This window comes from Grampus griseus (genome assembly GCF_964374135.1).
Source record: "Grampus griseus genome assembly, chromosome: 4".
NCBI lineage: Eukaryota > Metazoa > Chordata > Mammalia > Artiodactyla > Delphinidae > Grampus > Grampus griseus.
The window spans coordinates 46,917,670-47,061,848 of NC_138997.1; the positions used below are offsets into that span (position 1 = coordinate 46,917,670).

Consider the following 144,179-nt stretch of genomic DNA (forward strand, 5'->3'; position numbering starts at 1 on the left):
TAAGGGAATGAAGTTTATTTTTAGCATCACCATTTATCTTCTGCGGCCCCCAACCCCCTGTGCACTGGGGTCTCAGTGACCTTCTGCTATCTCTGGTCACTCCCCCTGCTTTGATGACATTTGTTTGACTCACCAGGACCCTTTCCACCATTAAACCTTACTTTACCTTGTCAATTGCGTTATTATGAACTTTCATCAAATCTTTAACCGTGGTCATTTTTAAGTCTTTTGTCATTTACAGACAGTTCTGGGTGTACTCTGATGCTTATGCAAAAATGTTCCTGTAAAAGGCTTTCATCTTCAAGGAATTCATGGAAAAGACTCTGACAAGTATAGGTTTCTGGTAACTGACTATACTGCTGAACTGAATGAAGAAGCATTTTCAGAACTCTAATGGAAAACTGATGAATTCATAAAAGTGCTAACAAAAGATCAAGATGAAAAAAAAAATTGATTACATGGGACTGAGTGAACTGATGAGGATGATTTTAATTTTTGTGACTTTCTGTTTGAATAAAAAAAAAAATCCCACAAGGACTCAGAGGCAAAAAATATACAAATAATTTTCACTGCAAAGTAAAGGAGCTGTTACCGTGGAGGATTCCTGGACTGAATGTCAATATTATGACATAGTATGAGTGTGTTTCGTGTTTGGTAATTGCAATCATTGTTGCTTTTGTTGTGGTCATCCGTTTACAATGCTTGGTGTCAGTTTATTTCTCTCTTGTAAAAATAAAGTACAGTGTGTGTGTGTGTGAAAAAAAAAACAAAAACAGAAAACAAAATAAAAAACCTTACTTTACCTGTCTTCATCTTATTCTTTTGAAGCTCTGTTTATTAGAGTACCTCTTTACCAGGCACTCACTATCATCATTCAGATACCTTACATTCATAGAGTTCCTTAAAGTATTCTAAGTGTTTTTAAGTATATTACATCATTTAATTAACTTATTTGAATGGATTAATATATTAACAAATAGGTCTCTCTAGGTAACATATTGATATGTTAACACGGGACTACTGGAAAGAGTACCATTACTCTCCCAGGTCCCTTAGATTTGCATAGTTTTTTATACTTTGTAAAGTGTTTCCCATCTGTTTTTTTTTTTTTTTTTTTTTTTTTTTTTTTTTTCCCATCTGTTTTTGATAAGGCTCTGGGGTAGTGGGAATGGGGCACTGGGGAGATTGGAAGAGAAGGTTGTTAAGGCACAGGGTCCTTTGGGGCCAGAGCCACCGCATTGCACAACCCCAGGGCATGCCATTGACGCTGTTGACCCTGGGATGGCACCCTTGCAGCTGTGCAGGGCACTACCTGTGAGTAGCCAGCCATAGCAGCTCTGTTTGTGGTCTTCAATTCACTCCCCCGGTGCCTCTGCCCCTGCCCGAAAATGTTGGCTTACACCTACCAGCCGGTAATGACTAGGAAGGGGCTGGATGGAGGGAATCCTAACCCTATGCTTCCCAGGATGGAATAACTAAAGCCCCCATAGTACGCCCTTCTTCCAGGGGCAGTCATAAAACTGTGCTTGGCAGAGACATTTTTTCTCTCAATGCTCATAGTAAACCTTCCTGGAGTTACAATTAGAGCAGAGGCCAGACATATAAATCCATATGAAACACAACATGATTTTTTCCTTTTGAAATACAATCCCATTTCTTAGGCAGGTGTTGTTTACAGCCCAGCTACTACGCTCATGTTGCCAAGGACCTGCACACAGGCTGCTGCGATCTTCAGTTTTCCTGATGAACTCAGAAGGTACCTGCGCTTTAGAACTAGTTTGTTTGAGTGCCGTGTACTGGCTGTCAGAGTCCCTTCTTATCAATCTTTCACACCAAAGTAGTATTTTCAGGGCTTCTTGGTTCTTTTGCTATAAACTTTCTCACTGTGACATTTCTGTTTCATAGGGCCGGGAGGTCTGAATGGGTTCCCCAGACCACTGGTTGGCCCAACAGTTTATCAAGAAGTCTTCAGAAAGTGTGACACCTTTACAGGAAAAAGCAATAAACATTTTGTTCATATCTATTTCACATATTTGCAATGTAAGATTAATTATAGGCTTCAGAGAGATCCTGTTATATTCCTAGCAAACCAAAATATTCTAAAAGCATTGCTTGTGTCAAAAGGTCATGTGAGTCAGCTGTCCCTGCTAACATTTGGTTCATCTTCATTACTGTGTTTGTGCTGGGTGTGAATTTCAAAAAGTTTGCAAGCACTACTTCACACACAGACAGATCTTGCCCCAGACCACAAAAGGACCAAAAATAAATGGCAGAAGCAAGAGTTCTTTAAACATTGAGGCATCCCCTCCTTCCCACACCTCTCTTCGCCCAGGTAGAGGATATAGAGGCATGTGACCTTTTCTTAATCTAGGCTGGAAGCATGGAGACCCACGGAGATAATGTGATAGAGCTATGAGGGGCTTATAACAAGTGGACACGGCAGATGCTCCTCACGTATACTTAAGTGGAAAGTGTCCATAATGCCACTTGATTTGAGGGTGGTTTTGAGAGTTTGAAGGGAGGAGGGTCTGTGGTTGTAGGAGCCTGACCTGTAGTCCCAGGTGCCGTAGCCTTGGCCAGAATGGAGATTCCATCCTCCTCTATCTGTTCACAACTGTTTTCTTTGAACTGTACTCTAACATTCAATTCCTGTGAACACTTAAATGGTTTTTACTTAATATTACAGATTGAAAAGTATGTAGATATTATCTTAGTCATCAACTTCTGATCAACGTTCTAATTAATGTCATTCTTTGTCATCATCTTAGGTGGTTTACAGAGGTGAACTTATATTACACACATGTGCACACCTTTGTGCTGTCACACCAAGAACTTCTTACTTTACGCTTGTCACACTCACAAGCTCTCTCTCCACCTCAAACCTAAACTGGACGGGAGACCATTACAAACTATTATGCATAGAAAACCTGGCAAGCTGAATGGATTTCCCCAACCCCTCTTTACAATTGCATTTTATTTGGTGTTATTGTTCATGTTCATGTTTGTTATTTTTGATTTTCCAACATCTCTTTACAATTGCATTTTATTTGGTGTTCTCGTCCATGTTTGTTATTTTTGATTTTGGCTGTTGCGTGATATCTTGATTTGACCAAAATAAAGGGACTTATTAAAAGGACTTATCAAAGTATAAATATAATGATAACAATAGCCATATCAATGCTGTAACTCAGAATATATGAACAGAACTTCTCAACAGAGAAAGTGGATATCATGAACATACACTGTGAACTTCTATCAACCGGGACAAGAAAATCCACGGGAACAATGAATTTTCACACACATAAAAAGGTATTGTTAGAAAGCATAACAATAATTATCTGAAATTGGAGTGCTACTGGACTGAAAATTTCCTCTAGTACTTAGTGTATTATATATTGAAAAACGTCAAATAGAGACATGAAGACATAGTAGCCTTTTCATCTTTTAAAACAAAGTATTATAATATATCCACTAGGAATAATTTCAGCTGGATTTAAGAAATGAACCCCAAAATAACAGTAGCTTGAATGGAAGGATATTAATTTCTTTTTCTCAAAGAAGTCAGAGGGCAAGCAGTCTAGGGTTGGTATAGCAAGCACATGGTGTCATCAGAGCCCCAGGCTCTTTTCTCTTTATTCTACCATCTGAGGGACTAGCTCCTGTTCTTATTGTTACTTCATGGTCAAAGATAGCTGCTGTAGTTCCAGACATCACAATCCTACTCTAGCCAGCAAAAAGAAGTAAGGATAGGCACACCTGTTCTCTTTCAAGGAGACTTCCCAAAAGTCCTACACAAACACACCTATTTATATTTCACTGAGTGGAACTTAGTCACATGACCATCCTAGCTGCAAGGGAAGTGGGCAGGTAGTCCTCCATCTGAGCAGCATAGCGTCCATCTAAAATGTGAGGTTCTGATACTAAGGAGGAAGGGGAAAATTGGCATCGTATAGCAGTTTCTTCCACAAATGACCTCCAAAGCAAACTAATACATTTTCCAAGGACAAGCACACAATGATGCTTTCTAGTATAATATCAACAAATGTTGTTGCTAAAGGCAAAGAAGAGACCAAAAAGGAAAAACAATATTTAAAGTAGTGCTACTCATGACAAAAATGAGCATTTATTGTACAAATCACAGGAATTTGTAAAACTAGTCACAAAGTTAATAAGTATTATGTTTGAGGGTTATTGGTAAAATTCCTTTATGACATGGTTCTGTTGTGTATTGCTCAATATCAATAAAATGTAATGGGAAGGGGCAATTACTATCACAAGTGCACAATAATAATAAATACCTTGCTTTGCAGCTCTATAAAACCACTGATTTCAGAGTTTTAAAAAGCTCCTGACATTTGTCACATTAAGGGACAAGTGAGGGAAAATTGCTTGACAAGTTTTTGTTGTCTTTATTCCTGAAAACCCATGATGTAGGGAGGATTTTGTTCCTTTAGTTAGTAATAACTTTGTAAGTCATGATGTAGATAGGAAAATACACATTGAGATTAGTTCTGAAGGAGGACTAGTCATGTTTATAGCTAGTAAAAAAGATGCCATTGAAACATGAAAACACTTACTGTTTTATTCACCTGGAATAGTTGGCCATGAAATAGGCCACAGGTTCTAATTTTAAAAAGTAGAGTGAAAGTCGTAAATACAAATAGTGGCTACTTAGTGCATTAAGTTCAGTGTATTACGCAAAAAATTGGGCAGCAAGTAAAACCTACTGATAGTAGGCAGAACACAGAGCGCCTGTTGTGTGGGTGGCAGTGGAATTGTTCAATGTGTTAACAGTGGTGATCTGGGATGCTACATAGCTGACACCATGACTTTGGCCCCCAAGAAGAGAATCCAACTGGGTCTGCCTGTCTCCTGACCTATAGACCTGGGTGTTGTTTTAAGCTGTTAAATTTATGGTAATTTTTTACAACAATAGAAAATGAATACAATTTGTTCCAGAGGGTTGGAAATAAACCCTAAGGAAGTTCAGGGGCCCACAGCATCAATGTAATTTTTAGTCTAATGGTCTGGAGCATTCTGGAATATTCTCTCTAGTTGTGGGCAGATTATTGCCTCTTGCACTTCCCACCACCAGGAAAGAAGACAATGCCTGACAGGTGTCTCTGATATCTGGGTGCAGCACACTGGGAATGTTGATTCAATCCATTTATGGGGTGACATGGAAGATGGCCAGCTCTGTGTGGGTCTCAGAGCAGACAAGGGATCTGCAGTAGGTCCAGGCTCACGGGCCCTTTCACACTGGGTTTGGCACCTATTCCAAACATGGGTTTGCCTTTTCTGCTGGCAAGGCCTCGGCCAGCACCACTGACCGAGGCTTACGAAGTGCTTGATCCATAGACGTGGGCTCCCACATAAAATTGCATTGGCTCAAGAGACCAACACTATGCAGCAAAGGAGGTGAATGGTGGGTATGTGACCATGGTGTCTACAGTCCTATCACATACCCCACCCCCCCACAGGCTGCTGGACCGACCCCACACAGGCACAGTCTGTTGGAGATCCAGCTGAGGTGCCATCTTGGAGAGAACACTCTGTGCATATGGGACGCTATCCTCTAAGATGGAGCAGGTGCTTCAAGTCATTACATATTATATGGTGCTGTGTTTGCAAGATGTGGAAGGTATGGATCCTGAAAGCAAAAGGTGAAAGCAGTAGTGACTTTGCTAACATCGGCCCCGGTGGCCCCTTTGGGGGGTTTGTGCTTCCCTTCTCCACAACTTTGGATTCTAACGTTTCATTGTCTTGGTTCTTAAAGGGATGATGGGTCCATCAAGGAACACAGCAAGACCCTATTAAGGTCATTAACAGGATTAAGCTCCTGCTCACTTACTTTAGAGATCTTTCTCCAAGAGACCAGTAGGCAAAGAGAGTAGTCACTGGCAGGAGTAATTGACCCTGACCACCAGGCAGAGGTAGGGCAGCTAGTGGCAGGAAGAATATATCTGACACTCAGGTGATCCACTTGGGATGCTCTTGGTAACTGTTTGCCCAGTTTTGATGGTAAATGTAGCCGCAAACACAGCCTGGGAAGGTCATGGTGACCAGTGGCCCATGGCCACTCTCTTTTTAAAAAAGGTATTTTATTGAAGTATAGTTGAATTACAATGTTGTGTTAATTTCTGCTGTATAGCAAAGTGATCCAGTTTTATATATATATATATATATATATATATACACACATATACATTCATTTTCATAGTCTTTTCCATTATGGTTTATCACAGGATATTGAATGTAGTTCCCTGTGCTATACAGTAGGACTTTGCTGTTTATTCACCCTATATATCATAGCTTGAATCTGCTAATCCCAAACTCTCAATCCATCCCTTCTCCCCGTCCCTCCTCGGCAACCACAAATCTGTTCTCTATGTCTGTGAGTCCGTTTCCGTTTTGTAGGTAAGTTCATTTGTGTCGTATTTTAGATTCCACATGTAAGTCATGTCATATGGTATTAGTCTTTCTCTTTCTGACTTCAATTAGTATGATAATCTCTAGGTCCATCCATGTTGCTGCAAATGGCATTATTTCATTCTTTTTTATGGCTGAGTAGTACTCCATTGTATATATGTACCACATCTTCTTTATCCATTCATCTTTTGATGGACATTTAGGTTGTTTCCATGTCTTGGCTATTGTGAATAGTGCTGCTGTGAATATAGGGGTGCATGTATCTCTTTGAATTGTAGTTTTGTAGAGATATATGCCAAAGAGTGGGATTTTTTGGATCACATGGCAACTCTATTTTTCGTTTTTTGAGGACCCTCCATACTGTTTTCCATAGTACTGTAGCTGCACCAATTTATATTCCCATCAACAGTGTAGGAAGACTCACTTTTCTCCACACCCTCTCCAGCATTTGTTATTTGTAGATTTTTTAACGGTGGCCATTCTGACTGGTGTGAGGTGATACCTCACTGTAGTTTTGATTTGCATTTCTCTAATAATTAGTGACGTTGAGCATATTTTCATGTGCCTGTTGGTCATGGCCACTCTTATCCAGAGATAAGTGTCTGTGTCATCTTTGTAACCTAGCCACCTAGACCAGCAGAGGTGCTAGTTGAGGGCAGGGAGATTCTAGAATAGGTGGTGGAGGACAGGCAGAATGAGTGTCTGTTACTGCCTGTTCAATGGCAGGGATGGCAGCTTTTCTTACTAACCTTCCTCTTGTAAGATTCTCCTAGGAAAAGAAGCCAAACAGAATACTGGAAGCTTTTCTTCCAGAATTTATTATATGAAGAAAGTGGATCCAAGGAGAGCAAGGAGTTGTCTACACAGGATGCCACGGTGTGCCACCCAGATCCCCCTCCAGCTTGTTTCATTCATTCCCCCAGCTGGTAAGAGTGTTGGTGGCAGGTAGCTCTCAGAGAGTTCCCTTTCTGGGACTTTCTGTAGGATGGAGAGAGCCGCCTTGTGCAAAGTTATGCAGAGGAGAGCCTGTAATTAATACCCCAGTTTGAGACAACTTTGGAGGATCACCTCAGCCCCAGAGCTTCCTGTGGGATTGACTGAGACCTTTGTTGCCATGGTATTGCAATTCCAATTCACCTCTCCCCATCCCCAGTCACTCCCCAATAAGCCTCCTGCACACAAATCTCTATCTGGGAGTATGATTCTTGGATTTCTGACCGGTGACAGAAGGATTGTGCCAGACTATATCCCACTAGAAATACATGAAATGATAGTTTCATCGCAGAATCTCTGGTATTGGATACCTTGGTTTTTAAAGTTGAGGATTTTTTTTATCGTGGTTATCTATAAACTTATGACGCAATATGGTGCACTAGTTTTATTTAGAATTTAAAAAATTACTAGCAAGGTTGAAAATATTCTTACATGTTCATTTGTAAAATGTTTGTAGGCATGATTACTATTGGACCTGGTCTTTATATGTCATCTGGGTCAACGGCCATTTCTTTGTCACTTTCCTACTACTTTCACGTGGCACACAGCAGAAGATTTTGACGCACACTCGTCTTGTTTACCATCAAATAAGACACTACTTTGTCCTCCAACTTCGCAAATTCCTAGAAGGGCAAATTCATGAAATTGGGTTGGGAATATGCTCAATATAAATAAGTTATTTATTCAAGGGCTGTGAACATACCTCATGGCTTCTCTTCGTTTAAGCTTTTCAAGCTTGTGACTTCAACTCTTCCAAGGCTAGGCTATTTTCTCTGGATTCAGGGTACATATTTTAGGACTAAATGTGCAGACGTGTCACTCAGCATCCATGGCTCGGTATTGGGATCCCCTTCAGACTGACAAAAACTTCAGCTTTTATCTAATTTCATTAGGAAAGATTAAACAATATCAGGATATTTAGAAGCCTTTTCAAAAGTCAGAAGTACTTTAATAACCCTCCAAACCGTACTGACATTTAAAAACTTGATTATGCAAAGAACTTCGTCTCTGGGACATGGGATTACTGACTGCCAGAAATAATTCAGTTGAGACCTGGAATCTTTTTTTTAGCTCCAAGAGAAGCGCTGTTAGTAGGATTAGTTAACAGACCCGAATCCCCATTTTGAGCAAAGACATCATATGTGATTAATGTAATATTTGGAAACAGATACCCCATAACTTAGGATGGCTTAACTTGAGAAGTTCAAATCTTTACAGGCTTATCATAAATAGCACTTTAACCATAATGAACAAACTTTGTATTTATGAATACCTAATAGCTGAAGCTGATGTGCTTTTCGAATAGACTTAAGTCAATGCAAATAATCAGTGACAACACAAGGCGGTGTGTTGATTTGAAAGGTGAAAACAACTTTTGATTATATGAATTCATGATTGGCTAAAGAGCATGCATGCTCTGAACTAAGCTATAAATTCTTAGCTTATCAGTAAGGCATTGGTTGTCACTTAAAAAAAATCTTACGAACAGAGCTTGGGAAACCAACAGGAAAAGGTGGTAAGTGGAGTAAAGGATGGGTGAGTCATTCAGAAAGATACCTGGCTGGCAAATTTCAGATTTCAGGGGAAGCTGAATGGGCTGATATAAAGACAGGGAAGGCTTCTCTGGAGAAGTGAGCTGATGTCTTCAAAGATGAAGGGTACTGTTAAGATAGGTGTTTCATGCTTTTGAAAAAGGAGCAGGGTGGTCTCTGTAAGAGAAGTCACCTTTGAAACTCCTCCCTTAGAGTTGACCATTCACACTCATTCACTCATCAGTGGAAAATTTTTCCCCAAGAGAACCAAATATTGAACGCTTCCAGGGTCCCTAGAGCAGTGAAAACTGCTGATTGTGATTACTAAGAAAATTCCCAGGAAAAGACAACATCTTCAGTCCAATTTTCAGGAATCAAACAGCCTAGGCCCACCCTCACCCTCAAGATATTTTAAAATATAGATTTATATTCTGTGTTTGTTTTTACATATTAAATATATTTGTCAAAGTGTGTATCCAAAGCGAGGGTGTTTTCCCATGATTATTTTATATTTTAATTATATGGAATGGATTTTATGGAGTGAAAGTCCAATTCAAGAGTCAACTCTGGGACTCTTCTAGCTGTCATCCACAAACTTTATTGTATATCATGTGTCAATAATATTTGCATTTCTAATTCCAGTTTGTCATACCTTCTGAGGCACGGAGAAAGGAAAAGAAGAAATGAGGGTTAACAGCCATTGAGCGGTGCTCAGTTTGCAGACAATATGCATAAAAGATCTTACTTAGTCTTTATAAGCACCATTGCCAAGTAAGTATTATCATCTACATTTTTTTAGGGGAGGAATCTGAGGCTCAGGGAGGTTAAGCAGCGTGTCCAGGGTCATCAAAGTTAGTAATTGGCAGAACTGAGACCTAACTGCAGGTTTATTTTTGGAGGCTGCTTTTACCAATAATCTATCCTATAAGAAGATAAAGGTATGGCATTACATTATTAATTTGAAAGTGACCTTTGTGAGTTTTACTTCTTTTGATCCAAAATATGCCTAGCTCCGTGCTGGGTACACAGTAGAAGACCAACGAGGGTAGGTGAGGAAATGGATAAAGCATGCCATTTGGAACTGTAGCTCTCAGGCTCCAGAGCCAACCCCCCGGGCTCAGTTCCTGGATTCACCACTAAACAAATACGTACCCTGTGGCAAGTCTGTTTATTCATAAGGCAAAATGGGGATAATACCACTTATCTTTCAGGGTGGTTGTAAGGATTAATTGAGTTGATGCTACTAAATTACTTAAAATAGTGTCTGGTACATAATCAGTTCTCAGTGAATATCACTTTTTTTTTTTTTTTTCGATACGCGGGCCTCTCACTGTTGTGGCCTCTCCTGCTGCGGAGCACAGGCTCCGGACGTGCAGGCTCAGCGGCCATGGCTCACGGGCCCAGCCGCTCCGCGGCATGTGGGATCCTCCCGGACCGGGGCATGAACCCGTGTCCCCTGCATCAGCAGGCGGACTCTCAACCACTGTGCCACCAGGGAAGCCCTGAATATTAGTTTTTATTATGATTGATCAGATAGATTCTGTCAGATTGTAGGTATGTGAACTTGGGTAAGCCTCAGTTTCCTCATCTGTAAAATATGGAAAAATAATTTGTCTTTCATGGCTATTTTATTTAGCAAGCATAGCTTTTGTCTGCATTCAGCAGGTATTAATTCACTTAACGCTGGGTAGCAGCCTAAAGAGGCAGGTACCCTTCTGATCCCCATTTCACAGATGAAGAAACTGAGGCACTGAGAGGGTAAATGTTTTTTTCAAGGTAATACAACTGGTAATTAGTTGAATTGAGATTCAAACCCAGACACTCCAGCTCAGAGTTTGAATTTGTAATGATGACTCAATGCTACAGATGCAATGAAATAATATTTGTAAAGCATTTGTCCAGTTCCTGACACATAGCAGAAGCTTAGTAGGTATCAGCTCTTCTCCCATCTTCTCAATAAATACCTTTAGAAATTCTCATGGGATGCAAAATGATGTGAATTTATCAGCTGGTCTACTTGCTTTCCTAACATGCCCAAGCTTGTGTGATAGCAACATCTCTGTGCTCTTTGGGGGTACCCAGAAATGTGTGAACATATTTCTCTCAGATTAGGCCCATCTCAGATCATCTTTTCTGTTAACGCGTTGGAGTACCAGGAAGAAAGACATCAATGTGCACTCATGCGTGTGCAGTGATATCCTGGAGAGCAGCTGTCAGCGATGACAGTTTGCAGCAGAACAGCTGGAGGGCAGAGCTGATGTTTCTAATGACTGAGAACAAGTAATGGAAGTAAGGCAGCCAAAGAGATGGTGCCCGCAGCAGTGCACACCGCCCCACGCTACTGTTCAGAGTTCCCTGATGAGGAAGCCGTAAGAATTCCAGGTGGGACAGTTCTGTGCCGTGCAGGACTGTCCTTAGAAAGTCAACCTGGATTATTTCACACGTTGTCGGATTTGTAGCATTCTTCACTCTCAGATACGAAATGCCAGTAACTCCACTGTCATACCAACGACTAAAAATCAAAACTAATCTATGCTTCCACACATGGCTTCCCTGCCGTTAAGAGGTGGTGTATCACCTCTGTTGAGAACTGCTTCTGGTCAGGCCCACGGGGTTCACCTGGGATTATGAGTAGAGGGCTTCATTTTATATTGCCTTGCAGTTTACAGTCAGGGGGCAGCCTGGAAACCTTAGCATCAGCGCCCCCTGGGAGCTTATTACAAATGCAGAATTTATGCCCCACCCCCAAACTGACTCAAAATCTGCATTTTAACAAGATCCCCTGTGATTTGCATGCACATTAAAGTTTGAGAAGCATTATCATACTAAATAGAAGATGGGCTTTGGAGTAAGAAGGACGGGATTGAAATAGAGACTGCCTCTTACTAGCTCTGCGACCGTGGGAGGGTCACTTAACCTTTCTAAGCCTCAGTTTCTTCATTCTGGAGGAGAAGAGGCCAACAGCCAGGTGACGCTGGGAACCCTTGAAAGGCAACGGAAGTCTCAAAACTGTGCCCCCATGAGGAGGGCTGCTCCGTGAGCTTGACTGCTTTTCAGAAATGGATGTCCAGGAGGAGACAGCACAACCGCTCCAACAGCCTCTGGGCCTCAGGACTTGAGATTTAATCACCGTTGGGGCTTACTTATCCCGTATATCATTGATCACTTATCAGCTCCAGAGCTTGCTTTCGTGGCCCAGCAAACCCATCTGCAGCCTGGAATTTCCTCATCGGTGGGAGGTCGATTGGAGGAATGCGGAGGGCAGTGTGGCTGTTGGAACTTCCACGGTGAAAGTGAATAAATTAAAGGAAACCCTGCTCATCCCAGCAGGTCTCTTTATCATGCTCCAGCTTTCAGAAATCTGCATCCTTCTCCTCCCAAGACCCCAAGCAGAGGCAGGGAGCTGGGAGCCATCGGTGGGTGGATGGGGCCAGGGATGGCCATGGCTCTGCCTGCAGCAAGCAAAATGCTGAGACGGGTTTTGAACCCTTTGTCTATCTTCTCCCCCGACCTTTTTTTTTTTTTTTTTTGCGGTACGCGGGCCTCTCCCTGTTGTGGCCTCTCCCGCTGCGGAGCACAGGCTCCGGACGCGCAGGCTCAGCGGCCATGGCTCACGGGCCCAGCTGCTCCCCCCACCTTCTTTTTCTATTTGTTGGGAGTGGATGAGTGGGGTGGAGGGCTAGTGGGAGGGGAGAGGATTTGGTACATTATATGCAATGTGAGCTGTTCTCTCTCTTCCATGTTCATTTAAAATTTAGGTCAAAATAAAAATATATGCATTTTGTGGGTTCATAAAACTTCATTTACTGTATCTTTAAAGAAAACAGAAATAACAGCAATGTATATAAAAGTAATGATTTAATGACTATAAGCAAGACAAAGCAATAGCGTTATAAAAACAGCGTCCAGTTCAGTAGCTCCCTTTCTTTTCTCCAGGCCCCAAGTTGTACTCACATTTTGACAGAACATTTGCGTTGCCACGTAAAGAACCACGACCAGAGGAGATGGTGGCAGAGGATAAAAGGAGACTGCGAGTGGGAGAAGAAAGCTATGGACAGCAACGTGTCACGTGACTAGCTGCTGAAAGGAAGTTTTTTGTACCTATGCATATTCTCCTCCTTGCTTTGATAGGGATATAGGCATATATATTAATCAGTTCCTTTTCCCTCCTTTCTCATGCCCCCTCTAGCCAATATAAAGCAGCTAACCCTATAATTTGGCATTTAAGTCACAGGAAAGCAAAGGAATATTGCATCTGAACTAGGAATGAATATTCTCGGAGATAAGGTGACATATGGGAGGCGGTGTCTTTCTTTTCCAGGAGCAGGTGAGTACATCCTCAGTTGTGTAAGGGACAGTTGTATCACATTAGGGATAACAGGATGTTATGTCTTCTGGGGGAAGTTCTAATCTGGGGAAAGACGAATGGACTGTACTGTCTGTGTTCAGCTCAGCATCGTTACCACCCTGCGCTCTGCAATACAGAGGAGAGGGCAGAAACCACGCTTCTTGCAATTCCCTTTCCTGAAAGGTTCTGGCTAGAACTCGTCCGTAAGAGGTTCTCAGGTACAATATGGAAAAGGCAAGGCCATTCTCCAGAAGCTGTCGCCAGCAGGTGTGTGGGCAGCTGCGCCCCCCCACCCCGAGCTCCTGAGAATGACCTGCCTCACTGCTGCAGCCTGAGACACTGCAGCCTCCCGGAGACCCAAGAACGTCAGCAGTTATTTGGCATGGTTTCCCTCACCTCTTCTCCTCCCGCTCTCACAAAGCCTGCGTAAGACTCTCATTTCTATCTGAAATCCTTAACTTCATAGTGATTTTAATATACATCCCAGAAATTCAAGGAAAAGTGTTTTTTGTTTTGTTTTTTTTTTCCCCTGGTGAACCCTAGTTACAGGGCTGAATGTCGTGGCACAGGGGCTGAGCTGTGGGCATTTGTGTCTCACACCACCCGACAACATCTGGCTTCTGACTGACTGGAACTTTTCAACACTCTGCCCAGCAGTGTTTGTTGTGGTGGTTTCTGTCCAAGTGTCAAGGGAGACATGGTCAGTGGGGGAATAAGAGGGCGGTCTGGACCATCTCACCGTAGCTGCTGTGTGGTCTGGGGCCTGGGAAGGGTCAGCCTGGAGTCCCCTGCTGTTGATTACAGAGGTTGTCAGGTGGGTGACCTTGGCTGGCATTGCGAGAATCTACACAGAGGCAGCTAAGAGCCTGGTCGGCCGGGTGCCCTAAGAGCGGCCCCCTGGCTACTCTAGAAACCTTCTATAGGTAGGGATCTTGCTTCTGCAGCCTTGGCCTCGGGTTGTCCCACTGGGTTCACTGGGATGGCTGGCCCAGTGTACGTGCCAGGAACCTCTGGCACACAGTGAGGGCTCTGTGGAAGTGGTCAAGAGCATGGACTCTGGAGGTCCACTGGTGACATCTGAATTCTGCCCCACCACTTACCAGCTGTACGACCTGGGGCAAGCTTCTAAACCTGTTGGCCCTTAGTCTTCTCATCTGTACCGATGGGGATATTAACAATATCTCTTCACAGGGATATTAATCCATGTAAAATGCTTAGAACAGTATCTTTGACACAGTTAGTCTATGTGAGAATAAGCATTATTATGACGACCCCAAGGAACGACGAGTTAGCGCAATGATGGAGCCTTCGGACAAGAGGGGGCAGTGACACCAAAGGCAGCGTCCCTAGTCCAAGGCTGCTGTGGGCTCACATCCGACTCCTGGGGAGAGCAGGGAGGCTGCAAGGGGACAATAAGAGAGAGGTTTTCACTAAAACGCTGGGTGACAGCGGGGGCCTGTGCTCTTGCAGAACTGGGGGGAGGGGAGGCAGTCTCCCCGTTGGCAGAGAACACAGCCCAGCAGGGCAGCGGGAGTCAGCAGAAAGGTGACAGTGCCTGGCAGGGGGTACGTGCTCAGGAGCTGACTGGGCTTGCTCTGGGCTCCACACCAGGCACCCTCGAGATGGCCCAAAATAGCTGAGCGGGACTTTGCAAGGGATCTGACAGTTTTAAGACCTGGGTTATATTTATATCAGATACCAGTCCCGTGGCTGGAAATGGTTCTGCTGACAGACAGACCTGGTTTGAATCCCACCTCTGCCACTTACTGAACAGTCAATGCTTGGATAGCAGGGGGCGTCGCATTCACTGTGGAGCACACAGAAGGATTCAGTCCATGCATGAATGAATTTAACATCCTGGAACCTCAGTTTCCCCATCTGTAAGATGGCAAGAGTGTAATGACCCCTAAAGGGTGTCATTAGACAATTGATGCAAGGGTTACATTAGACAATTGCCCACAGGCACCTAAAATTCCTAGTGAATATACATTGCTTCTTTTGTTTTTAGTACATATTCAGTGTCTTGCTTAAATAGAAACACAATACATTTGTTGACTGGAACGGATTAATGCTATTTTAGTGAAGAAAATGTAGTCCATTCTACACTTGCCAAAGACTACATCCTTTTTTTTTTTTTTTCGGTACGTGGGCCTCTCACTGTTGTGGCCTCTCCTGTTGCGGAGCACAGGCTCCGGACGCAGGCTCAGCGGCCATGGCTCACGGGCCCAGCCGCCCCGCGGCATGTGGGATCTTCCCGGACCGGGGCACGAACCCGTGTCCCCTGCATCGGCAGGCGGACTCTCAACCACTGCACCACCAGGGAAGCCCCAAAGATTACATCCTTTAAGAGAAGAGGTCATACCTCTTACAGGTGTTTTCCCAATTTGATCAGTGTTTTTCAGTGTCATTCATGACTCAGTCCTTTCTGACAAAAATCAAAGTATAGCCACTAGCTATTGGTGCATACTGTTGAATATTAGGAGAGTAGAAGACTGAAGATAGGTTACTCAGTGATTGAAACAGATTATGACCTGACTTGGAAAAGCTATAATATAGGGAAAAAATGGATCTGGAACCAAGAATTCATAATATGTAAACACTACACATTATTATTAGGCTTTTTCTTTCTATACACACTTAATGTGTTTTCCAACCAATCCTGTTCAGGCAAGCTTGGAATAATGGAGTTGTTACTTGCTTTCGTGCTCACGGCGGGTCTTCGAGAAATGACCGAATGATCAACGGGGAAGGGTCTGTTTCACGTCTGGTTCTCTTTGTTCATCTTGAGTCCTCCCCGGCAATCCTCCATGCTGTGCCGCTGGAAGCCAGGTACCTAAACATATGAAATCTGACCTCAATTTTAAATCCATCATCAAATCAACTTGCTCTAGCTTGCAGGTGGATCCGCTGCTCTCCTATGTTGCAAGATACATGGGCTTTGTTATCGCTGCGTTCTTCAGAATCAGAATAGTCTTCGGTTGGCTCCTGGAGGTGGAAATTATATTCTGGATGATTGAAATTGCTTGCTATTTAACTGTCAGATGGATGGGTATGCCGAATTTTTTGAAGGAGAGCAAAGCAAGTATCCAATGGACTGCTACTGCCTTAACGTGACTTATCATGGATCACTACCTGTTTATTGAATCAAAGTGTTTATTTTTATAACTATTTTATAAGGCATGGTATATGGTTAAGAGTAAAATCATTGCTTGGAAAGTTTCTTCATTTCTGACATCCTTCAATTCTCTTTCAAGATCAGAGAGAACTTCCCACTCTGCAGAAAGTATTATTTATTGATGTGGGATAAATTTTCTCTAAGAACAAGGCAGGACTACTTAATCTGAGCAGTACTGAGCATAGTAACCGAACGGCTTGAATAACAAAACATATCAAAATGGGAATCAACACTGTCAGATGCAAGCTTTTAAGAACTTTAATTGATATAATTATCATTAGTATGCAATACGTCTTACAACAAATGTAGATACAATGAGATCAAATATCAAAGAAGTTGCAAGTTTTTCCATCTTGAAATGACGTTGGCTAACTCACCCCAAAAAAGCAATCTGGCATTGGTCTCTTGGTTAGCACTATTACCAATATCAACTAGCACTTTAAAATCAAAGTTGAAATGGTACATTCATTTGCCAAAAAGAGAGAAAAGGCAAAGAAGGTGAATCAACGTGCAAATTAGCATCTGGCCCAATTGCAAAATTCATTTCCCAGATGCAAGGGATTGAACCATGCACCCTTGCAAGCAAGATAAAGGGCAAACAGATGACAGTAAACCAAAATCAACTCCACAAAGAACTCAGAAAACTTTGGGATGGTAAAGGCCAGGTCTACTGCTGTTAGCGTTCAGGTATCCATATGTGTTACCCTAACTCAATAGTCTGTGAGACCTATGTCCTGGGCCATCCTTTCATTCAGGGATGGAAACCATCCTTCACGGTCCCAGGAGTCAGGCGGCGGCACTGGGGGTTAGCTTGGAGTTGTAACAGCTGTCTGTATCTAGTTACTATACAGCTGTCGTTTCATAGATTTAAGTAAAAACAACACATCAAACAAGAAACTGAGATCACGTATACATTTATGTAATACTTAAAATGTCTATAAATATTTTTCTCCAGAAATTGAAAACACTGTAGACATGATTTCATTAATCCTCACAACACATTTGTGAGGTAGCATGGGGTGAGGTCCATAGGACAGCATCACGCCCGACTAAGAAATGAAGACACAGACGTCCAGGGAGGGCAGGAGACTTCATTGGGGCCACGGTAAAAGAAAACAAATTTGAACCCCACTCTGTCATTTGCAATCTGTGACCTAAGAGGCTGCTGGCCTCTCTCCTGCTCTGACATTCTCTCTAATGCATTATGACTAGTCCGGTCCCTGGAGAGTACATGGTTGTTTTAGACCAACTGGAACCATTTCCCTTAAGTAGGCCTGAACAGACTCGCTCCCTGAGGTAAAGGACGTCAGTTATTGGCATATATTTCAGGGGTGTGTGTGTGTGTGTGAGTGTGAGTGTGCTAAGCCATATTTGTTGAATGAAGTTGTTAACATTTTTGGCCAACTCAAAAACAGAAAAATGCACTTGGCAAAATAAGGTTCAACCCATCGGTATTTTACACTAACATAACAAGGAGTGTTAGTTTATGGGAAGCTGTCGCCTTGCTGAACGCGTCTGCTGTAGGTCCAGATCCCTCTCTTTACCCTAAGGATCCAGAAATTAATAAGAGCAACCAACCCATCAAGTGCTCTTGTACAACAGCAGCCTTGGTAGGGAAAGATGCTAGCTGAGTCAGGATTCCCTGGGAAGAGGCTGGTCCCTCTCACCCAGTATTTATGACTGAGCAACACCCAGAAGACCACCTCTCCAAAGGTGCTTCATGGACGTTTTGTCAACACATCTGTGGCCGAGGGAGGAAAAAAACATATGGAATGTCCTGTCGTTGTTGAATTGTCCTTTGCCAAACTGAAAGCCTATAAAGGGGGTGAGGGTAGGAAAGAGGGATCATTACTCAGGCCAAGCATGGTCAGAAGGGGTACCCTTGGTCATTCCTGGCCATTTTTCTGAGAATGTCCATTTTCTTTGTCCAATTTCTTTCAGAGCGGGGGATTGGCACATCATGGAAAGTGTCACCGGCCCTAACGTCTCTGCCACCAGAGAAGTTTAGCCCAGCACGGTAGCGGCTGTTTTCATGTCAGTACTTTTGCTGGGCCACAGTGAGTGACAGGAGGAGTTGAGGGTCAAGTTTCTGGAAACTAAACAGAGTCATGGCAGCAGGTCCAAGTTTAGAAATAAAATATGATGCAGTTTCAAGTTCTTTATGATAGCATAGGATACCATGACACATTCTGAAACAGAACCCAATGTATATTTTCTACGCTATGAAATCAGGACTAAAATGCTGGCTGCTAATACACAGGTGTTTCAGGAGGAAAGGGTTAGAGCCATGAAATACAGCTATCTAGAAAACACACAGAAATAAAAAGGCAACCATGCATAGCAAAAACAACCCATCCGCCGACACTAAATACTTTTGAGATAAAAATTGAACGAATCGTTTCATTTAGGTAAAAGTAAAAACTATCCCTAACCTGGGGCGTCTTGTTTTGTCGCAATGAGCATCACAATAAATTAGGGTTTCTCACACTCGGCACTATTGACCTTTGGGGCCAGGTAACTCTTAGTTGGGATAGGCTGTTCTGTACATCGTGGGATGTTTAGTGCCTCCATGGCCTCTACCCAGTGGTAGCACCCCCAGATTGTGACACTCAGAAAGTATCAGGCATTTTCAAATGTTCCCTGGATGGGGGAGGGGAAGCAAAATTACCTGCTGCTGAGAAGCACTGCTGGAAACGGATGCCCACAAAGATGATCAGCTCTTTCTCAAAACTCGTGATGCAGGATTTGAAAACTAGGTACCCAGGGGTGTCCATTTATCAAACAGCAGAATTAGTAAGGTAAACATTTGGGAAAAATGAACGGATTAATCACTGTGTCTGTACGGAAAAGCCTCACTGAGCAACTGCAGACAAACTAGTGCCTTTAAAAAATTAACAGCAACAAGAACAACAACAAGAACAACCAGTTTGCAGCCTTTATCGAACAGACAGTAAGGCAGTGAATCAGTTGCTTTGGGGGTAGAAAGCAAGGCGTCTACAGGCTCCTTCAGGCAGTGGATGTCTCTGACAGTTACTGAGGGCAGCTCTTACCTTCCCTAATGAGGTACGCGCTGTATGTTACACGCCCCTTCCCTCCCACCCTCCTCAACGCCCCCATTGCACACTCACTTCACACGTCTCTCCCTTTCTTTTCTACAGCTAAACTCATCTCACAGCCTTCTCCTGTGGAACCGCTGAAAGCTTGTGGGCTGGGGTCCCAGCTGCGGTTGACTAGAACGGGCATCCTCAGCAGAGACAGGTGTCCTGGAGGGGAGGCCAGGTAGCAGGCAGGCTGAGATCTGACAGCAGCCTGCTACTCTGCCCCTCGGCCAGCTGGCCTCCCCCAGGGCACCTCCTAGGTTCCTCTTTCCTTAATTAGGCAGCTAAGAAACTGGCATTCAGCTAGCAGAGCCGAGCAGGTGTCCTGTGGGACACAACCAGATAAATTGAGATTAAAAAGGAATCTGAGAAACCCCTGCTTCCTTACCTGCAGGGCAAACTCCTCCCAGCACTCATCGCCTTTCCCCTCATCGAGACTGAATGTAATCTCCTAAAGAAAAGTTTAAGAAATACCACACACTGAAAGTTCCCCTAAAAGGAACCCTTGACGACACAACTTGATCCCTCTTCCTGTTTCTTCTCGCAGTGGGACCTGCGCTGGGTACAGACACCTCCACCGTGGCGTCCGGCCTGGACGGCGTAGGGTTGGCCCATGTCAGCTGCATGTCAGACTCCACTCACTTTTAAATAATTTTCTTTCTTTCTTTCTTTTTTTGGTACCAGAAAGGGGAAGTTGTAGCAGCCAGAGGAGAGGGAGGAAAACAAAACAACCAAACCAACAAAACAGGGCTTAGGATGGTCGCTCAATGCACATCAGGTACTTGTTATTAATTCTACTGGATAAGCACTGATAAATAAAGACAGTTACTCCTCATCTCAGGCCACCTTCCTTGGTTAGGAGTCGTCGTACAGAGGATTGTTGTAGTTTCCCCAGGACCCGTAGTCGTGGTCATCCAAGAGCCTTCCGTAGGAGGAATGCCTGGTGGGAAGGAGAAGAGGGGTGTGGTTATTTGGAGAAGTTGCCCGTCTGTGGACAGCCCCGTGCCCTGGGGCCTGAACCGGGGAGAGGAGACACAATTCTTCACTAGGACACCCCTCGGTAGCAGACGCACCAAGCCGGGCGGCCCCAGTCCGCAGACACCTTGTAAGTTATGACTGATCCACTGGGAGCCCAACTGGCGCCTTCTGTCGAGATCAGCTGGGTCCTTGTCTCTCTCCTTGACCTCCAATGCTGGAGGAGGAAGAGGCCCCTTTTCCATGGCTATTTAATAAGAAGTAATGGGAAAGGGAAGGTTGCGTTCCTGGCATTTTGGCTTAGGTCCTGGACTTCATTTTCCCTGAAATGATAACGACACAACCAGAACCGCTGTTGCTCTCACCACGCCCTCCTGACCTTTATATAATGTTTTATAAGCTACAAAGTTCTTCTATGTTCCGTATTCACTTGATCCTCAGAATAAAACCATGGGCCAGGTATTGTTCATCCTTATTTCTCCGATGAGGAAAATGGGGCTCAGAGATGTTAACTGACATGCCCAAAGTCACCCAACTGAGCTATGAGTCGAACCCTCACCTCCGGGATCTGAAGCCAGTTCTCTGAGCTCAGCTCCCTGGAGTCTGCTTAGCACCTTAGCTCAACGGCAATATGGGTTTATCCGGCTTTGCTGGCTCATTCTGGCAACCTGTTCCACGATTAATGTTATTTCAAAAAGAAACTGAAATCAGATGCTTAGCACTCTTCCGTGTGAAGCCTTTAAGTGGCCCGTCATCCCACACAGAGTCAAAGCCAAAGTCACTACGATGGTTTGCAAAGCCCTGCAGGGTCTGGCTCCTGTCACTTTTCTGAGCAAATCAGCTACTTTGCCAGTGCCTTTTGCTCGGTTCCAACCACACTGGCCTCTTTGCTCTCTCCTCTCATGCCTGACACACTCTTGCCTCAGGGTCTTTGCACTTACTGTTCCCTCAGCTTGGAGCAATTGTCCTCCAGATCTCCACATAGCTCATTCCCTCATTTCCTTACATCTGCCCAAATGTCACCTTCTCAGAGAAGCCTTCCTTAGGAGCTCTATTTAACTAGCCACTCCCCGCCCAAAGCACTCCCTGCTTAATTTTTCTCATAGCACTCACCACCTTCTAACATGCGATACAATTTACGTATTTATTTTGTGCCTGCCTCTCTCCTCAAATTAGACTATACATACGGATTATTTGCCTGTTTTGTTTGTTCTTGCCTCTATCTCCAGCACCTAGAGGAGTAAGTCCTTGATAAATGTTTGTGGCAGAAACAGTGATAGGAAAAAATACATCCTGAACATCCAATCTGTTCACAAGGTGGGAGCTTCCTGGAATGATTATGGCATTTTAAGAATAAAACCAATGACAAGATTTGGAGAACACCACAAAATGAGCATCTGGTGCCTCTGAGGTTCAGGCTAGCTTGTGAATTTTGACACCTCGCCACTGGAAATCAGGTAGGCTATAGTACAGATGAACATACCCACTCCCCCTAACTTTTTTCTCAGCTAGATATGAAAGTTAAACAAAATGAAAATACAGCCCGAGAGGCACAAAAAGCTTTTGCTATATACTTCTATCTGTTGCTAAAAAAAGCGCTGTCACTCTTCTAAGCTTATTTACATCTGTCAGGTAGTTGAAAAGAGATGCTTGACGTGCTGACTTCAGACTCCTAGCTTTCAAAATTCTGATTTCAGTCCCGAGGGCTGGCTCAGTTGACCCAGTCTATACACCTGGAAACTTCCACAAAATAGTCTGTTTTCCCTGAAGACCCACACTCATTTCTGTGGGTGTAAGAAGGAAAGAGGTCACAAATAACACACCACTGATTTACTGATTGGCAGGAATAGGGGAGGGCAGTGTTGGTAAATGAGGTCCCGCCCATCCATCGCCAACACTTCCCCCACACCTAAAACCTCCAATTCCAATCAAATTCTTTAATAGGAGGGTTGAGAAACGGAAGTTATAGACTGAACAAGTAGAAACCTAGGGATTACAAGACTGGAGCTGGGCCTAAGTTTCAGCATGACTTACTGTGAGAAGTCTGGCCAAAAGGGACCCAATAGGCACCTTCTTTTATTGATAGGATACCCTGTCTCACCGCTGTGTGCTTTCTCACAGCATTTTTATATCTATCATATAATTTGATTCTCATAAAATGTCAGTTGAGCCTACAGATGTATGTCCTTGAATATATTTTTAACTCCCTGTTTCTTCGTCTATAAAACGGAGAAACAAAAAAATTGCGTTAGGATTGGTGGGTGGATTAAATGAGGTCATGCATATAAAAGACCTGGCACATAGTAAATGCACAATAAATGTTGCCCAATATTGCTTTTTAATTTTTATTATAATGAAACTTACACAAGTGCATGACAGATCTGCAAATAGAAAAGGATACTGAGTGAAAAGTGCGCCTCCCTCACTTTCTCCAGGAACTCCTGAAACTATGCCCCAGGCATAGTTATAAAACCAGCTTCTTATATTATAACTTAAAAAAAATTATTATCATGCGAGAGTGGGGTTAGAGGATTAAAAATCTTCTGGGCGTCAGGTCTTACTGCTCGTGGTTATTGTAGGCAAGACTATTTGATCAGAGCTATACCTGAATCTGCTGTATTATAAGAGATGTCTACTACACACACACTAGTAAAATAAAGGAAAAAGATGGAGCCTTCATTTTTCTTTGTCTTTTCATTTGAATGGACTGTGAGTTGAGCAAAATACTGATAAATGAGGGAAGCAAAGCAAGAAATAGAGATAAACCATGTTTGGGAGTATACTGAACCTGCAGGGCATGTTTTAATGTAATAATGAGCCTAAACGAGAAGAATTGGGTGTGCTGGGATTCAAGCCAGGTTTGGATAAATCCTGTAATACTGTGGAAAGAGGAAGACAAACACATTTTGTGTGTGAGTGTGTGTGTGTGAGATAAGAAGAGAATCATTAATGATCACTTTAAACTATCTCTCTTGGTCAGAACCTCTTAAATCATGGCATGTTTTAGATGGAAATGGGGGAATTTTTCAGATTGGCATTTGTCAGGTCTAAAGTGGTGAAAAAACTCCCACTCTCGGGGCTTCCCTGGTGGTACAGTGGTTGAGAATCCGCCTGCCAATACAAGGGACACAGGTTCGAGCCCTGGCCCGGGAAGATCCCACATGCCGCGGAGCAACTAAGCCCGTGTGCTACAACTACTGAGCCTGAGCTCTAGAGCCCGCAAGCCTCAACTACTGAGCCCATGTGCCACAACTACTGAAGCCCACGCACCTAGAGCCCGTGCTCCGCAACAAAGAGTAGCCCCCGCTCACCACAACTAGAGAAAAGCCTGCACACAGCAACGAAGACACAACGCAGCCAAAAATAAATAAATAAATAAATAAACAAAAAACCCCTCCCACTCTCAAGATTAAGAAGGTGGGGCTCGGCCCAAGGGATCTGGAAGACTGTCACTGTGACGTACTGGGAGAGGTGGTACTAAAACGAAGGCCTGTTGGCTCTGTACTGCAAGGCTGCTGCGTTTAATTTCAATCTTAAGAGCCCTCTGTATGAATGACATCCTCGTCATGTCAAGGCAGTTTCATTTACTCCATTTCTTCATAAAGACCGCACCCAGCAAGCCAGCATAGCTAAGTTTTCCATTTGCTGTGCGTTGGCTTCCTTAGACAGTAAACCTTCTGGGGGCAGACTACGTCTTACTTTGCTTCTCATTTTCTGAATGTCTGATACGTTGCTCTTAATGTGATGGTACTTTTATAAATACTTGATAATAACTGCTTACATCCAGTAGCATATAAACAGTACACGGAGTAAATGCACTGAGTTTACTTTGTCAATACCAGCGGGGATTAGTATGGCCTGTGGCAAAGCATTGTGCAATATAACCATGGCAAAGCGAAAATACCTTATTAAAGAACAGAAAGGACCAAAGCCACCATTTTAACCTTAAAGATAGGAAGAGGGAAGAGAACTACCACTAAATTTCTCCCGTGTGATGACATGGCTTTGAAGCACTCAGTATAGGCCCACAGTCCTTGTAAATCAATGACACTGTGCTTACTGTCACTATTGTTCTACTGCGTCGTCGGATGATTTAGTTAGCTAAAAGCAGAACCTGAGGGGACAAAATAGGGAATGATTTCTGTGAAGCCCTTGCCTCACTGCTTCCTTCTCAAGTGGTTTTGCTCTGACAAAGCAACACTCCCCACTCCCCGCAGTCACAACTGGTGATGCCTTGTTGGTGACAACTGGTTAATGTGGTGTGACATTTATGGTTTGAGGCCTTCTCCACAACTGTGAAAAGGTACCTATTTTAAGATAGCTATAGCATCAATACTTAATGGAACTCAACGCTCTTTGAAAATGAATGAGGTGTTTAACTTTTTTCTGTGTTGAGACAAACATATTTTAGAAAACACCTTCTCCTTTATAAGGGTCCACCCCGGTTCTCCAGCAGGTCTCCAACTCTGTTTATTACTACTCCTTCCAAAGTCCTCTCCTCTCTAGTAAAGTGGGTCTTGCCATTCAATCACTGGTGCTTATTATGTGCTAAGAAGGAGAGTTATAAAGATGAATAAGATATGGCTTAGTGCTGGGAAAACACAACTGAACTTGCAGCTCCTTGGTCATTAGCCATTAGGCCTTAGATTCTTAATCATCCATTAGCAAAGCTAGTTTGGTGCCGCTGTCACTGGCTCCTTTGTTTTCGTTGATCGCTTTCTTTTTCTGATTGTCATTTCCCTGCCTGGCTCCTTTCGTTTATTCATTGAAAAGTTATCATTGATCAGGCCTTATTTTGGGATTTGGGGAATGCTTCAGTGAAGTAAGAGACAGAAATCCCTGTCCTAAGGGGGCTTACATTCTAATGGGGGAAGACACAATAAATAAGACATGAAAAATAATATGGCAGATGGTAATAAGTACTATAGAGGAAAATAAAGCAAGGAAGGGTAATGAGGGGTTCCATATGGGAAGCGGGGATTGTCATTTTGAATATGGTGATCGGGAAAGTTTCACGAAGATGTCATTTGAGCAGACACATAAAGGAGATGTGGATGAGCCATGGGGATGCCTGAGGCAGACCCTACAGACAGAGAGAACAGCATGTGCAAAGGCTCTGGGGCAGAAGCAAACAACACATCTGTGTGGTAGCTACTGACCTATAATTAAAAAAAACTTTCTATATTGGGATGGTTTTAGATTTATAGAAAAATTGCAAAGAGAGTACAAAGAATTCCCATGAGCCCTTCACCCAACTTCCCTTGACGTTAACATCTGACATAACCATGGCCCATTAGTCAAAACTAAGAAATTAACATTGTGAACTACCAATTTGAAGCTAAGAAATCTGTGACCATTAGTGGTGAATTTATCTGCCCACAGTTAACCACTGCAAGTTAGTGGCAACAGTTAGAGTATCATAATTCAGTATCTTTAAATAATCACCTTTACTTTGAAGGGGCAGGTAACATTTATTTTATATTTTAATATCATACTGGCAGACACTCATCACAGAAGAGGCCTGCACGTCGGAACACCTGCCTATTTGTCAACAAGTTCAGAGTCACAAGATAACTAGGGGAAATCTATGGTTTAACAGATTCCCATCGCTTCCCCTTCTCTAAACCTAGTTTCTCCTGATCTGGAATAAACCAACACTGCTGCCGCACCCCAAACTTTCTTACCCAGAATCATTCACTCAGCCAGCAAGTATCTATAAAGCAACTCTATATGTCAGGTATTGCCAGGGGCTCTCTGAACTTCTAGTGGAGGAGACTGGCAGTGGATGCAATGATTCCAGTACAGGGAAGTGAATGGTACGAAGGCGGCATGGGCAGCATGAAACTCACTGTGGAGAGGGTGAGGGTGGGAGCTTCCCAGAGAAGATCTCTTTTGAGCTAGACAACTTGGAATTAGCCAGATAAGAAAGAGGTGAACCGAACACCTCTGGCCAGGGATCAGCACGTTCAAAAAAAACAAAGGCACGAAACAGCAGAGCGTTATACCTGGGAAACTTTAGAGCCAAGTGTGTTTGGAGTGTTGGGAGGAAAGGGTAGAGTGGGGTTACTCAAAGTCTGATCCTTCGACCAGCGGTACTGGCACCACCCGTGAGCTGGTGAGAGCTGCCACTGCATGGGCCCCACCCTGACACACTGAGTCAAAACTTATGGGGCTGAGACCCAGGAAACTGTGTTTTTAACAAGCTTGTCCACTGGTTCTTTTTTTTTTTTTTTTAATAAATTTATTTATTTATTTTTGGCTGCTTTGGTTCTTCGTTGCTGTGCGGGGCTTTCTCTAGTTGTGGCGAGCAGGGGCTACTCTTTGGTGTGGTGCGTGGGCTCCTTATTGCGATGGCTTCTATTGTTGTGGAGCACAGGCTCTAGGCACGTGGGCTCAGTAGTTGTGGCTCGTGGGCTCTAGAGCGCAGGCTCAGTAGTTGTGGCGCACGGGCTTAGTTGCTCCGCGGCATGTAGGATCTTCCCGGGCCAGGGCTCGAACCCGTGTCCCCTGCATTGGCAGGTGGATTCTTAATCACCGCGCCACCAGGGAAGCCCTCGCCCATTGGTTCTTATGCACATTGAAGTCTTGAGAATCACTGAGGTAGAGAATCAAGTCAACTAGACCTACAGAACGCCAGAAGCTGACCGGAAAAGGTCAACCTGTAGCTAGCAAACACTAGAAGATCTTAGACTTCCTGGCTGGCTCTTTATGGGCCTAGTTTTTCAACCTTACAACAACCAGGAAGAATCCAGTTGTAGAAAATGTCATCACTAGAAAGACTTCAAGCAAAACAGGTGACTTCTACAAAGATGTCTTAAGGGCCAGGCCCTGCTGTGTCTACAAATCAAGATCACATTTATTTTTGTGAAGGGAACAGCCGTGTTGTCTGTCTGGGCTACCAGCACACCTAATTATAGCAGCATCCACGTTGCTGGCGATAGCAGATATGGTCTCCTGCCCGGGAGATTATCTCGTGGCTGAACAGTTTTGAGCCAACTTAAACAAAACAGAACTGACTTACCTCATTCTTCAATCATCACTAATTAAAGACAACCTTCTGCTAGAGGCAGGAGGGGCTTTTGCTTTCTTTTGCCCTGGAATAGAGATTTCTCACAGATAGCTTCTATTAATGAATGTATAATGTGGATGCCACTTTCCAGGCGTTTAGAAAAAGCACAACTGAAATTGCCAAGATGGAACATGGAAGTCTGCACGTCAACAGGTAATTAGAAAACGGAGCTTCTGTGCCGTCTTCCTCCTCCTCCACCTCTCCTCTCTCCTTTGAATTCCTGACGCCTACGGAACGGGGCTGCTGGTGGCTACAGTTTACTGAGCACCTAAGTAGGAAGCGCATGATAATTACAACGAGGACAGCAGTTGGCCCTTCCATGGCCCTCACTTCAACCCCGGAACTGCGTGTTTACCTGTATCATAGTTTAATCCTCATAACAAGCCAGAGTTAGGTATTAGTATTCTAGTCCTATTTTACAAACAAGGAAAGTGAGCACAGAGTGATTAATGAACTTGCCCTAGAGTCCATATTCTTTTTTTTTTTTTTTTTTTTTTGCAGTACACGGGCCTCTCACTGTTGTGGCCTCTCCCGTTATGGACCACAGGCTCCGGACGCGCAGGCTCAGCGGCCATGGCTCACAGGCCCAGCCACTCCGCAGCACGTGGGATCTTCCCGGACCGGGTCACGAACCCGCGTCCCCTGCATCGGCAGGCGGACTCTCAACCACTGCGCCACCAGGGAAGCCCTGGGCAGTTCATTTTTATAAATTGCATCCAAAAGCGGCTTAGGTTAGAGTGCCCTTTTTCTGGTGGTGAGGCTGCCCTTTCAAGCGGGTCTTCTTTTGCCTTTGCCGGGACATCGGCTGGGCCTGGGGTGATAGGGCGTGGTTGCAGGCCAGAAGCTAATGGTTCCCTCATGGGCTGTGATTTCAGTCACTTGCTGCTCCAGCCAAGTGAGCTAAAAAAACCACAGACAACATACCTCTGTCATGTTATTGTTCTCAGAAATGTGGGACAATAGGAATGGAGGAAATTTCCAGCCAAGGCAAAACTCAACCTTAGGTACACACACACACACACACACACACGCATGCACAGTTGTCAATTGAGCCAAGTGTATTTTTGATGAATGATTAGTGGGGCTTTCCAAGAATCTGGCAAAATAACACTTGAAGGGGTTTTAGCACAGCCTTGAGATGCATGAGAGCTATTAACCTCCTTATGTTATCATTTTTCCAAAATAATTACCAGAGCAGCAGAAAGAGGTTTTCCTTAGGGGGTTTCTAAACAGGGGTCTGATCACTTTATCCATCCTTAAGTTTGTAGTGCCAAAGATAAATAACAATCTTATACTTACACCATGGGGGCCTTTCTACATTAAGAGGGAGGAATTACATTACACAGGAGAGAAACAACGACTAGTTCAATTTAATCATTCACTGAATTTATCTAGTGTTGAGAATGCTTGGAGAAAAAATAGAACTTTTTTAATTTTTTAAATTTAAATTAAAAAATTTTTTTAATTTAAAATTTTTAAAATTTTAGAATTAAATTTTATTTAATTTTTTTAAATTTAAAAATGTTTTAAATTTTTAAGTAAAATGTTATACAATTTTAATCAGCACTCATTAGAACCAATTTTAATGGCATGCTAACAAAATTGTCCAAACCCAGTAAGTTCTGAGATGGCAGAACTGTGTCTCATGACTGATGTGACCCCATTGCTTAGAAGAGTTCCTGGCACATGGCTAGTGCTCAGTAACTATCTATTGATCAGCTGTCCCACTGGCGTTCCTTCCAGCTGACCACTTTGATGATGATGATGATGATGGCAGTACTATGTACTTGGGAAGCAGGATCCATTAATCCTTCCAACGATGCTACCAAGTAGTTAAAATTACGGTCCTCATCTTACAGAGGAGGGAAGTGAGGGATAGTGAAGCTCTGTTCCATGCCCAGGTGATGGTAGAACCTGCTAGAAAGTGGTAGGGCTGAGATTGGAACTGAGATCTCCCTGCTCCTGGAGTCTGAGTTCTTAGTCACTGTTCTAGTCTGCCTGTCTATCATCAGTGGTAGGCTTCAGGTGGTGAAGTTGAGTTCTTGCCTGGAGTCAAGAAGAAGAGTCCTGAGGTTATTTTAACATCATTTCTAGCAAGTGTGTGGCGAGAGGGAAGTGTTTCTATTTTGTTCCATACTCTGTGGAGGCATTTTTGGTGACACAGCCCTTTGGAACTCACCACTGGTGATTCCAGAATGTCTCTAAAATTTCTCTGTAAGTTCCTTTCTTTGAGCCCCACCCAGAATCTCCCAGACACAAAGAGAAACTCTGTTACAAAGTGGGAATGAGGTACCCAGACTAGTTCATAAAAGCCAATTTAACTAATAATTAAAATACAGTGTATCTACCGTGATAAACTAGTAATTAAGCCAGATGGAAAAGGGTAGCATTCAGTAAGCTATAATTCATAAAACTGTTTGATGCTCAAGGAAATATAGACTTAATGAAGGGAAAGATTGTTTTTTTAATTTGAAGACCACTGGATCCTTTCATAAAGGCTTTTAGACACAGGTAATGCTAGCACTTTAATTCCGATTTCTCTTTGAAACCTGGCTTTCCTGTTCTTTGTACCTTAGATAGGGGTGATATTACAAGGCACTCTCATACTTGACACCAGTCATTAGATTGATTTTGTTCATGTGTAGAACAAAAGATGGAGGGAGATAAAAGGGAAGGGGGAGGGGAGGGTTCCCCACTGGGCGCTGGTCTGGGCTGGGGTGACCGGAGGAGATGAGAGGGGGCAGCAGAGGGGATGTGTGTGTAGAGATGAGAAACTAAATACGTGAGCTCCACGTGGGGAACCAGGACACGCCTCTTGAAGGAGAAGCACAGCTGTGATGAGAAAAGGTCAAGAGTGTGCATGTGTGCACAACTGTGCCTGTGTGATTGTGTGTTCTTACGTTCAGTTGTGCATTTATTCCATTTATCGAGCATCTTCTTTAGGCCAGCCCTGTGCTCACAAATAAAGTCTGGGTCCTCAGGCAGTTTACATTTTTGTGGGGAAAAGAGACAAAAGACAAGCAAACAAGCATATAAAAAAAACCAAATAAAATCACGTACAGTGAAAACAGCCAGGATGAAACTAATTGAGGCACTAGGAGAATAAATAACAAAGGCACCAAACTGGAAGGGAAGTCTCCTGGAGAATGTGACTCGAAAGCCATGCATGAGGAAGAACTAGAAGAAGAACATTTCAGGGAGAGGGATCAACAAGAACCAAGGGCCTGGAGAGACACAGTACCTGGTGTGTTCTAAGAGCTGGATGGAAAGCCAGTGTGACTGCAGCTCAGTGGTTAACAGGGAGAGAAATGTGTGATGAGCAAGAAGATGTGGCAGGGTGGGTCCATGAAGGAACTCACGCCAAGCTGGAGGGTCAGTTTAATTCTAAGGGCAGGGGGAAAGCCACTGGGGGCGTTTGAGGGAGGGAGTGACAGGTCGAAGGAGCTTCCACAAAGATGGGCTTGGCTGTTGGGAGGAGAACGCATTGGGGGGTCAGAGACCAGTTGTACTCATCACGGTGGCATGTGTCCTCCTGTCCCTGTTATAGGCACTGGGCAGACTGGGGAACCAGACAGCCACTTGCCTTTTGGCATTTTACAGCTGGAAGGACACTCAGTGTGAGTAACGTGGTTTTTGAGAGTTTTGATTTTACAGACGGTAGATGACAGAAGTGGAGGACTCACAGGGTACTGCAACTTTCTCTTTGGCTAAAGAAAGTAAAAACTCAACTACCATCTGTGATCACATTCTTTTCGTAAGAGAAAGGATATTTTAAAACCCAAATTATAAGGATATAATCTTGGGGGGAAAAGACCCAATTTTGTAGAAAACACTACGCTTTCCTTGTAGTTTCAACATTTTGCTCTAGAAGCGGTGAGAACCTCCTTCCAGGCTGGGCACACACTCCCACATCAGTGTTCAGAACATCAGTGCTTTGGAACCATTGAGCCTGCCTATCTCGCCCATTTCACAGGTGAGACAAAGTGAGGTTCAGGAGGCATGTGGCTTTCTCAGGGTGATGATGTGAGTTAAGGGCAGAGGGCCAAGGCCCCAGTCCCCTCACTCCAGGTTCATTCTCCTTCCATTACATCATCACGCTGTATAGTCCGGATGATTTCTTCTGCTTTGCCAACTTTCAGATACTGCCCCATCTATTCCTGTCCAGGGTGCAGTATGCTGGCCATTTTCACTTCCCTGCCAAGATTTCTGAGAGCTGAGATACTTATGAAGAAACCAGAACTCAGCAAAACAGCTCACAGCCCAGAGCCTGATAAAAAGGAATTCCACTCTTTATAAAGAAGAGGAGGGTGGTGTCTTACCTGATCTTTAGATAGGCTGCAACTCCGAACACCAGCAACACCACAGCAATGACTGTCACCGTAATGGCGGCGATGCTGCCTGGGAAGGAGAAGAGGCACAGAAAGAAGATGAAGGAAGGGTGTTCATTCCAGATCATTCTGCAATGCGAAACCCAGGAGCTTAATCCTGTTATCAAAATGCTTCTCAGGCTAGGCTAAGTTCGGTAAATGGCCAATATTTATGAAGACCTTTTGGCTGGCCTTGAGTTCAGAAAACAGTTCACAGTAATATTTGATCATTTTTTTAAGAATGCCACCGATCTGTTGCTGCTGCTGCTGCCGTCTGCAGGGGTAGTGGATTTAAAATCTCCTGAAGTACTATCTTCTTCTTTCATGTGCTTTAGCTTGTCTTTCTAGCATTTGCAAAATATTGGAAGACCTAGGATGCTTAGTCAAGGGTCATGACAAAATAATGCTGTTGATTTTTTGATAAAACAGAACCACAGCGCTATGTCAGTAGTGTCCACTTCAAAAGGGTCACCTTGGTAGGAGATGCACTAATTTTAATGATGCCATCAAATCAAAGCATTTTAAAAGAACACCTCTTTGGGTCATGTGTCCAGTTTTCAGCCCTGAAAGGTGAATCTGATTTTGTAGAGGATAAAGTCAAGTTTGGTGTATAAAATAAGGTCAAGTCTGGTAGGTAACGCTATGTTTTGTTTGTAGAAATAACCAGGTACAATTATAAAGTAACATGAAGGTTTTATTGTGTAGTTTAAAATCTGTTTCCAAAGGCAACTATTAATGGGCAGTTAAAAAACAAAAAACAAAAAACCCTTTGAGCACATAGCCTTGTAAGAATAACCATACTGCTTCCAGAGATTACTACTTTGGGGCACAATGCTCCTTTTGTGTGAGTTGGTGGCTAATAATGTATATATTTCAGTTTTATTTCACCCCAGAAATACCAAGAATCAATTGGGCTTTTGTCTCCTCATTGTTAAAGTGACTTTTTGGCATTAAAGTTGGTACTAGGGATCCCATTTACTCGTTCAGGCCACTGAGAAATTATTTTTTACTTCAACAAATGAATGGGACTCTTAAACACATTGGAAAGAGCATCAGATCTGGAGTCTGAATATGCGGATTCAAGTGTGCTTCTATCATTAGCTGTCTGACTATGGGCTAATTACTTAACCCTGTGGACCCATCCACCACTCACCTGCTGTGACAGAGAAAAGAAGAGCTGTTCTACCTGCCCACATAATTTGAAGAAAATTAAATGAGGTGCCCTGTGCACCAAGCTAAAGTCCTATCCAGATATACCTTCCTGGACCAGTGCCCATCTTTCATGAACTACATCGCAAAGGTGATGGATCTGTCCCACGTTTTTGGAGATTTACTATTTGTGGATGATTCTGCCACTTCTCCTTCTATTTTTCCCCCCTGTCTTATGAATGGCTTTTGTATATTGTTCTTCTCATTAGCCCTTCCACCAAAGGAATTAGAGCAGAGCTAAGAAGCAAATGAGTCTATTCATTAACTCTTTGGTAACTCCCGCAAAGGTTTGGGTGAAAGAAGGCCACAGGAGACATGCATGCCCCGGCTGGTTGTAATTTCTAAAAGGCCAAGGAGGTACTGCTAACATTGAGACTAAGACCAGAACTTGATGTGTCTACACAGACCGACCATAATGTACCATTTTAGAGCTTCCACACTTCTGGACACTCACAGGCCCATCTCTTTGCTCCTAGAGTCCTTTAGGGCCAGATTGGTATAATTATCAGTACCGTTCTCTTTCCTTTTTACTATTGTCAAGGTAGAATTATGGCACCGAACACTCAAATATGAAGACTGGATCAAGTAGAGAAAGTTTGAGGTCAGTCCCCTTATGGATAACCTCTACCCTGCACTCAGCTTCTCAGCCTCCAAACTGCGCTGAAATTAGAACAATTCAAAGTTCACTGAAGCCTCTTAACAGCTCTTTTAAGAGCTTGTGAAATGAGGATTATTACTGCAAGGTAAGGTGATGGGGGTATTTCAAGATTCAAAAAGGTACACTGATTGCAATTAGGAGCTTTGAAAACTGACCTTTAAATTTAATTTCCTCCTTTCAAAAAAATGGGAGGAGAGAAAGAATATAGTTGATTTCTCTATAAGACCCTTCCTTCTTGCCCCAGGATACATTTAATTTAGGAAATCATAGGTTTGTCCTTCAAAGTTTCTTCCCTAACTCTAGGCAATTGGATCTCCTCCAACTCTGCGATTTACTGGATATATTTAAACACCACCTCTACTGAAGATAAAACAGGCAGTTCCCCAACTCAAGTGCTGTTTTTTTTTTTTTTTTTTGAAACAGAAAGTAGTAGAATGACCGGCTTCCTCTCCATGTGACTGATGGCTGTCTGTCTCTGGGTGTAGACCAGTCTTCAAACAGGGCTCTTCAAGGCCACCCTTCTTGTTCACAAAGGACAGCCAGGCAACAAGAGATGGAATTAGCAGGTGATTCCCCCCGTGGGCCCTTGAGGGCAGCTGAGCGAAGGGGCGTTTCTGAGGGTTCATATTGCCCCAAAGGAGGCCAAAACGTGTGAGGTGAAATAGATGGTACTTAAATATTCGGGCCACCTCCTTAACGATTCTGCCACCCACCAGCTCTTCTCAGAGGGTGCCACCATGGGGGCAAGGGTCTTCTGAACTAGAAGGGCTTCATCAGCCCCCAGCCTGGGAGGGCTTGTGTCCTAAGCTCGCTTTCACCTCCACGGCAGCTGCAGCTGCCCCCCTCCGAAGCAGCCCGGAAGTTCATGCTGGGAAGTTCCACGCCTCAGGGCATCGCGGTTTGAGCATCTGAGGGGTTTGCTGAGCTGACAGTAGCTGAGGGTAGCAGGACTTTATGCGGGAACCCAAAAGGCCCGATTTCCTCCTTGTGAAAACAAATGCCATTTCCCCCGGAGTTCTGTTTAAAGTAAACTGGATACTTCATGACCTTTTTTTCACCCTTAGATTCCATATATATGTGTTAGCATACAGTATTTGTTTTTCTCTGGGATAAGGAGGGTGGGAGGGAGGGAGACGCAAGAGGGAAGAGATATGGGAACATATGTATATGTATAACTGATTCACTTTGTTATAAAGCAGAAACTAACACACCATTGTAAAGCAATTATACTCCGATAAAGATGCTAAAAAGAAAAAAAAATACAACAGGGTATTGCTTTTATCTGTATTTTCATTAGCATTCAGTCAACTCAAAAAATGTATTAATTAATGACTGCATTTTGTGTCAGTCATAGGATGGGTTATTACTATAATAGCAGAAATTAAAATACCATTTATAAGGAAAAAAAAATAAAGTAAACTGGAATTCCCCTTCTCGTACTTCGTCTTTCAAGGCAGGGCAGGGAGAGGAAAGATGAGGAAGGTGTGGCTACGGCAGGGAAGCGCTACCCTATGAGGAAGGTGTGTACACTGGGTGGGCAGTGCCCTGGGGATGGGGGATGGGGAGGTGGCTGGCATTTCTGTCTTCCTCATCTTCCCTGTTGGCACGTGTGAGTTTCGGACTGGGTGTGATTCACGCTGTGAAGCCCTGGAACCAGAAGAAATTAAGAGAGAACCGGAGGAAATGTATGTATTTTCTAAGCCGAGATGCCAGAATATTCCACCGTGCCAACACGTTCTGCCTGGCCAGAGGGCTGTTGAAGAGCCACGAGCCGAAGCCTCCTTGAAGTCTGGGTCCCTCTGACGGCGTTTCTCAGGGGGCCATATCCCCACTTTCATAACAACTCAGAACAAAAATACAGCACAGGCTAGAGAATGATCTGTTCTACACTTGTGGGTGGTTACTTCCGTCTGGCGCTGGGCCAAGAACTTTACAGCTCCCAGCTCACTGAATTCTCTTTATGAGATGAAGAGAAGGATTCCCATTATATGGACGAGCAAGTTAAGGCTCAGAGAGATTGAAGAACTTGATTCCAGTTTTATAAGCTGCTAAATGATGAAGCTGTCATTTGAACCCAGGACTATATCCTAGGTTTTGCATGTTTAATCATTAATATACTGGTGACATCCCTGGCCCTTTTCTCAGCTTGGCCAGCTCCTACACTTTCTTTATGACAACTAAAGATCAACCCTTCTGGGAAGCTTTCCTGACACCCCCAGGCAAGCTGTAGTGCTGTTGTGTGTTCTCAGCTCTTTGTGTCTGCTTCTCTTAAACACTCTGTGTTGTATTTTTTTTTTTTTTTTTGCGATACACGGGCCTCTCACCGTTGGGGCCCCTCCCGTTGCGGAGCACAGGCTCCGGACGCGCAGGCTCAGCGGCCATGGCTCACGGGCCCAGCCGCTCCGCGGCATGTGGGATCTTCCCGGACCGGGGCACGAACCCGCGTCCCCTGCACCGGCAGGCGGACTCTCAACCACTGCACCACCAGGGAAGCCCTCTGTGTTGTATTTTTGAGCTTCCCCAGACAGATTCTAATCATATTCATCTTGCATCTCATCCCCCTTCTCCCTGAACTGTCCGCACTGGGCAGAGTCTCTAGCCCATAGTGGGTATTTAAATTATTTTTTTAAAATGTTGAATGATTAAATGTAATACTCGCAAAAAAAATAAAAAAGATAACTGGCAGTTTCTGAGACCAGTCACTGTGCTAAGAAGGTCCCCAAGCAGCAGCCTCTCCACCTGTCCATCGTGGAACCCCTGCTCCAGGTCCTACCTCGGCATCTACTCCTATGACTCTACAGCTACGGTCCAACCACCCCAGTGTGTGCTTGCGAGTCCCCATGGACGACTGAGCTGGAGGAGAGTTATTTTAGGACTCTCTGTCTGAATAAAGTCAGAAAATATCCTTGACATAACCAGAACAAAATCCCAGAAGCCCACGCTTCTGGTTGGACCTGGTCAGACTACCCGAGGGAGAGGGTTTCCCTGGAGGGCATCACTTGCCCTGCTTCGACTCTGTTCTGTGCCCGTGCAGTCCTGGAACAAACTATGACATCATTTACAGGCTCTCTCCGCCGCCCCCAACACCTGCCTCTCTTTACTACGCTTCGGCTAGTCCTTCGCAGACACAGGACGTCCTCCACACTAGAAGGGACTCTGCTCCTGTCCAGACTACCTCCCCGTCACTTGTCCTAAAGGTGTCCTCCTGTCTTCCTGGGCTTAGCAATGTTCCCAAACCTCAAATGTTCCCCTGGGGACTCTTCTCATTGAGGGATTTCCCCCTCCCCATTTTAAACATGAAAGAAACGTTTCATCTGACCTCTTTGGCAGGATACTTGCCAATCATATCCAAAAATAAGAATATTAGGATGCGATAGGATGAACCCGAACGACCTCTGAAAGAAAGAGCTTTCCTAGGTTCTTTAAAAAAGTTGTTATCGCTCTGAGAGAGCCGAGGACAGGGGAAGTGACGGTGGGGTGTTCTCAGGATGATAAAAGAAGGTGAGTGTCTTGCTGCTATCTGTGGATGACTTCCGAACTACATCTCATTGGGAATTCATCAGTCAGGCTTGTTTAGAATGCACGTGTAAATGCTTTGACCAAGTTCCAGGGTATGCGTGTGTGTGTGTCTGATCTATTTTGAGAAGTCTTTAACAAAACCTCTGGACTGTTTTTCAATGTTCTTACTCTTTCCTTTCCTCTTTCCCGTCTAGAGAATAGGTAAGAAACGGAAAATAGGAGCAGGTGGCCACTTCAGAGAGCGTGGTGGCTTCTTCAGTCAAGGTCACCAAGAGGAAAGGAACATTCTGTCTCAGAGGAATTCTTCCTCTTTGAACGCATGTGTCTGCGGGACTTCCCTGGTGGCGCAGTGGTTGAGAGTCCACCTGCCGATGCACGGGACACAGGTTCGTGCCCCGGTCTGGGAAGATCCCACATGCCGTGGAGCAGCTGGGCCCGTGAGCCATGGCCGCTGAGCCTGCGCGTCCGGAGCCTGTGCTCCGCAACGGGAGAGGCCACAACAGTGAGAGGCCCGTGTACCGCAAAAAAAAAAAAAAAAAAAAAAAGCCAGAGTAGGGAAGAGGTGGGAATGAAGATGTTCTCTAGAGGATGGGCTGAACTTGGACAGAGAGCAATGAAATTTTTAGGCAAGAACCAGCTAGATGGAGGTACATATATACAATGGAATATTACTCAGCCATAAAAAAGAATGAAATTGGGCCATTTGTAGAGACCTGGATGGACCTAGAGACTGTCATACAGAGTGAAGTAAGTCAGAAAGAGAAAAACAAATACCATATCCTAACACATGTATATGGAATCTAAAAAAAAAAAAAAAAAAGGTTATGAAGAACCTAGGGACAGGGCAGGAATAATAAAGACACAGATGTAGAGAATGGACTTGAGGACATGGGTTGGGGGGAAGGGTAAGCTGGGACAAAGTGAGAGAGTGACATGGATATATATATACTACCAAACGTAAAATAGATAGCTAGTGGGAAGCAGCTGCACAGCACAGGGAGATCAGCTGGGTGCTTTGTGACCACCTAGAGGGGTGAGATAGGGAGGGTGGGAGGGAGACGCAAGAGGGAGGGGATATGGGGATATATGTATATGTATAGCTGATTCACTTTGTTATACTGGAAAAACTAACACACATTGTAAAGCAATTATACTCCAGTAAAGGTGTTAAAAGAAATTAAAGAATAAAGGACATTAAAAAGAAAAAAAAAATAAAATAACTGATTCTTCTGAAAGTGTAGCTATTTGTTAAATTGAACTTTATAAGTAGTTATGATGCAAAATTAAAACTCCTTTATAAGGCATACAGCTTGCATGCAAATATGATACAGAACTGTTTTTTGTTTTGTTTGTTTGTTTGGTTTTTTTTTTGCGGTACGCGGGCCTCTCACTGCTGTGGCCTCTCCCGTTGTGGAGCACAGGCTCCGGACGCACAGGCTCAGCGGCCATGGCTCACGGGCGCAGCCGCTTCGCGGCATGTGGGATCTTCCCGGACCGGGACACGAACCCGCGTCCCCTGCATCGGCAGGCGGACTCTCGACCACTGCGCCACCAGGGAAGCCCAATACAGAACTGTTTTTAATGAGCACAATCTAAGTTTGTCTCCGTGTTAGTCCTTCTCTCTGCTGCCCCATCCCCTCAAATCTTTAAATCATTGAAGTACTGCTTAATCATTTCTTCACACAGTGGCAGAGGTAAACTTTATTAAAATTAGTCAAATATGACCACAATTGAAATCTTTTACTTCATGTTTATACTATTTCTTAAAAGCTAGTTAGTTTGCAGGATTGGTCAGTGGGCAGACTTGGGATTCAAACTTCGGGCAGGATCTCTGATATCTGTATTTTTCCACTTCCTGTCATCAGAAGCCCTGGTTTGGGGACTGGCTTTGCTTTTATCTAAAAGTATTTTACCTACTTGGGTAGCATATAGTTAAAAATGTATATTAGAAACACAAATCTCTGTTGAGATAATAAAAGATTTGCATTCACCCAAGCAAGTGTGTGTTTCTTTTTTCTTCATTTCTCTCTCCTGCAGGCGCATCATCTGTACTTGAAGGATGCAGGGAGCACAGGTTTGTAATCCATGCCAAACGGGGCACACGAGTCGGCACAGTTCCCGGTTACCATGGTTTTAAAATTTCCTTACTTCACTTACAATCACAATCTTTCCCAACACAAATGAAGCCTCGTTCCCACCTGGAATTTTTTATAACTACCTGTTTAGGTCGCACAACCCCAGCTCTCCTTTGACACCTGTAATGTAAACTAGGCTGGGTTTCTAAGAATAGCAAACAGTGCCCCTCATCCCCTTTCCCTATAGCATCCTGACAAGCTGATGGACACACAGCAGCTTCCCATTAACGTCACGTCAGGGAGCATTCCTCTCATTCAGTGCTCTCCAGACCAAAAGGAGCCCACGGGGAGTAAGAATTCTTCCCGAAACTGGGGTGACCCCTACATCTGTATGCTATTAACAGACTCTCCTTAAAGACTGAATTCAGTCTTGGTTTAACAACATTTCTCAGGGGACAGCTCTAGTATTGTGCCAAGAACAGTAATAAAAGCATTAAGAAAAACAATCGTGGTCATAAAAGTCTCAGCAGCCTTCCTTTACTGCAGTTCCCTGTGCCAGGCACTGAGCGAGGCAGAGCGGGGTAGGTATGTCCACTTAGGAGTTTAGCAGAAGCAGTTAACAAACATCTATTCAACTGGTTAGTATGCAGAAATGGGATTCAACCTCTGAGGCTGGATTCCCCAAACTTATGCTTCTCTACTTTCTGTGACGGGAAGACCTGGCGTGAAGACTGGCTTTATACATGCACTAGCTGAACAGTCTTGGGCAAGTCGCTTTGCTCCTTTGCGCCTCTATGGCCTCATCTGTGCCCCTATTTCTACCTGTAAAGTGAGAATTCGTTCATTCACACAACTGATGTTTATTGTTTACTACGTGCCCAACTTTGATGTATCGCTTGCTTCCTCTCAGAGTGCTTTTACTAATTAAACAGTGTATTTAAAATGCTTTGTCCATCATGAAGTGCATTACAAAGGTCTCGGTCTCTGGGCATCTCTTATCCATAAAAACTCTGAAGCCGGGAAGAAACTTGAATCCAGAAAAGATCGGAGTCAACCCTAGTATTCGAAATGACTGCGGATCTCAAGCTCAAGTTTTGCTTCCAGCCTGATCATGACCAATGGAATAATGTAATTTTACTGTTGAAAGGAAATTAAGAAGGTTCATTGCCTCTAACCCCTTCATTTTACAGATGATAACATAGAAATTAAGAGATTTGGTTGAGATCAGACTCCATCAGTGGCAGAGCTGGGACTAGATACCTTTGAATTCCGGGTTTGCCTTCTTTAAAATTTTCTACCTCTTGGTCTTATCCCAAGTAAAAGCCTTAAGGCACTGATAGCTGAGGCAATAAACAAAGACAAGACCCCATCTTCTATGTCACGACAATGTTTTCAAAATTCAAACATCTCTATACCACTCTCATGATTTTTGCCATGTCCACATCACTGATACTATTATTTTCTTAATATCTGTCTTTTTTTTTTTTTTTTTTGTGGTACGCGGGGCCTCTCACTGCTGTGGCCTCTCCCGTTGTGGAGCACAGGCTCCGGACGCGCAGGCTCAGCGGCCATGGCTCACGGGCCCAGCCGCTTCGCGGCATGTGGGATCTTCCCGGACCGGGGCACGAACCCGTGTCCCCTGCATCGGCAGGCGGACTCTCAACCACTGCGCCACCAGGGAAGCCCTAATATCTGTCTTTAAATTAAATTATTTTTCTTTAGATACTGACTACATATAGCCACACCCTAAGCAATGATAGCTATGAAATCATGAGTTTGATGTGCTATTTTAGTTTTTTTTCAAATTCATACTGAAACAAAAACATAGATTTATTAGAATGAAAAAGCTTCATCCTCTTGCATACTACCTGTGTAGGGACTTAAATCATACTTTTGGGAACACTGCTCCCACAAACCAAATTTTCACAAAGAAACTCGGGGTGAGATGCTGGATTGGGGGTAGATCACAGCCCTCAGATCCCCTGGAGGCGGCCAGGAAGAATGGAGGGCAGAGAGTCGGGGTCATCAGGGCCAGTGTCAACACCTGTCACTACTTTAGGGAACGTGGCAGCTTCATGAATACTGCTTCTTGGTGGAGGCCAAAACAGGGGAAATGTGGCACAGAAGGGACAGCTGTCCTGACTTACCCAACCCCCGGGGGAGCAGTGCAGACATGAACAGAGACTATTTCTAAGACCATGATGCTAACTAAGCCCTGATGATTGTCCCTAAACATGCTTCGTGTCAGTTTCCGCTTCTCATTCTTTCCTGCAGGGCAGCGTCACAGTGCCTGGCTTTATAAGCCTATCCTAACTCTTTGAAAGTTACCTTATATAATAAATGTAATTCAGCCTGGGCTGAATTATAACCTGTTCCGGGCTGAGAGAACCACACCTTGACATGAGTGGGGATCTCAGCTCTGAGTCAGACCTACCCTAGACCTCTTGAGGGATGGAGGGACAGTGTTGGAGAGATTTCTGGGGAATAATTAAAAAAAAAAAGATCAGAGAATCCCCTCTACTGTTTGTCCTGGATGAGGAGAAGTCTCCTTCTCCTCTGGTGAAAATTCTGATCTATAGTGTGAGTGGGTGAGCAGTATCATGTTAGGTCATCAAATCCTTTGACTGAAGGACAAAGATATTTCTATTCAGGAGTCAAATCAGAAAGAGGGAAAGAAATCCTGACATCTCTCTGCTATCGGAGTATCTTTAATGCAATTAGCCTTGAGAGTATCAAAAAGATACTGGAGGGCTTCCCTGGTGGCGCAGTGGTTGAGAGTCCGCCTGCCGATGCAGGGGACGCGAGTTCGTGCCCTGGTCCGGGAAGATCCCACATGCCGCGGAGTGGCTGGGCCTGTGAGCCATGGCCGCTGAGCCTGCGCGTCTGGAACCTGTGCTCTGCAACGGGAGAGGCCACAACAGTGAGAGGCCCATGTACCGCAAAAAAAAAAAAAAAAAAAAAAGATACTGGAAACCCTGAAAACCTGGGGGTTTTCCAGTTGGGGACAACTAGCTGTGTGGCAGTGGGAAGGAGGAGGTATGTGTAGGCTGAGAAGTCAGCCTTTTGTAGCCTCTGACTTTCAACTTAAGGGGCCAAGTTGGTGATCTCAACTCTGAAGTCATCCCTTTGCAAATTCCCCATAGAGAGGGGAGAATCATGTATCGCAGGTGCCATTTACCTGCATGAAGACAGAAAAAGAAGGTTTTTTGGTTGTTCTCTTTAGTATTTCCTCTATCTCTTCAGTATTCCAGTGATGAAAATGAGACACGACCACAGATAAAACAATACTGAAGGGGAAAATAAACCAGAAAAATTGGTATATGCCCTTTTTGAGACTCATCTAGCCTGCAGGTGAAGGCTCAGACCCCTTTGAGGCTCATCAGCCTTGGCACGTAAGGCCTTCCATGCTGCCATTTTCTTGGTTCCAAGGACACGGCAAGAAGGAAGGGAGGAACTTCTTAGGGCCCAAGACAGAGTCCTAACCCTGTTTGCAATGATAAACTTGCAGTGTGCAAGTTTATCATTTTTTATCATGGAAAAATGACTCTCGCTGGGGAGCAGAGAGTCAGTTTCAGGTCACCTGTCTCAACATCTTGACAAAGGCCAGTGACACTATAATTCCTGCAGCCCAAGGACTTGGGGATTTCTGCAGAATCATTAGTTAATTTAGCTTTGCCTCCATGTAATTAATCACCTAGGCAAGGTAGGAACCTGCTTTTGGAGACTGTATTTTATTTACCAAGCTTGAATTTCTCCCAGACTCAGGATCCCAAGGTTTTAGAGTTAAAAACTTTAGAAAGAAAATAATTTCCAAACTTTGATGCCAGTTAGGGGAAGAAGGCAACCTCCAGGTCTTAATCCCCCACCCTCAGGTGCAAGTGGAGCCTCGGCAAAATCCTGTAAGCTCAGCTTTTGTATCCTCCCTCCTCCATGATTTATTTTCTCCCAGCTAGAAATCTCTAGTTGTATGCACTCTTCAACCCTTATCTTTGGATTTTCCAAGTTTCACGAAAGTGCTACTATTTCCAATGTGAACATAGTTACTTTTCTCTTTCACACTTTTTGGATTATCCTTTTCTGTATTGTGTTATAGGCAGGTGCTAAAATGGACCTTGATTACCTAATCTTTACAGTAATAATCCTTTTGGGAGTCTTGAAGTGTTGTCACAAACATTTTATTTTTTCAAGTTAACAAAACACAAAGTCTAGAAGAGTCAAACTCTTGTTGGTAACCACACTGAGAATCAGGGACCCAACTGTAATAATAAGAGCAGCCAACATTTATTTAGTGCTATGTAAGGGACTCTTTATAGACTTGTCTCATTTAATTCTAAAAAGAATCCTATAAGGCAATTATAGTACTATTATTACCCGCATTTTACAGATGAGGAAAACGTGACACTCAGTGATGAATAAACTTGCCAGGTCATCCATCTAGTAAATGGCATTGGTGAGATCTGAACCAGGCAGTCTGATGCCAAAGTTTGTACTACAAGTAACATGCTTACCCTCCTAGAGCCTGGCTTTGAAATGACGCCATAATTTCACCAAACAGAAATACGGCAAAGTGTTTTTGATGGCCCACTTCATGGACTTTGAGATTTTATGACTTTAACCTAAGTTCACCTTAAATTTTGAGCCCGTGTTCTATCCCTGAAGAGGCCTGTGGGTCTGATGATAAAAGCGCAAGATACTGTTAAATAAAACTCTGTCTCTTACTGGCCGATATTTTTCTTTCCCAGGACCAGAGAACAAGGCATACCGAGGACAATATCAACTTAGTATCCATTATGTGTTCTCCTCATGCAATACTCCTGACTCAACCCACTTCAGGGGGGGAGTTCTAGAACCTTTTCTGAGGAAGACAATGGGTTAGTGCTGATCTGTTCTCACTTTCCCGTTATTATTTTGAACAAAAAGACATGCTCTTCTGAGTCAGAAGATTACAGTAAGTTCAGTCTGGATATGGAATTGGGAATATTCCAACCAGTTTTCTCAGTGAGCCAACAAGCCATAGATTCATTTAGGATATCAGCAGCTGTGCTTACAAGCTAAATTCCACTTTCTCAGTGAAGTATTTCCAAAATCACTTTAGTCATATGTGACTAGTGAAAATATCTGAAGCAGAAAAAAGAAAGTGTTCCGTGGAGACAAAGTCTCTAAATGTAATGAAAGGTGAGACAAAGTATGTGATGGAGTTGCATTGCTACTAGATAACAATACCAATGGTAACTAGCTGATTTTATTACCTTGACATATATTTTTCAAAGGATATTTTGGAAATATTTTAAAACCAGATTAAGATTTAGGCAGTAAAAGTAAACCAAAGGAGAAATAAAAGTAGTAGAGACAAGAATTTAGAATATTTTTTTTACCTGAAATATTATCTGACAGTTGGAGCTCCTTATGGGAGTTTTACTTGCTGTAAGCAAGCTTAGAGGTTTAGCTTAAGTTTAAAGAATTGGGCACAAAAGAAAAAATGTGAGTGAGGATTTATAATCCATATTCTTGTCAGCCTTGCAGTCCACGTGGACCAAAGATAGGAGCCAGCGTGATGGGAAAAGAGAGATGTGGTGGGATTATGGGAGCTTTGACATGAGAATGAGAGTGAAGAGAAGTGGGTGAATTTGGGACCTACTAAGAGTTCAAACCAACAGTTCTCGGTGATGGAAAGAACACAGAGAAGGAAGGAGGATTGGACTAAAAGATGTTGGTACCATTCACTGTTAGAGGTCAGGCCTGGGCATGTCATGATTTAATATTTGTAAAACTGAGTCTAGGATAGATACAATATTTTTTAGGATTATTGCTTTCTGATATATTTTGGGCAATCTGGAAGAATCTGATCAATAAATGTTTAACGCTCTTTTACTTTTTTTGTTAAATCCTCATTTCCCCCTTTAATATATTTTGAATAGATCATCGAAATATAATGGTCATTAACTTACTATTGTATTACTTACAATACATATATATATTTTTACTCCTAAAATCTTTCTACGTATACTTTAAAAATGATTCTTCCCCCTTTTCTAGGAGTTAATTCATTTTTCAAATCTATATTTATCCTAAGAGTTGGTCTGGAATAAGGAGGTGTTTTGACAGCTGAAAGTCCCTTGCAGGTACGGATGCAGAGAGGATTAGATATCTGTGCCTGCTTGGTGTCATTCCTTTCAGGGTATTTATTAGCACAGTTTGTCCTGAATAAATCTGGAGTCAGACTAGCAAATTAAAGTTCAAAGGCCTTCACCCATTTTCACAATTAAGAGTCCTTCTCTTTGTAATGGAAAGCACAGGACAGCATAAGACCAGGGGCCACTTGGATTTTATAGACAAAAGAGAATACCCAGTCTGCAACAAGCCGAGTGACTATAATTTTAAAGTTTGCATATGTAGGAATTGGGGACGATTCGAGTATCACTTGGTGTGCAGTATCAGTTTATCCCTTAAGCGTTCACACAGCACCATTCAGTTCAGTTCAGGATGTCGCAAACATACTGTAGTCACAGCTTCCACCCTTGAAGAGCGCTGATTTAATAACCCAGACGATCCTTATTTAACACATCACATCTCTCTCTCTTTTCCTTTAAAAGCAAAACAAAAACTGAAAAACGAAAATGAAAACCCGTTTCTTCTGCACAGCCGCTTTCGGATGGCGGCGGCTACCACCTGCTTCTCCTCCCATCGGGAAGCTCCACCCCTCAGGCCCAGCTGGCAGCCCTGGGAGTTTGACAGCATCCCATGTGGCTCATATCCACAGCAGGTCTGGAGGCCGTAGGTCCTTCCCAACTTTTCATTTCTACGAATTCAGCTAGGATGGGTTCAGTGGAAGGAAGACCTGACTTCGGGTCACTCAGGAGAACTGAATTTGAATCCTAGCCTGGTCACTCAAGTGAGGACTTAAGTCACTAAACCTCTCTGTGCCTGTTTTGTCACCTACAGCAGAGATACACCATCCGGCTCACCTCGCTGGAATGTTCTGAAGATTAGATGGAGGGCTACCTGTGCCAGTCACGAGCCCAGTTCTTAGAACACGTATATTCTCAGTAAGCCTCGTATGAACGTGAATCTCATTCCTTCTGCCTTGGATAATTCTAAGAAACAATTTTTGTGGTGTGATAAGCCAACAACAACAACAACAAAACCCCTGGAAGATTGTCTCTCTTGTGTTCAGTTTATAATGAAGAGAGCTTAAAGTCAGAGTAGCTAAATGACATGGTCTGTCAGTGACAACGGCCAACCGGAAACCAGGTATAAACCGGTCTACGTGTCACCAGTCCTGAACTCCCTACAGTTTATGTACATGGATTCCTGCCAGTTGAATATTCTTAAGTATAATTCTGAACACGTTCTGCCTCTGATCAAAAGCCTTTGGTGACTATCAATGGCTTGTCAAGTAAAGTAAGTTGCCTCATCCTGTTACTCAGGGTCCTCTAACACTTGTCCTGAAATCTTCCTTCCGGCTTCTTCTGCAATGTCTTCCTCCACACTCCATCCTGGGATCCACAGGCTACTTGCCGTGCTGGGTACACGCGACACTGTAAACTCCACAAGGGTGGCGACTGTCTCATTCACGGCCAAATCTTCACTGTCTAGCCAGATGCCTGACTCACAGTGAGAGCTCAGTAAGAGTTCGTTGAAGATGATGGGCAGTCTTCATTATGATAAACACAGTAACAATAGCAATCACAATAGCAAAATAATAACAATAATGATGATGCTGCTGATAGTGGTAAATAATAGTAAAATAACAAGCACAGACATCAACAGAGTCATAGCTCAACAGCCACTATGCTGTACATAGACCCTCTCCAGGTCTCTCTGGTGAGGGTGTGGTGAGTAGTGAGATCAGTTACAGGGGTATTTAGTTTCTTATCTCCATTAAACTTTTTAATAACCCCATCATTTGGAGACTACCCTTATCCCATTTTATTGGTGAGAAGACCAAGGCTCAGAGAGATTAAATAGCTTCCCTGGTACTGGCTGATTGCCTCTTTCATACATTTATCCAACAAGTGTCATTTCAAGTCTACCATGTGTCAGGCTCTGTCTCAGGGGTTGGGGATGTAACCTACATCCTCCCGTTTGTGAGCAACGTCCTTGCTTTCATGGAGCTGACAGTCTAGTGGCAGAAAGCAGACACCTACTCACCAAATAAATGAGATGATGTCAGCAAGTGGTAAGTGATTAAAAGGAAAGTAAAGCAGGATAAAGGGATCCATGGCGATGCGATTACTGTTTCAGAGAGGGGTATGAGGAAAGGCTCCTGAGGAGATGACAGCTGCACAAAGTCCTTCCTGATGACAAGGAGCGAGCCACTGAAGACCCAGCAGGAAAATGTTTCAGGCAGAGGGAATGGTAAATGCAAAGGCCCTGGGGCAAGAGTGTCTGCGGTCTGTTCAAGAAGCCGTAAGATTGCAGTGTGTTTGCTGGTGAAAGTGGAAGCAGGCGAGAGCATTGAGGCAGGGCGGGTTCCGAGTGTGCTGAGCACTGCAGGCATGACACAGACTTCAGCTCTTACTCTGATTCAGAAGGGCAAGCGAATGGAGTGTTAGAGCTGAGGAGGGACAGGATCTGTCCTGGGTTTTGAAAAGGGTCGCTCCGGCAAGGGTGTGGTGAGTAGTGAGATCAGTTACAGGGGTATTAAAGTCCCACATGTGAGAGAGGACCGAGGGGTGAGAGGAAATTGGGTTCTGAGGGACCAGATGCAGCGTATGTGAGAGATGAAAGAAGTCTAGGATTATCCCACAGTTTCTGAGGGAGGACTGGACGGAGGGGTGAGGAAATCAGTAATTCATCTGATCCGTATGACATCTGAAATGCCTAAGAGCCACCCAAGTGGAGACCATGAGTTAGCTGACAGCTGGGTGTTGACATGTCTTTAGTTCAATGAAACAAAACAGGGACAGAATTTTACATCTCCGGGCTATCAGCATGTGGATGGCATTTTTTTTTTTAATTTATTTTGTATTTTTTTTTACATCTTTATTGGAGTATAACTGCTTTGAAATGGTGTGTTAGTTTCTGCTTTATAACAAAGTGAATCAGTTATACATATGTTCCCATATCCCCTCCCTCTTGCGTCGCCCTCCCTCCCACCCTCACTATCCCACCCCTCTAGGTGGTCACAAAGCACCGAGCTGATCTCCCTGTGCTATGTGGCTGCTTCCCACTAGCTATCTATTTTACGTTTGGTTTAAGTCACGAGATGTGATGAGGTCATCTCAGGAGTGAGTGTGGGGAGAAGAGGAGAGCGTGCGTGTGGAGAGCTGGGGGAGAGGAAGACAGTGTTGGCCCTGGGGTGCTCCAGTGTAGGAAGGTGAGGGGGTGAAGTAAGGTGACAGACACGGAGAAGGAGCAGTGTGACGAACCAAGAGAGACTGTCCTGAAGGTCAAGTGGAAACAGTGCTTCAAAATGAGGGCAGTGACCATCCGTGTCAAATGCTGCTGCTAGGTCGGGTATGCCAGGACTAAGAATTAACCCTCAGAGCTGGCAGTGTGGAGGGTACCAGATACCCCGACCAGAGCAATTTCCGTGCTTGCAACTGCCGGCTGGATTCTGCACCCAGGTATGTGCAGCACACAGGTGCCTGAATCTCCCCTGCCCTGTCTTCTCCTCGGGCTGCAATTCCCTTCATCTCCTACAACTCAGTTCATGTGCTCCCTCTATCATGAAACCTTCCCTAATCCCGCCAGTCAAATCTAACTCCCATAACATTTACCTTGTTTTTGAATTATTTATTGGTGACTATGTCTGGATACTTGTTGAATGGACAAGTCCTTGGATTATAGAAATATGCTATGTGAACTCATACAGAAGAAGACAACATGCTCAACAAAAGTGCAGTATGATTACTGCCACTATGAAGGCAGCACAAGAGTCTCTAAAACAAAAACATCTGCAGATAGTCACCTGTGAGCACAGTGTCACAGGGTACTGCCTAGTCTGCTGGGCTGATGGTGGAGCAGTGCGGCAATGCTGGAGCTTAAAGAAGACCCAGTGGTGGTTTAAAGGATTTGGGCTCTGGGCCCAGCTTTACCACTGGGCGGTGTAACCTTGGGTGAGTCACTCCAAACTTCTGGGACGCAGTTTCTTCACCCTTGAAATGAATCGCTTGTATCATATCTGCTCAAAGATCCTCCCACCCACCCTGGTTCATTCTCAGATCAGAAACTGAGTGGTGTTAAGAGTTACTTGTGTCCTTTCTTTTTACTCAAACCGTAACATCTCAGAGGACAGGTCTTACGCTTATTAATACTTCTTTGCATCAAGCACCAGGTCCTGGTGGCTGCACAATAAATATTCTTCGATTTAATAGATCATAAGGGATGAATCCCCTTGGGTCTATGAAATGTACACTGGCCATGTTCAGTGATCTCCCTCTGACCTGTCACACCTTCCTCTCAAGTCAATCAATCTTTCCTTCATTCATTTACCCTGGAGTTCTTACTGGGGGCCATATTCCCTAGAACTATAAAGTTCTGGTCCATGACCCAGCTCTGTCACTAATTTTGTGTCTCTTAGCCCTGCTGGCTTTGAGTTGAGGAAATCAAGACACATGGTCGAAAACACAAGCCAGAACAGTGGAACAGGGCTGTCTTGGATAATCTAGCCCATGAAACTGAGGGACTTGGAAAAAGTAGTAGGTTACGCCACATTAGGGAGTCTCTTGCATGCCAAGCTCAGAATTTGTGCTCAGTATATTGAGCACAATATACTGTATTGTGGAGGGGGCAGTATCCTGGAGGGGGCAGAGGGTGGAGGGGGCAGAGGGTGGAGGAAGGGAAACCAGTTAGAAAACTGAGAAAGTAGTGCAGGTGGTGGGAAGGGAAGAGATGGGGCCACTGCCTCAAGCCTGTTCTTGGATGGCACCTTTGTTAGGGACAGACCTGAGGACTCGAAGTCAACACCCACTCTCCTCCAGGTACCGGGTCCATTCTTGAGATATTCCCTGCATGCTGGCAGCATGGAAAGTATCAGACAGAAAGTGGGGATGTGGCAGAAAGTAAAGACAGAAAGCACACATCTAAACACAGCGTGCTGAGTACTGGCCGGAGGTACAAACAGGGCGCTAATGGGGACGGGGCTATGCAGAGGAAGCTATGCTTGGACTGCGAGTGCCGGATTCCCTCCTTTTGCCTCTGCAGATCCACTCTCCACCTTTCTCCACTTTGCTCTCTGACTTGCCCTCCAGGAGGCTGAACTGTATGCACCACAATGGGCTTCCTTGTCCTTGGCTTCTGGCTGCCTATCAGAGTAGGGGGGGAGAGGGAGGGCAGAGTATAGATTCCCTTCACTCCCAGAGGTTAACCTTGAGTTAGTTGTGCCCCTCCCCCAAGAGTCCCGACTCCTCCCAGGGTGGTCTATTCTACAAGACCCTCCTTCTGGGTTCTGGTTACTATTCTCTCCTCCTAGGTCTGACTCATGACAGCTCTGCAATTATGATGCCCTGTGGTTTTCTTATACACCACCAGCTGTACCTTTGTAATTCATTCCTTTAGCCCAGTTTGATTGCATCTCTCTCTCTTGTTGGGACTCTCACTGATACTGGGCCTTTGAAATAAGAATTTGCAATTCTTTGGGACCTTGTCCCTTAGTAAACTGTGAGCTCTTCCATGAGGAGTTATGTCTTGTTAATCTGAGCTCTGTTTCTCCCCGCCTCCACTGTGTACCAGAGTTTCCATTCGTAATGGTTGTTTATCAGTTATTTGTTAAAAGATGTTAATTTCTCCTCGGTCACAGCCATTTCTTTGACCCCAGCTGGTGCTGTGTGGCTCAGTCCCAAATACTCCCCTCTGAGTCCGTGGCCCCTGGCAAGATGACTCAGGCGAGGGCCTAACGCTCCATTTTCCCCTTCATCTGCTGGCTGCTCTCACCTCACTGTTTCTTAATCAAGAGGCCAAATGTTCCTACTAAGGCCTTTTCCTGACCAATGCCCTGAAGTTTCCAGACTTCACCTCAATGTCAGATGCATGTGACCTCAGAAGAGACCCTAAATCTCTCTCTATCATAATTTCCAAGACTGCAAAATCAAGATAAAAATAATACTAACTTTACAGGGCTGCTGGGAGAATAAAAACAAACGTGACATTCCACAAAAGTTGTTGTCTTTCCCATGAAATATATCAAGAATAAGCACATTCTCTCCACCCCCCGCCCTACTTTCTTTGACTGTTTCCATGAGGTAAACACTGCATTAATACATCGAGCAAAATCATAATAACAACGGATATTTCCTGAGTACTTACTCTCTGCCGGGAACTATTCTAGGCACTTTATATGTCATTTCATTTAATCTCCACAAGAACCATGTAGGATACAGCTTTCTTTATCCCTATTTTACAGATGAGGAAAAATAAGGGCACCCTGATGAAGTAATTTGCCCAAGGTCAGGAGCCAGAACTGAAACCTAGGAAGCTCAACCCAAAGCCTTTGCTTAACCAGTCTCATTGGTTTACATACATGAAGACGTACGTGAAGACAAATTATAAAGATTGGCCACAATTAATGAACTATCATGGGGAAATCATTAAGAGACTAAAAGTAAAGTTTGAACTTGTGGAAATTCTTAGGAATTATAATTTAGCTCGGTGTTGCACTCCAACATTCAAACTTAATCCATTGTGTTTGGTCAACTGAACGGCATTCTTAGCACCTCAGTGTCATCAAGGCCACGTGTTCTAGCCAGAGACTCACCTGAACTTAGCGCATGCTCCACTTCCTGCATGATCACCCCGGGGGGGGCAGTGGTGGTCTCCGTGTCTATCAGCATACAGGTCACTCTGGGGGGCACAGTTGCTTGGGCCGTGGTCTCGGTGGGCACTGGCTCGGCAGGGGCATGTGAAGTGGCTACGTGGCCAGAGATGTGCTCCTCCGCTGGGGGCTCTGATGTGGTTAGAGCTCCTGTGGGCTTGGTGCTGGCCTCAGCGGAGTTACGGTTGGTGCTCACAGGGGCAGAGGGAACCTCCTCTGGTGGTGAGGTTGATGGGGGTGAAGGTGATGAGGCTGGCGCTTGAGGGGAGGTGAGTGCGGGAGACTCAACGGGGGGCTGCGACCCTGTAGCTGCCACCCCGGCTTCGGGAGTGTCTGAAGTGTGTTCCTCGAGCGTGGGTGTTAAGTGGACCCCACCGCTTGTTGGTGAGGCGGCTGTGTCTGTGCCCTCCCAGTTGGAGGCTGGGCTGGTGGGTTCCTCTTCTCTGGGCTCTGTGGAGACGTTCTTGGCGGATGGAGATGTCCGGGCCGATGCTGTATCTGGGAGGACCGAGCTGCTGGGTGTTCCACCGGTAGGGGAGGCGGGAGGGCTTTGCGGAGAGAAGGCCGTTGGTGGGCTGCTCTTTGCCGGAAGAGAAACAGGCGAGAGGGCTGATTCAGACGCGCTCTGTAGCCTCAGTCCTGTAGAAGAGCCAGTACAAAGGTGGTTAATGTGTGAAAACCTGCGCGGCGAGGCCGTTTTACAGTATTTTCACGTCTTTCTCATTTTACACTGTGCCTCTGTAACTGTGAAGGTGACTTTAAAAATAGTTTCTTCCCACTGTTGCTCTCTCCTCCCTTGGTGACTATCAGTAGGAACCAGCCTGAAGGCTCTGCAGGAGCAATTAGTGGATCGGTCAACACAAGTCCAGCCAGTACACAGCATGAACTAACCTTGTCTTCTGCTTGCTGAAAGCCAGGCCCTTAAAAACCGAGACACTCTGTGGAATTGATTTTATGGGAATTGGTCTGGACAGTCGAGGGAGCTGTTGCACAATGCTTGCGGGGATGCCCAGCCTGTGTGATGGGTGTGGGGAAAAGGCATGGTTGGTGAGTGCAAAGCCAACCACTCACTGATTGGCTCGTCCCTGTCAGAGGAGCTCATTGATTGGCTGTCCCCTGCCGTAGGAGCTCACTGATTGGCTGCTCCCTGTTAGGGTTGTGAGCTCCGCAACCTCGTACAGGGATGCAAGGGTTATGGGCTTGTCCACCGGGGTGAATAAAGCTGTGAGCGCATTTCCTGTGGAGGAGTAAAGGGGGAGGTCACAGATTAAAAGCTGACAGGAAGAAGGAATCTGAAGTTTGGAACTATTTTCTTAGACTCGAACCTAGTTCTCCCAAATTCTAGCCTGGTGTCTTTACCATCATGTCATTTCGCCAAATATTCTCTTTCATATTTTGTAAAATTTAGAATTAGTTTCCTTTCTTCGTTCCTCCCTACCTCCATTTACCCATTCAGTTTCATTCATTCATTCATTCATTTATTCATTCAAGTATTTAATAAATGGCTTCTATGTACTAGCACTCTGCTAGACCCTGAGTTTATGATTTCACTTTTTATGTAACACATCTCTTGATTGCCTCTCCACACCCTTTACCATTCCCCAACTAGCTTTTCCTCTAGTCATTTCCATCTCAGTGGATGGCAAGACCTATCAGTTACTCAGTTGAAAACCCAGATATCATCCTTAATGCATCTCTTTCCCTCACTGCCCCTCCTCCATCCAATCCATCAGCAAATCATGATGACTCTACCTTAAAAAGATATCCCGATCCAATCTCTGCTCATCACCTCCCTTATTATCTCAACATCACCTGAGCCACCAGTCACTTGTCTAGACAACTGCCACAGTTGTTTTTTTTTCTTTTTTTTTTGCGGTACGCAGGTCTCTCACTGTTGTGGCCTCTCCCGTTGCGGAGCACAGGCTCCGGACGCGCAGGCTCAGCGGCCATGGCTCACGGGCCCAGCCACTCCGCGGCATGTGGGATCTTCCCGGACCGGGGCACGAACCCGTGTCCCCTGCATCGGCAGGCGGACTCTCAACCACTGCACCACCAGGGAAGCCCTGCCACAGTCTCTTAATTGGTCTTCTAGCTTCCAGATTTCTTCCTTTCAGTCTACTTTTCACATGGCAGCCAGTATAATATTTTAAAGTGGCAAATCAGATTAACTGACCAAAACCTTCCCAAGGTTGTGCTTAGAACAAAATCCAAAACTACTCCCCTATGTCATCATCCCATGTTCTCATCATCATTCTAGTTGATCTCAACTCAAATGTCAGCTCCTCCTCAGAGGAGCCTTCCCCAGACAGTCCTAACCAAAGTCATTCCTACTCCTTCCCCTTGCTTATTTTTTAAAAGATTTTTTGATTTTTTTATTGTTAAAATATACATAACATTTTAACCGTTTTTAAGTGTACAGTTCATTGGCCCTAAGTACCTTTTCACTATCGTTCAACCGTCACCACCATCCATCTCCAGAACTTTTTCATCTTCCCAAACTGAAATCCTGTACCCATTAAACAATAACACTCTATTCTTCCCTTTCCCCAGCTCCTGGAAACCACTATTCTACTTTCTATCTCTACGAATATGACTGCTTTAGGTACCTCATATAAATAGAATCATACGATATTTGTCCTTTTGTTTCTGACTTATTTCACTTATTAGCAAAATATTGTCAAGGTTCATCCATGTTATAGCACATGCCAGAATTTCCTTGCTTTCTAAGGCGAAATAATATTCCATTGTATGTATACCACATTTTGTTTATCCATTCATCCACTGATGGCCACTTGGGTTTCTTCCATCTTTTGCCTATTGTGAATTATGCTGCTCTGAATACGTGTGCACAAATATCTGTCTGAGACCATGCTTTCAATTGTTTGGGGTCTATATACTCAAAAGTGGAATTGGTGGTTCATATGGTAATTTTATGTTTAATTTTTTGAGGAACTGTCACACCCTTTGCTCATTTTTATTTTTCATAAAAATAAATAAAATAAAATAGTTTCTTCTTGAAACTACATATTATTTATTTGCCTAATTTACCTCTCTTCTACCAGAATGTAAGCTCCATGAGGGTACAGGGACCTGGTCTTATTTATTGCTGTTTCCTCCAAGCCTAGAAGAGTGCCTAGGTCATCATAATTGCTCAATAAGTACTTGAGGAAAGGAGGAAGGAAGGGGGGAAGGAAGGAAGGAAGAGAGGGAGGGAGGGAGGAAGGAAGGAGAGAGGAAAGGAGAGAGTAAGGGAGATAAGGAGGGAGGTAAAGAGGGAGCGTGGAAAAATGAATTAACTTAGGAACTTTATTTAAAACAATACCCCAGTATTTCTCTACTCCCTTCAACACATCACTTAGTATGGCCACATCCATCATAGCTGCCTGGGGGCTGGCTGCCTACCTGGTGTTATTTGAAGGCAGGAAACTTGCTTACAATGTCAACCTCTGTCCTTCCACCACAACATACACTGATGCCTGATGTCTTGTTAGGTCTTCAACTATTTAACTCTCCAAACTCTGAGGAGATTTCCTTGGGGGTAGCATATAGGTAATAGCCAAACATGATCAAGATTCATAAGGGAAAAAAAAATGGGCCAGATTTTCGCACAGAGGAAGGGAGAAAAGAGGAATGCAGAGGGATGTAAGCATTTGGGATAAGATCTGCTCACTTCTTCATTCATCTGCATGACAGACTCAGTAGCTGATGGAAAATTGTGCTATAGAATTTAACCTGAAAACAGAGTTTTCTCAATATTTAACTGAATTTAACACTTGGATTGTTATCAAAATGATTGGTTTAATTTTTTTTTCTGAGAGGAAGTTACATCTTAATCAGTAAGTATCACGACAGAGGGACTTTTGTTAGCTAATTCATGATATCTGTGTATAAAGCGACAGTTTCCATCCATCTATGGGATCCTGAAAAGTTCTCTGTGTACTGACTGTATTTTCCAGTGGCTTGTCATTTTAGCGATGTTGCGTGTTCATTTCTGATGGGCTTTCACCTGACCCCTGCCAAGCTGATTGGTTTAATTTTATTTAAAGGTGTTGGTCAAGACCGTAAACTACAGGAAAGTTACTCTGCTAGTAAACTGGGGGCACACCTCCCAAATTAAGCCACATAATAGTCCATGTTTCTGTGGTTGACTTTTGGGAGCTGTGAAGTGTCAACAATTTCAGGATGAATATAGGTCAAGAGGTCTTTGAAATATGGACAAAACAACAGTTGGGACAAATATTATGAAAATACCAAATCTTCGTATGTGACCTTAGAGCATACTGGCTTTGCATCCTGGTAGCTCTCATAGCTCATTAAAGATTCTGAGGCCAAAAAAAAAGAGACAATGTTTAACTACTGTTTCTAGTATCATATAATAGGTGGGCAGATGGAGGTAGAGCCTTAGTCTGGCAGCTGAGTCAGAGGCTTTGGAATTCTGGGATGAATGAAGAATGAGTCATATGCAAAGGAGCAAGACTTCATTCATTCATTCAAGCTTTTATTGAGTAACTTCTATGTCCATGGCCTTACCCTCAAAGAGTTCACTATCTAACAGAACAGAAAGGACACACAACTTTCTGTAATATGATGTGATAAGCATCTTATGGAATTACAAGCAAGTTGCACTGGGAGCCCCAAGGAAAGATGAATAAATATTGTATGGGGACTATGGAATGCAAAAATATACAAAGTCATTTTCAAATGACATTTAGAAAAGTCACAGAAGAGATGACATTTGAGTTGGTTCTGAAAGGATGAGACTACACAAGATGCCATTAAAGTGTATGATATTCAGGGCGACACCTGCATTGTCATTTCCAGTGGAGCTAAAAGCTGTACTATGGAAATCATTATAGTGCTGAAAATGACATGCTGCAAGAATTAGTTTTGTGGCTGGAGACATCCATTTTCTTGTTTAATTCTGACTCATATACTTTTATAACTCCTACCCTTCCTGCTTCCAAAGAGGACTGAGGTGGTCATTCCCATGGCTACCTATTTAGTACTTATTTAAAGTACTTTGCAGTCTCGTTCAGATAATTCCGACTCCTAACAAACAGCAATGCATAGAAATTGTGGGACAACGCTGCTCATCTTCACTTGGACAAGGCATTAAAAGCCTCTGCTTTGCCTGTTCGATGATACATTCCATATTGCTCTGAGTACATGAGGGTTGGTCTTCATGAAGATATCCAAGGCTCAGGAGCCATGAAGATATCCAAGGCTCAGGCACCATGACTTTCATCACGAAGATATCCAAGGCTCAGGCGCCATGAAGATATCCAAGGCTCAGGCACCATGACTTTCATCACGAAGATATCCAAGGCTCAGGCGCCATGAAGATATCCAAGGCTCAGGTGCCATGACTTTCATCATGAAGATATCCAAGGCTCAGGCGCCATGACTTTCATCATGAAGATATCCAAGGCTCAGGCGCCATGACTTTCATCATGAAGATATCCAAGGCTCAGGTGCCATGACTATCCTAGAGAATGCTTGCTGTCCTAGTTGGCTCAGGCTGCCAGAAAAAAGTACCATAGACTAGGTGGCTTTAACAGTAGAAATTTGCTTCTCACAGTTTGGAGGCTGAGAAGTCTGATGTGGGCCAATTCAGGTTCTTGTGAGAGCTCTCTGTTCCTGGCTTGTAAGTGGCAACCTTCTAGCTGTGACCTCACATGGCCTTTCCTTGGTACGTGCTTGGGGGAGGGGGTGGTGAAGAAAGCCCTCTGGTGTCTCTTCTAATAAGAACACTAATCTCATGATGTGGGCCCCGCCCTCATCTAACCCTAATTACTTCCCAAAAGCCCCATCTCCAAATGCCATCCCATTGGTTTCAACATTGAGAATCACTGAGATAGCCTGAGGAAATATCATTTCTGCTTTATCATAGGTAGGACCCGTGTTTCCACAGGACTACAAAATTGATTAACTCAAACAGCTAAGGATATATCCCAGGATTTCAAAAAATTTTTTAGAGCTAGAGAGGGTCTAAGTGATGCATGATTACAGCCCCTCATTTGATAAATGAGGGAACAGACACAGGGAGGGGAAGTGATGTAATTGACCTTACACATCTAAGAGAAGAAGTTGGGCAGTGTTGCCTGGAAAGAATCATGTAGAGACAGGGTCAGAATTAGAATTCCCCACCAGCACACTGTGCCCAGCCTCGAAAAGGCAGGTAGAACGTACTTTAGCAACCACCATTATAGAATAAGCAAGGAGGAGCCCATGTGAGACTGCACAGCTAAAGAAGTTAAAATAATGTACCAACAAGGACCTACTGTATAGCACAGGGAACTATACTCAACATTTTGTAATAACCTATAAGGGAAACGCATCTGAAAAAGAATAGGCATATGTATAACTGAATCACTTAGCTGTACACCTGAAACTAACACAATATTGTAAATCAACTATACTTCCAAAAAGTCATTAAAAGTAAACAAAACCAACCCCCCCAAAAAATAATGTAGTGCCCCATACACCTTCCCACCCAAAGTAGAGCTACTTTCTGAAGAAAAGAATTATTTCTAATATTTCCTTGAGAAAATGGCAGAGTAAATAGAATAAAGAAATTGAACCCATTAACTGCTAAATTAGAGGTGACTTTACCAGACATGGTGTCCGTGCCCAGGCAGTGACAGGCTCACATGCCTGAAATGGAGTGACTCAAAGAAGGAAATCTCTCAGACTTGGCCCAAATGAGAGATCTAGGGGTATAAGGGCCAACTTAATCTGAAATTCCTCCTTGTAAATTTACAAATGGAAGTCTTTCCTGAAGTTTGGTCAAATTAAAGCTTTTATGTTGTAAGCATAGCTGCCAGATTGTTGCTCAGAAGAAAAGCAGATGCTTAGGTGGGTAGAAAACTATTTGTTTCCATGTGTACTATCCTCTGATATGTGAAAAAAAACAGGTCTGGCTTGAGCCCGGGTTTCTTGCCTTGCTGGGAAGAGAGATTTGGGGGCTGATGGCTGGGACAGGTAGGCGAGTTCTCCCAGTGCTGAGGGGAGTTACAGGATATTCCAGTGGAGAGTCTGCGTTCTGTGGATGTGCTCTTGCCTCCTGCCCAACTGGGTGTCAGGAAGATAGGTCTGCAACGTTGGCAGCCGCTGGATAATGAGTGCCCTGAACTGCCACTTCTTCCTGGGTTTTGTGAGCAGCAAACTGGGTCAGTGCCAGAGTCCCAGATGGCCTGATTACCTGTGTTGCTCACCTGTTCTCTCCCCCTAATCCCCCACAGCATGTCCTCTCCTGCCCTTGGCTTGTCAAGTGCCTGAGAAAACATGTGACAAAGCTTTGGCAAATTCGGTGAAATTCGATCAAAACACAGTCAAGTGCTCTCCTGGGCGGCCAAGTCAGCCCGAGTGGTGCCTTGGCCTGCGGTCTCGGGGGATCACGCCAGGCCTGCCTTGCAGAGGCCCGACAGCTGCTGAAGGTCTGCACGCTAAGGAACTGCTAACGGTCAAGGCCAACTGGACCATGTCACTCCCCTTTGAGGGTGGAGGGGAGGAAAGGAAGCCTGCACAGAGGATACAACTTCACATCCCCACTGAGGCCTAGAAGGCTCTTTGTGACCCAAGCCCAGTGTTGCCTCTTCAGCCTTGCTCCCCACCAGATCCCAGAACAAACCAGCTTTTTTTTTTTTTGCGGTACGCAGGCCTCTCACTGTCGTGGCCTCTCCCGTTGCGGAGCACAGGCTCCGGACGCGCAGGCTCAGCAGCCATGGCTCACGGGCCCAGCCTCTCCGCGGCATGTGGGATCTTCCCGGACCAGGGCACGAACCCGTGTCCCCTGCATCGGCAGGTGGACTCTCAACCACTGCGCCACCAAGGAAGCCCCAAACCAGCTTTCTATTGTACCCTAGTCCTTCTGCCTCAACAGCTCTCCCTCTTACGCCTGCCTGAGTTACTCCTATTCATCCTTTAGTGTTAGCTTAAGGGCCTTTGCTGATTCTTTTGCTAAATCCACCCGCCTCCTCCAGCCTCAACCCTTTATGTGCTCAGAGCACCTTGTATCTTAACTTCATAGCACTGAAACTGGCACGTAGCTAGGTAATCACTTATGGGAAGCTTTGTTTAATGCATGCCTCCCCCTTTAGACTCTAAGATTCACATGGAGCGGGGACTGTAGTGGATTTGCTCACCACATATCCTCATTGTCTGATCCACAGTAGGAATGCAAATATATACCTATATATGAATGAGAGAATGAGCTGAGGACTCTATGAAGGACACTGTGCTGACCACTTTCTATGCATCATCTCTTCAATAGTAATATCCATTGTTATCTTGGTTTCACAGATGACAAAACAGAGGATCAGAAAAGTTAAGCAACCTCCCTAAGGTCACACAGCTAGTACGTGGCACAGCCGAAGCTTGAACCTGAAACTGTCGGGCTCCAGGCTAACCTTATAACCATCCCACTGTATTGTACTGGGAAATGCAAGGGTGTTTTTGAAGTCTGGGCCCCATGTTTGTAAGGTAATCAAGCACCAGTTTTCCTCTGTCTCCCATAATACATTCTCTAGTGTGGGCCAATAGAGTGGGCTTTAAAAAAATTACCCAACCCTGTGAACGCTTTTATTCCCTTTTATCCTGCTGCAGGCTCCATAACGGATGGCCTCAGGATAAATTCCGAACTCCTTGGTTCAGCACATAACACCTTTTATGACTTCCCAACCCCACCCTTCACAAGCCTTGCGATTCAGCGTGCATTCCTGAACTACCTGCTGCCTCCCTCCCTGCATTTGCATCTGCTGTTCTTCCCACCCTGGCTCCCCTCTCCCCAGCCCAGTTCTGAGAACTCTGGAGTCTTACGTCCTCTGTGAAGATTCACCAACTTGAAAGAGCCCTTCTTCTCTGTGTGGCCACAGCACTAATCGTAACACACGTTATCCTGAGCCATTTCTCCCCATGCTTGTCTCCTATCAGGCTGGGAGCTCTAATAACAGGGACTGCAGCTTATTGTTTGTGTCTTAGTGCCTGGCCCAGAGAAAGTGCTCCATAAATATTCATTCAGTAAAAACATGGATTTTTCTACCTTTTGAAAAACAAATATTCTCTGGCTTATACGCTGGACCATGATGGCAGAAATGCATCTTCCCTTTGATATGTCTGTACGTTCCATAAAAACTACCAGCTAATAGGATATTTTGGACCAGTCTCTAAACATACTTTTGCTATTTTTGCTCACTTGTTTCCACTTTGGAAACTGCAGGGATTTCTTCTCTCTGTGCGTGATATAGACCAGAGTCACCAGCTATTGAAATGCTGGCCATCAGTCGGCCTAAACACAAGCGGGCCTTACCATCCCTGCACTGAATGGACTAAACTTCAGCAAGTTTTTAAGAGAGGGAGAGAGTACAAAATAATCTTAAAATGATATGTACACTTGAACATAAAAGCTAGGTCTTAATGTTGTTTAGGTTGAGTGAAGCCGCTGTTTGGGACCCTCACACTTAACCAAAATTCCCCATGTTGCGTTTGGTTGGGCTGCTAAGGGCACTCCAGAAGGTTCATCTAACATCTGCAAACCCATTACTAATCAGAGTCTGGTCCAACCATATGGCATTTGAAAGCCCTCATAGGTCTAGACAGAATGTGCATGCCCCAAAGCCATCAAACTGTGTTTAAGAAGACACTTGTTCAAAGCAGAAGAGCCATATCCTCCTGAGTGTTTTGTTGATGGAAATGAGATCTAATTCTAGTCCGAAAAGAGGAAAAGACCTTCTGTTTTCCAGCCATCGAATCAGAACGGGCAGAACTGGCGTATGGCTCAATTTCTCTATGGGTGAAATCAGGACTCATGATATCATCAGGCTCCCTGTGGAGGCTGTGAGTGCTAATGAGAAAATAACGTTTGTGAAGAATGTCGTGCTTCCTGGGGAAAGGAAATACACCATTTTCTTTCTTTTCGCCAGAAGCAGCATCTGTCTTTGTCAGTCAGATGCCCCCCCCAAACTCATTATCTTTAAGCTGGAGGCTGACTGTGGTGGCCGGCCTCAGGAGGAGGCTTTGCTGAGCAAGGATGCCAGCAGATACCCGAAATTCTGGAGGAACCACATTGGGGCTTCTCTGGGTGGGGCAGCGAAGAGAAAGAGGACGTAGGGAGGGTGAGTACCTTCTCTTCGGCCGCTTTGCGGTTAAGGCAGATATGGGCGTAAGCCATGGGTAGTGAGATGGGAGAAGAAGATGACCTAACGCCTCCTTCAGGTGGCAGGGGATCTTCTGAACCAGTGTTAGGTTTTGCAGTGGGCCCAGTCCCGACGTGTATGGGGTCCAGGGCAAGAGTGTCCACAAAGGCCCACAATGAGGATGTGTAACTGTTACAGATTCACAGCCTGTGCTCCATCTAGAGCCCTGCAGCCTTCGGAAGAGGGGGATCCCTCTGGTGACTGGAGACTAAGGGGACCAGGGAAGTGCTGGGGCAGCGCGGGCCAAAGCCGGGCCTGGGATCACCTGAACCCAGGATGGAGACTGATCCGGTTGAAAAGGAAAAAAAGGCTTTGTGTTCGGGTGTCATAAAATGCAGCAGTCTCGGGGCTTCCCTGGTGGCGCAGCGGTTGAGAGTCCGCCTGCCGATGCAGGGGACACGGGTTCGTGCCCCAGTCTGGGAAGATCCCACATGCCGCGGAGCGGCTGGGCCCGTGAGCCATGGCCGCTGAGCCTGTGCGTCCGGAACCTGTGCTCCGCAACGGGAGAGGCCACAACAGTGAGAGGCCCACGTACCGCAAAGATTAAAAAAAAAAAATGCAGCAGTCTCTTGCCTCGTCGAAGGTCACACCCCTTCCTTCCACTTCACCTCCCACAGGCCCAAATCACAATCAAGTCATTTCTTATACCCTGCAGCCCTGGAAAGTACCAGAACTTAAGAAAGTCCGTAGTATCGGTCTGCTTTGACTCTGAACCGTTTCCTTCAGAGGATCTTTTTGAAGCTTAGAATTGCCCAAAGGGCTGAGGCAGCCCTGATGCCTTCTCAGCCCCACTGCCTTGTCAGCCTAAATGCCCTTGTCCATTTCTTGCCTCACTTTGTCTCCAGCTCAGTGGGTGCACCGTCCATGCCTTCTTGTTCCACGAAGAGCCAGAGCTCTTTAGGTGGTCAGCTCCATGGAAATCTGCCTTTGGCAGGACAGTTCTCGGGGGCATTCCCAGGCTGATGCATCCTGGCATTCTGACTGGTGAATCTGTAGGCAATTTGACTACTAACAGGATAACGCCCATGAAATGCAGAGAGATGTTGTATTCCTGATTGCCTCACCACCAAAGTCCACCACTGATCACCTAGGAGTCAGACAAGAGGGCAGGGATGGCTCCAGTGCAAACACATCTCCAAGACTGGGAATATGACACAGAGGAGATTTCCTGTGCTGCAGGAGAGGGCTGCGGGGGCTTTCTGAGAGAGGAGGAATGACCCATGATATTGGTGGGCCTCCTTTCCCTTCCTGCCAACATTTTCTTCTGAGGGTTTTCTGCAAAGGTGTCAGTCAGTATGAATGGTTATGGTTACGCTTCCTAGTTTCTTTTTAAAATTTTTGTGTCCTTTTAAGATAGAAGAATAACTTATACAATAAAATGCATACATCTTACGTGCACAAATTAATGAATCAATGAATTTTTACACGTGTATATACCTGCATAACCACGACTCAGATCAAGATATAGAACTTTTGGGATTGACATGTATACACTGATGTGTATAAAATGAGTGACTAATAAGAACCTGCTGTATAAAAAACTAAAGGAAAAAAAAAGATATAGAACTTTTCCAGCACCCCGGAAAGTTCCCTTGTACCTTCTCACAGACATAATCCTCTGAAGGAGACTCATTCTGACTTTCATCACTACAGATTAGCTTTGCCTGTTTTTTGAACTTCAAATCAATGGAGTCATATGGTGTGTACTCTTTCATGTCTGAATTATGAGACTCACTCACTGTGAGACTCTCTTATGTTGTTGTATATTTTAATAATGCATCATTTCTCATTGCTGGAGAGCATTCAATTGCATGGATATACCACAATTTATTAACCCATTTTACCAGTGGTGCACAGGTAGGCTATTTCCACTTTAGGGTTGTTATAAATGAAACTGCTTGCTTCATAGCTTCTTAGTTAACACTTTTCCAATGCTTATTAAAAGCCAAATCCTGTAATACTTTTCAAGTATTAGGTCACTTAACCTTTACAATAAACCTAGGGTATTTATTATTATTATCCCCATTTGACAAGTGAGCAAACTGAGGCAGAACGAGGTTAAATAACTTCCCAGGATATATAACTAGAAAGTAGCACAACTTGGATTCAAACTCTAGAAGGTAGTCTGTCTCAATAACCTGTCTTCTTAACCATCTTGCTAGATAGCCGCCTGTTACTGTTAAAGCTATTAGCCAGACCACTTATTTGCTGCATGACCTTGGGCAAGTCTCTTAATTATTATCTCCTCGTTGGCCAACTTAGGATAACAACAGTACTTCCATTCACAGAGTTATTGAGAGGATTAAATAAATAATCCATATAAGGCAGAAACTGTTGCTTGACTAACCCAATAGCCATTCCCAATCCCCTCTTGCCAGTCTACCTACAGAAGCTATAAAAGATAAATGCTCCCTTTCTAGCCTCCTTTGCACTTAGAGGTGTCTATGTGCCCCAGTTCTGCAAAATGAGGTTGATGGGATATAGGCTAAGGGGTTTCTGGAAAAATTTTGCTTCCATATAAAAACAATATATAAGGAAGAGAAATTCTTAGTGCCTACTTGTCCCTCCTCCTTCCTACCTTTAATGTAGATGTGATGTCTGGCACAGTGGCAGCCACCTCGTGAAGCTAAGGATGAAAGTCAACCCACTAGGGATGACGGAAGTGAAAGAGAGAAAGAACCTTTCTCCTTGATGATACTGTTGATCTTGCCAAGCCAGGACTAGAATGCCTGACTTCAGACTTCCTATTAAAGCAACAACAAATGCCTTTGGGGATTAAGGTATTGTTCAGGTTTTCCATTACTTGCAGTATAGATGACAGACCATGTAGAATGCTTATCACAATGCCTGGCACAAAGTAAGAGCTCAATAAATACTAGGCTATTATGTGGATCTCTGTCTAATTGGAACCTGGGCCCAAATGCCTTCAACCTTCTTTAATTTGTTAATGATTTGCAAAAGGCACTTTTCAGGCATCATTAAAGAGGAACTATTCCTCCTCCTGGCGTCAGCTGTGAGCCTCCAGGATGGAGCCCTCCCCACGTCCTTCGACAAAGCCACAGGCAGCTGGACCTGTCAGTGTTCCTAGCGGTATATTCTCTAGGCTGATGTCTACGAAAGCTGAGCCTCCTCCCACACCCACAGAATGCATCAGAAAGGAAAAAAAAAAACACCACACAGCTAAATAGAATTTGTATTTCTCCACCTTATTAAAAAAATGTTCAGAAACATCGTGGGGCAGTTTTCACCACAAGTCTTGTTAAGAACATGCGTGGGGCTAGGTGGCTGCAGCAGGCTGAGGAAGGAGAGCAAAGAGCCCTCAACAACAATCAGGGACCAGGGCCTTGGTACTGTTAGACAAGCTGACCTGCCTTGGTCAGAGCCATGAGGTGTAAGTCATGAGACACACTCACTAGAATGGCATCCTACTCTCGTTTTTAAACTTTACGCATCACTTAGCAGTTTACTTTTTAAATATTTGATTAGACTTTTGTTTGTCTAGATCCAGTTCAACAAATACGTATTGAGTGCCCGCTCTGACCAAGGCACCCAGGTATCTAAGTGATTATGGAGGAAGGCAGACTAGAAGAGAGAGAAATTTGTTTTATATTTCACATAGCCTTTCCATGGACAGCTGCAATTGGACTCTGTTTTCCCCTCGTGTAAGCTGATGCTTAGGGCCTTTGGCACCTGACCTTTCCAGATAAAGACTTCTGATATTGGCACTGTCGTGTTCCTCCTCTACCACCTCTTCTCCACGCAGATTGTCTGTTTTGTCAAGTATGCTGAAAGGCCAGTGCTGTGGTCTGCATGTTTATGTCTCCCGCCTAACTTCATATGTTGAAATCCTAATGCCCAGAGTGTTGGTATTAGGAGGTGAGGCCTTTGGGAGGTGCTCACCTCATAAGTGTGGAGTCCCCAGGAATGGGATTAGTGGCCTTATGAATGAGACGCCACCGGACTCCTAGCCTCTTCTACCATGTGAGGACACAGAGAGAGGCTGTCGGCTAGGAAACAGGAAGAGGGCCTTCTCTGGAATGCGACCATGCTGGTGCCTTGGTTTTTGGACTTCCAGCCTCCAGAACTGTGAAAAGTAAATTTCTGTTGTTTATGGGCCACCCAGTTTGTGGAATTTTGTTACAGCAGCCCCAATGGACTAAAGACAGAAGGGGATAAACAATTAGGTGAAAGGGATTAGTAGGCTATTAAGTAAGACTCTAAAGTAAGATACTCATTAATTATCATTTCTTCCCTTTAATCCTCTTTCTGCTTTTTAAGCTATCTCCTAAACAACAACAACTACACTAAAATTGTAAGTTTACAAACTCATGTGTCAGGGCAAAATTCCTAGAATCTGAAGATTATTGTCCCCTAAGACATGGAAATGAGAATGAAGTTGTTACTCGCTTGAGTCAAGTTCTAGGCTGGAAGTGCAGAGGTAGAATCTGCAGCCCTGAAGCTACCTGGTTTTGTGGGTGTCGAGGCCTTCGTTCCTTGGACAAGCTGCTTCTCTTTAAGACTCAGTTTCCTTGATTATTAACCCACTTCCCCATAAGGGACCCTCAATGCTGTGCTTGGCCTCTCTGCTGAGAGGGGTCATTTTCAGAACTAGAACTGGGTGGAAGATGACAGCTGTGGATGGAACCATGCACAGCAAGACCCGACTCATCACCAGAGACTCCAGGAGGGACCTTGTGTTTTACTGTCTCCCGGAATGTGGTCCAAGTCCTGATATGCGGTCAAAGATAGATGGACCATCCCTGGAGACTGAGAACCAGGTGCCCATTTGTTCCCGAATAAAGAGGAGTGGCCAGGAGAACAGGAATCAGTCATTAGGAAGTTCCAGGTACACATGCAAGCTAAGAGCTCACAGGAAGATATGAAGAGCACAAGCTAAGGGCAGACAAATCTTGTCTCCAGTTTATGTGTGATAAGGGTAATCTATTAACTTTGCCGGAGTGAATTTTCTCTGCAGAAATGTTCCTTATAATGAACAGAATCCATTGAAATCAATATGAGGAACCATGCTTTATGTAAGAGATGTTGTGGGTAATGAATTTTAATCAAGTACGTTAAGTGACTAGGGGATCTGGCTGTTTGAAGGAATTCCATGGTGAATCCTCATTTAATGTGATTAATTACCACCTAATCTGTCACCTGCGTAAAGCATTCTGTAGCCTAAAAATCCGGACCTCAGAATCTTCTAATGAAAATCTTTGGGACCCATTAAAATACCACTCCACAGCCACTGCTGACAGATGCTATTAAACACATCAATCTGGAAGGACAGACTCTGATGATGCAAGCTGAGTTGGGTGAATTGCAGAAGCTGGATAAAAATTGGCTCTGCTGGTAGCTCAGCTTGAAGAATGATTTTGCTTTGGGTCTACTTATTTAGAATAAATGTATAAGTGTTGCTGCTTAGAAAAGAATTATTCAAAAAGTAAAGTTGCCCATCCTATACCTCACATCTTCCATCTATTCCTAGGTTCCCTCTGGCCATGCTGGGATTAGACAGGGACCCTCTAACTGTACACATGCTGAATTTGAGGCAGAGGCAGCTCTACCTCATGGCTTTATTTCAAAAGTAATTCCCAGGTCTAAATAACCAGCCTGGCGTTCCCTCCTGTGTTCCAGTCCTCTGGCTCCAAATGCCTTTTGGGTTTTGCCCTCAAAGTCAGTAAGTCTATTAACTGGTTTTTCATTCCCCATCCAACCAGCTCCTCTGGGTTTATTTCTGTCATCACTCTTCCGCTTATCCAAGTTCTTTTTATTTTTAAAATAAAACTTGCATATATTTAAGGTGTACAACATGATGATTTGATAGACATATACACAATGACATGATTACTACAGTTAAGCTAATTAACAGGTCATCTCCTCACAGAGTTACCATATTTTGTGTGTGATGAGAACACCTGAAATCTACTCTCTTAGATTTTAGCAAATCTCTCTTAGCAAATTTCCAAGATTCAATACAGTATTACTAACTATAGTCATCATGCGGTACATGAGCTGTCTAGACTTATTCGTCCTATAGAATGGATCCTATAGAACCTTGTACCCGTTGATCAATATCTCCCCATTTCCCCCACCTCCCCACCCTGGTAACCACCATTCTACTCTCTACTTCAACTTTTTTAGATTCCACATATAAGTGAGATCATGTAATTTTTTTCTTTTTATGTCTGGCTTTTTTCACTTAGCATAACGTCCTCGAGGTTCATCCAGGTTGCTGTAAACGGCAACATTTTCTTTATCCATTCATCCAAAGCCACACAAAGCAACCCTGGTGTTTGGGCCTGGGTATGTCTTTCCAGTAATCCTTCGGGTCCTTTTGTAAGGAGGATCTTATTCCTGCAGATATGGAGGCTACTAAGGGAAGCACTTTGTTTGCATTGTGGTGAAACATTAAGCTACACGTTAACACACACAGACACACACACACAGACCCCCGCACCACTACCACACCCTTCTAAATGCTCCTTCAGAAAGGAAGAATTTTTTCTGCCTAGCCAAACATACAAACTCCTCACATATCTAACCAAAAGAAAATGGGTGGGCCGTTCCTTAGTCCATAGGACAGATGCCCTCATGTCCTTCGGCAGGGGCTATCTGCCAGCTGGACTATGGGGACACCTCTCTCTAGCTCAGAGGCTGCTTTTAGCAAACAGATTCACATCTCACCCTAAAAGCACTTATCAACGGTTAGTCAGGTCTCTGAAGGCTGGAGCAGAAGCACTTTGCCTTGGTAAGATTATGGGGCTGTAATTGCATTCACAAGTCTTCATCCAGAAAATCTACTTTTTATTAAGTCCTGCTCAAATAATATATAGAAAAGCCAAGCTTATTCTTCAGAGGATCAGTAATATCATTTCTATTTGCTGTGTAATTAAATCCAGAGCATTTCAGCTTTGGCTTCTCTCTCTGAAATCTACCCTTTCATTCACAACCTAAGCAAGCAACAGCAGAATAAAAAAGATACAAGCAAACTTTCTGAACAGTACAGAGAAAAGTAATTCTCCTTCCTACGTTACAGCTGAATACACAACCTAGAAAGGAATATGCCAGGTATTGATTTTGATTTCTGGTTTCACCAGAATAAAGCCACAATCAGTCTAGCTAAATACTACTTAGCGAAGTGAGGAAAGCAAAATTCTCTTTAAAAAAGTGGTAAAATTAGCAAGTCTGAAACTTCCAGCCTCACAAATGAGCCCCGATTCCATCATTCCAGCTGCACCCAGGTCGTTTCTTCTTGGATAACATTTTATCACCAAATTCAACAGGTCCCAATCTAAACTGAGCAACTCCAAAGTAATTCTCTTAAATGCTCCGTTGATGCTTCCAATGGCACTAGTTATGTTTAATGTATTAAAAGAAAGTTTGACACAGATACAGTGGGTACAGAGTAGTGGTTACCAGAGGCAAAGGGATGGCGGTGGAGAGCTGGGTGAAATGGGGAAAGGGGATCAACTGTGTGGAGAGAGATGGAAACTAAGTTTTTGGTGGTGACCATGTTGTGCGGTATACAGAAGTAGTAATATGATGTTGTACACGTGAAACTTATATAATGATATAAATCTATGTTACCTCAATAAAAAATAAAGTCTTTTCCAAAAAAAAAGTTTGATTTTTAACATCCTATCAAACTCATTCCTTGTTTATCCTTCAATTAAAAAAATTATCTGGAGTCCACTATGTATTCGATACCATGCTAAGTGTTGGGGAGAAAAGAATGAACAAGGTCATTAACCTCACGGAACTTAATATTCAGTGGAGTGAGCCAATGAGTGATGGTACAGGGCAATGTCCAAGCACGTCAGAGAGGGCCTAAGGCACACGTGGTTCAGGGTGTTAGAGCACTTCTGAGCAAAGTGACCTCTCAGATTGGATGTGAGGGGTGAGTAGACATTAGTCCATGAAGAACAGGGAGGAAGGTGGAAAGGATGGGAAACATTTTAAAGGGAAAGAGCATCATCTACAAAATCCCAGAATGAGAGAGTATGAAGTCTTATGTCTGGAACCTAGAATGCAAAATGATCCGGGACCAGATTATGTTGGGCCTCAGAAGGCACGTAGTAGTTCTGGACTTTACCCCAGTGATTTTGAACAGAAGTGTGATGGGATCAGCTCTGGGCTTTTGGTAGATCACCCGGGTGAGGGTACAGCATTGATTGGAGGCTGGCAAGTGTGGAACCAGGGAAAGCAGCAAGAGGCTGTTTCAGAGAAGAGGAGTCCCTGTCCTGGACTCGGGTAGTGGCCACAGAGACGAAGAGAAAGGAGGGACTTGGAATGTGTCTTGGACTGGGCTCCTTTAATGTCACTCTCAGTACCATCGTGTGGCCTGCACAGAGTCAGTGCTTGAGGACCTGCAGAGCGTACACAGAAATCTGGGGCCAGATGGCTCTGTTCAAACCCTGCCTCTGTTCCTCATTAGCTTTGTGACCATGGGTAAGTTATTTAACTTCTTGGGGCCTCAAATGTAAAATAGGTAATAATAGTGTATATTCCATAGTAAATAAACATTAAATGCATAGTTAATACATGTAAGCATTTAGAATGGTGCCAGGAACATATGAAGCACTCAACAAATATTAATTATTATTATTATTAATGTGTTTGGTATTGTCATTTCCTTTATTCACAGTCTCATCAAACTTTACCCAGGCTACTCCAAAATGGCATCTAAAATAGCTTTCCCACCTTATTCTTCCCTTACCTAATTCTACTCTGTACATGACGTCTAGATTAATCTTCAAGACATCTTTCACCATGTCATTCCCTTTTCCAGATTTTATAAGCCTCCCAGATAAGTCCAAAATCCTTAATCTAATGAGTAAAACTCTTTCTTATCCTGGTCTTATTCTTTTCTAAGCTTATTTCCCATTATAGTGATACTCCAGGGTATGCCATTTTGGCTTACGAGAATCTAAATTTGCAAGGGATTTCATGTAATATCTGCTCTGGCTTATGATGATGCATTTATTTACGTTTATGAGAACTGCTTTGGGTGATGTGCACCTCCCAAGTAGCTGAGAGCCAGGAAACAAGAGCCCCTATGAGGTCATCTTTCCAGCAGTGAAATATTTCCAGTATTTCTGGTTTGCAAGTCTATAGCAGTGACAATCTTATGCACCATTTGCATTGCTTTTATTGACTTACTTTGTCTTTTGTGGGCTAAAAAAGGACAGTAAAGGTTTAAGGGTATGGTATAGAATAGTTAGAAATGAACTGGATAAAGGCATTCAGCCTTATCACAGGGTAATTAATGAAGGGAAATTGCCTTGGAAGGCCATGCCATGACAACTAATGTCATCTACTGAAGTGAGAGTGTTCATCTTAAGGGGATTTGGTGTTGTTTTAATATAAGTGGCTTAATTTCAGGGCTCAGGAAGTACCAACATCTCTTGAAATTATCAGTAATTACGTTTTAGACTTTATAGGAATTTGCCTTATGGAGGTTTTCTGGAAGAAATTACCCTGGAAAGATAGAGGAAGACTGTTTTCTTCAAAAGTCATACTCTGCTTAATGTTGGGCATTGACTTCTTCTCCTCCACACACATTACCAATTCCTGCTTCCTGGCCCTGCTGGTACTCTGCCCTCTGCCTCAGGTCCTCCCCATCTTTCTTCTACCATTTTACCAAAGCCTGATTATTGCTAGGTCCTCTGTCCTCTGTGAAGTCTCTTGTAATAATTACAACTCACATTGATGTTTCTCTTCTCTAAACTTCTATTCTCTGTTCTTTATACTTTTATTTATATCTTTTTTGAGTATATAAATAATGTATAATTAATGTACAGTAAACAGTTTATATTTAGTGTACAAAACTGAGATTTGACATACATATACTCCTCTGAAACCATCACTGCAAATTAAGATAATGAACATATCCATCACCCCCCAAAGTTTCCTCATACCCTTCTGTAAGCCCACTCTTCTTCATACCCTGCCTTGTCCCCAGTCCACCAAAAATATAAAATTGCCATACAGTTCCTTTTTTTATTTGTTATAAAGTCAAAATCCATTGTTGATATTCTTGCCTTAAACACTCAATTATCTTGTAAAGACATGTAAAAATAAATAAATAAATAAGGGGAGGGCTTCCCTGGTGGCGCAGTGGTTGAGAGTCCGCCTGCTGATGGAGGGGACACGGGTTCGTGCCCCGGTCCGGGAGGATCACACATGCCGCGGAGCGGCTGGGCCCTTGAGCCATGGCCGCTGAGCCTGCGCGTCCGGAGCCTGTGCTCTGCAACAGGAGAGGCCACAACAGTGAGAGGCCCGCGTACCGCCAAAAAAATAAATAAATAAGGGGAAAAGTATTTTATATTTATCCCCATATATATTCCACTTCCTCTCTCCTGATGTATCAGCAACACATCGTTGCATAACAAACTACCCCCAAACCGAGTAGCTTAAAACAACATGTATTATTTCAAAGTCTCTGGGGGTCAGAAATTAGGGTGCAGCTTAGTCAGTTGCTCTGTGTCACCTCACAAAGCTACAAACAAAGTGTCCAGAGCTTCAGTCAAAACAAGGCTCAAGTGGGGAAGGCTCTGCTTCTACATTCATGCATTTGCTGGTTGGCATGATTCTGGTGAGCTTTTGGACTGAAGACCTCAATGGCTTCACGGCTGTTGGCCACAGGCCAGCCTCAGTTCTTTACCACATGGGCCTCTCTATAGTGTAGCACACAGCATGGTAGACTACACCATCTGAGGGAGAAAGAAGAAACAGAGGAAGAGTGTGAGCAAGAGGGAAGTCACAGTCTTTTACAGTCTCCTTGGAAGTGATGTCCTAGCACTCTTGTTGCATTGCATTCGTTATAAGCAAGTCTCTAGGTCCATCTCATACACAGGGAGGGGAGATTATACCAGGAAGTGGGGATCATTGGGAACTACTATAGAAGCTTCCTACTACTACATTTGTGTGGGGGGGTATATATTATACAGGGCACAACATACTGCTATCATTTTTGTTTCAAAAAGACAATTCCTGGAGCTCTTCATTCCTTTGTTTAGATCCAGTTTCCATCTGGCATTATTTTCCTTCTGCCTTTAGGAGTTCCTTTAACATTTCTTACATTGCTTGTCTCTTGACAGCACATTCTTTAAGCTTTTGTGTCTGAAGAAATCTTTACTTTGTTTTTCTTGCGTTTTCTTTCTTTTTTTTTTTTTTTTTTTTTTTCCTGCGGTACGCGGGCCTCTCACTGTTGTGGCCTCTCCCGTTGCGGAGCACAGGCTCCGGACGCGCAGGCTCAGCGGCCATGGCTCACGGGCCCAGCCGCTCTGCGGCATGTGGGATCCTCCCGGACCGGGGCACAAACCCGTGTCCCCTGCATCGGCAGGCGGACTCTCAACCACTGCGCCACCACGGAAGCCCTTGGCTTTGTTTTTGAAAGTTATTTTTGCTGGGTACAGAATTCTAGATTGATCATTTTCTTATTTCAGTACTTTAAAGCTGTTACTTCACTTTCTTTTCATTTGTGTTGTTTCCAATGATAAGTTTGCTGTAATTTTTATCTTTGTTTTTTTATTAATTGTCTTTTTTCTGGCTGCTTTAAATTCATTCTCCTTTTCATTAATCTTAAACATTTCATTAAGATGTGGCTTGATACAGTTTTCTTCATTTTTCTTTTGTGTGGGGTTTGTTAAACCTCTTGGATTTCTAAGCGTATAGTTTTAATCAAATTTGGCAAAATTTCAGCCATTAGGTTTTCAAATATTTTTTCTGTACTCCTCATTTCCTTCAAGGACATGTATATTAGGCCACCTGAACTTGTCCCACAACTCATTACTGCTTTGTTCATTTATTTTTAAAGTCTTTTTTCTCACTCTGTCATTTTGGAAAATTTCTATTGCTTTGTCTTCAAATTTACTAATTTTTCTTATGCTGTGTCTAGGTTCTGTTAGTCCCGTTCAGTGTATTTTTCATATTAGACATTGCAATCTTTTTCTATAGGTTTGATTTGGCTCTTTTAAAAAAGCTTCCACATCTCTCCTTAAAATGCTCATTTTTCCTCTATCTTCTTGAACATACCGAGTATATTTATTATAAGTATTTTAATGTTATTTTCCATTAATTCTATTACCTGTATCATTTCTAGATCTGGATCTATTGATCACATTTTCTCCTCGTTATGAGTAGTATTTTATTGCTTCTCTATAGGCCTGATAAGTTTTGATTAGATGACAGGCACTGTATCTTTTTATTGGGCTGGCCAAGAAGTTCCTTCATTTTTTTAAGTAAAAATAAAAGACACATTTTTCATTTTCACCAAGAACTTTATTGAACAATGTATTCACCCTTTTGTTCTACTACCTTCTGCCATTTTTCAGGCAACTTCATAATTCCACCTTCCCAAAACTTTTTATCTTTTTGAGCAGAGAACTGCTCCAGGTGCCTTTTACAGTCTTCCAGGGAATTGAAATTTTTTCCATTAAGAGATTTTTGTAAACACTGAAATAAATGGAAATCCTAAGGTGCGATGTCTGGTGAATACAGTGGATGAATCAGAACTTCCCAGCCAAACTATAACAGTTTTTGCCTGGTCATCAAGGAAACATGTGGCCTTGAGTTATTCTGATGGAAGATTATGCATTTTTTTGACTAATTCCAGGCGTTTTTCATCGAGTGCTGCTTTCAGTTGGTCTAATTGGGAGCAGTTCTTGTTGGAATTAATCGTTTGGTTTTCTGGAAGGAGCTCATAATAGAGGACTCCCTTCCAATCCCACCATATACACAGCATCACCTTTGGATGAAGACCGGCCTTTGGTGTGGTTGGTGGTGGTTCATTTCACTTGCCCCATGATCTCTTCCATTTCACATTATTGTACGGGATCCACTTTTCATCACCCGTCACAATTTGTTTTAAAAAAGGAATGTTTTTGTTACACTTAAGTAGAGAATCTCATGCAAAATACGGTCAAGAAAGCTTTTTCTTCCCTGCTTAATTTATGTGGAACCCAAACATCAAAGCGATTCACATAACCAAGCTGGTGCAAATGATTTTCAACACTTAATTTGGATATTTTGAGTATGTCGGCTATCTCCCGCGTGGTATAACGTTGATTGTTCTCAATTAATGTCTCGATTTGATTGCTATCAACTTCAACTGGTCTACCCGACCGTGGAGCATCGTCCACCGAGAAATCTCCAGCATGAAACTTTGCAAACCACTTTTGACACGTTCAATCAGTCACAGCACCTTCTCCATACATTGCACAAATCTTTTTTTGCATTTCAGTTGCGTTTTATCTTTCTTGAAATAATAAAGCATAATGTGCTGAAAATGTTGCTTTTCTTCTTCCATCTTCAATATTAAAATGGCTACCCAAAAATTCACCAATTTTGATAAGTTTTTTAAAAAAATCCACGCCGATATGACAGTTGTCACAATACAATCTAACAAGATTGTCTGGATGAAGTTAAAGACAACTAAGCGCTGCTAGAGCCAGCAGAAGGAAAGAACGAATGAACTTTTTGGCCAGCCCCAAAAATCTGGTCTCTGTTCCTTCATCATGTTCAGAAGTAGAAATCTGTTTCATATCCTTTAGTAACCTATAACAGTTTACCCTTCCAGCCCCAATTTTCATATATCCCTTGTGCTCATAAAAAACATGCTCCTGGAGGGCAGAACCCGTATCACCTGACTTCTTTTTGCACCATGAACAGTGCTGTGCACATGTTGAAAATATATATTTCTCTTTACATAGTCTCTTGGAAGGATTGGCTGTGAAGTATCTTCCCTTTGCTTTTATAATAGTGCATCCTTGTGGTCCTTCTCTTATTTCTGTCTTCTCCATATTTAGTCCTCTTTCCACTCTGTAAATACAGGAGCTCTCCTTCACGACGTCACCCAATGTGATGGCTTCAGCTATTATCTTTGTCAAATACTTAGTGGCAACTTTACAACACCAGAGGGTTTTAAACTGGAATTTATGTGCCAAATATTTTAAAGGTGAACAGAGGTGAAAAACTGCCACCTGGCAAAATTAGTCTGATTATTCTAATTACTATGCTTGGTTGACCCCCATTATTTAGGCCAACTCCCCACCTTCTGATCCTGAGCTCACACCCTCTACTGTGATTTTCAGTGTCTGCCCAACTCAGCTGGTAGTAACCTGTGACTTTCCAAGACTTTCCCTGGATGGTCCCAAGTCCCTGTCTCTTGCATCACAGACAGAGCCTGAGGTCCATTTGCTGTTCGTAGTACCGTTCCTGCATAGCTAAGTTTCATCTCTGGCTAGATCTGTATTGTGCCGAGGCCAAGATTATTCCGGAGGCACTCACTAATCCCTATTTATACTGCAGTTGCAAAATTCTTCCTCCTTCCAGCAGGAAAAACTGGTTTTGTAGATGAAAATATCAATGAAATTGCTACCTCATAGGTGCAAGTCACTCCCTTAAGGACCTACTGCAGTGACTTCCAGACCTTACATGCTTGTATTACAAACCCTACCAGTGGATGTGCTACACACTTCCATGTGGATACCCTGCTCTCACCTCAAGTCCAGTATATCCACCCTTCCCTGCTAATCTGATCCTTCCACTGTGGTTTCCATTGTCATCAATGGTGCCTCCAACCTGCTAAGCTCAGGAGTCATCTTTGACAGCTTGGTCTCTTAATATTTTTACTTGACCTGTTTTCTAGTTCCAACAGTTTTACACTTAGGATGTCTCCTGTATGTCTGTTTCTCTTATTCGTTTGTTTTCTATACAGCCCCATTTTCACGCATCCCTGATGCCCCCGCCTCTAGCATCACCAGTCCATCCAAAACTGCATTTCCAGGTAAATCCCCTTCAAGGACAGCTTGCTTGTGCGAATTTCCTTTTCAAGTTTCAACAGCTCTTCACTGTCTACAAAGCTAAGCCCAAACTAATCCTCCAGCACTGAAGGCCCCTTCCTCAGTGATTTTGGCTTATATTACCTTTGTAATCTCGGCCATTGGGCCTCCCCCCACCGAATGCTGTCAACTCGAGTTTAATTGGACTTGTAGCTTCTCCTGGAATTCTCTCAGGCCCATTGATGCCTGTTGAAACTCATGAATGTGAACTTCAAGGTTCAGTACACATGCCAACTCCTTCATATCATTTTCTCAGAGTTTCTATCCAGAAGTAATAGCCATGTGCTCATGCTCAGAATAGTGCCTTGGCACACAGTGGGCACACAAGAAGTATTTATTTGATTAGTGAACCACCCTTTCTCTTTTATACTTTCATAACATTTTGTACTTGTTCAATAGCACTTTTATCATCCTGCCTTGATGCACTGGCTAGTTCATTCGTGCAAGAAGAAATGACTGAGCACCTGGGATGTGCAAGGTTCCACACTACAGAGCTAACTGAATAATGGTTTTCTCTTTCACAGCAGTGTGAACATGCCCACTGTACACACGAGCGTCTCTCTCAAGGTGGTGTGAGTGTGTCCACTTGTACACACGGCCGTCTCTCCCACAGTGACATCCCCAAGGGAACAGACCACATCCTACTCCTCTTGGCTTCATGCACGCACCCTAGCGCTGGGCCTTGTATGACACACAGTAAATGCTGAATTGAAAAGAAATGAATTCTCTTCTGAATTAATAAAATAAACACAGCTCACATAAGAGTTGGGATGCTGACATTCTGTGTATGTCTCAGATAATTGAAAGGAGGACAAAGATGATTTAATAGCCCAGGAGGAAGTAGGTGCTGACTTGCTTCTTTGTATTTGACTTTATTCCTTTCAAAACGGAACAGTCTGTCCTTATTGATCAGTCATAAGAGAAAACCACAAACAACACAAAATCTGTCAAGTTCAGTTTCTTCAAAAGGTGATCAAGCTAACTGAATGGCAAACTTTAAAACTTTACCATCTCCTGACCTTGATGTAACCTGGTTAGATAACACCTCAAATATTTTAATTTTTAATATACAAAATGAATATTCTTGTAGCTATTATTTCAAATTTTAAAAAAAGTCTTTACAGATAATTTTAGTGCATGATATTCTTATGTACTATTTAAGATAAGGTTTGATTTACACACCTTTCCTTAATATAATTACTGTTTTTAGATAGGACGACTAGAACATTCATTGTCTTTCAATAACTATCAGTATTTAGAGTGGATGTGTTATGAAAATGCTATGTCTCTTCTCTTCTAAGAATGAATGCCCCCCCCAACAAAGGAGTGGTCCCTACAGTCTCACCCAAACACCGTGGTCCTGTTTTCCAATCACAGCTGACCCAATGGGGTTGCAACTTGACTCAAGTTAGACCAAGCAGATTCCATCCTCCAGGAAATTGTATTTGAGACTAACACATTAGGTAGTCTGCCAGAACTACTGTTTAAATTGGGAGGGCATCTTCCCATGTGCATAAAGAAGAAGGGGAAGCCAATTTGCAGATGAAAAATAATGTAGCAAACATGAAAGAAAAACACAAATGACATTGAGCATTTAGCATGTGTCAGGTACTATCTTATTTAATTCTTACAGAACTTAACTAAACTCAAGTGTTTGCAGTTGAGGAAACTGAGGCAAAGAGGGATGAATGGAAGTGGCAGAGCTGGGATGTGAATCGAAGAGTCTGACTTCAGAGCACAGGTTAGTGTGACATTCTCCTGCCCTGGAGCAGCAGAGTAGGATGAATGACCTCGAGACTCCGGAGAGCAGAGCCAGCTGGCTTCCTTATCGAGAGGTTTACTGGTCTGGCCTGAGACTTGTCTGCCTTTGGGTATAAGGAAGACCAATTTCTTTCATTAAGTTCTCCCCCTTTGCTTGAACAATTTCAGAGGTTTCAGTTACCTACAATCCTGAAGTCACGTACTAGAGCTCTGCCCCCTTCATTTACACTCATTGTCAGACCCAGAGTTGTCACTGTCATTGAAGTTCACGTGCATATGCTCACATTCCCATTTCCAGCAACCTCCTCTGCTGTTTGTGTTCCTTTTCCACACACAGGTACACATGCACAGCACGTCTTTGCACCTGCTTCTGTGTTGTACATACAAATCAGTTACTTGCCTGTGGAAATGTAGGGAGGATAATGCAAAGGGTTAGGAAGATATCTGGCACTTTGCTTAATTGATGGGCCTGGTGAAATTATGAGGGAATGTTTTATTGTGAGTCGCTGTTCGTAATACCTGCAATTAATGCTTTTAGTGTAATTAAGCAGTTCGAACGTTAGGGAGAGAAGGGTAATTAAATCTGTTTTGTCTTTCATAGTGCAAAGGAAACCTTTCAAAACAACTGGGAAAGGTAAAACCTAGCCAAATCCATTTTTTACCAGGAAAGTTTCTGGCAAACTTTTGCTGGCATCTAAACATATGTAAATCTTCAAATGGGTTTTGTGTATTGCAGGTCCCATGCATTGTAAAAATGCCAACTTTCAGCATTATTGTTATTAAGGGAAGAATTCAGGTATGTAATTTCAGTCTAGTCCTTGTGGTTCTTGGCTTTCTGCCGAATAAAATGAGGCAATTTTATGTCATTTGGGCTCTGCATTCAGACAGATCAGGGTTAAGTCATTGGGTTAAATCAGATCAGGCTTAAATCAGATCAGGGTTCAGTCATTGCTTACCACCTATGAACTATGCAACCTGGAGCAAGTCACTTTTGAACTTGGGCAACTTACTTTTGACCTTGGGCAAGTTAATTTGTTATTTTCTGTCCTCTGAGCCTCAGTTTCTTCATCTGTAAAATGGGATAAGAGTTGTGTCTCCTTCACAGGATTGCGGTGAGGATGAAAGGGACAATCCATTGTTGGGAAAGCAGCCTGCCAAGGGCCCAAACACCTGTGCATTTCTTTGCTGAGTGTGCCAAACTACAGGCCATCATGGCCGTCTGACACTGAGCCATTTCTGTAGCTAGTCACCTGGCCAATTAAGTAGGTCAAAGTGACACAGAGTGACTACCACCTGACTACTGGCTCCTTGGCTTGTTCACTACTTGCTATAAAAGGTGAGCCCTAGGTCCTGGATTCCTCAGCTGCAGCACAATTGCCTGCATTGGCGCCATCTGGGCCCACTGTGCCACGTGGGATTTAGTGGCAGGGGAACGGGCCCAGCCGTGAGATGCTCCTGCTACTGGCTGTGCCGTAAATAAAAACTGTCTTGCTCTTATTCACTGAGTCTCATTGTCGACTCTCAGCCACGTGGAGTTTTGGCGAGCCAGTCTTCTTGCTTGCTGACTCATGTCCTTTGGATCTTTTTTGAGGGCTGGTTACCCCTTGCCATCCTCTCTGACAGAAGTTAGCAAGCTTTCTGTAAGGACCAGACAGTAAATATTTTAGGCTTTGGGGCCACAGATCATCTCTATTGTGTATTTTCCTTTGTGTACTTCTGTCTTTAACCACCTTTTAAAAATGTAAAAAAAACATTTGTAATTCACAGGTTAAACAAAAATAGGCTGAGGGCAGGACATAATTCCACTCTCACGAGGCTGGTCTTCTTCCCTGATATCCACACAAAGCACTTAACACAGCATGTTCTAGATTAGTGAAAAGTCAAGAAACGTTAGCTATTCTTACACTAATACTTTCTGTTTGTTAATCTCTAAACCTGAGGCAATCCTGTTAGTACTCAAAATAATGTTCCCAGATAGTGGAGAAATTTGTTACACATATAATGCACAATTACTAGTTCTTTCCATTCTTACAAGTGAGTTCTGCTTCTTTGGTAACAGGACAAATCTTTGTATCAGGCTTCCCAATGTGGTACCAAGAACAGGTTACAGGTGTATATGTAGACACCGAACCCCTTAAACTTCAGAGCATCTGGGCAACTGGTCCTGGGCACTCTCCTCTGTTTACCCCAATGTGCTGTGCAAATGTTATCATTTTCTATATGTTCCAAGTCCTGCCAAAGGTTGTTAAGCCCTGCTACAAGTCATTAAGTTATTGTTTCACAAAGTACGGCTTTGGTGTATAATATAAGGAGGTTGTACATTTTGCGAGCACTCTTTCAACCAGAGTGTAAGAGGCATGGCACTCGGAGAGGCTCACGGGTTCTTTCACCAATCCCAGGTGACTGCAGAACGCTCTCTCCAACTGGCAAGGTAATAAAAATAAGCCACACTAACTGGTTAACTCTTAATGGTCCAGACAGCCTCTGAGTAGAAAGATGAACAAAAACCAGCCAGGAAGACATCAGTGACATCAAGAAAAAAGACAACGAGATAGGTCTTGAAGGCTTGCTGGACTGAAAGGCGAAGGGTTAAGGGGAAAGGGTAACCAAAGGGAACTAATAGTTCACCGTTTCCACAAATTTCCACGCACTGGTTCTGGTTCAAAAGGCAAACTCTCTAGACACCAAACCTAAGAAAAAATGAAGACAGGAAAAGTAGTGGTAGAAAGAAGGAACAGGCGGGGAGGAGGGCAGGAAGCTGAAGGTAAGGGGCTATGGGCTGCAGAGGCTGCACAGGGGACTGGAGACATTCACAGGGTGACATAGATCAGGGCCAGGCATGGCGTCCCGCAGAGCCAGGCTTCAGGACAGGGCGATAAATTCCTACTGGTGTCTAATGGCTGGACCACACCAGCATCCCATGGCATCACTGCATCACGGAAGTTCTGTAACAATGACCTTGAGTAACCCAGAGATGCAAGGAAAATGCACAGTCCGCTTTGCTTTCTGAGTCAGGAAAGCATACATTTCAGGAAGATTTCCCTCAAAAAACAGTCATGAGTCAAGACTTCAAAAACTCCCTCCGTAAAAAGATAGAGATATTAGTTTTCTGTAAAACCTCATCCCCAGACCATACTTGGGAAGGAAAGCCACACTCTACTACGAATCTCATAGTGTGTGAGGGGTGGGGTGCAGGTCAGCGTTCTTTTTTTTTTTTTTTTTTTTTTCTGCGGTACGCGGGCCTCTCACTGTTGTGGCCTCTCCCGTTGCGGAGCACAGCCTCCGGACGCGCAGGCTCAGCGGCCATGGCTCACGGGCCCAGCCGCTCCGCGGCATGTGGGATCTTCCCGGACCGGGGCATGAACCCGTGTCCCCTGCATCGGCAGGCGGACTCTCAACCACTGCACCAGCAGGGAAGCCCTAGGTCAGCGTTCTTAATGAGCCTTTCCTGGTCCTGAATGTAGTCAATTCCTCTAGTTTTCCCTCTGAGTGTAAGATTCTGAGTTATCCTTGCACATACATGACAGTATCTGATGCCTGGAACAATTTTGTGTGTGTGTGTGTGTGTGATGTTGAGGGTGAGAGGGTGGTGAAAATCTGATTTTTTTCTGTTACAGTGTTAATGGAAAAGTAGGGGAAGATTCATAAAGCTAGCAAGCATGTTTTACAGGGTCAGAGACCAGAATCTGCTGAATAGTGAGCTGATGGACCCGGGGTGATAATGACGGCCTGCATGAAAAGAAGTTAGAATGAAAACTCTGTGTGTCTTCGAATAATGGCAACTTAATTCAGGCATATCATTGGGGAAACTGCTTTAGAATTTTTTTTCTCTTAAGGCTTGACTAAACTTCTCAGAAAATGTTCCTGAAGGAAGTGTTTCTGAAAGTTGTCCCAGAAATGGAAGGCCATTGCCTCTGGAGTAGGTCCACGTTCACCAACAGTGGCCGTGTTTCTAGCCTTATTCTGAGGCACCAGCAACTTTATTTGAAAAATATACTCATGCACTAAGGGTGACCAGTGGTGATCTTTGGATGGCTGGAAGAGGAAGCTGCTATTTTTTTTTTTAAGTTTGCTTGCTGGAAGTTTCTAATTTTCTACAGTACATATATATCACAACTGTAATAATGCAAAGCTCTTAAAAAAAAAAAAAAAAAGAACTATGTCCAAGCCATTGTGGGAGGGTCCCTTACATAGAGGTTGGTGTACAATTTGCTTGCTTTCTCTGATCATATTAATCTGATTAATACAATGAATGGAGTCAAAGGTAATGCAGTACCAGTGCTTTACAAACTTCTCTGGTATGTAGGTGCCTGTAAAACGTCTGGGAAATGTCAAAACCTAGTAAGGAATATCCCTTGCCTTATTCACAGACACACTACTGTCTTTCAACTATCCCAAAGTCCATAAAGTGGATCAAGGAAACAGAGATCACTAAACTACTGCTGGTTGGAGCTTTAGGTCCCATGTTTTTTGTTTTATTTTGTTTTGTTTTCCAGAAACAAAACCCAAATCACAACCTAACATGACTGGGAAATCCAAAGCGCTCATTAACTACGCTGTCTGGTTATGTTTAAGAAGAGCTCATCTATCGCTAAAGCTAGGCAAGAGATGGTTTTTAAAACAATGATACATCAGAATTTAACGCATCTAATACAGGCTGCAATCTTTCAAAAATTGGATGCCATGATCTACCTGTCTTAGTGTTCAGGGACTGCACTGACATTTAAAGCCTGGGGTGGCGGGGAGGGGGGAGAAATGTGCAAACTGTCTCTTGAGGAACATGCAATGGTAGCTTCGGCTTTCAGAGCGGGGCAGGGCTGGGCATAGTCTGATTGACACAGTAGAGTGGGGTGGCAGGGCAGTGGCAGTGTCCAACGTTGCCCCTGAAAGCCGTCCCCTCAAATCGTAAGCGGTCACAATAATGTTTGTCTCCACATTCACCTTTCTCCACTGTGGTTGCGACCACTTCCGCAATCTATGCTAATAAACCAGAATGAGGAATGCAAATATTCTGGCAGGCAGGTATGGCCAATAAAAGACTTATAGGTCTCCATGTCTCCTGACCTTGAATGGGCAGAGCCAGACTGAAAGAACTCCTCTGGAAACCAGTTCATCACGTGTGACGGTCTTCTGTGGTCCCCTATCCTAGGGGCAGCTACTGCAGAGAGCTTATTTACGGTCAACTTAGGAAAAGTTAAAGCGGGAGTCAGATGCTTTTCCTGTGATCTCTTTCAAGCTTCAACTTAACTGCATTTCTCTGTATGATGTTATCTCTTCTACAGGCTCCTAAAGCAACAAAGATGAATCATAAATCTGTATATGTGAGAGCTGCTAACTAAAGTATCTTTATTAAAATTATCTTTTTGTAAGAATGTTGTTGCTGCTAAAATAAATGGCATTTAAAAATGCACACACACACAAAAGACCAAGGACATTTGTAAATACTGGTATCGAGTCACTTTTGACTCCATTCATTGTATTAATTAGATTAATCTGGTTAGGAGAGGCAAGCAAATTGTACACCAAACTCTGCGTAATGAATCCTCCCACAATGACTTGCGTATAGTTTTCTTTTTCGTTTTCTTTTATAGCTTTGCATTATTATAGTTGAGAGATATATATATATATGCATACATGGTAGAAAATTAGAAAATTCAGACAAGAAAACTTAGAAAAAAATAACAACTTCCTCTTAAATAAATATGGAAGTCTAAAAATCTGGACAAATCCTCTTGGTATGATTCAACAATTTCCAGTGGCCCATCCTCCCAGCGTCATATCTTTGCTATGTCAGGAGGGAGCCGTGGGTCTCAGTGTCCTGAAATCTGAGGGAGGTGGCCTGAGTTCCCTTGGCCAACACCTCAGGAACTTGTGTCAGGAAGGAAGAGACAGCCAGAATCTACAAAGTATGGACAGTATAGGTTTTTTACACCCAAAAAATGTATATTTAACTTAATGGCCAGCTAGAGGCTTGTGCCACTGTAAGAGGGTCCAGGGGGAGAAGCTGAGGTTACCCAGACCTTCAGGGCAGGATTTGGTCTTCAACTTGTACTCCCTTCCTGGACTCAGATGCAGATAAGGACCTGACTCTCCAGTGGTCCAGAAGCGATCATGTCCCCAGCTCTACCCTGGGATGATGATTTAACACTGGGGAAGTGCCCAGTGTTAAGGTTTTCAAGATGCTGAGATCTTTAGGGGGAAATAGAAGTATTTTATATGCTGAGGTCATTTATTCTTTTAAACTCTTTAAAATCTGTTCGTAGTTATTGGAAAAAAATGTTACTCTCTTCCACATATATTTTTCCAGCATCATCTAATTGGCAGGTTTTGCTAATTTTTCTCTTTCAAGTTTACGCTGCATATGATGTGTACCACCCTGAAAACACCCAGGTTTTACACTTTGCTGACTGAAAAACAAAAACAAAAATCAAAATTCAAACCAGCAAAATCATAAACAAGGCTTCTAAAAGCAATGGGGAAGTGGAAGGAAGAGGTAAGTTTAAATACTACTGCGTAATGGGGATTGTAGGAGGTACATTCGTATATTATTTTGTTTAATCTTCAGAATAACACTGTGGGGTATTATTGTCTCCTCATTTACAAATGAGAAAATGAGGCTCAGAGAAATAAAATTCACATAGCAGAAAAGGGGCAGAGCTGATGTTTTCAACTGCCACCTGTCTGAAACAAAACCCATGCCTTCCCCTCTGTACTGGACCAGCTTCCAGACGCCCTCAACCCTCCTATGCCCAAACTGTAAATTTCATTTCATCTCGCTGCCTGGAAACATCAAGATGACATCATTAGGGACTTCCCACTGGAAATAAAATAATCCAGAGAACACAGAGAGTCGGCTGTTAATAGGCTCAGATCGATCTGTTACTTTCTTAGGGTCTCTGCCCATCAGAATAAGAAATCACGGAGTACTACTTTGTGTATTTACCAGAAGAGTTTTCTCAAGGATGTGAAAGTAAAAGACAAGTCCCCTAAATGGAACTCTTGATTCTGGAATCTATCTACAGCAGAATGTCAGAACTCACACGATGCAACTAGAAAGCTGCGCTATGAACATGTTGAGAACATTCAGATTCAGCTGGGATGTTTACAAAGGCAGAGATTTCAGAAAGGTTTTCACTTAGATTTGTGTTTCTCTCTGAAGGTATCTTGTTGTTATGAAACAGACACACACACAACTCGATACTAAACGGACTAAATGGAGCGTTCTGAAAGAAACACACAGAGAGGTTTCAAAACCGAGTAAGCAAATGTGGTTGAAAGGAAGTGTTGTCACAGCCTTTAAAAATAATCTTTTTTACACTGTAAAAACCAAAACAAATCCAATGTTTAGGGCAAAAAAGCAGGGATCCCTAATGGTGGAATGAGGTCTTGCATAGGATGGGGAGGTTCCAGGGCCATGCAGCCCTGCCTCTAGCTCATCCTCCCTCCATCTCTGGAGATGCTCAGGGAGCTGGTGCAGACAGTGCTGCTCCTCCAGGTGTGATTCAGGATCTTCAGGGCTTTCACCCCATGTCCCGCTCAGAGCCAGGGACATGCATGTTATCAGTGCCCTGGCTCACCTGTGCACAGCCCCAGCCAGACCCCCACTGCCAGTCACCTCGAGGAGCTGTATGTGAGTAAAGAAGCAACCCTGATATCAAATCCTGGTGCTCGTGGCTGTCTTCTGGTCCTTGTGGGGACTGGCACCGTCCTGCTAATCAGCGCTGCACAAAGAACGTGTCCCTACACCTTGGACGTCTCAGAAACCTTCAGGACTTTCTCCTGGAAAGAGCAGACTAGACCAGGCTGGGAGAAGGTGGGATAAGGTCATTAAAAAGTTAAGCCAGGGCCTCATTAACCTCACTGGTGGGGAAAGGCCCCGGAAGGGACAATTCAGGAAAGCAGCACTCGGAACCTCAGAGCTCACCTTGCCCAGCTGCTACATTGTCAGATGAGCAAGCCCAGCACAGAAACACGACCTCAAAGGCAGTAATTCTCAGCCGCACTGTTATTTCATGCACCATTAAGAGAGGTGAAATGCTGCCGATAAACTAAGATAGGCCGTCGATCGTGAGATGCATCCCAGTTTCAGAGGTGGTAAATGTAAAGAAAAACAAGTGGGTGTCTTAGAATGGTTGAGATGTACTAAGCCACTTGCCCCCAAATGCTCAGAGCTCAGTCCTTAGGGATTTTTTTTTTTCCCTCTGCTACACTCTGTAGCTGCATTCACAGACAAAAATCCCAAAGCTCAGAGCTTCAGTGACTTATGCAAAGTCACTGAGCTAATAAGGAGAGAGGCAGGACTTGAACTAGACCCGGAACTCCTTCAAGATGGCTCCCATGACTCTATGTGGCCTTTGCTCCAAGGTATTGATCTCTGGCTCTGGAAAACTAAACTGAATTCCTCGGCAGAACGTTTGTCTCCTGATTAGGTTTTGCATATGATAATATAAAAATTAATAAACTGCTTCCTTGATCACATGCAGAGGCGTGGCAATGAAAGAGCTACTTGTGGCAGTTAGAGTTGATGTTTTGTTAGGTCTTACTGGAATACAGGAGAGGGGAGAGAACTATTTTATTTTCCATAGGCCTAGCCCTTCCCTTCACCCCAAAGCTAGCGTGCTAAGATTCCTCCACAACTCCTGTGCCCACGAGTAAATGACAAAAGCTTACCCTGCTTGTCACTAAATGCTCCAGGGGCGGATGTGTGAACTCCCCAGCCCCAGGAGACCCAGAAGCCCCTCAGACTTGAGAAGAGGGACAAGGCCACACAAGAGGACAGCTCCCTCTGCAGTGTCATCTCTGGCCAGGCTGGCATCAAGGCACGAATTAGGCTTGGAAGAGAATGATGTGGAATGTCTCATCTGGCTGGCTCCCCAGGAACCCCGGATACCGTGTACCTCCTGTTCACACACTGTCACTTCGAAGTTTAGCTTAGGGAGGCATGGCCTCTGATTCCTCGTATGGGGACAAGCTCCCTTTAACTCAGAGTGTTCCAACATCTGGATTACAGGTGAACCTAGTCCCTGGGCTGGGGTGAACTGCCTTGATTTTCTTTTTTCTTTTTTTTAACATCTTTATTGGAGTATAATTGCTTTACAATGGTGTGTTAGTTTCTGCTTTATAACAAAGTGAATCAGTTATACATATACATATGTTCCCATATCTCTTCCCTCTTGCGTCTCCCTCCCTCCCATGATTTTGATTCTTATTGATATTGGATCTTGAGTACTCCAATGACTTGGACAATAAAAAAGGTTGCATCCGGACTCTCTTGGCCCCTGTAAGGTGCCCTGCCAGCTCGGCCCACAGATTATCTCAAGATGAGGGTGCAGTGCACTGTGATCTCAAAAACAGTAGGAAACCAAACCCCGAGGCTCCCTGGCCACTCTTGCTGCCGGCCTGGTAGCAAGGTGTTGGGGAGTGCCCCAAAGAGAAGGAGCCGGGGAAGGAACAAAGGTATGGCCTTCTCAGGAGGTGTTTGGTTCCATTGCCCCACCGCCCAGGCTTTTGGCCTGTATCTTCTTTGCTTTCCCTGCCTTGTGAAGAAAGGCAACACTCTCAGAATTGCACCTTCAAACAAGCTGCTTGAGAAAATGTATCACTGCTCTTGAGACACTGTTTGCACCAGCAAGATGGGCACGTTAGCTCTTGTGATGAAATGGGAGGCCGCCTGCACTCTCTGTCCTCTTCTGGCTCTGGAGGACCACTGTGTGGGTCTGGAAGGCGACACGCGGGTGCTGGCACTGGAGAAGATGCAGTGGCTGCTGCACGCAGATCTGGTGTCTGCTTGCCAGCAACCTGGACGATACAGCCTTCTGGGTGCCGGGCTGTACGCCCTGCCTCTGAGTCCCTCCTTGTATGTATGTTAAGCAAGAGTTATGGCTTGTGCTTTCCCTCTGAATGCCTGCAAATGCTCTTTAAGTGACCGAACACAGCCAGGAAGGCGCCCTGGACCCTCCAACACGACCACCAGGGCCCGTGAGCTTGGTTTCTCTGGGCACTTCTGAAAGTGAGAAAGAGCAGCCGGAGAATGTCAGCTGCCCCTCCTCACGCCCTTCCTTGTCGTCAGGAGAAGCCCTATGTACACATACCATGGCGACCCTGACAACATCCACCTGCAAGGAGAGACGGGCAGCCAAAACACAGTTTACTGCATATACGTACACAGTCGAGTCTGGGTCTCTGGGAGGTTATTTCTAGTTGTGAACATGAACAGCTTTGCAGACCAGCTCATCCTAGGCTATTATTGTCTTCCACAGCCTTTCTTTCTTTCTCCCTTTTTCTTTCTTTCTCTCTTTCTTTCTTTCTTCTTTCTTTCCTTTCTTTCTTTCCTTTCTTTCTTCTTTCTTTCTTTCCTTTCTTTCTTTCTTCTTTCTTTCTTTCTTTTTTCTTTCTTTCTTTCTCCTTTCTTTCTTTCTTTTTTCTTTCTCTCTTTTCCTTTCTTTCCCTTTCTCTTCCTTCCTTCCTCTCTCTCTCTCTTTCTTTCTTGCTTTTTCTATCTTTCTCTCTCTCCTCCCTCCCTCCCTCCCTTCCCTCCTTTTTTCCTTTCTTTCTCTTTCTTTCCTTTTACAAAGAAATATTTTTTACAACTGTGGTTTTCACTTCTGAGCTGTACATTACAATGAAGTTACAAAATTACCAGCGTTCAAGCTCATCCCCAGTTTCAGGTTAAATGCTCTGGTGTGGGGCAGTGACACTGGAATGGCACAGTGTCAAACCTCAAGACACTAATCATGCAGTTGGAGACATTCTCGATTCCTCACAGCCTTTCTTAAACATAGGAAAGCACCACGACTCTTGGAATGAGCAGAAACCAAAAATTCTACAGAACTGCCTGTATTTCTAGGATACGATCTTAACCTTCCCAAACTTAAGCTTGGTTTAATTCTCTCCAATGAAATTACACCATGTACTTTGCTACCTTTGAGTAAGGAGGAGACAGAAGTACATGATCAAAAGGAAAAGTTCTTTCTTTTGTTCTGGGAAAAAAATTGGATGCAAAATTGGCAAAAGAAAACACAGCAGACAGCTGATCCTAAAGTACCTTTTCTCTCTGTAGTCAGCAGGACCGTGGCAGGGGGTGGAGGCTGGTTCCACAATTAATTAGTTTCAGTTAATATAAGTGCCAGTATTATTTCCCCCGCCTTCTCTTCTTCCATATACACTGACGAATAATCAGGGTATGACATGTAAAAATTTCAAAACTCATTTGAAGTTGAGGTGGTATAGAATTCAGGAAGCACAGAAGTCTAATTACAGAATACAGTACCCACACAAAGGATGAGGCATAAAACCAGAATAAATCGACTTTCTTATTTCCTGACCTGTACAAACGAAATTATCCAGACCTGATATTTTAGTAATCTGATTTCCAAACGATGCGATGTTTTTTTCCTTAATTTTTCTTGAGACAAATGCTCTAATTTTATATGCAGTATTTGGGGGAAAGTAAAGTTCAGTGTCTAATTTTTTCTGATCTATTTAGAGCTATTTTCCTCTGCTTTCTAGGAGACAAAATAGAGAAACAGAAATGGGATCAAATTCTATAAATAAATTATGGTTGGCTTGTCCTTAACTATTATAAACTGCTGAAAAGCAATGAAGTCATAGACATAGATTAATTTTATTTTGAAAGCTGGCTAAGAGATGGCATTAAAATTAAAGAGCTTTGCAAGAAGGAAAATGAAAGGAGGGTGAAAAAAACCCTGCGAAGACTTCAGAAATAATGAAACAGTTACGTTTCTTTGCCAGCCTCTTCCAAGACATCAGGATCCTATGTTCGCTGCTTTATCCCCTGTGCTGGTGTGATACTTAAGTAACCACCAAAGTTGGGGTAAAGCCTGACAACCTGTCAGTGTGTTGCTTAATAACGGTTACGTTTTGCCCAATATTCTAGCCACTGTTTCACCTTCTCCATATATTAAAATATCCCCTAAGGAAAAAACCACAAGTTCAATAACAGCAGAACAAGGGGACCTTACAGGTAGACATGGATTTGCTTGGATTTTATGAACTTCTTTCATCTCCTTTCAGAATTTAAGAGTTAGGAGAGTCACAACGTGTTAGCTTATGAAATTTATTTTGGAACTGAAACCAAAAAAAAAAAAAGAACAAGTTTAAACTTAAGTTTTCACCAGCTCAGCCCATGTGCCAGTGTCAGCCTCCATCAGCCCTCCCCACAAGCTCTCCCCATGACACAGTCTATCTCTCTGCAGACCGAGTCCTAACCTGCCCCGCAGCCAAAGCCAGGTGGAGAAATGGGGCTACGTGAAGGTAATTTTAGGTCAGAATACAGGCCAAAACGCAAAACTGGTTCTGCTCGATATTGCCTGGGTGTCCTCATTTCGTCACTTGGCTTTACATGGAAACACAGTGCTCCAAAACTTACACAAACTTACACAAATTACAAACCACCGTGACATTTTACACCAAGATGCAAAGGGGGACTGAGCTTATCAATTTTTTGCAGACCTGGATATGTTCATGTGAATGAATGTGCTGGACCAGCCCAGAGGGAAAGAAAGCCCTCCTGTAATTCATCCCTTGACCTCAACAGGCAGATGTATGGGATTTGTGTTTGCACTATAAGCAAAGTTCTTCCATCTGCATAAGGATCTTTTGACTGGAAAAATGACTTCTGCTCTGGGAAAGAACTGCCTCATGGATTCTAGGTACCAAACCATCTGTAAAATTAGATGCCAAATCCTCAAAGTTTGCTGTCTCCAGACACAGAAGCCAATCAATTTGGGAGGAAACTGGCTCATATAGCATTAACCCGGTCATGCCAGTGGCCAAGATCCAAATGCTGAATGTGAAATCACAGGTGGAATCTGCTCCCGGGCTGCACCATGCCAAGACTCTGGATGCAACCAAATAATCTGGATGGGAGTCAAGCAGGGTGAACGCTGGTAGTATAGGCGCCACTCAAATGGGAATCAGATGGTATTGGCATGACTGATGATGACAAAGTCTCTCTCCACTTCAGTCAAGTTCCTCTGAGCTCTCTTGTCTGGACCTCAACCTTGGGGCCCCCTCATGCCCCTCCCCATCCTGTCTTTGGCCTGCCTAGCCCAGTCTGAGCAAGAATCCTGCTAAGTCAGTTTAGTGAGAATCCCCCCACCTTTGATTTCTGATCACCTTTGATACCTGACCAAGTTCCTCATCCCTCACCTTTGATGTAAATAAAAGTCCTTGGCCTGCTTTGAGCAAGATTCCTGCTAAGTTGGTTTAGCCAGAATCACCCACCCCTTGATATCTCCTGTTGGTGATTTTCCATCCACTGACCCTTTCACCCTGCTCCTTGGGGGATCCCCACTTGAAACTGTCGTGTTCAGAGGTGAGCTCCATCTCTCTCCTCTATTGCGATTAGCCTTGACTCCTATTTCAATAGCCTCAAATAAAGTCTTCCTCGCCATTTTAACAAGCATCAGAATATTTTTTTTTTCTTTAACAGTGATGACTGTACCGCATTAGGGGCCGAAATCTTGACCTTTGGCGACAGTGACAGTGACAACAAATGTCACTGTCTACTTAGCAGAGAGTTTTCCTTTTTGTGATTACTTTGTTTAAATAAACTTCTTTTTAAAACTTTAGTCATTTATTTTACTGCCTTCCCCTACTAGTTTAACAAAGAACCAATACTGACTATTTTAGTCTTCAGGCTTTATCTTTAAATAAATGGCTTATTTTGGAATAATTTTAGATTTACAGAAAACAGTGGCTATTTTAGTTATGAGGCTTTACTTTTAAATAAACTGTTCATTTTGGAGTAATTTTAGCTTCACAGAAAAGTTGCAGAAATGTTACAGAGAATTGCCATTTACCCTTCACCCAGTTTCTCCACTGTTAATATCCTACTAAGAAATTGTCATTGATACACTACTATTAATTAAACTTTTAAATTGAATTAAAACCAATATTAATTAGACTTTATTTGGATTTCATCCATTTTTCCATTCATGTCCTCTTTCTGTTCCAGGATCCAATCCAGGTACCACATAAATGCTGGCTGACCTGCCCATGCCTCCCTCAGCTATGCCCCCTGCCCCTCCCACGCCCCACCCACTGCTCAGGAAGGAGGAGAACGAGGCAGCAAACACGCAGGTCAGCTCCCAGACACCATGTGCCATTCCTACCCAGGGTCTGCTACAGAGAAGGGCAAAAGTTTCTCTTTGCATTGGAAGGAAAGACCTATGTTTGTAGACCAGGTACCACAGCAGTCTCCCGGCAGCTCTGCCTCTGAGTTCAAGGATAACTAACTACACGGGCTGTTGCAAAGACTTGTGTCTGTACCTGATCATTCCTCCTTAACGAATGATTCAGCTAAGTGAGTCATTCAATCACCTCACAGTCCAAGGATAAAGAATTTGGGCTCGTATTTTGTAAATAGTAAAAGAAGGTCTGTATTTTTGTTGACACTTTGGTTTAACCACCAGGCAAAGTAACAAAAACAACAACAAAAATACTCCAGTATAATGACAACAAAAAAGTACTAGCTATGAAAACAGTGTTCTGGGCATTTTGTACTCAATGAGCTGTTGCCAATACATAATGTTTTCCATTAGCATTTGTCAAAATCAGGGACTAAAATATCTGTCAGTGAGTTATGGATTATTGGGGATTTACTGGGTGCAGCATTTATAGTAGATAAAAAAGACCAGAAATGTACATGGTAGGGAAAAGAGAGGTGGCTGACAGTGACAACAGAAACCATGTCGCTTAGGCAAGATGCTTTCTAAAGTAGAGAGGATAATCCAACCAAACTTCAGGATAAGAGCCCAGGCCAGGAAGCCAAAAGACCCGCTGGGCTCTAGTGCTAAGTCTATCATGTCCGTGTGACCCTAGGAAAGTCAGTTTCCCTCTCTGAGCCTCCATTTCCACAACTGTAAAATGGTAGTGCATGGGGGGAGGGGAGAATGAGGAAAGTTTATATCAATCTCTATGGTCCCTTGTATTCTAAACATTTTGTGGTTCCACGACTCTACACCTCCACTGTCTAACAGAGCAGCTATTAGGCACGTGTAGTCATTTAAATTTAATAAAATTAAATAAGATAAAAGTGCAGTTTCTCAGTTGCACTGGTCACATTTCAAATGCTCAGTAGCCAGAGACAGCTAACGGCTAGTGAACTGGCTGGTGCAGAAAGAGAACATTGCCGTCATCACAGAAAGTTTTATTGGACAGCCCTGTTTTTCTTTATAAAAGACACTTGAGAAGTCTAATAGGAACACTATTCATGTTTTCCGTTGATTTTATTGTAAAATTAATGATTGCTATGACGAACACCACTAAGAGCTGACATTTATTGAGCTGGAATTGCTGGAATTGTAGCAATTAGTCTATTTTGATTTAATCCTCACAACAACCCTCTGATAGGTACCATTATTTTCTGCATTTTATAAATGAGGAAAACAAGATTCAGAGTGACAATGTGCGTTGCTCAGAGCCACATCTGAGAAGTGGCAGAGCTAGGCCTTGAGCCCTTTGACTGTTGTAATCCAGACCCCCAGTGTTTCACCCTGGCCCCAAGCTTGGTCTCTGGTCTTGTTGTCTCATGGCCAAGTCTCATGGATTCCTCACAATCTCCCTATTGTGGACACTGGGCCTTTGTACGTGCTTTGTCTATGATGCCCTCCCTTTCCTCCTTTCCTTTGTTTGGGAACTTCCTATTTATCTTCTTAAAATATCTAAATATTACTTCTCCATCTGGCAAAATAGTTACCCTGTCTGCTTTAGGTTTCCGTCACACTCCATTCATACCTCAAACATGGAGCCCACCAGGCTGCATTATAGTATCTGTTTGCAAGTCTGGTCTCCCACTAGACTTAGTGCATTCAAGATGAAGTGTGTGTGCCCAGTACTTACAGTTTAAAAAAGGTGCTGAGTCAATGTTTGCTAAATGAAAATGTCAAAATCTCCTTCTAAGATTAGGTCACCACTTTTTCCAACCACTCCAGCTTATCTAGATGCTTTCCACTTTCCCTGGAATTTGCAGTTTAGATGCATTCATTATCTGCAAGCAGAGGGCTCCAGGGCCTTCAGGCAGGGAGCAAAGTTAAATACATACATACATAATCATTTTGCAGACATGAAATTCTTCCCGAGTCTTTCTGCAAGCAGGCTGTCATCTACAAGCAAGGAAATCTGACACTTCCTACCAATTCTGGTGAAGTTTTGCCCACATTTTCTACCACGTACCAGGCCTCGGCGGTGCACTGGGCTACCTGCTTATAGCGACAGAGGCCATTCAGAAATACTGTAGGCCAACAGGGTGTAGCTTGGCTGCTGTCTTGCTTCAACCCTTCCCCAAAGCAATAGGACGGCAGCAGCTTTATAAAGTGATGTTAAAATTACTCACAAGGGTCTTGATGCCCAGTTAAAAAGACACCTGGTCACCTCACACATTCTCTCTGGGACCAGACGGCACCAGCCCACTCCCTGCCCTGTAGCTATTCACCCCAGACAGAAGATGGAAGAAAAAAAAAGTTATCCCTGCCTTTCCTGTCCTCTAAAATCGTACAGGTACCTCTATTTAGAGTCATCTTTTTGCTTCTGCATTTTAAAAACAGCTGAGACAGGTCAAAACCTAAAGTAAAAAAAACAAAAGGAAAAGAAAAGAAAAAAAAAACCCTAATTAATTGACCAAACAAAGTCAGAATTATTACCAGAACAAAGTGTGGGAAGAGAAATACTATTTATCGAAGACCTTCTGTATATCAGGATTGTTCTGGGTAAATTAACCTCTTAAAATGCAACAACCCTAGGGCTTCCCTGGTGGCACAGTGGTTGAGAGTCCGCCTGCCGATGCAGGGGACACGGGTTCATGCCCCGGTCCAGGAAGATCCCACATCCCACATGCCGCGGAGCAGCTGAGCCCGTGAGCCATGGCTGCTGAGCCTGCACGTCCGGAGCCTGTGCTCCGCACCAGGAGAGGCCACAACAGTGAGGGCCCGCCTACCCAAAAAAAAAAAACAAAAAAACAAAAAAAACACAACAACCCTAAAAGATATCTTTAATGATCACATTTTACAGATGGAGACATGGAAGTCCAGAAAAGAGGTGCTGAATCATTGAAAGAGCACGGGTTTAATGGCCGAGAGCTCTGGGTTCAAATTTGGAATCCATTAGCTCTGTGGCTTTGGAGGAATTACTGGACCTCTTCAAGCCTCTGTTTTCTCATTCAGAAGCAGAAACCAATAGCACCAACCTTCCAGGGCTGTTGTAGAGCTGGAAAAGAAAATGCCTATAACGTGCCTAAACACGATGGCGGGCATCTTACTAGGTTTCATGTTAATTTCCCTTCCCCCCTGCTTGTCTGGCTAAATGGCAGAGCTGGAATTCAAAAGCAGGATCATGGGCACCAAACCAAGGTCTTTGCAGATCTGTAATGAGAACTATTTTGAGCTGCTCCTCTACCACTGTGGTGACAGAATCAAACTAGCTGAAGCTGAGCCATTCTTACCTCTGTACTGGCAAAACACTCTCTATTGTTTTATATATCTATGCCCAGATGTAAATCTTTCCGAAGTTAAAATCAAAACAAATAAATCATGTATCTCTCAGTGCATTATAATGCCCTCTCAGCACAGCCTGATCACAAAAATATCTCTTCCAGACACTTAATGTCATATAACTACTTAGGAAAAAGGTTTAACGTTGGCAAAAGATAATAGAATAATTATTGGGTTTCAGTTCCTATGGAATTTGCAAAAAGCCAGTAAGACATAGGGAGAAATAATAGCCTTTTTTGTCCTCAATCTTCCTCGTAGTCTCCCAGCTTTGAAGTAGGCTATGTACGCTCTGGGGAAAAAAAAAGTAAGTCCACAGAAAACGTTCTTGTAAAAAGGTGTAGGCTGCATTTAGAACTGGGGAGGAGTTCAGTCTTGGTATTTTCTTGTTGGTCAGAGATATATTTGTCCTTTGCTTGGTAGGGAGAAAGATTCTGAACTTGTAGAAAATTCTTCAAATCTACACTCCAGGGAACGCACTGTCTGTGTTACCGCAGAATGTATTTTGCAGACAGTTTTCTCGCCAATGCGCAAGTCTATGAAAATGGTCTGACCTGACAACATATGTCCCAGTCTGTGCACCCCTCGCCTACCCCCAATGCCCTGAGAACACTGTAGAGACAGCTGTGCTGCCACGAACAGGTGCAGAGTTGGAGTCGTGAGATCGGCCTGGAGTTCTGACTCTGCCCCTTTCTCTGTGGCTTTGGGTTGTGTCAACTCACTTCTATGAGTCTCGTTTTTTCTCATCTATAGAATGGGTGTGCTGGCTGGCTGCCAAGAGCTTTTGAGTACTGAGTGTCAGTTTGCACCTGAAAGCTCTGTGGAAACCATAAGATGCTATGTGAATGTTTTTATTATAGAATTTAAGGACCAGGAGACTAAAGAAAGGTAGGCTCAGGGCAGTATTTTCCATTTTTAGATTGAAATTCATACTTGCCACTAGTCCAATTAATTTTGGATCATTTTTGGGGGGGGGCCTAGAGTTTGGAGACCTTAAGTAACACAAGTGGCTTCCAAAATACTGAGCTGTGTGCAGGAATATGCAGCTTTTATGACATCCTATATAACACACTGTAACGGAAAGAAAACCAGTCCAGCAAGTCAAAACACCCATGGCTGACTCCCCAGGATCTCACTGACTGCCTCAGTGACACATCTCTGAGCCACTTTGCTATTCCCCTCCCCACTTCTATAGCCTCAATTTGAAAGGACAATCTCCACCTTTGTGGGTGACCCAAGGCGAGGTGAATGCATGTAATAATAATCTGTACTTTGAAAGCCACAGCCCCAATAAACATAAGCCAGCACTACTGCAGTGTAAGGGTGCCCTCAAGCACCACACCACCCCTAGGTACCTTATGAATTGTCAAAGAAAGAGTAAATCCTTTAAGGGTTAAATGAATCACAGAATGAATATTAGACGCTCAAATTTATGGGAGAGCCAGAGTTCAAGTACTGGATACAATCTATGGAACGTCTCCCAAGGAAAAGAAGGCACAGAAGTTCGTTCATGCAATGTTGCATACGATGTTCTGTGAATTTCCTGGAGCTCATTTATGGATCATCTCAATTTGGAAGGTCTCAGGTTAAGAATCTGTTTTGGATCATAAAGAGTAGATGCTAAAGCTCATCTCATTTAAACCTCTTATTTAACAGATGACAAGTGGAGGCATGGAACTTATCAGTGACCTTACCATAAATGTGAGACATGGTTTTAAATATGCTGGTTTTTTTCCAATTAAAAAAAATCAGCAACCCACATAAGAGTACAGAGAAAGCTCCGTTATTCGGACTATTTCATTTACCAGAATATTTACTTCATCATCCCTGTTAAATCAAGACCAGCTTATGCATATCTTATCCATTTTCCATACCGTAAATTGAATTTATACCTTGAAATGATGCCGTGTAGCAAGGAAGCACAGACTGAATTAATCCAATGTCCCACTGAAAGCCAAACTGCTCATGCTTTTAGAAGGATACTTTATCCACTAGGGCTTAAATCGAAATTCTTAGATGAATTCAGATCTAACTGCTCATCAGGTTTCCTGAATTTGCACAGCTTCCGGCTAATTGCCTATGTTCTGCCAGATTCCTCATCAAAAATAAAACTCAAGTGTTGCTTAACTCTGATGCTAAGAAAAATGCATTTTGATGAAAATAAAATCAAGAAAATGCATGAACAGTATAATTTGCACGTTTAGGAGTCTGGGTAATGAGGGCCAACATTCCCATTGCAGATGGGGATTTGGTGCCTGCTTTTTATTCACTGTCAGCACAACCAGTGGGAAATGGCTCTTTTGTAGGTACAGCAGGGTTGGCTGTGTCTTCTGAACACAATGTTGGGACAGGCCAACAGCATCACAAGTGAAAAGAAAACGGGCAGGTAGAACCCTTGCGTTTACAGCAAGGTCCGATCGCCACATCGCGCATTGTAATCGCAACACTGCGGCATTTCTTTCGTTGGACATTTTGAGTCAAACAAGGTCATATTTGGGTTGTTAAACCCCCAGCAGTAAGTGCTCGGCAAAGAACGTAGGTGCCTTTTCACATCCAGCGGTAAAGTTTCATCAGTACGGCTTGGCACAGCTGTATGGAAGACAAATGATGTCACTTTGGCTAGTGAAGACCTGACAAAGTACCACTGGCACATGCCAGTGAACCCGTCTCTCTAATTCAAGTTTTATGTGCCTTCCTAGAAAGCCAACTCCGACTAAGTCAAAGGGAAATTGGGTCTTTTCCCTAGAATTCCTGTCCCTTCATACATCATCTCAGAAGGCTTTGTGCTTTTCCTGGGTAGTTCTTGTTTTTTTTTTTTTTTTAATTGAAGTATACTTGATTTACAATGTTGTGTTAATTACCGCTGTACAGCAAAGTGATTCAGTTATACATCTAAATATATATTTTCTTTTTTAATATATTCTTTTCCATTATGGTTTATCATAGGATACTGAATATGGTTCCCTGAGCTGTACAGTAGGACCTTGTTGTTCATCCATATATAATGGCTTACATCTGCTAAACCCAGCCTCCCACTCCATCCCCCCCAAATCCCCTTCCCCTTGGCAACCGCCAGTCTGTTCTCTATGTCTGTGAATCTGTTTCTGTTTCATAGATAGGTTCACTTGTGTCATATTTTAGATTCCACATATAAGTGATATCACATGGTATTTGTCTTTCTCCTTCTGACTTACTTCACTTAGTATGATAATCTCCAGTTGCATCCGTGTTGCTGCAGATGGCATTATTTCATTCTTTTTTTATGGCTGAGTAGTATTCCTGGGTAGTTCTTGATTAAATAGGGAATGATCTCTTCCCAGTGATTTTGAGAAGCATTTATTGTGGGTATCGAGCCTTAGCGCTTCACAAGGTATATTCCAGATCTACTCCTAGTTTCTGCCTCATGTGCCATGGATTCCCAAGCAGCAGCCATGCTACCCTCAGAGAGGAAGTTTCAAGGTGGCCAGGCCAGCTACCATACAATTGGTGGCCCCCAAATCGGCCAGCGTGACTTGTCAAGGGAAACAAGCTGTCTCACCAGACGTGACCCACTTTCCTTCTACCTCCTGTCAGGTCCCTTTGGGGTTCGAGCCCCAGCTGGCTCATCTGCTTTCCTCAGTCAAATGTCTCTGGAGAGGCTAGGATGCTCTCAGATGTCAGTAACGGTGGGGATCACTTTTCAAACTTTCATGTTTCTTGTCACTTCTTTCATTCTGAAAGAATTATCCTAAAGTCCAATCTTCCGTGGAAAAGTTTGGTCATTCCAAGCATGTGCCCCAAACCAGATATATGAGCTGGTTGACCTGCTCACCATTATATAACCTCAGATTTCCTGATTAACTCCTTTAATCTTAATTGTTTTAGAAAAAAATTCAAAGCTTCTAAAGCTCTTTACTCCTAGTCTCTTGGGCACTGACATTGGGTCCCAGGCTGTCTTACCACATTGCTTTGGCGAAACAATGGCTCTCCCTGGGATTTTAAAAATATAATGAGACTGTTCTGTTGCTTTGTAACTTTTTATCTCAGCATGAACTCAGCTCTCATCAAGGAGCTGTGTTTACAGTGTCAGAGCTTTAAATTTTTTTTAAAATTCTTTTAAGAATAACCCAGGTCAATAAAGGCTTCAGGAGACCTCTCAGTTTTCTTAGAATATTTCTCTTGCCTATATAAGCAAAACTATCTAAGTAATTAAATCTCCTATAAGTGAAATTATATTTTTTCCAAGGGAAAGACTTGCCAGTGTGATGTTCACTCTAATTTATAAGGAAAGCTATGATTCCAAAAACCCATTGAATAGGCAGCTACAGAACAAAATAAATGCCCATGTTCCACCTAATTAATATCCTAGTTACTAATCAGAAGACATGGACGCACATGATTATGGCTGTTCCATGTTGTAGGATAACCTGCTATTTTATGGGGAGGAAGTGTTGAATTTTACATATTACAGAAAGAGCATGAATCCACTGAATATCAATTTTCCCTGAAAAAGACATTCTTTCGACGCTACTTGGTCTCCTTCTTTTAAAATTCTTCTAAATATTTTAGTAAGGAAGGAAGCAGGTAAGAAAGGAGGGAAACACACATCCTACCCACAAATACAAACACACACCGCCACACACTTTTCATGTTGGCAGACAGAAATCCACCGTTCTACAATGTCACTATTTCTACATTTTTCCACGAAAGATTCCTGTGACCTCTTGTGTCCCACATCCAATAATACATTACTCAGAACTGAGGAAAAGAGACTCTTTAGGGAGTGGATCATGCCGTCTCTGCACAGAGGGGAAAGGTATGGTATCTATAAGCAATGAGCTCCACTGCCGAAGGGCAGAAACTATTTTTATCTCCTGGCACTTTTGCTCTTTCTATACTGCATCCTGAGTCTACTTCATCCCCAAGGTTGCACACAATATAGTATTAAGCGTGGCAGAGAAAAAGTGACACAGTACCTTCCAAATAGTCCACATGCTACTAGTCATGTCCAAGTCAGAATGTTCCTGAAGCATCTAGAGGCCTCTCTCAGTTGGCAGACTGGCTGAGTACGTTCTGAGTAAGAGAACTGCTATTGCTTAGGACAACCCATTCTGTGTGGGTCTCTAAGAAGGGTCATTAAAAATCTCATTAATGTAGACCTTTGGTTTTCAGTGAGCCTGATAAGTTTAGAAATGTGTGAAGGCATTTCCTCCCTCCTTCCTTTCTTACCTTCTTTTTTTTCCCTCTATTTTTCTCTTATTTTGCTTGTCACAATTCCTGTAAGGTACTACTGGGATTTGGCATTCAAGGGCCAAGGGATGCTATCCACGTGTTATATCCCCTCCAAATGCCCAGAACACTCTGGTTGAGAAATACCTGATTTAAACAGTCTCAACCAAACTTCTACCATCAAGAGCAATAAATAAACAGATAAGTCAACAAGTAAATAAAAAATACGAGGTGACAGCAGCTGCTGTCTTGAATAAAAGTAACTCGTAATTGATTAGGTTAGTAACTGCTCCTTTTATCAGTGGAGGAGGGTCTTTCATGAACATGCCTTAGATGTGAAAATAATATAGTGGGTATGGGTTGAAGTGTGTTCCTGCAAAAAGACATGTTGAACCCCTAACTAGGGGGGACTTAGTACCTGTGAATGTGATCTTAGTTGGGAATCCGGTCCTGGCAGATGTAATCAAGTTAAGATGAGGGCATACCGAGTAAGGGTGGACCCTAATCCAATCAAGACTAAATGACTAATATCCTTATGAGAAGGGAATCGAAACAGACTCAGAGGGAAAAAGGCCATGTGAAGAGGCAGAGATCAGAGTTAACACTGTCACAAGCCAATGAACACCGGGGGCTACCAGAAACTGGTAGAAGCGAAGAAGGATCCTCCCCTTGAGGCTTTGAAGGGAGCGTGGTCCTGCTGAAACCTTGATTTTTAACTTCTAGTTTCCAAAACAGTGAGAGAATCAATTTCTGTTGTTTTAAGCCATCCCAGTTTGTGGTAATTTGTTATGGCAACCCTAGGACAATAATAGCTAATCTATATTTGTCCCAAGCTTGGAAGGTTGGCATAGTTCAAGGAAGCAAGGAGTTCGCAGCAAACTGGGGCAAGTAATGTTTGGGGACAGACACTTACTAACCGGCAACCTCTGCTGGGTAACTGAGAAGCCAGGAGAAGGTTTCCCTTTCTATCCAGGAAGGTACACTACCTCTTACATTCCTCCACCTGTGAATCCTTTAAAGACAATCTTCACTGGATTTGTTTAGCCAGAGTGAAATTTTATTTCATAAAGACGTGCAGGTAAGGGTGGTCCCCCAAAGGTAGCAAGCTTGTCTGGAAGTTGACTCTCATTCCTTTCCAGATTTCCCGTGCTGATGTGTGATGGCGTGAAGCAGGCTAACTGGATCTCCTCTCCTTTCTGTGCTACCCCTGGGGCCTTTCGGTGTTCAGTGCATTCACCATGCCTCGCACTGTGCAACTCCTCATCCAGGTGATGTCCCAGCTTCTAGGCCACTTTCCACTATCTCAAGGTATCTGTCCTCTAGGCCACTCCCTCAGGCTCCATGCTCATCTGCGCGCCAGCGCATGGCAACATGGTGATCTTCTATTTCCACTATGCCGTCTTCGTTAGCTGGAATACTTGTATGGAGACAGTCAAGTTATCCCATCATCTAATATTTGGTCACCCAGTGTACACCTCATAAAATAAATGCATAAGATCAATCAATCAATTGAAACAATTCTTTTATCTATTATTTTTCAAAATAATGTGTTGGTTAATTAGCATCCTCTAATGGAGATCAGTGAAGTTTTGTGTAATCACTGATTTGTTTTTGGTACCATTATGAACTCATGAGCTCAAACAATGTGATTCAGTCCTTTGAAATTATCCTTACGGATGTTCCAACTGTTCTCTCTTTAGCCAGTGGGAGCCTCAGTAAGTGGTTCTGAGTCCTTTTGACAGGAGGCTCGTAGTATTTTTTTTTTTTTTTTTTTTTTAAGCGGTACGCGGGCCTCTCACTGCTGTGGCCTCTTCCATTGCGGAGCACAGGCTCCGGACGCGCAGGCTCAGCGGCCATGGCTCACGGGCCCAGCCGCTCCGCGGCATGTGGGATCTTCCCGGACCGGGGCACGAACCCGTGTCCCCTGCATCGGCGGGCGGACTCTCAACCACTGCGCCACCAGGGAAGCCCTCGTAGTCTTTGATAACATCCCTGCTGTCTGGTATAACAGGATCCTCCAGGCTCATCTTATACATTTCCTAACCCCGACCTGGAGTTAGCCATTTCTCCTGGAGCTTTCATTCCTTGTACTGGAAATAAAATTTAGCAACCACCATCTGAGCACCTGAATGGCTCTTAGGCAGATCCGAGTCTGCTTCTCCTTCTTTGGAGGGAAGCAAGCAGTTTGGCCTGGCCTGAATGAGTCCTCACAGACTGTGAGACGAGGAAGCCTGACAAGTGACCATTTGGAGTTACTGTAACAGTCCAGGATGAGACGATAAGGTTCTCAACCAAGGCTGTAGCTGTGGGGATGGCGAAGAGGATCAGAGCTGGGAGAGATTCTAGAGACTAAATTTACACAAGGGGATTTATCAACTGACTTGGCAAAAGGCAAGTTCAAGGCAAAAGATAGCAGACCTGGGTTCAAAGCCTAGCTCTGTCGCTCACCGACTGTGAGATCTGCATCTCATTACTCAACTTCTGAGACTTAAAAACCTGAACTACAAAATGGGAATAGACTGCCTATCTCTTGGGGTGGTTGGGAGGATGAGATGAAGCTGCAGATGAAATGAACATAGTATCAAGTGTGATAACTATGACAGCTAAAAATTAAACATGAGAATTTCCCTTCTTCCCAACAGGCCTAGATTTTTCTACAAAATGAAGGGATTGGCCCAGATCACACCACAGCCTCTTCCAGCCCTGTCTGCTCCAGCCCCCTCTCCCTAGTGTTGTTCTCTGATAATGCCATGGAGTATTAATAATGGATCTCCCAGCATTTTCCTAAACCACATTTTATTGATTACTTTATTGAAAAGATGATATAACAGATTTAATGTTGCCAAAAGGGAAATATATCGTATATTCTTCTGAGGGCTGTGTTTCTTATTTGACATCAAAGTTGACAAATTTCATTTTAGAAAATCTTAGAGTGATGTTTTAATTTAAAATTGCTTCCATAAGAGACCAACACTGAAGATATTAAAAACTAACAAAGTACCTTAAACACTGATCAGTTAGCTCAGAGCCTCTTAAAATACTTTCCAAGATGGCTGTCCTGATCAATGATTTATGCAGCACTCTGGCCTTAGAAAATATAATATTACGTTGTCAATCCCTTCCCAGAACCTTCCTTGCCCATTAAGTCAGTTATATCCTGTAAACCTTTCTTAAGTTATTTGTTTTTCTAAGATCTTATTTTTGAGGACTCTGTTGGAAGGTTGTTTTTTTTTTTTTTTTTTTGCGGTACGCGGGCCTCTCACTGTTGTGGCCTCTCCCGTTGCGGGGCACAGCCTCCGGATGCGCAGGCTCAGCGGCCATGGCTCACGGGCCCAGCCGCTCCGCGGCATGTGGGATCTTCCCGAACCGGGGCACGAACCCGTGTCCCCTGCATCGGCAGACGGACTCTCAACCACCGCGCCACCGGGGAAGCCCGGAAGGATTTTTTTTTTTTTTTTTTTTTTTTTTTTTCCGGAAGGATTTTTGAATCAAGATTTTGAGGACAGTAGTAGCCATCTAGCAGTTACTAGAGCCACATTGACTGTTGATAAAGAGGGATTAAAATACTGATTACAACGTTACTTTTTAAATTGTGAAGGCAATACAAACATTAAAATAAACTTCAGGCCAAACAAATGAGCATAAAACGTGACACTGACCCAAAACTAATCTGACGGAAATAACCAGTGTAAACTTCTAAACTCTTTTCTCCATAGGCACACACGTGACGTTTTAACTGTTTTATCATGAGGTACATTTTATTCCTTCGCTTGCTCTTTTGATATGTTGTGAAATATAAAGTTGCAATATAGTAGTTCAATATATTGTCACCATTTCTACCTGTCAGTACATAAATGAGCCACCTCGTTCTTTTAAGCAATTGAATATTGCCCAGTTGAATAAACATGGAACTGTTCACTATGATCTGACTAGCACTTTATAATTACATATTTACATTGCTCCCAATTTATTAATATTTTTTAAAAGTTCTTTTGGGATTGACATAGATACACTAATATGTATAACATGGATAACTTATAAAAAAAAAGTTCTTAACCAAGACAAACAAATAAGACCTAATTCGGTCTGACAAATTCTTGTCAATTTCTGTGTATTTTACAGTTTCCATAATAAAAAATGAAACACAAATCAGTGCTTGAGTGCAACTTTGAAAAACTGTTATAAAATGAGAGACAACTGTCACTTACGGACATTCAACTTTTTTTAAACAAAGACTTGGCTGTAAATTTCTGAATGTCAAAACCCCCATCTCCCCTCTGCCTGATAACTCTTCAAACTGAAACCCCATCCTCGGTGATGCAGTAATTTTTGCTCTTTCAGCAGCCACACTTGGCTTTGAGATTTTGGGTGTCAAAAGCCTCCTCTTGTCAATGTCTGTTCCTTTTCCTTCCAGTGGCACTCACGACCCCAGACACAGTTTCCGGTCGGTCCTGCCGCAGAAGGGTCGGCCTCGCGTCCTTGCCCCTCCTCTGTTCACGGTCCATCCTGCTCTTCAAGATGGTGGAGCGTCTTCCCACCTCAAGAATGGACAAGTGACCTCACTGAACAAGCAAGGAGCATGTTTTTCATATAAAGAATCATCTTTTCCCTTCTTTGGTTGGTTTTTAGTTTGCTCTTCAAGTTGATATCATCTTAAATTTTACTATTATCCCTTAGGCTTCAAGACCGGCATGTTGTTCTTTTTCAAGATCATGTTCTTTCTGGCAGCTGCTAAATGAGTAGATGTTTTTATTTAAGGCAGAAAGTAACATGAGTCTTTGTTGGGTGATGAAGCTGGGGGATATGCCAGCCTGGGTGACTTTAACACCAGCCACGCCAAGGGGTGTCAGCCCTGCAGGGTGGGGAACAAGTGCATACAGGATACAGGTCTGATTTTAGTCAGGACTTCCCATCACTTCTATCTATCGCTTGGACTAAAACACAATTCATATTTCAGAATCACCAATGAAGACAGAAAGAGTCTGTAAGGCCAGGAAATCTCCTATTCCGTCCTTCAGCTTATTTGTGACTAACTTACACCCTCAATACTCAGCATTTGAATTGACTTAACATCCTCAGACGTTACTGGGACATTGGCAGTCATGACTCCCTTTGACTTAAATCACTTTCACCACCAGGCTCTTTTTAGCTCTTCAGAAAATTCTCAAAAATGTTCAAATAGTAGAAGTACCTTTATCTTCTCTAGCTGAGCTCAAAGGTGACATTTTCTTAATTGGCCAGAGAGTATCAGAAGTTTCAGCTATTTTCAAGTGATAGCCATGGTAAAAAAAAAGGCTTACATTTGTAAAAGAAGTGTTTTATACGTGCATAGCTTTAAAAAAGCTGATTTTCAAGTTTAGCTTTTGTAACCCTCAATGAAAACGAAAAGCCTGACTCTTTTTGAAAAACAGCTATTTGGAAACACTAGACAACAAGCACTTGATAGTAAGCAAGTCTGCCAATGTCTCCTTTTGGGGGGATCTAAGGTGAAATTTAAATTAAGTCTTCATTGTGCCAGCCCTCAAAAATGTATTTTAATCCTTCAGTTCAACAAATATTTTGAGTACCCCCCTTAGTGCCACACAGCACTGGGGATACCACAGCAAACAAGAGAGACAAAAGTCCCAGGATGGGGGGGACTAGGGATAAAGGAAGAGAGACATTAAAGGAAAAAGTAGAGGCAAGAGGCAGATGAGGGGCAATGGGAATACGGTGTCAGCAGGCAGAACAGACTGCAAATTTAAAAATGCTGGTCAAGGAGAATAAAAGAAATCAAAGAGCAAAAAATGCATGTTCTATGAGGTCCAGATTAAGAAGCATTGATGAAATTGACCAAAGCAAGGCTTGCTATTTTTAGTATGTATTACACATTTTCTTAATAAAATAAGATTGTCCGTATGATTAATCTCTCTGGTGGCTTTTGAGCAGAAATTCAGGATAAAGATCAGGTTTCCAGGACTGACTGTAAATATGTTCATCCTTTGGGAACACAGGAAAGGAAATCTAATGATGCAGAAATAATCATAGAGTGGCCAGGAAAGAAAGAGACCAAAAGGGGAAGGGCTACAGCCAAAGAGCCTGAAGTCAGTAATCAAACATCTCCTCAAGGTATGCTTGACAATTTCAAGGGGTGGGGGAAATAAAAGAGTAACTGACCAAAAAAAATAAAAATGTTGGTAAGGTAAGTCTCACTGAGAAGGTGACGTCTGAGTAAAGGTTTTAGGAAGGTGAGGGAATTAACCACATGTATATTTAGAGAAAATATGTTCCAGAGAGAGGAACCAGCCATGGTGTGCAATAAGGAAACCAGTGTGGCTGGTGCCAGGGGAGCAGAGGAGAGGTAGAAGCCCTGGTCCAAGATGAAGGGGGGAGCAGCTCAAGTGGATCTGGATGGCTGCTTTAAGGACTTGGGCTGAGATTTCACTCTGAGCACAACAGAAAGCCATTGCAGAGCTGTGAACAGAGCAATGTCATCATCTGATCTATTTCCACTGGATCGACAGCTGCTCTGTAGAGACTAGACCTTAGGAGGGAAAGGGTAAAAGCTGAGAGGCCCGAGAGGAGGCCCCTGCAGGATTCCAGGAGAAAGAGGAGTGGGGCTCACACCACAGACAGCAATGGAGGTGGCAGAAAGTGTCTGACTTTATGTATTTTAAAGGCAGATTTTCTTGAAGCATTGGATGAGGGGTGTTGAGAGAAAAAGAGACTCAAACATGACTCACGATTTTCAGCCTAAGCAACTTGGAGTTGCCATTAATTGGGATGGGGAAGGCTTCTGCTGGGGACTATTCTGGGAGAAAAATTCCAAGAGTTCATATTTGGACGTGCTGCGTTTAAGATGACTGTGAGATGAGATGGTCAGCTACTGATTTTCTTCTGACCAAGTCAATCGCCCTCAAAGAACGTACGTCCCCTGAGGGCAGACTTCTATTTTGTTCATTGCTGTATCTCCAGAGCCTTAGACAACACATGAAGATTCTCCATTAAAAATTAATTTAACAGGGACTTCCCTGGTGGTCCAGTGGTTAAGAATCTGCCTTCCAATGAAGGGGACACGGGTTTGATCCCTGGCTGGGGAACTAAGATCCCACATGCCACAGTGAAGATCCCGCAGGCCGCAACTAAGACCCGACACAACCAAATAAGTAAATAAATAAATTTATTAAAAAATTAATATAACACATATTTGCTAGGCACTCATTACATGTCTTGCTCTGTTCTCCATGCTGGGGACACAGCTGCGACAAAACAGCTAAAATTCTCATGCATCTTATATTCTAGGAGTGTGAGGCGGATGTGCCAATGAAGTAAAATAAAATCTTCTATGCATTGTTTAATAAACTTTTGTTGAATGTTTACTCACATGGCACTTGATGTGTATTATCATAACTCTACAAGGAGGAGACCGAGACCCCAGAGTTGGCATCACACCAGCCTGTCTTCCTCCAAAGCCTCTTCCACCATACCATGTAGCCTCTCAGAGAAAGTAACACAAATCCCATCCTCATCGGGTAAATACCAGGGTTGTGTTTCTCTCCAAATAAGCATTGAATGCGGAATCTGTTCAAAACAGGACTCTTCGTGAAGAGCAGTCTAGGAGGCCAGCCCGGAAGCGGGCAACCCCAGGTCACTCAGCCCTCCTTCATGCAACCAAACCACGCAGCTGAATTCCTCTTGACACTTCAGGGCATTTTCTTATTCTTCTGCCCCTTTCACAATGCTGAGGGTACCTGAATTACCTGCCATTAAGGGCTGTCACATCTGTTTCCTCTGAAAGGCTCAATTTGCAACCTTTCACAAAACTAGAAAGGTGTATTAAAAGAGGATGGATGTGCATACACACTTGAGGAGGAATCTCTTATCTCCTTCGCCTAAAAATGAAACTTGATGAATTTTCCATTCCCAGTAGCAGCATCAAGGAGGTGGTTTGGTCTTCAGTAGCCCCCAGTAATTTCAACAATCACTTCCCCCTCGTTCAGCCACCTGACATTCTCTCCATCTCATGCAACAGATCACTCCCAGCCTCTTCCATGTATCCTACGCAGAAATTCTGAAACAGCCATGGCCCCTGCCCTCTGTCCATTTCTTATCCAGTTTCCACATGGAATGTGATATCACACTTCCTTCCCCTCCTACATTTCCTAGAAGGTAAACGATGAATGATCACTTATCCTCAAAAACTGATAATTCTTTCTCATGCTCAGACCTGTCTGAACAGTTCTTCAAAAAGGACAGTTCCACGGCTCTCTCCTCTGGAACGCCATCTCTGACAACATTGTAATTTTTAAGACCAAACGTGCCGAGTTCCCTTTGGTTGGGTGACGGCCGTATTCAGCTTGATGTTACCTCTCACGCAGTTGACCCATCAACAGCGAGAATTTACATGACCAGCCGAGTGTGTGATCCACCAATAACTTGCCTCTTTTCCCAAACCAACAAAGAGGTGGTTCAAGTCCACCAGATTTCTCTAGGACCCTCTCATGGACAAATGGGCTTTGAGACTCCCTCGTGTAATTCTGAGATGTACTGAGTCCTCTCCTAATGTGACACATTACCTTAGCTCAATAGAATGACCAGAGTCTTTAACATTTCCCTAAACACATACAGCTTTTGCATGGTGAATAAAGAGGACATCCTTTTATCTTTACAATAATTATTACTGTTCTTCCTAAAGAATCTAAATGACAGTACAAAGCAAGAATCATATAGTGTGGAGGGTTTAACAATGAAATAACTGTTCAACGCCAGTATAATGGTAGCTGCCTGTCGTCTATCTGTGGATCACAAAAGCTTTTCCAATGGAAAATGAAAAGATTTTATAAGGGGCACACAACCCCAGTAACAGCCCATCGTGGATAAAACAGTGGGTGAAAAAACTCTCTCAGGAATGAGGTTATGCTTCTGGACTACACAAGCTGGCAAGAATATCATCATTTTAAAGGTAACATATATTTTAATAACCCCATACAGGGAAATATAATATGTTCTATCCAGTGAGAAGCTTGAATGATAGCTTTAAGTTTACAACCATGGCCAAAAAAATGAAAAATGAATTATACCTTCTCTCCTCCAATTCTTCTCATGTGCAACACCTGCCCTAAAGTTTCTGTGCCCTTATTTCCTCCTTCAGGGAAAAGAAAATCAGGTGTCAGAATCTGGACTGTAACTGGAAGATATTATCATCAAAGCCGTATTCTATCATGCATCTTATTTTGTATTGAATAGACATGTTTTCTAAATATCGCACCTGGTAACTTTCCACAATTTTTTTTCCACTTAACAATTACCTAGTCACAGATTTGGCCTTAAGTATAAAGGTGCAAATTTCCACCACGGTCTAATTGCTGGAAGGATTTTTTTCCCCCGATCTGCCTTGAAATTCTGTCTAATATGCTGCTTCAGGCCCCATATAGCCACAGATTCCAAGTGATACCTATAGACCTATCCTGCAGGAATTATGCAAACCTTATATAATAATTGTGAGATGTGTTAAGATCCTGGCACAGAAGACAGCATTGAAATCCAAAGCCGTTCTATTAACTTTCTTTTTTAATCAGCTGCCTGCTGGATTCTGGAAGGCTCTTAGTTCCAGCTCCTATGCAAGAACACTGTTACCATTTCAAATAGTATACTGTTTTGTTTTTTTTTAAGAAAAGGTCACAAAAGGGTAAAGTAATGTAGCCTCAGGGAAGCTACAGAAATCCCACCGATTGTTCAGAAAACCACAACAGTGCACAGTAAATGGATATGCAATCCGATTCAAAATGTTCCATTGGAGAGCTGCCTCTGAATCCTAACGTTGTAAGTTGCTCTCAGAGAGACAGAGCTGCTTTGAAATCTCCCAGTCGTCTTCCCATGAACAGATTGTGATGAATGAATGAAATGGAGTGGGATGGCTAAAGCCGGGTGGGTAAGCCGGGTGGGGCAGGGTTCAAAATAAAGCCAATCCTATGTCAAAGCCATTGCACTGATGAACCACACATGGAAGGCCAAAGGGAGAGTTGCTAGAATACACGATGATCAGTTACATTTGAATTCAAGATAAACAACGAAGAGTTATTTAGCTTAAGTGTGTCCCAAGTACTATGTGGGATAGACTTAGAATTCACTATTTATTTGAAATTCAAATTGGACTGGGCAACCTATATTTTTAATTGCTAAATCTGGCAACACTAGCTAAAGGACAATTAAAACAGCTTATTTTCAATTGACATTATGCCACCTTGCACCAATGAAAAACACAGATGACAACAATTATATAATCGCCTATTTTGTTGTAATGGTTTCTATTACGTATAAAATGGCAGAAGTCTCAAGGTTTATAAACGATATTAAAACAGGTAAAAGAAACGGGCTATGCTGCTGTAAAGGATCATGAAGACCATTTAAAGATCCACACCTCAGAAAATGTGATGTTACATCAATCCCCGTCCTTTAAATAATTTAAGCTGTGACTACGAAATGTCATGCCATGAACTACATACACAAATCTGTCTTAGTTTATAGTAACCCTACTTGCACATTAACTGGATGATAACCTATTAGCCCTGCATTTCCAACTAAAAAGCAATCGTTGCACAAGGCAGGTACCCACTATTTGCCTACCTCTTTTCATAACCACTGCTGTCTTCTAAATGAAACATTAATTTTTCCTAGGCAACTTTTATTCAATACCTTGCTAGCAAAGCAAAGACAGCCATCTCTCTGTATCTGTGGGATCTGCATCAACCTTGGGCCGAAACTACTGGGAAAAAAAATTCCTGAATCCAAAAAGCAAAACTTGAACTTGTTGCATGCTGGTAACTATTTACACGGCATTTACATTGCGTTAGGTATTATAAGCAACCTAGAGATGATTTAGAGTACACAGGAGGAAGTGCGTAGGTTACATGCAAATACTATACCATTTTTATAAGAACCTTGAGCATCTGAGGATTTTGGTATGGGGGCCAGGTTCTGGATACTTAGGGATGACTCTATTTGATTCCTAAACTAACGTATCCAATTTCAGTAACTTCTAAAAGGGAGAAAACCATCGTGCATGTTAGAGCAGGATTCCTTTCATTGGGTGTTAAAACAGTCAATACACTTTGAAAATATTGTTTAAATGTCCCTCTTCGTTGTTTCCGGTGGATGCTGTACCCCCCAGCCCCACCCCTGTCCCCCCCAAAAATTGTAGTTTAAGAAAATCTGCTCCAACGGTGTCAATATTTGGCCAATATTTTTCTTATAAAAGCACAAGCACGATGAAAGCACCACTAGACCAGGCCCAAATGATCAAGTTAAATTAGAGATCCGGCCATTATTGATGTTTTTGGATTCTGGAGAGAGCCATTCTGGATCATTCATACGCCATGAAATGCCTTTTCCTAAGTTGTTTGATCTGAATTATCCAAAATTTGTGGCTCTGGGAACCTGACCTTAAGATTTAGCTGAGTTGGGCTTTTGAAACACACCAGGCTGCAAAAGACTTTGTGGAAGAAATAGCATCTTCCGTGAGACTTGACTTCTGTTTGTTACTGAGCGTTTTTTGGACTGTTGTGCTAAATTTGAGCTGGCACGTTATTAACCTTTTCAAATTAGGCATTTAGTAGGCTCAGCTGAATCTTTTCTTAATTTGCACACGAGGGTTTGCCAGAACAGCTGGCATTGTGCTGGAATATTAGTTTAAATCTTCAATTTACATAGTCCAAGCACAGACACGTAAACTTTGGACAGGACGACCTAACTGGTGCCAAACAGTCAACTTTATTAATAAGAATAATAGCAACAACAATTGCTAATGGTTATTGAGCGCTTACTATGTCCCAGGCATTATAGGTATATTCAGTTATTTACCACTTTTAACAGTCTGATGAAGTTTTATTTCCCCATTTTTGTAGATAAGAAAACTTGAGAGGTTAGATTACGTGCCCTAAATGATACAAGTAGTAAGTAGTAAAACTTGGCTTTGCACTGAGGCAATCTAGCTGCAGAATCTGCAGCCGTGCTTCACCACTTCGCAACGCTGTCTCAGTAAATCTATCCCATGATAATGGAGAACTTCCACCTTCTCAGGTAGGTTTCACAGCGAAGGAGGCGTCACTCTGTGACACAGACTTCAGGGGAATAGGAGGTAACCAGGCTAAAGGGACGCAAGCCACCCTTCACCTCCACTCGCAACCAACCACAGGCAACCTTGCCGTTCCCATAAATGTGTGTGCATTTTGGGGTTTATTTTTAACAAGTTTACGATAAGGTTTACGATATGGCTTTAATATGCTTATGATAAAGCCCTGCCGTATATGAGGACCTATACTGAGAAGAGAGCCATAAATGGGTAAGGTGGGGTCTTCCTTTGAGGATAAGGACGTTCGAGATGTTAGTCACTTGGAGAAGAGCTATAGCTGACAGGCCTGGGACACAAACAGGCTCTCTAGCTGGGTGGCAGACTGGAATCTAGCCCTGCTGGTCTTGATCACCAAGGGGCCAATCAGTCAGCTTGGGTAATGGGGCAGACTGCAGTACTCTCCCTGGGGTGGGGCAGACAGGGCAGAACCTAAGGCAGGAAAAACTGGGTCAAGGGATTTTTGCCTCTCTTACCTATGCTTGTTTCCCCTTGAACTCCTTGAATGTTTGGAAAAGGACTCTGGGAAGTTCCAGTATACCTCAGATGTCTCAGGGAGGGAATTTTTTAACATATTGAGCCATAGAGCACTGGAGAGCAGCAACGACAGTGGTGGGAATGAAAGAACTGAATCCAGAGAGGAGAGGGAGAGGGATGAAGATGGAAGCTTCCTGTGGCCTGCCATCCTCCCTCCATTCTTGGTTCTGCCGCCTGCCCTCGGAGGTTCTGGCTTGTAATTTAGAGGCAGTACTCCTGTATGCCTAGAGTACTGGCCTTAGAGGTGTTTGGGAACGGTTTGTAAAATAGCCATGCTAGTTTTCTACCCCAATCAACTCTGAGAGAACTGAAGACAGCCCAAGGTTTCTCTCTTCCTTCTTTTTAAAATACAAGTGAGTAAGTGTAGAGATCTACTTTTGCTGTGTTGTTCACAAGGCACAGGTATTTACAAGTGTCCATTACACAGGCTGGACAAAACACTATGTATATGTATTGAGTAGATCTAAGCCCCATTCCTGGCTCAAGAAAGTATCACCTCAAGAGTTTTATGGAAAATTTCCTGAATTCTCTAAAGATGGGGTGGGGGGAAAGCAACTGCCTGATGAAGCTATCTAGAGCTTTGCCACTTTCATTTCAAGAACCCTTGTCCCTCTCTCCTTTATAACTTTTTCTAGAAAAGTTATATTTTAGTTTCTCAAACAACCTTGTACGGTATTTATGCCTATTTTTATATTATTTTCCTGATAACTTATTGCAAGTAGCTCTAACAACACACTGACCCCCGAAGAGATTCCTTCAGAGGCACGAACTCAGAGGAAAGGACGCTTCATCACTCAGGGAGATATACTCAGAAACATAACTATGTCTTCCGGGGTCAGGGGAACCCCAGAACTGGGAGGCTGTGATCTTCTTTGTTCTGGCTTCGACACACGTGTGCAGGGATGAGTGAGGCTGCGCAGTGGGTCCCCAGCTACCAGCCTCCTCAGTCTGGGCCGTGAACAAGGTCAAGGTTCTTGCCGCAGCAATAGCGAGGCTAAACTCTAAAACTGGCCAAGAAAAAAAATAATAAATTTAAAAATATGTATATATATCTTGAGCTCCTTAGGGAGGAAAAAACCCCACAATACACTGCCTTAGTAGGGTTACTCCCGGCGTTGCCAACTGCCAGAGTTGTTAAAAAAATAAAAATTAAAGAAAAGCCACTAAATAAAATTAGCCAACAAACCTACCTACCAGCTCTACTGGCTCACTGAAGGTTTTCTGAGCCTCCAGCCTCATGAAAGGATTTCTAGAGAGGAGAAAGGAAGGCACCTTTCCTGTCATTTCGTAAACGTCTCTTGGCAATCCCGGGGCTAGGGAGTCGGCTGTCACACTTGGGGATACAGGCGCTACCAGCCTGGCCCAAGGCTGTGCAACCAAAGCGGCAGGAGACCGGGAACCCTCTGTGGACGTGCCTCCAAACCTTGCAGACACCAGAGAGAAAAGGGAGCTTTCTCAGGCGTTCGGCAAGTAGAGGAAAAAGACCCGCTCTAGCCTCAAGTTGGGAAACTTTTCCTCAAAACTGCATTATCCGTTGTGAGCTGCCTGGAAACCCCTAGCTTCTTTTCAAGGGATTGTAACGACTTGTGTCCACAATTACAGGAACCCAAGCAATTCAGGAGGAAAAAAAATACACACACGGACTACAAGCATGAGTCAAATGGCTTGTGTATGTGGCTTTGGAACATTCTTATCTAAACACGCCTGTGTCCCCGCACTCGGGCTGCTTTTTCCACCAGTGCCTCATCCGTAGTCAGTTGTCCCTTGTCTGCCTACATTTTCTGGAAAAACTGGATACCCCACCCTCAGACTTAAAGAGCTGTTCTGAATCTCTCCTCTACGCCCACCAAGCCGAGCTCAGTCCTCCGGCTCCTCTCTCCCCAGGCCCTGCTTGGAGGCCGCTGCCATCCGTGGTCCTGAGGCCAGCGATGCGCGCGTGGGGAAGCCGTCCGGAGGGTGAGTGTGTGTAGGAGGAGTGGGTGGAACGGGGAGGATGCTAGTTTTAGCCAAGTTAACAGTTTCTGCCAGGGCACATATTTTGGGGGAGTTTCCAGGCCATAGGGTAGAATTGCAAATCCCCAGGGGTGATCACGAGCTCGAGCCGGGTCGGAGCAGCTGCCCTGAGACTGTTAAGGCCGCATCACCCCCACGCGTAACTAGGAAGGGTCGCCGGAGATGAGAGACCACCAAATCTCGGGGAACGCAAACCAGCCCCGCCGGGTGCGCGGCCACGGCTTAAAGCTTTCCCAGATGCGATCCCTCCTGCTTCTCCTTCTTATCCCTCCCTGAGTCCAACCGCGTCAAGAGGTCTGGTGCCCAACTCTGGCAGGGTGTGCTCGGAGACCCGAGAAGCCTCTAGTTTCAGTCAGTGTCGCCAGCCCGGGTTTCAAACGCATCGTGCAGCCACCTGTTTCACAAAGCCCAGAGTTTGTGCGGGCGCGGGCTGCGGCCGGAAGAACCCTGTCATCCCCTCGGTCCGGCTCGGCCCAGGTTCTCCAAAAACGCACATCGCTCTAAATCCAAGTGCGCACGCAGCTCTGCGAAACGCTGGAGGCTCGCACCACTCCGGCCCCCAGCGCGCGGCGACTTATTTCCCGGTCTCCCCGGTTCAGCCCCCGCCCCCAGCGCTAGTCGCCGGGCCAGCCCTCCGCCAGATTGGCGCCCCAAAATACCTGCTGTGAAGATGCAGAGAGCGAAGAGAGTCTTGTAGACCATGGTACCCTGGTGCTTGGTGCCGAACCCGGCGCGGGCAGCGGGAGAGTTTGCCGGGACTGACCGAGCGCCCAGAGCGCGGGCAGCTCCTCCTCTGTCCGCTGGCTGCGGTGGGAGCCGGGCGACCGGGCGGCGGTAGGGGAAGCTAGGCGAGCGCCGCGCGGCTCCGTCAGCTGCTTGTACTCCGGCGCCCGGCGCGCTTCTGCTCCATCCCAGCCGCCCGGGCCGCCTCCGCCGCCGCGACTGCTGCCGCCAAACCCCTCCCACCCGGGTCCCGCGGAGATGACAAGGCCACCCCTGGCCTTTCCTCTCCCAGCCCTCGTGTCCCGGGAGTCGCGGCCCAGGGCGGCCTCTGCTGGACAGTCAGGGCGCGAGACCCGAGTTTCGACCCGGTTCAGCAAATGTTTGGGGCGGCTAGCACTGTGCTGGGAACTAAGGGGAGGCAGAGAAGTGGGAGCAGATTTCTGCCCTCAGGAATTTACCTCAGCTTTTCTTACAGGAGTAACAACCTTCAAACACGTGACCGCGTGCCATCTTAGGTGTCACCTCGAAGAGCCAAGACCCCACTACGGTAAGGGAACATACACTTCTTTCCAAGTATGAGAACCTTTTCCTTTTCTTTCATTTCTCCAAACCTTCCTGCATGTACGTTAAACCCTCGCACACATTCAACCCCACTGCATTTCCTGGTGCCTGGGCCAGGAGGTCTGCCGTCCTACGCAGCTTCTCACGAGAAGAAACAGTACTAATGTCAGGTAACAGTGATCATGCGATAATTATGAGCCAGGCACCCTACTGGGTGTTGTATCACGATGCTTCTAACAACCCTACGACATAAGAATTATTATTTCATTTTAAAGATAAAAAAACTAAGGCACAGAGAAGTTAGGTAATGTGCTCAACGTCACATAGCTGGTAAGGGCTGGATCCCGTAACAAGAGTTTGTGTACCAGGGCGTAATAACAAGGGCTGACATTTCCTGAGAATTGCTGTGTGCTAGACAACTGTGCAGTACAGGTATTAACCAGGTCAGGTTCTCAGAACAGTTCTTTGAAGTGGGCGCTATGATAGCTTCATTTTCAGGGGAGAAAATGAAAGCGTGCAGAGGTTTAAGTACTTGCCCAAGATCACACAGCTAGCTAATGGTACAGATAAGTTGCCTGCCTAGGGACCTGGGGTCATCCCTGTACTATACTCTCTCTTCAAAGCCCAAGGTTTCTGTGTGTTCACACAGATCGAAGCTGATCCTTCACTTAATCCTCTCCACCACCTTAGACTTGCTTATTTTCTACACGTCTATCAGACCAGATGCTAGGTCATCTTCCAATATCTATGTTATTATGAGCCTGGTGGTCCCCTAGTCACTAGAGCTGGGATTAAGGAGCCTTCTTAAAGAACTGATTTGCACAGGACCTAGCAGTGCTGGAGAACAGCTTTCTTTCTTTCTTTTTTAAATTTATTTTACTGAAGTATAGTTGATTTACAATGTTGTGTTAATTTCTGCTGTGCAGCAAAGTGATTCAGTTATATATATATATGTGTGTTTATATGTGTGTATATCTATCTATATATTTTCATATTCTTTTCCATTATGGTTTATGAAAGGATATTGAATATAGTTCCCTGTGCTATTCAGTAGGACCTTGTTGTTTATCCATCCTATAGAACAGCTTTCTTGTTCTGTGACTTCTTTCTCATATACCAGACAGAGCCCCAAGTTGTATTTTCTCACTCCCTTGGGCCTCATGACTTTATCTGTGATGATGTCAGTTCCTCTTCCTGACCCCACCGTCACCACTTGTAGAGCTTGTCACGCTTCCACAACCAGATTAAACTGAGCTCATGTTTTCTCTTTTGTCTTGGTAAATTTATTGATTCTTGTTGAAATGAGAAGTCAAAGATATTACAACCAAATGCCCAACCCCCTTTCCTCCTCCCTGGCCAAAGAAACTGCAAATTTATTTGTATTAAGCAAACTCTCTTAATGCTTTTGACCTTCAGGTCCTTCTGGTTTCTAGGCTAATCTACGTGATGATGAAGAATTACTGCATCTGTGTGGTGACTGCCATGGAGGCAGGGACCACACACAGATGGAATTTTGCAAGCACATTCTGTAAGGCACTGGTGCCTTTAGATGGGGCCATTTAAGTAAGTGACCCTATGACAGAAATAAAGATTTTCAAAAACACTTCACAGAAAAAAAATTGTTCAGTTGAAACTCAACAGACATTAATGGAGTCCCTTAGTAGTGTAAAGCATGTGTGACAGGCTTTGATATCTAAGATGATAGTTTTGTACCCAAAGGATTGTGACTCCCACGTATGAATCAGTTAAAATCTCCAAAGCTTTTCGTTGTATACAGAATAGAGTTGAAAATAATTTCTTTAACTAAAATAATTCATTTTTATTAACAATTAAAACTTTTGATTTATTAATTTAGTGAAAACATATTTGATCACTTACTAGGTGCCAGACCTTATACTAGGCTGTGGGAATGAGACAGGTAACAGTCAAGGTAGGTAGGTTCTGCTGCTGTAATAAACCACCCCAAAGTCTCAGAGGCTTAAGCAATAAAGGTTTACTTCTCGCTTATCGTCATCTGCTTTGGATCCAGGCTACTCCCCAGAGTAGATATCTTCTACATCAGGATTCGGTGTTATACTCCATATCAGAAACTGCTTCTATACTCAGGAAAGAAAGAAGAGGAGAGTTATGTGCAGCATTTATGTCTTCCACCTGGAAGTGACGAGTCTTTCCTTTTTAAAATTAATTAATCTTACTTTTGGCTGCGTTGGGCCTTTGTTACTACACGCGGGCTTTCTCTGGTTGTGTCGAGTAGGGGCTACTCTTTGTTGCGGTGCACAGGCTTCTCGTTGCAGTGGCTTCTCTTTTTTTTTTTTTAAATACTTTTATTTTATTTTATTTTATTTTATTTTTTGGCTGTGTTGGGTCTTCGTTTCTGTGCAAGGGCTTTCTCTAGCTGCGGCAAGCGGGGGCCACTCTTCATTGCACTGTGCGGGCCTCTCACTATTGTGGCCTCTCTTGTTGTGGAGCACAGGCTCCAGACCCGCAGGCTCAGTAGTTGTGGCTCACGGGCCTAGTTGCTCTGCGGCATGTGGAATCTTCCCAGACCAGGGCTCGAACCCATGTCCCCTGCATTGGCAGGCAGATTCTCAACCACTGCGCCACCAGGGAAGCCCTGCAGTGGCTTCTCTTGTTGCAGAGCATGGGCTCTAGGTGCGCGGGCTTCAGTAGTTGTGGCATGCGGGCTCCATAGTTGTGTCTAGCAGGCTCGAGAGCGCAGGCTCAGTAGTTGTGGCACACGGGCTTAGTTGCTCCGCAGCATGTGGGATCTTCCCGGACCAGGGCTTGAACCCGTGTCCCCTGCATTGGCAGGCGGACTGTTAACCACTGCGCCACGAGGGAAGTCCAGAAGTGACGATTCCGCACCTTTACTGGTTAAAGGAAGTCAGTGGCCATGCATAACTTCAAGAAAGCAAGGAAGCACATTCTTCATGGTTGTGATGTATGCCACAGTGGTTAATTGTCCCTGCCATCAGGAAGCTTATATTCTAGTAGTGAGGAGTCAAACATTGAATGATCCCCAAAATATATGCAATAATTTATTATGTTAAAGTGGTGGGGGATGGGAGAAACGGGTGAACTGTTTTATAGTTGTTTGTTAAAATAAATTGAATAAAAAAGAGTTCAAAATATATGCAATACTTTATTATGTGAAATGCTATAAATAATAATACCCACTAACACGTATTGAGCTTCTGTTCTATGTTCTGTTAGGGATTGTTTCAAGCATTTTGTGTAATCTGTAAACTCTACACTCTGTAAGTTTATCCCAATTTTGCAAATAAAGAGACTGAGAGATACTTAACAAAAGTGTAAGTATGAAGGAAACCAAAAGATGCTAAGATATTATGGCAGGGGGACTTGCACTCCTCATTGGGGTCAGGGATGGAATTTGCATGTAACTTTTTAGTCATGCCTTATAGCAAAAGCCAGTTTCTTCAGAGATTTCTTGGTTCTTTCATAATGCTCCACTGGGATAAAATCTAAGATAAACCTGCCTTTTACTGACTCCCACTCTTTTTTTGATCAGTGATTAAATGAATTGCTAGGGTTGCAGACGTTCAATATTTTTAAAATATTGCCCTTGGTTGACTTAACTTTCGACATCCTAAATTTATCATAATTTATAGATAAAGTCGGGTAATACATTTTAGGTAATATGGAAGTGTTAGCTCTGGACTCTTGGATTCATCATGGCCTAGGAGAGACAAAATAACTCGGTTGAGAGAGCTGGGTAAGTAAGGCAGTCTGTGCAGTGGTTAGAGGCTGAGTTCTGATGTCTATTCCATGGTCCCCATAGGCTGGCTTCCAATCCCCCCTCTTCCATCTACTAACTGACATTACTTGGTATCTCTATGCCTCAGTTTCTTCCTGGCTTCATTGGGAAGATTAAGTGGATTACATATGTGAAAGGCTTGTCATGTTCTAGGTGCCAGTAAATGTTAGCTATTATTAGAGGAGAAACTTTGAGGTACATTTAAAACTCATTTGGGGATCTAAAGTACAAGGAGAAAACATTAATGCCTGCTGTAGCTATTTCTTCATATAAAAGATTACGAAACTTGGATTCTCCCCTGGGCATTTCCACTCCTGCTACATCTGAGTTGCAGGGGAAAGCTCTAAACTATCTCTGACAGCTCCTCCCCCAACTCCTCATCCCCAAAGGCAGGAGTGCAGCAGTTTCAAGACCCTGATATATTTTGTCTTGGTTTCATTTCTCTTCCCAAGTTGCACTGCAAAAATATCTCCCTGGCTTTTGCTATATACTTAATTACATAACTTTGCTTCTCTCTTAACTCCAATTTCCTTTTAAAAATATTAATGGTAAAAAAGATTAAAGGCAGTGATGCAATATGAGAAAAACAGGAAATTTGGAACTTTGCCAAGAAATATTTGTTTGAACAAAGGCAATTTTAAAAGCACATGATGAAACATAATTGTTTCCCTGATTTAAATAAACTTGTTTGGAGCGCTTTGAGGACACTAAACCACATGTCACTAATTTTTATTTTAATTAAGGAGTAGACCCTTAAAATATTTCAGGAAGGAAGAAACTGGCCTCTTGGAGGTGATGCACATAATGAAACCGCTTTTTAAACTTGATTGAGTTGCTACTGTAGATTTGCATTGTCCAATAGAAGTAAAATACAAATCATGTATGTAATTTTAAAATTTCTAAAAGTCATATTTTGAAAAAGGAGAAAGAAACAAGTGAATTTAATTTTAATGCTATGATTATTTAACTTGATGTATCTAAAATATTTATCATTTCAGCATGTAATGAATAGCAAAACATTAATAGGATATTTTACATTCTTTTTCTTATTGCAAGTCTTCAAAATCCAATGTTTATTCTACATTTATACAACATCTCAATTCAGACTAGGTACATTTTGAATACTCAGTAACAAAACATGGCTAGCAGCTATCATAACGGGCAGTGTGGCTATAGAGAACTGGGCCCAGCCTCTTGCCTTGCCTCATGGATATCTTCTGTAAAAGTACAGAGCAGTGCTGGTGGGACTTTCTTAACTGACAGTGGAGTAGTTGGAAGCCTAAGACTTGCTGATTGCGTGGCCTCTAACCCTCATTAACTTCTCTAAATCTCAGTTTTCCCCTCTATGAAGTGAAGACCGTGATAATCATTACACCTTACTTCAGAGGATTACTGAATATAATCCTTATATTATTAATTACTTAATTAATGCATGGAAAACATTTAGAACAGACCCTAGACAGAGCAGAGCCTTAATAAATGTTTACTTGTTATATTTGGTAAGAATGGTTATGATGATGATTACAAAATGAGTATTAATAGTAAAATCTTCCCAATTGTCAGTGTAGCATTAGCGATTCCTTACCACTCAGAGGCATTGACAATATTGCTTGTCCCTAGAAGTCTACTTTTACATAGTTTAGAGCAGCATTTATCAAACATTTTGGTCTCAGGACCGCTTTGCACTTCTAAAATTAGAACTCTGAAAACTATTTGTTCAAGGGCCCTTTCAGGTAATTGCGCGTTTTGTTCTTTCATATTGCAACAAAACTCAATAAACAGTGGTTTCTTAAAAGTTAGTAGCAAGGTGGAATCTGAAAGCATCTCAATAAAATTTTCATATTCTGTTCCATTAAAATCCATTGGTCTATTTTGCACTTTGGATGTGTCTTTTACCCATGTGTGATTTTGTAACATCATGCATTGATCATATAGAAAATATTGGTTCACTGAGTTACGCAGATCTTCCGAATTTCAACACATTTCATTATACAACATCAAAAATTATACTTGTTAACATCTCCACTCATATCATCAAAAAAGTCTTTAAATATTGGGAAGCTATCAAGTTAGTGGTAGAAGATGCAAGTTTGGCAAAATTCTAATTTTCACTTGAAAGCTTGGTTGCTTTCCTTGAAGTGACATCTAACATCCCAGAAAAAATACCTGACAAATATCCAAGTCTGAATAACCACAGTTTGTCTTTTAGTTGTTCTTTTAAGTAAAAATTGTGTTCCACAAAAATTTTAAAAAAGGACTAAAAAATAAAAAAGGTAAATAGCATCTTAGTATTATTATGAAAAGAGTCTTGACTTTGCAGACCTGAAAGGATTTTGGGGATCCCTAGGAGTCTGTGGACCACACTTTGAGAACTGCTGGTTTAGCAAAAACATCTAAGAAGGTTGCTGAGAACATCGACTGTTTTATCTGTCCAGAGCAGCCCTTTCTTCAGAGAAATTCTCTTTTCCCTTCTCCAAGCAAATTGTTCCAATAGTGGTTGCATCTTCCTGTGGAGCCTGCCTCTTTTTTCAGTGATTGGTATAGGGTGGACATCAGGCTCTGTTTGTCCTACTCAGTGCACTTCCCCAGGATTTTCAAACTTGGGACCAGAAAATACCACTAATAGTTGTGCTCTGAGATGAAGTTATGGGGTTCTGGTACTCTGGTGGACCACTCCAGCATGTGGAAGGAACTGGTCTGAATTAGGATACAGAAACTTGATTCTTGGAGAGAAGTAGAAATGGGAGAAAAGATGCCCAGTGGCATTTTGGTCCCTAGTCACACTAGTTCCTAGTCTCTAAGGTTCAACCACATCCTTGCCCTTCTCCCCCGCCACCCCCACTCTGTGAGCATTTTCATGAATTTCCCCTTTTGGTCCAGCTAGTTCAAACTGGGTTTCTGCCACCTGCAACCTAAAGCAATTGGCTAATGCAGAGGGTAGCAAAAGCTAATTTCCAAAGTCACTCAGTGTTCAGTAATAGTGACTGAGGATAGCTCTTCCCATTCAGAAAAATTTAATTATCAGCTCTGGGCTAAAAATAATCATAATAAAAACATACCACCGCTACGTTATTGAACTGATGTGTGGCAGAGCAAGTCAGGATATTCAGCTTCTATTTCTGAAAAACATTCATGTAAATGAAAATTGTTAAGCCCATGAAAGCAAGTGAGGTTCACCATTGATACTAAAGGTTTAATAATACATGATAAATTTGAATATGTCCACAAATATTTGTAATGAAAAATACAATGAATAACCTGGGCTTTAAATACCTTACTTTTTCACAATATTTGTGAATTCGTCCAATAAGGCCTTTTTTGTGCTCTACACATACTTTTACCACCATCAATTGTAACACATCTTGGTAGATTCCATTTCAGGTTGTACTGAATTGATGTTTTTTTTAGGTTCCTTGAAAATATTCTTGGACTTCCCTGGTGGCACAGTGGTTAAGAATCTGCCTGCCAATTCAGGAGACATGGGTTAGAGCCCTTGTCTGGGAAGATCCCACATGCCACGGAGCAACTAAGCCCGTGCATCACAACAACTGAGCCTGCACTCCAGCGCCCACGAGCCACAACTACTGAGCCTGCGTGCCACAACTACTGAAGGCCACGTGCCTAGATCCCGTGCTCTGCAACGAGAGAAGCCACCGCAATGAGAAGCCCGTGCACTGCAATGAAGAGTAGCCCCCGCTAGCCACAGCTAGAGAAAAACCCACATGCAGCAACGAAGACCCAACACAGCCAAAACTAAATTAATTAATTAAATTTAAAAAAAGTACTATATTGAATAAACATCTACATCCCTGTACTTACTGCAGAATTATTTATAATAGCCAAGATATGGAAACAACCTAAGTGTTCAAAAAATGTGGTATATATAAACAATGGATATATTAGATATTATTTAATATATTTAATAAATAAATGAATATTATTCAGCCATGAGAAAGAAGGAAATCCTGCCAGTTGTGACAACATGGATGGACCTTAAAGGCATTATTATAGGTGAAATAAGTAAGACAGAGAAAGACAAATACTGTATGGTCTCTCCTATACATGGTATCTAAAAACCTCAAACTAAGAGAAACAGAGAACAGATTGGTGATTGCCAGATGTGAGGTAAGGGTTGGGAATATGGGTAAAGGTAGTCAAAAGGTAAAATCTTCCAGTTATACGATATGTAAGTTCAGAGGTTGTAATGTACAGCATGATGACTATGGTTAATAATACCATAGGCATATTTGAAAGTTGCTGAGAGGAGAGCCTAAAAGTTCTCCTCATAAGAAAGAAAAATGTAACTATGTGAGGTGATGGATGTTAACTAGACTTATTGTGGTAATCATTTGGCAATATATACATATATCAAATCACTGTTGTGTATACCTTTAACTTATGTATTTCAATAAAACTGGAAAAATATAAAAAAGAAAAGGAGATATTTTTGACTCTTAGGTATACATAATAATTTATTTAGCAAAATACATCTTTGTTAGTAAATAACTTCAGTATTTTTCTTATCTGAAGTATAACACATTCTGAATTGAAGAAATCAGTTAATCAGGTTTTATTATATATTTTTGAATTATTTTTGCTTTGGTTACCCCAAGTTTTGGCAAGCATAACAAGAGGTTTAAAAATCAAGAGCTTAATTTAATGAATATCACGTTAGATGAACGTGATTACTTATAGTCTTAAAGGCCAGCCAGCCTGGTTTTTACTGGAATAACTAGAAAAGAGCATCTCAAAGATGAAGATCTTTCTTTAAAAAATCCTGTCTTATTCTCACTTTAACTAATGCTCTTAACAAAATGTCCTCTCTGCCTAAATATTACATCTGTGTGCTATAGACTGCAAGTTTGTGTTCCCCCCATATCATATGTTCAATCCTAATGCCTAATGTTATGGTATTTGGAGGTGGAGCCTTTTGGAAGTGATTAGGCCATGAGGGTGGAGCCCTCATGCTTGGGATTTGTGCTTTCGTAAAAGGGACCCCTCTCCTCCCCTGTGAGGACACAGTGAGAAGATGGCCATCTATGAACCAGGACACAAGCCCTCACCAGATATCAAGTCTGCTGATACTTTAATTTGAACTTCCCAGCCTCCAGAACTCTGAGAAAGAAATTTCTGCTGTTTATAAGCCACCAGTCTATGGTATTCTGTTATAACAGCTTGAACAGACAAAGACACTGTGTAACAGTAAATTTTTTTATGAAAGGAAAATAGATACTTTGGCTCCAAGAGAACGAATGTACCAATGACCAATGGCCAGAACACATATGACAACAGAACTCTGACCCACAACCTCTGTAGGAACCAGTCTAGAATGGTCAAGACTTGGTCACTTGCTGTCAACTTCCCTATTTTTCTCTCTTGTTTCCAACACAAGACCAACCAAAGAAAGCCAACACACTCCCCAAACCAATCATATAAGAGGCCTCGCTTCTAGGTAGCCTCCTTCCGGTTTCCCCATCCAGCAACTTCCAAACATATACCTGAAGCCATCCCTTTTTTTCCCACTATAAAACTTTCATATTCCCTTGCCCATCTTTCAGTCTGTCCCAAAACACAAGTGATGGTGTTGACTCCCTTGCTATAGCAAACTTCGAACAAATAGCCTATGTTGGTTCTTATTTGGGTGGTCTTTGTTTACTCATGTTTTCTTTGAGATCCCACCGAGATGCAGTGTGCACTGCTCAATGCTATGAACCCCAGCCTTCAACCTGGTGCGGTACCCACAGAGGTCCCTTGTGCTTGCTGCTCATGACTTGTCAGATTCATGCTGACATGGAAAGTCAGCACCTGGTCTGAACTATGCTCTCTTTGTGTTGCATTCCTTGGCTGTTTATTCACAGTTTAATACTCAGGTTTTGTTATTGGTTTCCACTTGTTTGGCATCCTTGGTAGAATCAAGCCATTCCTTTTCATCCTTTTCTGCTCTCTTTGGACTTCCTTTTTGTGTTCTCTAATACTGTTACTTGTCATAAGAAGGAGAGGCAAAGGGTGGACAAATGACCTTAAACAAATCAACCTGTAATAATTTTTTCTTTTTTTCTAGAAGAGAGGGACATAACAAAGTCACAACCTACTGATGATAACCAAGGTTATTCTAAATTTGAACTTAATAACCTATGAAGGGTGGTGGACCAAATACTTGCTACCTGTAAGAGACTAACAGATACAAATATGTGAAACAACAAATGTAAAGTCTTGGTTCTGCCATGAACTACTCCTCTTTCCCTGGCTTTCCGTATACCTCTACCAGATCCCACTTCCTTTGTGTCCAGAATGCCTGATCCTGTTTGCCTCAGACCAACACCTCATAAACCTTAGGAGTAGTACTCTGAGATTTGTCTGTACAAAGAGACCTTAATTCTATAAATCCTCAAGGCTGGAAATCCTGATTCAGACACAAACTCTAAAACGATGCCACCCTTGATTATTCAGGTATTCTACCTGGGAGAATTACTGACTCATTGTTTATGCAAACCATCAGAGCAGTATGATTCCCACCTGTGGGAATCATACAACTGGAAAAGACTGTAAGAAACTTATCACTAGCTTTGGCAGAGGTATTAATGCTACCACCTCTGTTTTAGATGGAATACAGATTAGTCTCAACACATTCACATGAATAGTGATGAACAGTTGCATTGCTCTAGATTTCTTGTTCACTAGTCATGGTGGCGTCTTTGCCATTGCTAATTCTTGCTCTACTCGTATCAGTGACAGAACATGGCTGAACAGGTTATACGTCACCATAATGAAAAAGATACTGTTTTCTCTAAGGTTGATTCTCATGGTTTATGAAATTGGTTCTTGGCCTGGGTTGAGTGATTGGAATTCCTGGTTCAATGATTGGAACTCCTGGTTCAAGCAGTTTACAGGAACTGTTAATTATTCTTGTTGCTATCACAATGCTCGTTATGTCGGTCCATTGCATTCTGCCTCGAATAGCCACTTTCTCATCATATGATCACCATGATTGTATAATAAAAAGGTCAAGACAATCTTGCTCTGCAGTTGATTGTGCAGGTGGCTAACAATCTCTGAGAAATGGAAGTTGGCTCTTTAGCCTTCCATAAATTGGTTACCTTCTGACAAGTAAGATACGGACCAAAAGGGGAGATGAGAGACTGCATATACAACAGTGGCCAGACTATATCATATATGACAATAGAACTCTGACCCACAACCTCTCTGCAGCAACCGTTGCAGGAAGTCAAACTACTGCCTCTGCAGCAAGTGTACCACAGTGGGCAGGACATGGTCAGTCGCTGTCAGCTTCCATATTTTTTGCCTTTGCTTCCAGCTCAAGACCAACCAGAAAAAGCCAAATAGGCTCCCCAACCCAATTACATTTGATGCCCTGCTTTTGTTTTATTTCATTTTAATGGTGGACATGTATCTTATTTGTTGTGATGACTGAAAATGTGAGCAGCAATTATGGCAACGTCCATAGAATTTCCCCTGTGGTGTAAAATAACAGATAAGACTTTTATAATATTATCCCTTGATAACTGAAGTTCGCGATGGCTGAAATGCTCTATGGGGCTCAGTGACGCCCTGCTTTTAGTTTTCCCTTCTTCAGCTTCTCAGTGCCATCAGCCTCCAATCAGATCATGCTTGAAGCTTCCCCCCTGATCTCCACTATCAAGCTTTCTCACTTCCTTGTTCATCTTTGAGTCTCTGCTAAATGCAAGTGATGGTGGCTGACTTCCTTGCCATTATAAACTGTGAATAAATAGCCTTGTTTGTCCTGATTTCAGCAGTCTTCTGGTCAGTGACTTAGCTTTGTTTTAGGATATCTATAATGCTGGGCATAAGGATAGTAAAATTATAAAGTCAGTCTCAGACATGAAAGGTAACCGTGAGGGATAGTAAGGGAAGGTTCTTTCTTAAAATGAAGGAAAAGTGGTTTCTGAAAAATTGCCTAGAAATCTTCTGGAAAATATGAAGGGGAATAAAATAAGTGATTTGGTTGGCTTTGTAAAATGACATGATGGGCTGAATGGAGTCCTTATCTTTTACAATAAGAAAAGAAAGGGGAAAAAAGAAGTTCAGTGCTTTGTGTCTCAGAACAACCTTATCCAGATTCTAAAAGCACTTGGCAAAAGTCATCTGGTATCAAGTATTAGAAATCCTTTTTCAAAAATGAGAAGTGAGAGCACTGTGGATTTTTCCAGGAGAGGAGAATAAAGATTTTGTACTTTGCCATTAAATATTCTAATAATTATTTCAGTACCATATTATTCCATAAAGTAGTCTGTACGGCAAGCTTTTATATACTGTGTGTTGTATGCTAGGTCAACTCCTAACAGTACAACAAGACAATTAACAGCTTTTGACTTTTAAATCTAGTCTGTTTCTCTCTACTATGTAAAGAAAGCTGGCACTGGAGTTACATATTTATGTGGAGTGATTTTATGGCTTGAAATAATCCTCACACCTCAACTCCATCCACAACAATTTCTATCATCTTGAATTTATTCTCCTTGCCTTGATTCTATAAATAAAGAAAAAAAAACTCTTGCCTTAATCTTCATTTATCTGCTTTAGTCTGAAAAGTGCTTTAATATTATAAATGTGGCTGTAAATCTACTTTTTTGAAGCACAATTTACCGCTTTAGACTCTATCACGATGCTATGGAAAAAATGATTAGGTGTCTGAAATGCAAGTCACTATTACGTTATTTTTAAATTACAACTTACTGCTATTATAGTGATTCTTAATTTCCTAGAATGCCTCCAGTGTTATCTAAAATTGTCCAAAAGGTTAACGTTAAAAACAACAGCAGGTGTGTGCCAGGTGTGGGTCTTTCCGCAGAGAGACGGGTAGTGAAATGAAATACAAACAGGGCTTAACACTACAGGAAGGTTGGCGGAGGATCTTCCAGTTTTTAAAAGTGGTCTTTCTTTTGCACTCTTGGTTTTTCTCACTGTCAGCGTTAGAGTAGGAAACTGGGCTTGGACAATATCACTGACTGGCGGAATGTTACAGACCAGCACAATTTTGTGTGTGTGCCTCTGGTTTGCTCTTGTATAGGTGTTGCTATTGTCTGCCTTACTGAGATGACATAAGAATAAAAAACACACTGTACTTTTGAGGTTAAGCTTGTCAACCTGGCCATTATTTCTTTCTGATAATCTTTGCTCACTCCTATAATCCTTTGTAAGGATTTCATTTCCCCTTATGTTTTACCTTCTCTTAGTAACTGCATGTTACTCTCCCAGCTTTATTATTCATATTTTTCAAGGGTGTACATGACATGTAAATATTATTCATATTTTTTCAAGGGTAGTACAGCCACTTTCCTTTTATCGGTCTTTGAAGATGGAATTTAATATACGCTCTCCTGGGGCTTCCCTGGTGGCGCAGTGGTTGAGAGTCCGCCTGCCAATGCAGGGGACACGGGTTTGTGCCCCGGTCCGGGAAGATCCCACGTGCCGCGGAGCGGCTGGGCCTGTGAGCCATGGCCGCTGAGCCTGTGCGTCCGGAGCCTGTGCTCTGCAACGGGAGAGGCCACAACAATGACAGGCCTGCATACCACCAAAAAAAAAAAAAAAAAAAGATCACCAAATGGCCTCTATGTGTTAAATTGTACGTTCTCATCAGGCTGAAAATTTGCTTTCTTTGAGGCAAAAAAAAATATATATATATATATATATATATGCTCTCCTACTTTTTGATGACTTCTCACACCAGCAAGACAGTATCTGATCTTCTTGCCCTAATAAAATAGAATTGTTTTTTTATCCATGAATTTTTATCCATCTACTTAACAAATCCATACTGACCGCTTACTCTGTGTCAAAAGCAGAATGTATATATAATCATACATGCATCCCAGATGACAACTGGGGTCCCCTTTCCTTGGATATTTAGGAAAAAATATTCAAACACTTACTGCACATCCCAGAGGAAGCCCATCACCTCTGGCAAAGTTTTGTTGTTGTTTGCTGTTGTTTTAGATTCCATGGGCTTATATTCTCACGGTCACCTCACTCTAATTTCCTGAAGACTCCAATGACTTGATTTTCTTTGTGTCCTGCCTTCCATGGCTTTTCTATTTTCTATGCCATGAACAGACCCAGATGTGGAGTTAGCCATTTTCCCTTAATTTCCTGCAAAACATAAGGCATTCTTGCATGCAATGCAAGATAAATGCAAGGCAATAAAGTTGCATGCAACTTTATTAAAGGTTTGGGGTGATGGAGTGACAGAGAACCAAACAGAAGATAACTGAATGTGAATGCTACCCTACTCCCTTTTTAGAATCTCTTAGGCCACATTCACTACCAGGACCCGACAACTTCACTCCACCAGCCACCTATTTATGGAGGTGGCTTGTTCCTTAGCTCTCTCTCTAGTCCCCTTACATTTTTCCCTTGTTTGCCTCCAACCTCCCCAAATTCCTGCTAATTTTAAATGCAAAGCAGTTTCATTCTCTCTTAATTTCACTGGACCATTCCAAATCATACTCTGGAGGTCACAGCCACAATGGACTGTGAACATATTTATTTATTTATTTATTTTTTTGCAGTACGCGGGCCTCTCACTGTTGTAGCCTCTCCCGTTGCGGAGCACAGGCTCCGGACGCGCAGGCTCAGCGGCCATGGCTCACGGGCCCAGCCGCTCCGCGGCATGAGGGATCTTCCCGGACCGGGGCATGAACCCGTGTCCCCTGCATCGGCAGGCGGACTCTCAACCACTGCGCCACCAGGGAAGCCCTGTGAACATATTTTATTCAATAGAAGACTCTCTATAGCTAAAATCTGCCACTGACTTAGAGGCAGAAGTGGCTGCAGGCAGTTTTGGTTTTAAAAAGCAATATAGTTTTCCCTTCCCTGACTTGTGTAAACAACATACTGTGAGAGGAATCATTGCGGAGACCTAGGCAGAACGTGGTGTGATGGTCCAGAGGAGACACTTGGGAGAGGAGAAAAGCTTCACAGAGATTTGAACTGGTTTTAAGGTATGAGAATATATGTATCAGTCAGAACACTGGGGAAAAGGACAAGAGAACCATTTATTCCAGGTTACTATATAAATATTAGTACAATTAGGGAAACCTATTACTTGTAATTAGTAAAAGTGTGATATCATTTTTTCACCCCTCATATTTAAACTATGTTGTTATTCTTTCTCAGTTCACCCTCTTATCATTTAACCTTTTCAAATCCTCACTCTCATTGCATCTACTGTGTATTTCAACCTCTGCTCCTTTCCCTCTTCTAGTCTTTCTAGTCCCTCTTCTGTCTTGACCTGCCTTCTTACTCTATGATCCACCATTTCGACTATGTTCTCTTTAACAGGCTTGACTGTGCCACCGCCCTCACCAGGAGCTTACACAACTTGTCAGTTCTCAGGACTGGATAATCCCACATTTCCCCTTTTACTCTGTCTCCTTGCTAGCTATCTCCAGAGAAAATTATGAAATGAGAGCTGAAACTAAAACGATGTCCTGTCTCTGTGCTAAATAATAACTGGGTAGACTTTCCTGTCCCTATGTTAAATAATACTGAAAGCAAGCACAAAATAACTTAACTTCTTGCTCCAGGAAACTATTTCTCCTGAGAAACGTGACTGACAAGTTGATCATCAAGATTCCTTTCAAGGGCTTCCCTGGTGGCGCAGTGGTTGAGAGTCTGCCTGCCGATGCAGGGGACACGGGTTCGTGCCCCGGTCCGGGAAGATCCCACATGCCGCGGAGCGGCTGGGCCTGTGAGCCATGGCCGCTGAGCCTGCGCATCCGGAGCCTGTGCTCTGCAACGGGAGAGGCCACAGCAGTGAGAGGCCCGCGTACCGCAAAAAAAAAAAAAAAAAAAAAAGATTCCCTTCAAGACCCTTGCCTCCCTGTGCACATTACTCTAAAATTATGATGTCATAACTCTGCATAAGCCCAACCAGCTTCGTGGTTGGCAAGACCTGCCTAAACATCATTCAGTCAGGTTCCAAATCCTACAAGCATCCTCCTCTGACTTGACATCCCTCTTCCAAGATGCTACTAATGCTCTATCAAGGTGCTCTTCTCTCTTACTGAAGTCTAATAAACTTAGCTTTGCTTGATAAAGACCTTTTCCTGGTGACCTTTAGGGGAGTCAACAAGAAGCATTCTCCTTTGATGTCCTGTAGCTTCATGCTCTAATTTCTGCTCTCTCCTCCCTACAGTCTAGCAATTTTTTCATTCCTCTATTATCCTTTTTTAAACTTTCCCCCCCAGATGTCCATACCAACACTATCTCTCAATTTCAGCGAATGACCTGATTTCGTCTTCTCTGTCCCTAAGAAGATAGGAAATGAACTATAAGGACAGTTACAATTTGGTCTTCTCTCTCCGAACGATCTTCTCCACTAGTTTCTATAGCTCCTGTGATCTTTATCTCACTGCTGCTCTTTCTAACTTGTCTTTTGCCATTTACTCCTTAAATAAAAGTGTTCCACAAAGTTTTTCTTTTACCCTCTGTTTGAGGACAATTTCATTCAGTTTCATAGCTTCACAGTGATCTTTATGCAGGTAGTTTTACTAACCTGCTTTCCTATCTCTAACCTCTTCTTATATGACCTTCAAGCAGAAAACTGTGCCAAGAATAACAAACCTCGGTTTCAACACAACTCACAATTTACTCAGGCTTCTCCAAGCCCGCAGAGTTGGCCTTGACCTTGGTCCTGTCCTGTCTTTGGCTTGCCCGGCCGAGTCTTAGCAAAGAGTCCTGCTAAGTCATCTCCCACCTATGACATCTGATCAAGTTCCTCATCCCCTGCCTTTATGGATAAGTCCTTGGCCAACCTTTAGCAAGAATCTTGTTAGGTCAGTTTAGCAAGAATTCCCCTCCCCTCGATATCTTGTCGGAGTAATCTTCTATCCACTGACCCCTTCATTCTGCCCCTTGGCTATAAGTCTCCACTTGTCCTGGCTGTATTGGCAGTAGACTCCAATTTCTCTTCCCTATTGCAAACCCCTACTTCAACAGTCGAATAAAATCTTCCTTACCATTGTAACAAGTGTCAGAATCAGTTTTTTTTTTTTAATAGAACAGAGGACAGCACACAGACTCAATGCATCCCACCTACCCACCAGCTAGTGCAGGGATGCTATATCAATTTCCCTAAATCCAGACGCCAGCTGGGAGTAAGGGAGGGAGTAAACCCTGAATTGAACAGGAATGAACCCAAAGAGCCTGAGTAGTAAACCCCAAGAATTAAGTTGAAATAGTATCATCAAGCGGTTCTATTTGCAATGAAAATTGGGACCTGGTAAGCCAACTGCAAGTATGGAAAAGTAAAGAGAGTTGTGTGGCTTTGTATATCTCAGCAGCTTTATTTCATTTAAGAGCCACGTACTTATGAAACAATATCACCTCTAGGATAATTTAATTTTTTCGACCCCAGAAAAAGAAAATGGACTTTTTGTAGAGACTGATTACTGTCTGTGTACAGAGCTATTTGCCTTCTCACAGTAACTCTCTATACTTCGAGGGGAGTCAGGGGGGTTTCACAAATTGAGTTATTCCTGGGAGTCCTTTACAGTGAGCCTTTCTCATTTATTAAACATTGAGACATTTACAGCCTCAGGTATGCTATGCTTCTCCACCATATAATTTGCATCACTTAATCAGTACTTATTTTTCATTCTTCACAAACCCAATCCAAATGCATACCTGTGTTTACAAGCTCTCCAACTACTAGCCAGAGGGGTCTGTCACACACAGTCTAGCTCTCCACAAAATTTCGCGAGCTGGTATGCAGCAGGCAGTAAATGTCAGCCTGACAAATTGCTAAATCCAGAAAGGCCTCTCCTCCCATCAGTAAGCACTTTTCAGATCATTTTGCTTTTAAGTTTTTAATAGAAGAGGGAGAGGGGAGAAAAAATAGTAATGTACTTTGCTCAGACTGATTGAGTTATAAGTCTATAGCTTTCCCCCATACAAAGAGAATGTTATTCTTTTTACAGTTCTGGGTCTGGTAGATTTCTGGAAGACCAGGGAAAAAGCACATCACTTTGGAGGTGTAATTTTTTTCTTTATTTTTCTCCTGAGGGACAATGGTAGTAGTTCAAAAAATGGAGTGAAATGATTTTGAAAAATTGAGTGTAGTTAACGTATTTATTACTGTCTTTTGCAAATTGTGGAATGCTGGCACTCTGATATTCTAACATATTTTCTGAGGCTTTCTGTATGCAATTTGTCAGTGTATGTGTATAGTTACACGCGCTCTTTCTTTGGAAAAAGGCCTCTTTGTACTGGAATCTGAAGGAAAAAAAGAGTTTAAACGGGGTGTATTTAAAAATAATCTGCTGAATCAACATATTTGGAACAATGTGTCGTTAAATATTCATTCTCTCTATTTCCTCACCTACAGGCACATAATCAAGGAAAACTCTGAGGTCATGGATATACCTTCAACTTGAAATGAAATTCAAGGATGAGGACCCTTGCACTGGTATGAGATTGAACTAAACACCTATAAAGCCACTTCCAAATTTGAAACTCACTTTCTCAGATAATTTAAGCTCTTAAATTTTATTTGGCATTAATTATTTGACTAATTCAGGTGATAACATTTTAGGGTATATTTATCATTCAAGTTCAAACTTATATTTCATTTGTAGCTTTCTTGTGCTGGATGGATTCTATTTCCCATATTTCATCTACTGTGGAGCCTGGAGATGGTGTTAGAATTCTACCAGTTATCAGACTATCATAACTCCTAAACCATTGCTTTTCATCCTTTGAGCAAAATCTTTCCCTCTCCTGAAGCTCCTATCTTCAGATTTTATCACCTTCCTTGGTGTCGTTCACGTCTACTCAACACCTGGTCTTTCTTTGTGGTCTCTGTCTTTCTATGTTATCTCCTCAAATCCCCTGATGAATGACTTCGGCATCCATGGCATCAGTAATCCACCACTGTGACTTCACTGTTCCCTGATGTCCTTACCTTCCATAACTATCATCTAGACTGCAGAAACCTATACCCATGGGCACACCTATGATCTGGCTCTGTGCAACTGTTCCACTTCTGAAATTCTAAAGTCTATTTTACTCTAACCTCCAAATACACACTCCATCTTTGACCTCATTGAAATCCTTGACTCAACCATTTCATCCCAGTTTTCACCTCCCTTTATGACAATTTTCTTCCCCTTCTACATTTCTTAGTTAAGATTGCATTCCACTATAGGAAAGAGAAAATTCAACCAGTGGTTTAGTTTAAATAAGTAGGTGCTTACTGCAATAGAGAATTTAGAGGTAGAAGGTTACCACAGGGATTTTAGGCACTCTGTATTCATTTTCTAGGGCTGCCATAGCAAAGTACCGCAAACTGAGTGACTTAACAGAAATTTATTGACTAACAGTTTTGGAGGCCAGAAATCCAAGATCAAGGTGACAGCAGGGTGGGTTTTTCCTGAGGTTCGTGAGGAAGAATCTGTTCCATGTCTCTCTCCTATTTTCTGGTGGTTTGCAGGCAATCTTTGGCATTCTTTGACTTTGTAGAAGCCTCTCCTGATTTCACCTTTCATCTTCATGTGCTGTTTCTCTTTTTATGAGAACACCAGGCATTTTGGATTAAGGCTCACCCTACTGACCTCGTTTTGACTTACCTCTGTAAAATCCCTATCTTTAAATAAAGTCACTTTGTGAGGTACTGGGAATTAGGACTTCAATATATGAATTTTGAGGGACACAATTCAACCTATAACATGCTCTGTAACATCATCATGGGTCCAGGCACTTTCCTTCTTTCCTCATCACCACCCTTAGCTTGTTGGCTTTGATTCTCGTGTGTGTTGCCTCACACTTAACAGATAGCTGCTGTACCTCTAGGACTGCTCCACATTCAGGGCAGGAAGTGGAAGGAAGTGAGAAATGGCCACACTGTCCACATCTGGTCCTTTTTATCAAGAAAGCAAGAGCTGCCTTAGGTTTTTATCATGAGGCAGAACTGGATTATGAGGTCAGAACTGGATCATGAGGTCAACTTCAGCTGAAATAAAAACTGGGAAGTAAAGTATTTAGCTTTCCAGTCTCACTAGGAGAGAAAGACAAGGGAGAAGAAGGCTGGGAATTGGTGTTGAGTGAACATCCCTGTATTGTCCACCACAGCAGGTTTAGCCATTTTCTTACCAACCCTCTAATATCCTCAGCATATATGTGTTCCTAGCATCTGCTTTGCTAATCTCCAACCTTAGATGATCCCATCACCTACCTTCTCTGTTAACCACATCCAGGCCTGGTGGGAGCTCCTGGAGGAAACCTCTCATCCTCTAAACTGGAACCACTGCTAATCCATGGTCTCCAACCAAAAGAGTCTCTAGGATTATTTAGAAATACTTGTGCACATCTCTGATCAGCTCCCTCTTCTGTTCGTCATTGAAATTCCAAACTACTATGGTTTTCTTCGTTTACTCTCCTGCCACCCACTCTCTGTCCCTAGGAAAACTGTGGTTATTATTGTGAATAGCCTCAATTTTCTTTTCGCTTACTCTACTGGTCTTGACTTTCCTTCGAGTTCCCTAGTCCCCTTTGGCTTGTTCAAAGTTGATTCCTTAATACAGGCTCTTTATCTTATTTCCTCTAGCCTCCCCCGGACTCTGCTGCTTGGATTACTCCCTCTGTTGTCCAATTTCCACCCTTTCCCTTGCTATTATCTTCTTTTTTAGCTATAAACATGTTCAAGTCTCTTCCACTGAAAAGTAACTAAATCCATCATTTCCTGCATACACACATTCTTCTCCAGCTACCACTCTTCTCTGTCTTCTAATTTTTCTGATAAACTTCTTGGAGGAATAGCCTTTACTTGTCTTCATCTCTTCTCCTATTAATCACTCTTAAACTTATTATAGTCAGCACCTTGATCATCGAGTAAGATTCTGTGGTAATTTCTATTGACCTCCAAAGTGCCGAGTCCAACCGACTTTTTAAAGTTCCCATCTTATTTCAAGCATTTGACATAGACATTTTCTAATCCCATGGCTTCTGAGATGTGACTCTCTCTTGACTCTCCTCCTCTCTGATTTTTTTTCTTTTTGCCCTTTACTTCTCTTCCTTACATGTATTTTGTTCATTTTTTAAATTGAAATATGGTTTTACTTTTTGAATAATTATAATTTTTAAATAAAATGTTATAAGACCTTTCCAAAGTCAGTTTGCAAGTAGTTTAGAACTAGCGCAGCTCAGAACCCCCTTCTCCAAGGTGTTCCTTTGGGTCGTGCCTGGCACTCTGTGACAATGTTTCTAAATTGAAGTGTAGCTGATTTACAATATTGTAGTAGTTTCCGGTGTATAGCAAAATAATTTGGTTATACATATGTATGCCTATATCTATATTCTTTTTTAAAATATTCTTTTCCATTATAGTTTATTACAAGATATTGAATATAGTTCCCTGTGCTATACAGAAAATCCTATTGTTCATCTATTTTGTATATGGTAGTGTGTATCCGTTAATACGATACTCCCAGTTTATCTCCCTCACCCCCTTCCCCTTTGGCAACCATAAATCTGTTTTCCATGCCTGTGAGTCTGTTTCTGTTTTGTAAATAAGTTCATTTGTATCATATCTTAGATCCCACATATAAGTGATAACATATAACAGTTTGTCTTTCTCTGTCTAACTTACTTCACCTGGCATGATAATCTCCAAGTCCATCTGTGTTGCTGCAAATGGCATTATTTGATTCTTTTTATGGCTAATATTCCATTATATATATCTATTCTATATCTACTTTTATATATATCAATATATATAGATATAGATATATACCACATCTTCTGTATCCATTCATCTGTTGATGGACACTTAGGTTGCTTCCATGCCTTGGCTATTGTAAATAGTGCTGCTATCTTTACATGTATTTTGCATGTTTCATCTCCCTGGAGCTCTGTTCTTAGCCTCCTTCTCTGCTGGTTCTCTACATCCTCTCTGGGCAATCTCATCTACCCCCACATTTTCAGCGTGACTCAAATCTTTACCCATCTCTCCCTTAAGTTCTTATTATTATGTTAAACTGCCTACCAGAAATTGATTACTAGCATTCCACAGGCATCTTAAACTCAACTTGTTCAAAGTTCAATTTATCATCTGCTTTTCCTCCTTACTTTTCTACCTTGGTGAAAATGGGTCCTGTATCATCCTATCTCACCACTGAATGATCAGCACATTTTAAGTTCTTACAGCTGAATTTCCTTCCTTTTTTTCCACTGCTCCCTTTGCTTAGCTCATTATCTTTTGCCTTCTCTAGAGAAATAGGCCTAACTGATGTACCTTCCTCCTGTCTTACAGCCCAGTGATCCATCCTCCAACCTCTAAATCACTGTTACAGTACCTATCAATACAAATTATGCCCATGCTTGAAATAAGGCTACACATAACCAAGTCCTTGCCTCCTTCTCAGGCCTTACGTCTTGCTGTCCCTCCCATCTCTGCATACCCTATGCTCTAGGTGTATCAAATTACTTGTGGTGTTCAGTGAAAAGAATAGTCAATCTGTTTCACACATATATGCCTTTGGTAATATATCCTCTGTCATCATTTGATGATTATCTACTCATCTGAAACTCTCCTTTTATGAAGACATTCCTCACCCCTTCACCATTCTTCAGGGAGAAATGTCTACTCTCTCGTGCTCCTTCCGTATCCTTACGTCAAAGCTTCTTGACACTTGGTTACATTTTCTTATTTACATGTCTGACTTTCCCTTCTAGATTCTAATGAGATGGAGGGCAGGGACTGACGCTTGTGCATCTGTGTGGCCACAGCACCTAGAAAGCCTGGCATGCAGTTGTAGGAATGTATGAATGAACTCCTGTTTAGAGGAGTAGAAAATCACACTGAGTTTAAAATTTAAAACGTGAGGCTTAAGTATTGATTCCACTGATTATCATCCGTATCACTTTGGGCAAGTTGTTTGAACTTTGTGACTCCCAGTTTTATATGAATATTTTTGAGCTCTTATCTCTTGTGCTAATGTGTGCATTTAAGCCACAGGGTTTTTCCCATCTATTGTGAGCTTTTATAGACATAATGTATGTGAAAGCACCTTGTAGTCTGTTAAGATTTATTCCAGTGTCAGGTGTAGTATAATTGCTGTGATCAGTGCTTAGATATTAGCAAACATTGATGAAAATAAGAGCACTGATGAGTAACTTTTGGGCAGCAACATGCATTTGCTATTAGTGAGAATAATGACATGCATTTATTTTCATTAGTTGAGTAGTGTTTGTAATTCAAGGTTAATACATATAAGGACTTGTTTTTGTTTATGCCTGAGCAGGCAGGCATATTTGAATTAGTTTTCTTTCCAGAATATCAGTTGATTAAGAGGTGAGAAATACCCCTGAAACACTAAATTACATTTATTTGTTTGTCTGTTTGTTAATAGTTAACATCCACTTGCATTTCGATTTTCGCTTTGGAAGTGTGCAAAATTCTCCTTTCTGTCTACTTAAGTCATTTCAGCAGACTTACTTCATCAAAGCCAATTTGAATTTGACACTGACCATGAAAGTATGTATTTATATATTTTGTGTGGTATTTCGTGTTTCATTTCTCAGGCTTATGGCCTAACGTTCTGACCTCTGTGCTGTAATCCCGTTCTGGTAGGAGAAGCTGCTTCCCTGCGTGTTTTATGTTCTATTGTTTCATTTGCCTTTGAGATTGTGATATCAAACCCTTTTCTGCAATTGAGGATAGAAACTATCCATGCTTGAATAAATTTTTTTTAGCAAATTTGTGAGGTAGGCAGTATTTACCTGAGATCTATTGATCTCCATGTCTCCTACTGTCGGTGTTTCCTCTCCTAATTTTCCCCACCCATTCCTCTTCCCTCACTGCGTACTCTGCATCCGTATTCACTGCTCCCGATAGCAAAGCCATTTCCAACAGAGGAGACAGAGTGAAAGTCATTGTTATGAGTTGAATTGTGTCCCCCCAAATTCATATGTTGAAGCCCTAACCTCCAGTACCTCAGAATGTGACTGTATTTGGAGATAAGGTATTTAAAGAGGGATTGAGTTAAAATGAGGCCCTTAGGGTGAGTCCTAATCCAGTCATGGGAGTCTTTATAAGAAGAGAAAATTTGGACAAACAGAGAGACGCCAGTGATATGAAGGCACGGAGAAGACTGTGTGAGGACACAAGGAGAAGATGGCCATCTGTCAGCCAAGGAGAGAGGCCTCAGGACAAACCAACCTTGTCAACACCTTGATCTTGGACTTCTAGCCTCCAGAACTGTGAGCAAATAAATTCCTGCTGTTTAAATCATGCTGTCTGTGTTACTTTGTTATAGCAGCCCTAGTAAGCTAATATAGCCAGGAAGTAGGACACACCTGGCAACACGTGTGGTTGGAGAGTGATAACTGAGCGGCTGGAGAAGGTAAAAGCCAGGTCATAAGGGCCCTTGTTAGACATTGTAAACTGTATATTACAAGGAATGGGGGGCCACTTTCAGTGTAAATACGGAATTAGTCGGATCAGAGTTCTACTTTAAAATGATCACTTAGGCATTAATGGATTGGATAGAGGGGGTAAATATATGATGAGACCAGTTGGGGAATGGGCTTACTGCTACCTTGGTGGAGATTGTGGTTTGACCTAGAAGAAAGGGTGAGCTTGAGGTGTGAGAGGGAGATAGATCTTGTGTTAGACACTTATTGCTCACAGAAAATTACCCCCAAAACTTGCTGTAACTTAAAACAGCAAACATTTATTATCTCATGGTTTTTGTGGGTCAGAAAGTCCTGAGCAGCTTAGCTGGGTGGGTCTAGTTCAGAGTCTCTCATGAGGTTGCAGTCAAGATGTTGACTGGGCCTGGAGGATCCATTTTAAGAAGACTCGTGTGGTCTCTGTTGGGAGGTTTCAGGTCCTTGCCAACTACTTACCAGAGGCATTGGTTCCATGTCTCTTAGACCAATCCATAGCGTCAGCTTGAGGGTTTCCATGGCATGGCGACTGACCTCCTCTAGAGCCAGGCATCTAGGAGATATCACTACTAAAGCGTAATAATGACTTAATGACCTGGTCACATATCGTCACTTCCTCTGTTTTCTATTCAACAGAAATGAGACTGTCACTGAGTCCCGTCTACATTGGAAGGCAGTGGAATCGGGTTCCATCTTTTTTTTTTTTTTTGCAGTACGTGGGCCTCTCACTGTTGTGGCCTCTCCTGTTGCGGAGCACAGGCTCTGGACACGCAGGCTCAGTGGCCATGGCTCACGGGCCCAGTCGCTCCGCGGCATGTGGGATCTTCCCGGACCGGGGCACGAACCCGCGTCCCCTGCATCAGCAGGCGGACTCTCAACCACTGCGCCACCAGGGAAGCCCTGGGTTCCATCTTTTGAAGGGAGAAATGTGAAGGATTTATGGACACATTTTATAGGGAGGCTGTTACTATAGTCCAGGCTAGAAGCAATGAGGCTCGGGATAGTACAGCGGCTAGAGGCACCCACTTGAGGCACTGTTATCAGGATGTCCCTTCTGGGCAGTTCATATGGTGGATGCAGGGCTTGCTGCCCTGTTGGCATCATTGTGTGAAGATAAAGGTGCACTGAGTGAGACCATGGCCTCACGTCATCCTCTCAATCGACATCCATTTGCAGTGCACTGTAGAGCTGTAAGCTCTGGCTGTGTCTCCAAATCAATCTCGCCGTGACTTTCACTCATTGATTTTAGTTCCGTGAACTTGAGAGGATGAGATAAATTCCATTGCCTTTTAAAAATGACAGTCATTCAGTATTTGAGGAGCGCTATCACACTGTCACCTAAGACTTCTCTTCAGGGAAACTTTCATTCTTTGTTGAAAGGACATGGTTTTGAGACTCTGGTTCTGTTCTCCCCCCTGAAGATGGAGTCCAGTTTGTTATCTCCCCTCTGACCTGAGCAAAACACTCCATGTGTATTCTGGTTAGTGAGGTAGACGTTTCCTTTAACAGCACATTCACTGCATTTCTATGAATGTAGGCTAAGAGAAGCTGCATTTATTTTTTTCCTGCTAGCTGCATTACCCAAGCATCATCTAAAATACTTGGGCTTAATGCACATCTCATTTTGTACAATTTAGTTATTTGAATATAGATTCTGGACTTTTCCTTTATCTTTGCTTTTTTTTAAACACCTCTTTTGCTTGTATGAAGGGTTTATTATTATTATTCAACAGATGTTAGTGTTCTTATCCTCAAATAGTGGGCCATCTATTCTTTGTATTTTTTTTTTTTGGCCGCACTGCCATGGCATGCGGGATCTTACTTCCCCACCAGGGATTGAACTAGGGCCACGGCAGTGAAAGTGCTCAGTCCTAACCACTGGACCGCTAGGGAAGTCCCATCTTCGTGCATATTTTTTATGTAAAAACACCGATCTCAATAATAAATCCTTTTAATTTCCTTCACGTAATTTAGACTAAAGCCTCGTTTCATTTTCATAGTGTTGGCATACTGTGAGGTACCCTTGCGGTTTTTTTCCTTTTTATGTATCTTTTGCTCAGGTAGTTGCACTTGCCCATCAAACTAGAATCTCCTACTGCATTTGGCTGGTGCCAGCGGTGACATCACGGTGTCAGTTATAGTGCTTGAGAACAGCTCTACCATATCTTTGGAAACTCCAAATGCATTAGAGTGTGGCCCGTCCTTTTCTCAGAGACAGGAAAAGGAAATCAGAAAGTGTTCACTGAAATGGATGTCAAGAGTCCACACGGAGGGCCATGTCATAGTGGCCACTCTACCCTGCTTGGTGATACTCCCTGTTTAGC

The 144,179-nt window shown here is 43.0% G+C and overlaps 1 protein-coding gene across 1 annotated transcript; it reads right to left on the bottom strand.

Moving 5' to 3' along the window:
- Positions 1-16,717: 16,717 nt before the first annotated feature.
- On the bottom strand, positions 16,718-117,301 carry PARM1 (prostate androgen-regulated mucin-like protein 1). The gene is made up of 4 exons (XM_082652651.1): positions 117,032-117,301; positions 52,145-52,840; positions 31,939-32,017; positions 16,718-20,515 (listed from the first exon to the last, which is right to left on the bottom strand). Exons 1-4 carry the CDS (start codon positions 117,072-117,074, stop codon positions 20,431-20,433), a joined length of 903 nt encoding a protein of 300 aa, XP_082508777.1. The 5' UTR covers positions 117,075-117,301; the 3' UTR covers positions 16,718-20,430.
- Between the last annotated feature and the right edge of the window lie 26,878 nt (positions 117,302-144,179).

Bases quoted from the DNA above. Each gene is read 5' to 3' on its own strand.
- PARM1 (XM_082652651.1), bottom strand. From the start codon at position 117,074: ATGGTCTACAAGACTCTCTTCGCTCTCTGCATCTTCACAGCAG. The intron at 52,841-117,031 runs GTATTTTGGGGC...GCTCTTCTACAG, and splicing joins TCTCTGCATCTTCACAGCAG to GACTGAGGCTACAGAGCGCG. The intron at 20,516-31,938 runs GTAAGACACCAC...CCTTCCCACCAG, and splicing joins GCAGCCTATCTAAAGATCAG to GCATTCCTCCTACGGAAGGC.